This window comes from Myxine glutinosa, chromosome 8 (assembly GCF_964187855.1).
Source record: "Myxine glutinosa chromosome 8, kmMyxGlut1.1, whole genome shotgun sequence".
Classification (NCBI taxonomy): domain Eukaryota; kingdom Metazoa; phylum Chordata; class Myxini; order Myxiniformes; family Myxinidae; genus Myxine; species Myxine glutinosa.
The window spans coordinates 110,177,952-110,311,914 of NC_136268.1; the positions used below are offsets into that span (position 1 = coordinate 110,177,952).

Here is a 133,963-nt window from a genome sequence, read left to right on the forward strand (position 1 = left end):
AGCCAGCCACCTTAACCCATAAAACCCTAAAACCTTAAGCCAGCCACCTTAACCCATAAAACCCTAAAACCTTAAGCCAGCCACCTTAACCGATAAGACCTCACAATATTAAGCCAGCCACCTTAACCCATAAAACCCTAAAACCTTAAGCCAGCTACCTTAACGATAAGACCCCACAATATTAAGCCAGCCACCTTAACCCATAAAACCCTAAAACCTTAAGCCAGCCACCTTAACCAATAAGACCTCACAATATTAAGCCAGCCACCTTAACCCATAAAACCCTAAAACCTTAAGCCAGCCACCTTAACCGATAAGACCCCACAATATTAAGCCAGCCACCTTAACCCATAAAACCCTAAAACCTTAAGCCAGCCACCTTAACCGATAAGACCCGACAATATTAAGTCAGCCACTTTAACCGATAGATCCTACGATATTAAGCCATCCACCTTATCCAATAAGCCAACACCAGGCTTGTAGAACAGCATAACCAGGCAATATAAAACACGTGATAAGCATAAACCAGGCATGTCATGAATTGGGAAATGTTTCATGATTTAAGTATGTGCGTGCCCACACCACTTTATGTTTGTTGTGAACCTACATACACCTCACCAATAAAACCAAGCTTGACTTCAATCTCGAACTTGTCGTCTTCATTCATTTTAATAATTTCTTGTTTGGGTTGAAGTATTGTGACTCAGATTAACGTGTAGTGTCTCCTGCCACCGGCTACACCATTACAAGGGTCCTTTGTGACTGTTTTACCATGAAGCATGTTTTTACCGGTTTTTACCCTCCATTGCCACCAATCATCGTTCTACTTTTCTGGGTGCTTTTCCCACTGTTTGGCTTGGTTTCGGAAGGGGGAAGAAACTATTTATTTTATTTCTCGGCTGACCTTCATCAAGATAGAATGACATCACTTGGAACGGAAAGGACAGCGCAATGATGAGGAATAGTTACAAAGCCTTGCAGAGAGCTCAATTCTAGTTACCATCGATTTTGGAGTTATACCCAGCGAAGTATCATTTTCGTGGAACATCTCTTATGCGACCGGGTTGTGGATTTTACTTCATCAAATTATTTTTTCACCATACTTGTAATCACCTGAAGTTTCTAAATTATTTACGCATATTCCACATTTTCCATGAGTTGTTTGTCCCTGAAGCCTCGGATGCATCCCTGAAGGTCATTGAAGCCTACTGGGGGTTTATGTGTGTGAACGTGTGGGGGAAGATCCACCGATCCATGTCACTAACCTGTACCGCAAGGACAGGGCCTGCGAAAATTTGGGTAAATTAGGATGGCTCCGCAGGTAACGTTGGGCATTGTGGCATCCACCGGGGAACGTGGTCCTTATAACTGGGGTTGTACAAATGTTCTTCAATTTTATTAAGGTTTGTGGTTAAGGTAGTTTTTTTTGTATGTGCGATTACATTTTCTACCCGCCCCAGGAGTTCGGAGCGAGGAACTCAAGACTTGTAAATATTTGAATTGTTGTTAAGGGGTTAGGGAGAACAGGTAAGTTAGCTACGCCTCGCTTCCCTCCGCCCCTCCTAATTTATTCAAAGGCTAATTAGGTGTGAGTTGGTAAGTGTTAAGGCTGGAACGGTAACGCCTGCATTGAATCTTGCACGAGCTACGGGGTGCCGGGAGGGGGGGGGGGGGGGGGAGGGGTGGCTGTGTTACGTTTGTGGGGGTAAGACATGAGATACCTTAGTGAAGTCAGGAATGTAATGTTTAGCATGAACTCTATGCTGCGAAGAAGAGGAATCTCTGTATTAAGTAGGCTGACTGTGCGGGTAAGAGCGTCTGCATGTCACCATAAGGAGGGTGGTTTTGTGCTAGTTAAACAGGGCTTATGGTTAATAATCCCCAGTGTGTAACACCTCCTGTAATTTTACCTTTGTTTAAAAAAAAAAAAAAATTCACTTGGCCAGCCATCTAATCAGCACATGCCAAAACCTCACCTACAAGCCCGACAGAAACCCAGCACATTTGCCGATCGGCAAGGGAACCACGCTCCCGAACATTCTCGATGGGCGTCAAGAAAGGCCGCGAGGCCCAGCCCCGAAGGGAACGATTGGTCATGGCCATGGACTGATGTAAATGGACGCCAGGATTTGTCGCAAGTGTGACGTCAGCGAGAAGCGGGGAGGGTGCGTTTCCCCCTCTCTTGCTCTCTCTTGGTTCTGGGTTTGTGGCGAGTGGACGCTTTTGTCTCCAGCTCTCGGCTGCGGCTGGACTTTGTGCGCTTTCGAAGGGGAACTTTGTGGAGCCCTCGCCGCGTTAAAGAAGGGCGAAGGATTGTTCGAATGGCGGAGAAAGCACCTCGATCAACTGCCAAACAGATTCAAGCTGACCTTCAGACACAAGGTACGACAGCTTCAACTCGCACCAACCGTCGCCAACTCAATGAAAGGGCGTTCTATGGTAGGAGACCCAGGAGGACCCCACTGCTGAGAGAGAGACATAAGAAAGCCCGACGGGAGTTTTCCATAACACACCTGAACAAGCCAAAGTCCTTCTGGGAGAATGTCCTGTGGACAGATGAGAGCAAAGTAGAGCTTTTTGGTAAAGCACATCATCTCTGTGTTTACAGAAAACAAAATGAAGCCTTCAAAGAAAAGAACACCTTCCCTAAAGTCAAACATGGAGGAGGTTCAGTGATGTTTTGGGGTTGCTGTGCTGCCTCTGGCATTGGGTGCCTTGAATGTGTGCATGGCGTCATGAAATCAGGAGATTACCAAGGCATTTTGGAGCGCAATGTTCAACCCAGTGTCAGAAAGCTGGGTCTCTGTTGAAGGTCATGGGTCTTGCAGCAGGACAATGACCCCAAACACACTTCAAAAAGCACCCAGGAATGGTTCAATACAAAACGCTGGACTGTTCTGAAGTGTCCAGCAATGAGTCCAGATCTAAATCCAATTGAACACCTGTGGAGAGATCTGAAAACAGCAGTTGGGAGAGGGCCACCTTCAAATCTGGGAGAACTGGAGTTTGTACAAGAACAGTGGGTCAAACTGCCAGTAGAGAGGTGTAGGAAGCTCATTCATGGCTTTCGGAAGTGCTTGACTGCAATTATTTTGTCCAAAGGCTGTGCTACCAAATATTAAGTCCCTGAAAACACCCACGGTCAGACCACACGTCCAAATCCCACCAGCGCAGCTCCCCAGCTGTGTGGCATAACCCAATTTAGAAGGGGGGCAATTTACTACGAGGCCAACCCCAATATCCTCTCCTGGTCCGTATTTCGCAGCCCGGGGACCAACTCCCTCCAAGGCTGTGGCAAATTAAATTCCCATTTCAATTTCCATTTCAATTTAATTTTAAATTTAATTTTTAAGAATTTGGCCTTGTGTGCCCAACCGCAGCTGCAGGTTACAACCCTTTTTTCGGGCTTTCCTGCCCCTCCCTCCAGCTGTTCCAAATTTACTATGGGGATTACTTTTTCCTGGCTCCTCCATGTCCGAATCCAGCTCGGGGCCAAAACACCCCCTCCCCCTCCCCAGCTGGGTGTTTAATTTCGGAAGTTCCTCTGGCCAAATGTGGCTCATGGTGAGGGTCCCCTGGGTCACCTTAATCTCATGTTTAAGATGCTTAACGAACCGACTCACCTCGTCTCCCAGACTCTGTTGGACCCCAGCAACCACTCCTTTGACGGTATTGTTCAAAGTGCTCGGCCGCTCCCATCCCATTTCATTCACCTTTTCCCAAATCAATTGTGGCCCCCACAGGTCTTTACCTACAAACACCCGCTCTGGTTCCATTACACGGGCCTCCAATTCCTTCACCTCCTGCTCCAAACCACCGTCCTGGTGCTGCAAAAGTCCCAATTCCTCCCTCTGCTGCTGCATTCTGGCATCCACACAGGGACGATAGCCTTCCAGGTCCTCTTCCAACAAACATTTCCCCTCCTGTGCCCCCACTTTATCAATTTGTTCCCCCAAGTTCTTGTGTTATTCCCTCAATTTTGTCTTCCAATCCTTCATTCATCTCCCTCATTTCATTCCTTTGTTCACCCACTTGTTCATTCATTCCCTCAATTTTGTTTTCCAATCGTTCGTTCATTCCCTCAATTTTGTTTTCCTTTCCATTAATTTGTCACTTCAATACATTAATTTGTCACTTCAATACATTAATTTGTCCCTCCAATCCTTCACTATTGGCATTCATTTGTTCCATTTTTAGCCGCGTCGCAGACGCTGCTCAGAGAGTGCCCACTGCTGTTGTTCTTGTTCTTCTTCTTCTTCTTCTTCTTCTTCTTCTTCTTGTTCTTGCAGCGAAGACAAAACCTCAAAGCTCCACCCAATCTGGGAACCATAGCTACCACCCATTGTGGGAGAGGCTTCATATAAACAAATATCCACCATTTTATTAACTCGCATAGCTTTGAGGCCTGTTTTGTAGGCCCGTGGTGTCTTGCTCTCTCACACAGTTTTCTTTCAAATCAAATTCGATATATCATTTCATTTTTCACAGTCGCTAACATAGTTTTCGACTTGGTTGAAAAAAAACGTGAAAAAAATCCGATGAAAGTTGCCCTTTATAGAACGAAATGAATTCTCAAAGGCCTGTAACTTCAAGTCCATTGAGATTTTTTTTTTTAAATTGCGGCATGGTCAGTCATACACCGCCCGAAATAACAGACGGGAAAATGCCGAGATATATTGTTTTTTTTTTAAATCGCAGCATGGTCAGTCATACACCGCCTGAAATAACAGACGGGAAAATGCCGAGATATATATATTTTGTTTAAATCGCGGCATGGTCAGTCATACACCACCTGAAATAACAGACGGGAAAATGCCGAGATATATGAAAAATTCGTCCATTTGATGATAATCGTCACGATGAAATATTTAATTTATACGTCGTCACAATAATGTGGAGAGAGGAGATAGCTTCGTTCACGTGTCGCCACATATGGGAAATTGCCGAGATATATATTTTTTAAATCGCGGCATGGTCAGTCATACACCGCCTGAAATAACAGACGGGAAAATGCCGAGATATATTAAAAATTCGTCGCCACACACGGGAAATTGCCGAGATATATTTTCACTTTGCACAAAAATAACATCAAGTAATCGAATCAATAGGAATGTTCTGTGCCTATAACATCGACGTTATAGGCACAGCTGCATCTAGGCATTGTGTAACATCGACGTGGCTTTTGTTTTAATTAAAACTTTTTGCACTTGTTTCTCTCATGAGTTGTTTTAACATGGCCTGAGTGTTCATCGGATCTTCTCCCTGCGTCTCATACTCCGACATTACGGGGGAGGAAGTTCGAATGCTCGGGATGGGGAGGTTCCAATCCTACCCTCATAAAAATCTACCCCCAGCCCACTTCCCTGCGCATCGGAACCTTCTAGCTGCTCCTCCATTTCGTACACGTCCACCATTCCGTGACAAGGAGCTTCTGTGCGTGCACTGATTTACCTCAGGGGGGGGGGGGAAAAGAATTTAAATTTAGTGACGCGCTGCCTTGCGCTCTTTCCTGACACAAATCAACTAGAAATTTGGACACCCCGGTCACTACGATCACCTCCCACTTGATGAGAGAAAGACGACCGTTTAATATTTTGAGTCCAAATGCTGAGTGCAATTTCCACTCAGCAGGTGTTGCACTTGCACTACCTGACACCAATATATATTTTTTTCAGAGGGTTCAAATCCCACTCCCCAACAACAGTTGTCGTGTCCCCAGGGTTAAGACACCAAGAGGACGAATATCCGAAACGAGTTTTAACTCCAAGGCATACTCCAAACCTTGGCGGGATTATCTTTGGCGCGTGCGGGAAGGCATGTCTGTGGGAGATCTAATCGGGGACACACAGGATCTTCTCCCTGCGTCTCATACTCCGACATTACGGGGGGGGAGTTCGAATGCTTGGGATGGGGAGGTTCCAATCCTACCCTCATAAAAATCTACCCCCGGCCCACTTCCCTGCGCATCGGAACCTTCTAGCTGCTCCTCCATTTTGTACACGTCCACCATTATGTGACAAGGAGCTTCTGTGCGTGCACTGATTTACCTCAGGGGGGGGGGGGGGGGGGAAAGAATTTAAATTTAACGACGTGCTGCCTTGCGCTCTTTCCTGACACAAATCAACTAGAAATTTGGACACCCCGGTCACTACGATCACCTCCCACTTGATGAGAGAAAGGCGACCGTTTAAAATTTTGAGTCCAAATGCTGAGTGCAATTTCCACTCAGCAGGTGTTGCACTTGCACTACCTGACACCAATATATATTTTTTTCAGAGGGTTCAAATCCCACTCCTCAACAACAGTTGTCGTGTCCCCGGGGTTAAGACACCAAGAGGACGAATATCCGAAACGAGTTTTAACTCCAAGGCATACTCCAAACCTTGGCGGGATTATCTTTGGCGCGTGCGGGAAGGCGTGTCTGTGGGAGATCTAATCGGGGACACACAGGGTTATTCCGAACCCACTTAATAACAATGAAAGGTGAGGTAAATACTATTTCCTACTTTGAGACGTCTCCACTCAGACTCATCTACAAACATTAGATTAAATTAGATTAGAAACATTAGAAACAAACATTAGAAACAAACAAACATTAAATTAGAATAGAAAAAAAAAATGGATCTTCCGGCTGGCCCTTAGCTCTGGTCTCAAAGAGTAGCTTGACGTTCATCACCACCAAACCAATGCGCGTGTATCGCACAAACTGCGCTCTTTGATGTCCTAACATGAGGTACTTCTTGTGGCTGGTTCTCCTGTGAGGCCCTCTGCCACCTTGGAGAAGCACAACGCGGACCCAGTCCACCACCCACGCCAATTATCGAAGAGAAATATCTATTGGTTTGGCGCATGTGTTAGTTTGGCGAATGTGTTGGTTTGGCACATGTGTTGGTTTGGCACATGTGTTGGTTTGGCCCACATGTTAGTTTGGCGAATGTGTTAGTTTGGCGAATGTGTTGGTTTGGCGCATGTGTTAGTTTGTCGCATGTGTTAGTTTGCCGCATGTGTTCGTTTAGCGCTTTTGTTGGTTTGGCACATGTGTTAGTTTGGCGAATGTGTTGGTTTAGCACTTGTGTTAGTTTGGCAGATGTGTTGGTTTGGCCCACATGTTAGTTTGGCGAATGTGTTGGTTTGGCACATGTGTTAGTTTGGCGAATGTGTTGGTTTGGCGCATGTGTTAGTTTGTCGCATGTGTTAGTTTGCCACATGTGTTCGTTTGGCGCTTGTGTTGGTTTGGCACATGTGTTAGTTTGGCGAATGTGTTGGTTTGGCACATGTGTTGGTTTGGCGAATGTGTTGGTTTGGCGCTTGTGTTAGCTTGGCGGATGTGTTGGTTTGGCACATTTGTTAGTTTGGCGAGTGTGTTGGTTTAGCGAATGTGTTGGTTTGGCGCATGTGTTAGTTTGGCGCATGTGTTGGTTTGGCGCATGTGTTAGTTTGGCGAATGTGTTGGTTTGGCGCATGTGTTAGTTTGGCAAATGTGTTGGTTTGGCACATGTCTTGGTTTGCGAATGTGTTGGTTTGCCGCATGTGTTAGTTTGGCGAGTGTGTTGGTTTGGCACATGGGTTGGTTTCGCGAGTGTGTTGGTTTGGCACGTGGGTTGGTTTCGCGAATGTGTTGGTTTGGCGCATGTGTTAGTTTGGCGCGTGTGTTCGTTTGGCGAGTGTGTTGGTTTGGCACATGGGTTGGTTTCGCGAGTGTGTTGGTTTGGCAAGTGGGTTGGTTTCGCGAATGTGTTGGTTTGGCACGTGGGTTGGTTTCACGAATGTGTTGGTTTGGCGCATGTGTTAGTTTGGCAAATGTGTTGGTTTGGCGCATGTTAGTTTGGCGCATGTGTTAGATTGGTGAATGTGTTGGTTTTGTGCATGTGTTAGTTTGCCGCATGTGTTGGTTTGGTGCACGTCTTGGTTTGGCACATGTGTTAGTTTGGCGAATGTGTTGGTTTGGCGCATGGGTTGGTTTCGCGAGTGTGTTGTTTTGGCACGTGGGTTGGTTTCGCGAATGTGTTGGTTTGGCGCATGTGTTAGTTTGGCAAATGTGTTGGTTTGGCTCATGTTAGTTTGGTGCATGTGTTAGATTGGCGAATGTGTTGGTTTGGCGCATGTGTTAGTTTGGCGCATGTGTTGGTTTGGCGAATGTGTTGGTTTGGCGCATGTGTTGGTTTGGCGCATGTGTTGGTTTGGTGATTGTGTTGGTTTGGCACATGTGTTAGTTTGACGCATGTGTTGGTTTAGTGCATGTGTTGGTTTGGCGCATGTGTTAGTTTGGCGAATGTGTTGGTTTGGTGCTTGTGTTGGTTTGGCGCATTTGTTAGTTTGTCACATGTGTTAGTTTGGCGAATGTGTTGGTTTGGCACATGCGTTAGTTTGGCGAATGTGTTGGTTTGGCATATGTGTTAGTTTGGCAAATGTGTTGGTTTGGCGCATGTGTTCGTTTGGCGAGTGTGTTGGTTTGGCACATGGGTTGGTTTCCCGAGTGTGTTGGTTTGGCACGTGGATTGGTTTCGCGAATGTGTTGGTTTGGGGCATGTGTTAGTTTGGCAAATGTGTTGGTTTGGCGCATGTTAGTTTGGCGCATGTGTTAGATTGGCGAATGTGTTGGTTTGGCGCATGTGTTAGTTTTGGCGCATGTGTTGGTTTGGCGAATGTGTTGGTTTGGCGCATCTGTTGGTTTGGCGAATGTGTTGGTTTGGCGCATGTGTTGGTTTGGCGAATGTGTTGGTTTGGCGCATGTGTTATTTTGGCGAATGTGTTGGTTTTGGCACATGTGTTAGTTTGGCGAATGTGTTGATTTGGCGCATGTGTTAGTTTGGCGCATGTGTTAGTTTGGTGAATGTGTTGGTTTGGCGCATGTGTTAGTTTGGCGAATGTGTTAGTTTGGTGAATGTGTTAGTTTGGCGCATGTGTTAGTTTGGCGCATGTGTTAGTTTAGTGAATGTGTTGGTTTGGCGCATGTGTTAGTTTGGCGAATGTGTTAGTTTGGTGAATGTGTTAGTTTGGCGCATGTGTTAGTTTGGCGCATGTGTTAGTTTGTCGCATGTGTTAGTTTGGTGAATGTGTTGGTTTGCCACATGTGTTAGTTTGGCGAATGTGTTGGTTTGGCGCATGTGTTGGTTTAGTGCATGTGTTGGTTTGGCGCATGTGTTAGTTTGGCGAATGTGTTTTTTGGCACATGTGTTGGTTTGGCGAATGTGTTGGTTTGGCGAATGTGTTAGTTTGGTGAATGTGTTGGTTTGGGGCATGTGTTAATTTGGCGAATGTGTTGGTTTGGCGCATGTATTAGTTTGGCGAATGTGTTGGTTTGGCACATGTGTGGGTTTCGCGAATATGTTGGTTTGGCGCTTGTGTTAGTTTGGCTAATGTGTTGGTTTGGTGAATGTGTTGGTTTGGTGCATGTGTTACTTTGACGCATGTGTTAGTTTAGCGAATGTGTTTGTTTAGCGAATGTGTTGGTTTGGCGTCTGTGTTCACTTGGCGAATGTGTTGGTTTGGCGCATGTGTTAGTTTGGTGAATGTGTTTGTTTGACCCATGTCTTGGTTTGGCGAATGTGTTGGTTTGGCGAATGTGTTGGTTTGGCGCATTTGTTAGTTTTGTGCATGTGTTGGTTTGGCCAATGTGTTGGTTTGGCACATGTGTTAGTTTGGCAAATGTGTTGGTTTGGCACATGTCTTGGTTTGGCGAATGTGTTAGTTTGGCGCATGTGTTAGTTTGACGAATGTGTTGGTTTGGCGAATGTGTTGGTTTGGCGCATCTGTTGGTTTGGCGAATGTGTTGGTTTGGCACATGTGTTGGTTTGGCGAATGTGTTGGATTGGCGCATATGTTAGTTTGGCGCATGTGTTAGTTTGGCGCATGTGTTAGTTTGGCGCATGTGTTAGTTTGGCGAATGTGTTGGTTTGGCGCTTTTGTTGGTTTGGCACATGTGTTGGTTTGGTGCATGTGTTGGTTTGGTGCATGTGTTTGTTTGGTGAATGTGTTGGTTTGGCGCTTGTGTTGGTTTGGCGCATGTGTTAGTTTGGCGTATGTGTTAGTTTGGTGCATGTGTTAGTTTGGCGCATGTGTTAGTTTGTCGCATGTGTTAGTTTGATGAATGTGTTGGTTTGGCGAATGTGTTGGTTTGGCGCATCTGTTGGTTTGGCGAATGTGTTGGTTTGGCGCATGTGTTGGTTTGGCGAATGTGTTGGATTGGCGCATATGTTAGTTTGGCGCATGTGTTAGTTTGGCGCATGTGTTAGTTTGGCGCATGTGTTAGTTTGGCGAATGTGTTGGTTTGGCGCTTTTGTTGGTTTGGCACATGTGTTGGTTTGGTTGGTGCATGTGTTGGTTTGGCGCATGTGTTTGTTTGGTGAATGTGTTGGTTTGGCGCTTGTGTTCGTGTGTTAATTCGCTTGTGTTAATTCGCTAAACTAAGACATAGCCCATCCATACAAATTAGTAGCATCATAATACATCAGGTAAGAACTATCTTTCATCGAATCATAATCAGGATGATACTTATTGTTGGCTTTGGCATGTCTCTTAGAACATACTTGAGATATCACCCCCCCCCCCACCCCCCCCTTTTTAGCCTTTTCTATCATCAAAAGCATATCTACATCGGTGATTAACTCCAACGACAGTTTTGACATTTTTAACATGGCACTCCAAGCCAATCCCGGAGCGGTGTCGTCGTGGGCAGGATCTAACCCATATGATTGTTTATTACAACAGATTGTTCTGAAGGTTTCAAAGCCGTCAGACAGTCGTAGGACGTCGGTTTTAAGATACAAATCATGATACTTCCCAAGGTTCTTTATATTAAACATCTTCCAAATATGTTGTGCTTGAGTATATTCTTTATCAGTTATATGACATTTATTTAACTTGTTGTATAAATATTCTTTGGGGGGAAGTTGTGTTTCTTTAAACCTTTCAAATGAACCCATGTAATCTAATCATACGGGTATATCCCCTTTTGTGATAGGAGTTCAATTTCTTTTTGATTTGATACATACTCTGAAAGAATTGGAAAGTTTTTAATATTTGATGCCAAGGTAGATAATGAACTTGCCATAATTTTATATGAGTCAAGAAACCTGATGTGGGTTGTAATAGGTTTTCCATGCATTGTTTTTGAATGAATTGTATTTGTGAATGAAATGTATTTCTGATCTTTTTTAGGAATTACTGAAATGTATCCAGGCGTCTTTGAAAGTGCATTAATAAATAGATGCGTATCATAATGAGCGTTGTTGTGAAGAAAGACGGGAATGAAAGTGGGAGATTTATAATTAAGATTACAACTTTGATGAGCCAGGCCTCCATATTTTCCGGTGAGATGACAATGATCTCTAACCTTTACGCCCTCATCAATTTTCTTCCCACAAATATGACAGACGCTATTTGGCCGCTTAAATTCTGTTGCTTCTTCTTTTGTTAGAGGATTCATTGGCATATTTTTTGTTTGCATTATCTCTGATAGGCAAAGGCAGTCCTTTTATAATCGTTTTACAAACTCATCAGCTGCATCTTCCCTCCTATAAAGTTCTTGTTTGTTGTATTCATCACCAACGGATGATATAAAATAATATGACAAACTACAAGCAGTATGTTTTTGATATTTATTCGTGGAAGATTTGTTTGGATTTGAAGAAGCGTTATCTATCTTTTCAAGAATACATTCAAAGTTAGCAAATCCCACTAATGGTTGTTTTATAATTTTTTTGAAATCTTTGAAATCTTTGAATGATATGTTTGGACCCTTCTGCCGGCATATTAATTACGGTGGATTTATGTTTCACACAGTATTGTAAGTGTTTGTCTAATCTTTCTTGACTATTAAAGAAATTGAGACATCACTTACCGATGTATTTTTTACCATGAATGCTCACTTACTTGTGTAGAAACTAATTTTCCAAAATTTTCGATGTCGGTGTAATGTGAATTTTCTTTCAAATTATAATATAGAAGGTTAATATGAGTTTCATCATTTTTATAGTTATCAGAGATTTGCAAAACCTGAACTTTGTTTTTACCCGTTAGTCCATAAACATTAACAGATAGATTATTCATTTTCTCAAATTTAGGAATATCAGATAATGCCATTGGAAATTGTAGATCATTAGTACAAAGCGTATTTTCATATTTCTTATAATGTGATACCCTTTCAACGCTCCATTCAGGAGGATGTAAGTGTGCAAGAACAGACCATAGAAAACATTTATTATCTTGGTTTTGAATATTAATAACCGCCTTTTTACGTTTTATAACATCCAGTAAATCAATGTAAGAAGAGGCTTTAAGGGGGTCTGATTTTATAACGTGTATATCGATGAAAAGTATTTTAGTAAGAGTAAATCCACTACCTGAAAGCGAATGATCTACATGTTCTTCCTGTTCTTTAAGTTTATCATAAACGTCCGTTAATAAGAATCCCCGGAGTGATGCGATTGGGAAAGGTTTTGTTCTCATATAGCATTCTATAACACGATCCTCTTTTTCATTATCCGATTTTTCATTATCCGATTTTTCACTATTCGATTTTTCATTATCCGATTTTTTACTATTTGTTTTTATCAATAACATTTTTACACCCATGTAAAATTTAAGGGGATTAATCTCAGCCACCGTATTCTTTACATACCTTTCAACGACGGGTTTGACTGTTTCAACCGCCTCAGCTATTGATTTTGGTTCTGGGGGTGTCAAATTAAAATTTGAATTCTAATATGGTTATTAAATGCTCCATCAGAGTCCTTAATAGAGTTTCCAAGCAACTTCATGTGTTTTTGTGATTTAATATGTCTAGGAAAGCTATTTTTCTTGATAAACGTAGAACAAACGGTACAATATTTATGAGTGCGCTCAAACGGGGTTAATAAAAGATTGGTGGCATGTCTTTTAGACCGAAGATGCCTAGGAAAGCACCTTGTTAAAACGGTCTTTGAACAGACATCACAATATTTATGGTTGAGATCAATATTGGATTTATCAGTTGTGTAAGATTGTGTGTGTGTTTGTTGGATTGAAGGTATTTTTTGTAATTATGTTTATATTCATGTTTGCAAACATTGCAATATGTTAACTTCATTTTATAATAACATACTATTTCTTTATGCTAAAAGTCAAAAAATATTTCACAACGTGGAATGAATATCATTAAAATGTTGGTGTAAATGGCCACCCCAATGTGTCAAATAAGTTATGACAAATCTTATCATGAAATTGTTTCTGTTCAATTGTTTTTAAACCAGTAAAATCTTCAACATTACATTTATTATTATGTTTATGCAATAACTGAAATAATAAATATTGTATATTTAGAAAAAAAATTCTATCTAGTTCTTCAACCTTATCTTTACCATGTTTTTCATCGTATAGTTTTAATAATTTTTTAAAATCGGTAATTAACGCTTGTTCTAAATGAGAAATATCATGTAACCTTTTTTTGGTCAATGTTATGTATATTAGATTGACATTATCATAATGATTGGTATATTTTAATTCTTTTAGAAACATAGTAATATGAAGTTTTGTAATGTTGGAATATTTTACAATATCACATTCATCATCTATTAAAAGTCAATATGGTGACGCATGGGTATCGTTGCAGCAGGTATACAACGAGGACAGGAAGTTTAAAAGTGGAGTGTCCAGTGTGGCAGACGCTGCTTGCTCGGACCAGCCTCACACAGCCAACACACCAAAAATGGTTGCAGGAGTTGAGTGCATGCTAAGGGGAAACCGTCGCATTATGCTGGATGAAGTGGTCTCTGAATTGAACATTAGCCATGGTTCAGCACACCATATCATTCACAACGTGCTGGGGTTTCACAAAGTGTCTGCAAGGTGGGGTGCCGAGACAACCCACACCCAAATTGAAAGAACAGTGAGTGTACGAATGTGAAGAACTTCTGCGATGTTACGAAACAGAAGACGACGCTTTCTTCCAGCGCATAGTGTACTGGGGATGAAAGCTAGGTCCACTACTTTCAGCCAGAGACGAAGAGGGCAAGCAAAGAGTGTCGCCATTCATCTTCACCGAAGCCCAAAAAATTCTGCACACTGCTGTCCACTGGAAAAGTGATGCTGACGCTCTTCTGGGATAGCCGAGGCCCACTTATAAAGCATTACATGCCCAGAGAGACCACAGTCACCAGTGCATTATACTGCCACCTCCTTAAAAATCATCTGAAACCAGCAATCAGATCAAATCGTCATGGACTACTCACTACCAGTGTTTTGCTTCAGCATGACAATGCTCTGCCCCATACTGCCTGCGCTACAGCTGCAACATTCGAGGATCTGCATTTTGAGTGTCTTCCTCATCCACCCTCTTCGCCAGACCTCGCCCCTTCGAATTTCAACATATTTGGGCCACTTAAGTAGGTGCTTGGTGGAACCACTTTCCGATCCGACGAAGAGGTCCAAGAGGCGGTGCACGGATGGCCACACAAGCAGCCAAAAGATTATTTTTCTAGAGGAATCCAGGCCTTAGTAAAGCACTGAAAACAATGCATTGAACGCAATGGAGATTATGTTGAAAAATAACAGTTGTTACACATGTACATGCAATAAACAAATTGTGAAAAATATTTTAAGATTACTTATTAACTGCCCATCACATATATATATATATATATATATATTGTTGAGGATTTGAGAATCCTGTGTGTAATTTGTTGTAAAATATACCCTTGCGTGTGCTGTAAATATTTCTTGTCATACCTCCAATTGTAAAGATCAAAGGTCATCCTTAGTTACTCCATCACAAGCACGTAGGCCACCATATACCCTTCTAAATAGTTATTTCCTTATTATGTGTATTAGTTTAAGGCTGTGTTTCCCACTAGTTGACTCTGCATTGCACCGAATTGAAATAAGATAGATGCCCCTTTCATTGCCCAAAGCCTCCATTGCCAACCGCATTTACCAACTGCATTTGCCGCCATTGAGCACGCGGCCAGCTCGGAGAAGAAAGGCGTGTCTCCACCTTGTCATAGGAAGGAGGAGTGAGCCAACCCCGATTAACCAACCAAGCACGAGGGGTTTGGCTTGAGAGGGCGGAGAAAGAACGATCGGGCAGTTTCGCGAACGTTCCAGGGTGTGGCGATATATAACCCGTCGCCCGGAGCCTCCCACCGCAGTCCACCGAGAGTGGAGTTGAGCCCAGTGGAGGAGGAGCAGCGAAGTTGTTGTTGAGTTCAGTGGAGGAGGAGCAGCAGCCTTGAGTGAACAAACCGCAGCTTTGGGACCACCGCAAATGAGACCCCCGTAGTCCAGCCCCCCTGTGACACGCAGCTTCGACCCGCTGCTACGCGGGAACCGATTGCTGTGGGATCGGTGGCTGTCGAGGTCGAGCCCGACGTCCCGTGCGGGAGCAAGCTCCAACGGAACCTTCTTCCCCTTCCAGCCATTCATGCCATTCATCCCTATCATCATCCCCCCGTGTAAGTCTGACTGTCGTCCGTCTTTTATGTTGTCTGGGGTATAAGTTAAGTCTGTTTAGATAAGTTAGTATTGCACTGTGTCTTCTGGTCCTTCCATCCTTCTGTCTTTATTTTCGTATCTTTCCTTCTCCTTGGTTACTTTTGATTGTGTACATAATAGTTAGTAATAAATTCCTGTTCCTCCTTACCCTGCCTTCTTTCCTTTACATCCGTTTCGTTTTTGTGATTTCCCCATTGGATACCGGTGGCACGATTTGGCCAACGTTTAGAGTCGGGTCTAGTCTCTGCTAATGGTTCGTGCCGCGGCTGCTAATCCGCTCGGCAATTAACATCTTGTCCGCGGTCGCGAACGGGGTTGCTCACCTGCCTCTCCGGAGGGAGCTGGGCAACTTCAGGACTCACGTCGGTCAGTCACAAACAAGGGGATTAATCCCCCCCTTCTTAAGGGGAAAAGGGGCCGACGTCGAGATCCATAACATTTGGTGTCAGGAGCGAGATTCGGGCCCGAAGTGCGATTAGCGCACTCAAATTACGAGTGGTATAAATTTTTTATTTATAACATCCATATTTAAAATCGTGCCATGGATAATCAAGGCGATCGGATGCTGGTGGGTAAGTTAGAAGAGGGGTTAGAATCAACCCAGGACCCCAGGGAGGAGGTGAGAGTAATGATGGAGGAGGAGAGCAGTGAGGATGTGGTTGCAGAGGTTTCAGGCACACAAGATGGCGTCCTCACGCACGGGGTTGCAGCGGCACCAAATGTCGCCGCGCCCGTTTCCGTAGCAGCGCCACCAATGGACTGGGGCCTATTCATGCTGCAAATGCAGGCCTTCATGGAAGAGAACAGGGGGCTGGGAGGCCAAATGGGAGCAATGAGGGACGAAACGAGGGGTACCAGTGAGCAATTGGGAGCAATGAGGGATGAAGCGCGGGGTACCAGCGCCCAAATTGGGAAGTTAGACAGCAAATTGGAGGGTTTAGACAATAAATTTGGGGGATTAAAAAAACAAATCGGGGAATTGAGAAATGATATGGGATTCCAAATGGGGGGGCTCGAAGGTAAATTGGGGGGCCAACTAGAGGACATGGGTAATCAAATTTGGGAAATGGAGGGGTTAACGGGGTTGGAAAATAGAATGGCTGCCCAGGAGAATCAGATGGAAGGGGTGAAGAATGGGTTAGGGGGGTTAGAAAACACAATGGACGGCAAATTGAGGGAAATAGGGGAGCAATCCGCCCGGGAAATTAAACAAATGGGAGATCAAATAGAGGAGGTGAAAATCGGATTAGAAACCAAATTGGATGCCCAGAGAAATGATTTGGAACAGATGAGGGCAGCATCTACCAAAGAGATGGGAGAAATGGGGGAGGAGATCAGATGAGGGTTGAGCGAGCAGGTCCCAGGGGTGCACGACAAGGTAAAGCAGGTCGAGAAGCGCTGGTTGAGCGAAGCGGAGAAAAGCGCGAGTAAAATGACGGGTATAGAGATCGCGACCCGGGGTATGGGGCAGCCGGCGACCGCTGAGGTAGAGGGAATTTTATTTAAGCCAACGGTCGTCGAGGTGAACAAAGAAATCATGGGTATAGTTGAAATTGTAGAGACAACAGACTTAGAAGAGCAACAGTTGGAGGAAGGAATGGATAATGTACAAAGTCTGAATTCACACCTTGATGCCGTGCTTAATCCTTATAAAGATTTGCAGGTGTTGGTGCAGGGAGGAAGAAGAACCCCGAAGGTGAGTCGTGCTGAATGTTGTGCGGGGAGATTTTGCAGGAGGATGTTTGGCGCAGAAAGAATTTTCACGCGCTTGGGATCGAGGAAGCACCCGGGCATTGGTGGAGGGTCTGTGGTGCGCTGTGTGAGTGGGAATGGCGCGCTTGTGGAAAAAAAGTGTGCATCGGGGAATGAGCGTGTTACAAAGTGCGAGTGTGGCAGTAAAACAGAGTGTGAGCGGGAATGCACGACGGAGTGTACGTGCGAGGGTGAGAGTGACCCGGAGAGTGAGTTGGTGGAGGAGCGGGTGTGAGAATGCACACCTGGGATGAACGGCAAGAGTGTGCGAGAAAGCACACCTGAGTTGGTTGTGGCGTGGGTGTGGGGGAGCCCATTGAAGCGCGTGAGTGGGTGGATGCGAGAGTGCACGCCCATGGTGAGTGGTACGGAATACGTACCGAGGGAGAGGGCGCAAGACGGTGCGTGAGGTGTGTTAAGGAAGTGTGCGAACGGCGAGTGTGCGTGAGAGGAGTGGTGTGTAACAGGGAGTGCGGTGGTGGAATGGACGGAGTGTGTGAGATGCACTGGAGGCGCCGAGACACCAGGTTTTGTGAGTGTGAAAAGGGTCGCGTGTGCGAGTAAGGCATCGACGTTAAACGGGGCAGCGTTTAGGGCAACGGATAGCCGATGCGAACACTCGGCGCGCGGTGCGCTTTGTTGGATGCGAGGCCCGGCGTGGGTCGGTGTTGCGTCACTTCTCTTCGAAGCGTCGTGGCCGATTTGGGCCTGGCTCCGCCCCGCACGGTCGAGTCCGGGCCTTGTTGGGCAAGGCGACCGGTCCGGTTCAGGGGCAGCTAGGAGGAAGCGGGACGGTGCCCCCTGGCGGGGGCCGGGTTCCGACGGGGTGAGATTGAGCCATCGGGCCGGAGGCCGCAAGGATCCGCGCCGAGATGGTGCGTGGAATCTCGGCCCGACCAAACCGCCTCCCCTGAACCGAATGCCGGACGGAGTCAACCTGCAGGCGACCAACCCACCCGAATTCATTGCTCGTCTTTGCGAAGCCGAGTTTTAATGATGTAACGACGCACCGAGGCTCAGATATAGTGGACTGTGATGATGATAGTGTTTTGGATCCGAAATATGGAATAGTGAATAGGATTGGCAGAAGTGATTGGCAAAATTTGATGATTGGTAGAATGATTGGCAGTGATTGGCAAATTTTGATTTGCAGGAAATTGGATGGGCCAAATTGATAGTGGGAGATGCCCGATGTGGTGGGATGGCAACTCTGCCATCCCTCACAACATGGGGCACATGAGCTATAGTTTTATGGGGTTTGGCAGTGAAAACTAGCCCGGGAGGGTTAGGATGAAATGATAGGGATCTCGAGAAGATGACCATAGGTAACGGTAGAGGTAAGTAGCGACATTGGACAGGTTGTCGGGGACATAGATAGGTTAGAATGGATGATAATGACGTGGGATGTGCTTCGTTTAAAGGGGAGACAGGGAGCACGAGTTTTAGGAGGAAACCAGGTAGATCAGATGATGCCGTGTGTTTGAGAATCGAAAGTGTATGAAGCAGCGTATGAGGAATAATTGTGATTGTGGATTGTATTGAGCGTGGAAGTGTATGGAGCAGTGCATGAGGAACAATTGTGGTTGTGCATTGTATTGAATGATTGAAGAAGCCTGGGAGGAAGGAGGGTGCAGGAAGCACCAGGAGTGATGGCACAGGTGTGAAAATACAGGTGTATGGAGCATGGTTGTATGGAATAAATGGTCTGGAATATATGGAGTATGGAATGGATGGTGTGGAGTGAGTATGGTGGAAACTGTGGAGTGGAGTGGATGGTGCAAAGGTGTGAATGGGGGAAAAGTGGACCCCTATCACGAATACCCGGGGAGGGTAGTTTAAGAGTTAGGTAGAGGGAGTAGGTAAATTGTGGTTGGATATTGGCATCTGTGGTGCGTGGTGGAAGAATGGTGTTTGGATGGGTACGTTAGTGTCGTGGAAATGGCTGGGCGTGTGGCCTGTTAGTGTGTGTAGTTAAATGGGCACTCCGCCACTGTTAGGATGTCGGCCAGGTGAGGCCGCAGGTGGGCTCTGGGAGCCGTTAGAGTTGTGGATGGGGCCCGAGGATCCAGAGGACGGACCCGGGTAGCCCAGTGCCAGAGAGGGCACTGAGTGGGGAGAGTGCCAGAGGGCTTTCCCCAGGTAGATAGGTTAGGGAAAGGAGCAGGTAAGCTCGGAGGCAACTGCAGTGGTGGAGGTGTGCAGGTGGGTAGACCTGCTGGGAGAGCCACAGGACCCAGTCCTGAAATTGTGCAAAGGCACAGGGATTAGAATCGGGGGAGTGAGACCCCAAATTGAGGAAGCACCACAGTTTGGTCAATGGGAATTTGGTTCTTAAAACCACAGAGAGTAAGATTGCCAATGGATTGGCAGGGAAAGACCCTGGGTAGTGTAAAGTGTGTTAATGTCATTTAAGAGGATAGTTAGGATTGAAATCTCCTTGCACCATCTGCATCCACTCACCTGAGGTAACGACAGTGCTCCACACCATGCCATGGTTTGTTGTTGTTATTTTTTGTGCAAATGTTTGGAATGTGAGACGCATCATGACGTGGGTGTGACATTGTGTTGTTGTTCCATCTCTCCCTCCTTATGAGGATTGATGATGAATTGGTGATGGCAAATTTTGGATTAGTGGGATTGTGACGAATTTGGTATAGGGGAAATATGGGGAAGACGAGACAGTAGTGATGAATTAGTAAGGGTGTAGATTTTTGTACATACGGGGGTAAGGGGCAAGTGTAGAACAGGTGACGGGTGGGGTGACATACGATAGGGATGAGCTTTTCTCCGCTCGGTCTTCAGGCGCACCTCACCTTGCATTGCCTTTATTGATGTGTACTCTTGTGACCTTATCCCACGCTAAACTGCCCTCTCTGTCTTCCTTCCCTGACCCATGGATCGTTCTCTCTGGGCACCGAGGGGAGCGTGCGGGAGTCTGCCATTGTGTGCCCGAACCCCCGCAACCAGCTGCCTGCATCGATGCACCACTTATGGACCACATGTCTGTGGCTGAGCACCACTCATGGACCCCACGGGTTGGGGCATGGCCCCTCTGCTGGAACCGGCCACGATGGCCCAAGATCTTGCTTGCGGACCCGGTGAGGTGGCACCAAGCCCACAGGTGAACCACTCATAGTCGACCCCTGTGGGCCATAAATAAAAGTGGACACATTTTGTGCTTTTTATTATTACAAATAGGCCGCCAGCAAGAAGACGAAGAAAGACAACATCTGGAAGAACATTGGCCAGCAGAGGGAGCCGAAGAGCAAGACCACCAGCAGGGTTTTTTATTTTTTTTATGAACTGTGGTGACTGTGCATTATGGTGCTTTATGGTGCTCTTTACTGGTGCTGGTGCGTCGATGCAGGGCAGGCTGTCTCCCCCCCCCCCCTCCCCAAAAGAACAATCGCAGGTCCTGGGTTGCAGTTTTGTAAATAGTCAAAATAACGTCACTGTAAATAATGCTCCCCCACCGTTCATGTTTAGTTTGAGAATTAATTCCGCAATTCGTTTAGCTGTGGGTGTGAAACTGTTAGGCAGGGTGCAACGCAATTAGCGGGACATATTTATTTGTGTTTTAAAATTGTTGCACTCAGGGTCAGGTTAATTGTAGAGGGTTACTACACCTGCGTGTCACACTAAAGTTAAAGTTTTTCGGGGCGGGACGTCCCGTGAGGATGAAGGTGCAGTGTTGAGGATTTGAGATTCCTGTGTGTAATTTGTTGTAAAATATACCCTTGCGTGTGCTGTAAATATTTCTTGTAAATACCTCCAATTGTAAAGATCAAAGGTCGTCCTTAATTACTCCATCACAAGCACGTAGGCCACCATATACCCTTCTAAATAGTTATTTCCTTATTATGTGTATTAGTTTAAGGCTGTGTTTCCCACTAGTTGACTCTGCATTGCACCGAATTGAAATAAGATAGATTCTCCTTTCATTGCCCAAAGCCTCCATTGCCAACCGCATTTACCAACTGCATTTGCCGCCGTTGAGCACACGGCCAGCTCAGAGAAGAAAGGCGTGTCTCCACCTCGTCATAGGAAGGAGGAGTGAGCCAACCCCGATCAACCAACCAAGCATGAGGGGTTTGGCTTGAGAGGGCGGAGAAAGAACGATCGGGCAGTTTCGCGAACGTTCCAGGGTGTGGCGATATATAACCCGTCGCCCGGAGTCTCCCACCGCAGTCCACCGAGAGTGGAGTTGAGCCCAGTGGAGGAGGAGCAGCGAAGTTGTTGTTGAGTTCAGTGGAGGAGGAGCAGCAGCGTTGAGTGAACAAACCACAGCTTTGGGACCACCGCAAGTGAGACCCCCGTAGTCCAGCCCCCCTGTGACACGCAGCTTCGACCCGCTGCTACGTGGGAACCGATTGCTGTGGGATCGGTGGCCGTCGAGGTCGAGCCCGACGTCCCGTGCGGAGGCAAGCTCCAACGGAACCTTCTTCCCCTTCCAGCCATTCATGCCATTTATCCCTATCATCATCCCCCCGTGTAAGTCTGACTGTCGTCCGTCTTTTATGTTGTCTGGGGTATAAGTTAAGCCTGTTTAGATAAGTTAGTATTGCACTGTGTCTTCTGGTCCTTCCATCCTTCTCTCTTTATTTTCGTATCTTTCCTTCTCCTTGGTTACTTTTGATTGTGTACATAATAGTTAGTAATAAATCCTGTTCCTCCTTACTCTGCCTTCTTTCCTTTACATCCGTTTCGTTTTAGTGATTTCCCCATTGGATACCGGTGGCATGATTTGGCCAACGTTTAGAGTCGGGTCTAGTCTCTGCTAATGGTTCGTGCCGTGGCTGCTAATCCGCTCGGCAATTAACATCTTGTCCGCGGTCGCGAACAAGGTTGCTCACCTGCCTCTCCGGAGGGAGCTGGGCAACTTCAGGACTCACGTCGGTCAGTCACACACAAGGGGATTAATCCCCCCTTCTTAAGGGGAAAAGGGGCCAACGTCGAGATATATTGTTACGGACCGCGGGTAAGATGTTAATTTGCCGAGTGGATGGCGCCGCGGCCCGAACCGTTTTTACAATGACGAGACCCGATCCTGAAACGTTGGCCAAATCGTGCCACAGATATTCAATGAGGAAAAGACAAAGACGACACGGGTGTGAAGAAGAAGAAGAAGAAGAAGAAGAGGACAAAAAGGGTTTGCAATACGAATATAATTTATTACTCTGTACAGGACCAAATAAACCAAGGAAGAAGGAAAGATAATAAAATAATTTACAGAAGAAATCAAGGAGACACAGTGCAATGCTAGCTTACCTCCAGTCTTAATTAACCCAGGACAAGACACACAAAATGGACGACAATCAAACTCACACGAATGGGGAAATGGCAGGCAGGAATGGAAGGATTGGTAGGAGAGGGAGGTCCAACGGGAACCGGAGCTGGAGCTTGATCCTGCACGGGACGTCGGGCGGGACCTCGACGGCCACCGATGCCAGCGCAATCTGGCCCCCGCGTCGCAGTGGGTCGAAACTGCATGGTCTCAAAGCTGGTGGTGGTGGACTCCAAGCTGGTGGTGGTGGTGGTGGACTCTAAGCTTATCTGCCGTCCCTGGCGCAACTCCTTTCGCACTTCTGGACTTGGACTCCTCTGCCGTCTCTGGCGCACTTCTGGTTTCGCACCTGTGGACTTGGACTCCTCTGCCGTCTCTGGCGCACTTCTGGTTTTGCACTTCTGTACTTGACTCCTCTGCCGTCTCTGGCGCACTTCTGGTTTCGCACTTCTGGACTTGCCCTCCTCTGCCGTCTCTGGCGCACTTCTGGTTTCGCACTTCTGTACTTGGACTTCTGTACTCTGTACGCCAGAGACGTCTGGCGCACTTCTGGTTTCGCACTTCTGGACTTGGACTCCTCTGCCGTCTCTGGCGCACTTCTCGTTTCGCACCTCTGGACTTGGACTCCTCTGCCGTCTCTGGTGCACTTCTCGTTTCGCACTTGTGTCAAAGGCTTCCCCCGCGCTTCTTATAACCCCGCCGGTGATCAAGCCGCCGGCCGCTAGAACACGCCCATCGGTGAGCTCGCCTCGGCCCTGATTGGTCGGCACGGGCCCTCTGGCTCCACCCTTGATGACGATGGGCGGCACGCCCAGGATTCGGCAGCTCCACCCCCTTCTTCTCCAAGCCTACCTCATGGCTAATGGAGTCGCGGTGAATGCAGTTGGCAATTGAGGCTTTGGGAATGGGAATGAAAGGGGATCTATCTATTTGAATTCGGTGCAATGGAGTGTCAATTAATGGAAGACAAATCCTTTGCGTAATACACAGAATAAGGAAATAACTACCAACAAGGAGGAAATCTATGATTGGCTAATCGTGATTGTATATGACCTAACTACGGGACGCCCTTTGACCTTTATACACAACTGGAGGCAGGAGGGTCCACACTAAAGCAATAAAAAAAACACAATAAAAAAACACAATCCTCATATCCACAACACTGCACCCTCCTCCTCTTAGGCACGTCCCGGGCCTCTTACCTTTACTTTTAGTGTGGCACGTAGGTGTAGTTCCCTCTACATTTAACCTGACCCTGAGTGTGACAGTTTTAAAACATAAATAAATATGTCCCGCTGCTCCATTGCACCCTACCTAACAGACTCACGCCCACAGCTAACCAAATTGTCGAATTGTCTTCAAACTATACATTTATGATGGGGGAGTATTATTTAGTTGACGCTACTTTTATTTACAATACGCAACCCAGGACCTGTGATTGTTCTTTTGGGGGGGAAACAGTCTGCTCTGCATCGACGCACCAGGAAGCACCCAAAACGCACCAATACACCATCAAGCACCAATCGGTGCACAGTCATTGCAGTTCAATAATAAAAATAACCAAACAAACCCTGGTGCTGGTCTTCCTCTTCGGCTCCCTCTGCTGGCTATTGTTATTTTCCTAATGTTGTCATCTTCTTTGCTGGTGGCCTATTTGCAATAAAAGTGCACAAACGTGTCCATCTTTATTTATTTATGGCCCACAGGGCCGACTATTGTGTGGTTCACCTGTGGGGCATAGGTGCCCTGTGGCCAAGGTCCGCCAGCAAGATCTCGGGCCTTCATGGCCGGTTCCAGCAGAGGGGCCATGCCCCAATCCATGGGGTCCATAAGTGCTGCTCAGCCACAGACATGTGGTCCATAAGGTGGTGCATCGATGCAGACAGCTGTGGTTGCGAGAGTTTCGGGCGCCCAATGGCGGACTCATGCACGCTCCCCTCGGCGCCCAGTGGCGCACAGTCCTCATGTGGGAGACAAGGGGGGAAAAGACAGATGAGCGAGGGGTAAGGTCACAAGGGTACACATCAATAAAGGCAATGCAAGGCGAGGTGCGTATGGAGACGGAGCGGAGAAAAGTTCGTCCCTACCGTACGTCACCCCCCCCTGTCACCTACTCTACACTTGCCCTTACCCCATATTTACAAAATCTACACATTTACAAATTCGTCACTACTGTCACGTCTCCCCATATCTCTCCTATACCAAATTCGTCACCACAATCCCTCTAACCAAAATTTGCCATCACCCAATTCATCATCAATCCTCATAAGGAGGAAGAGATGGAACATCAGCACAATGTCACACCCACGTCATGATGCGTCTCACATTCCAGACATTTGCACATCAAAAATAATAAAAACCAACAACCCCGGCATGGTGTGGAGCTTTGTCACCTCAGGTGAGTGCATGTAGATGGTGCGAGGAGATTCTTAATCCTAACTACTTCCTAAATGACTTTAACACACTTTACACTACCTGGGGTCTTTCCCTGCCAATCCATTGGCCAACTTACACTATGGGTTCTAAAAACAAATTCCCATTGACCAAACTGTGGTGCTTATCAATTTGGGGTCTCACTCCCTCGATTCATCTCCCCGTGCCCTTGCACAATTTCCGGGCTGCGTCGTGTAGCTCTTCCAGCAGGTCTACCCACCTGCACACCTCCACCATTGTAGTTGCCACCCGAGCTTACCTAGCTCCTCACCCTAACCTATCTAACTGGGGAAGGCCCCTCCTGGCTCTGTCACCCCTCGGTGCCCTCTGGCACTGGGCTACCCGGGTCCGTCCTCCGGATCCTCGGGCCCCATCCACAACAACTCTACCGGCTCCCAGAGCCCACCTGCGGCCTCACCTGGCCAACATCCTCACAGTGGTGGAGTGCCCATCTGACTACACGCACTAACCGGCTACACGCCCAGCCATTTCCACAACACTAATGCACCCATTCAACCATCATTCTTCCACCACGCACCACAGATGGCAATATCCAACCACAATTTACCTGTACCCTCTACGTAACACTTACACTACCCTCCCCGGGTATTCGTGATGGGGGTCCATCCTCCTTTCCCCCATCCACACCTTCGCACCATCCACTCCATTCCACAGTTTCCACCATACTCACTCCACGACCATCCATTCCACACTCCATGTATTTCACACAACCATTCTCCATACACCTGCAGTTGCACACCTGTGCAATCACTTGGTGCCACCTGCACCCTCCTTCCTTCCTGGACCATTTGGTCAACACAGCACACATCACCATCATTCACTCATACACTGCTCCATACACCTGTTTAGTTGCACACCTGTGCAATCACCCCTTGAAACACACACACGGCATCATCTGTTCTACCTGGTGCCCTGCTAAAACTCACGCTTCCCCGTCGCCCCTTACATTATTGCGCTCCCTCGTCATTATCATCCAACTACCCTCTCTATGTCCCCACTACCGGTTCAATTGTCACAACCTAACCTTAGCGTTACCTATGGTCACTCTCTAGGTCCCTACACAAGATATCCTAACCCTCCCGGGCTAGTTTTCACTGCCAAAAACCCTATAACCAAGTGCTCCTTTGCCCCCGTGGTGTGAGATGGCAGGGTTGCCATCCCACCACATCGGGTATCTCTCACTACCAATTTTGCACACCAAATTCCAGCTAATTAAAAATTTGCCAATCACTACCAATCATCTGCCAATCATCACTCTGCCAATCCTTTGCCAATCATCAAATTTTGCTTTTTTAAAATTTCGGGTCCAAAACACTATCCTCATCACACGTCTACTCACTTGAGCCTCTCGGTGCGCCAATTCATCTCCAAAGCTCGGCTTCGTAAAGCCGAGCAATGAATGCGGGTTGCTTGGTGCCAGTGGCTGGATGCGTCCGGCACTCGGTGCAGGGAAGGAGGTTTACCCGGGCCGAGATCCCACGCACCATCCCGGCACAGAGCCGTCCAATGGCCCTGGCCCGATCTCGCCCTGCCGGAACGCCTCAACAAAAAGGGGTCGCCATGACGACCCTTCCTACCGGGCCGCCCGTTCCGCATAGCGGAGCACGGACGCGGCCGTTCAGGGCGAGGCCCGGCGTGGATCCCGCACGGCGGTTCTTTCGAAACCGCCGCGGTCACGATCCCCGCGGATCCCCGCGGCACGCAAAGCTGCCCGGCACGCACCGAGGGCCCGATTCGGCTATACGTCGCTCTAACCGCTAACCCGGTTAGCGTCGATGCTCCACTCGCATGCTCACACCCCGCAGCTCGTTCCTTGCTCATACATCCAGCCGTTCCCATGCTATTTGTCATTGCACCTTCTCTTACACACCCAGGTACACTCATGCCGCTTACAGACTTTGTCACACACCTGACCACCGAACACCTTTGCACACACTCGTCGTTCGCATACCTCACCAACACACCTCTTCGCGCCCCCTCCTCGGTCACCTCCTCTGTGACAACCACGGGTGTGCTCTCACTTGCACACCCAATCACGTGCTTCACTACCAACTCCAGTGTGCATTCCCATACGCGCTCTACCATTCCAGGTGTGCATCCTTCCATTCCAGGTGTGCATCCTTCCATTCCAGGTGTACATTCTTCCATTCCAGGTGTAGGGGAAGGTGGGGCAAAATGGCACACTTAAGCTTTCTTTGAAATTTTATCCAAAATGATGCAGTATATCTGAAATCAGACAGTGTCTTTACAATCATTATTCCATTATAAATACACAAATTACTTGGTATTAGAATCAAATCAACCATTCACTGGTGAGAACCAAAGACCAAAAATGTGCTAAGTGGGCCATTTTGTACACCACGTTGGGCAAAATGGCCCCCACATATGGGGCAATATGGTCACCCCGTGGGGTAATATGGTCACCCCGTGGGGTAATATGGTCACCCCATTGAAAAACATAATAATTACCCTCAGAGTCACCAATCAAAACACTTTGAACCTGAAATAATATTTATTGTGAAAAATTACAGACTACAAGGTGAGATTATGCACATAATTAGGCACAAAAGTCACAGATGAAATTCACATCTTCTTCATCCACACCTGCACAACCATCATGGGCCCAAAGACGACAGACTGTGCACTTTATCCATCCTTCTCCTATCACACTATAACTTTCCCGGCAGAATAAGCACATTGTTCCATCATCATCCTCAGACTCGCTAGATTCTTCTGGTGCCGTAAATATAGCCCGTTTACCCTTCACTATCTTCTTTTTTGGCTTTTCTGCAACTTTCTTTTGCTTCTGAGGTTTTTTTTCAGCTCTCTGCTTTGCCTTCTCTGCCTTCTGTGCTTCCTGTCTTTTCTTTTCTTCAGCTGCATCAGCAAGTCGTTTCTTGTATGGGCTTGATGTTAAATGCTCTGACATTGACCTTTTTGATTGACGTGTTGTAGGCCTACCCTTAGCAGGAGTAGCCTTAGGTGGGGGACTGATTTGAAAGGGTGAAATGAACTCCCTACTGGTGCTTGCAACAGCAGGTCTTGGAACAGCAGCATGTCTTTGAGTGTTACCAATGGGTCTCACAGCATTTTCGGCCCCCTGGCTGGCAAGTTTAAAGTATATCGGACCCGTGGTTGTCGAGAAACAGCGGTCACAGACATACAAACATACAAACATACAAACAAACAAACATACAAACATACACACAGAGATTAGTGGAATTATAGATAGATCACCCTGCCCCTTTGTGAGAGTAAGGTCCAATGTTTCTATCTTACTTCCACAGAAAATCAAAATTCAAACAGTGACCATTTTGATGACCCATAATCCCTTATTCCTCACCCTCATTACCCGACTTGGTGAGAACAGCACTAACTAAAGCAGACAACAATCATGAAGCACCCTGCCCAATAGATGAACTTATATTTCAGTGCATAAAATGACATGGTATAAGTAGATATGTATAAGTTACATGCATGCATGCAGCCAGCCAGCCAGCCAGCATGCAAGCATGCATACATACATACATACAGACATACATACATACATACATATAGGGTAGGCCTACATGTATACATAGGCCTACATATTTGTAACAAAAATAAGAAACATGTATGGGGTAAAATGGCCCACTAAAGGGTAAAATGGTACCCCACGGGCCATTTTACCCCAGGGAAATGGACCGTTTTGCCCCATGAACGACCTCCATGAAAACCTGACATCATTGGAAACCACATGTACTGGGCAGAATGTTTCAAAGGTCAATTTTAGTGACTGACTTATACTCTAAAAGCATGCAGTAACACTAGGAAATATGAGTCACTCTGTCACCACAAACACAATTTTCTCACATACCTACCGATAGATCCTAGTAGGTGTCAAAATGTTGGATGGTTCAGCTCGAGTTCAAGACTGGATAGGGATGGCCACCATGTTGTTACTTTCTGCTAATCCACAAAGGAATGTTTTAACATGAACAGCCACAAGATGGCAGCAGCTGCTGGTGTAATATACCAAGGGGTCCATATGACCCAAGGGGTCCATTTTGTACCACTTTCTCCTACATCCTCTCTCACCTGCCACAACCAACTCACGCTCCGTGTCACTGTTACTACTCTCACCTCCTCACTCGGTCACGCATTCACCCTCACTCTCGACCGCGCACTCTGTCCTTATGCACCCGTCCGTTACACACCTTTCTCGCGCATCCTCTTGCGCACTCTCTCCCGTTACATCCTCTGTAACACTCCCCACTACGCGCTTCCATGTGCCCCCTCGCACACGCGCTACGACCAACTCACTCTCGACAGCACACTCACACCTCGGCGCGCACTTTTTCCTCACACACCCCAGAGTCGGACATTCTCGCACACCTCCTCCTTCGCACACCGTACCTGTCGCACACTTCACCAATGGCCTCTCACAAACACCCGGGTCCAAACCAACCCCCAAGCCGACTGAATCTTCCCTCACACCATATACATTTCCGCGTATATCGCCACTCACCTTGGCACATCATCTCCGCACCTCCTTTGCCACCTGCAAACTCTTTATTTGGTTAGCGAGCACACCATCACGATTTGAGCACCGACCTTGTACATATTCCATCACCTCCTCCCTTATCTCCCTCTTAGTTTCCGTCCGTCTCTTCTTAATTTCACTCACCCCCTCTTCCACTTCCTCTAACTTATGCTTCACCTCTTTTATTTCCCGGTGCGTCTCCTCAATTTCGTCCTCTAAGGCCACCTTGACCGTTTCTATGTGCGTCCTCACCTCCCGGTCCTTCGTCTCCATTGCCTCCGTCACCTCGTCCAACCTCATTGTCAGTCCCTCACGTACCATCTGGCATTCCCTCTTCGTCGCTATTGTTACGTGGTCCCCTCGGTGAATACCTGGTCTCAGTGACCCCCGGACCGTGAGAGGAACTTCGCCAGAAAGCTGTATTATATATGCGCTTTCGCCACGCAATCCATATGAATTTCACCCAAGAGACAACTGATGTTCAAGGATATATTTCAATGGTAATGATACCGTACAATTTCAATGATACAACCGCGGAGATTTTCCCCGAGCAATCAACAATACACAACCATCAACAGTTCCCACTCCACAATCAATTCCCTATGATTAAGATGGCCATCTTATATATGTGTGTCCCGGTGAGTACTCACGACCCCCTTTTGGTCTCGGTCCCGCACAATGTCTCTGGGCCCCTCCTGACCAAGATGATGGTCGGCGTCGCCGCACTCGGGCGGTTGAACGAACCCCGGGTGGACGTGTTTCCACCGGGCAGGTATCGTACCAGGCACCCCGGCGACAGCCCCTCATGGCCACGCGGAGCGGGTACGGGAAAGCAAGCCAAAAGCCCCACGCCGCTTGCCAGGCGTGTTAGGCCCCAACGGGCGACCCGTACGCGTCTTTTTAGACGGTGTCGCGGACGGCGCCAAACGCTGGGTCGGTGCACGGCCACACGACAGTTTGACGTCCACCGGGCAGGTATCCGCCCCGGTAACTCCTCTCGCCAGACAGGCTCGGGAACGCCGCTTTTCCACACGGCTCAATCAATCCCACCTTTCGTCGGAGCCGGGCGAGGAAGAAGAATACTCGTCCTTTTTTCCTCGTGTCTTTTCCTCTTCCGTTTCCGGTCACTTCCGTTTCCGGCCACTTTTTCAGAAGGGCTCCTGACCCTCCAACCACAACAACTACACAACAACTACAACTACAACAACTTAATATACTACACACGGATAAGCAAAGACCTGAATGGTAATTCACATACATTCACATAAATATGTAACACTCCCCCCCTTCAAGAAAGAAAGTTTGAACCCAGCGAAAACTTTCTTTGCCGGCCAATTTGGAGAAACAAACCAGATAACTCAACCCCCCCACATTATCAGTTCCCCCCGGGCACAGTTATCACTTAAAAATAAAGCAACCAAAATTTCCCCACAACCCCTCCAGATTACTCCCTCTGGACTAAGCACCAGCAACGACATTGTCCTTGCCAAATCAAACTCCATCTCATGACCCTCTGACTTTGACCGTCAGTTTCTTGTGAATGAAGGTTAAGGGGTTGATCAAAGATCCAAAGTTAAGCAACTCGATAGCACTTTTTCCGGGAGGCCAAGCCGAGTATTCACTACATGGATGCCTTTAGGAACGTGAAGTTCACGGTTAGTCTGTGCAGGAAAGTTCTCTACAGGGGCGCCTTGAGGAACGGGAGTTCACGGTTAGTCCGTGCATGAAAGTTCACTACATGGACGCCTTTAGGAACGGCGTTCACGGTTAATCCGTGTAGGAATCTTGGCTCGGCGGCTCCGCCGCATTCAGTGCTTCAACTTCTCAGAACTTCACTAATAATAATTATGGTGGGACCGCTTGTCCCTGTAGTCCCATGAATAGCGGTCTCCTTCTCGGCCACTACTTTGACAATCCTTCCTTCGGGAGCTGCCGTAACTCAGGGAGCCTCCATAATAATATTGATTGCGGCCACCACCAAAACTACCGCCCAGTTGTCCTCTCCTGTAGACCTCTCGACGCCTACGAAATGCCTTCCCTACTGTTATCGTCCGACCCTCCAAATCCTTGCCATTCCAATTCTTCTCTGCCTCTCTGGCGTCTTTTGTGCTGGCAAACGTGACAAAGCCGAACCCTCTTGACTGTTGCGTTTCCCAGTCTCTTACCAACCGCACTTCCACCAGCGGCCCATATCTGTTGAAGACAGAGGTCAGAACTTCTTCCTCTGTTTTGAAGTTCAGTCCCCCTACAAATAACTTGGCACTTTTGTCGCCATCCCGAGCTGGTGTGGTGTTATTTTCCCTGCTGGGCTCTTTACCAACCCTCAGGTTACCATAAACTTGACCCCCGGCCAAATCATTCCCGATAACCACAGATACACCCTCTACAGGAAGCGTGGCTTGTAAACCGACGGTGACCGGTCCTGACACCAAATCGGACTCCAACTGGATGACATGAAGGGGAGCACTAACACCGCCTCCGATCCCCTGTAAACGAACACTATCCCCCGTTGCCGTCTCCTCGGACCATGGCAAAATGACTTCAAGCATTAAAGATTGATGGGCCCCTGTGTCCCTCAATATCCTAACCGGTCTCCGGTTAGTCGAGGCTCCATCCGGTGACACAAACCCCTCTGAAATAAATGGTTGGTAACCCTTTTGATGGCGATTTCTTACGCTAGCCATCGCATTCGGAGTTGTAATAGTCGGACTCCGCTCTGGGTTGTCCCTTTTCATGAGGTAACAACTGGACATCAAGTGTCCAGGTTTCTTGCAAAACGCGCAAGTAGGCCCGGAGGAAAAACTCGTGGTCTGCCTCGGGCCCCCTGAAAAATACGTTTGTCTTGGGCCCGCAGCCCTCTGACTTCGAACAGGTGGGGTATCCGCGTTGTCCCCATAATCCTCTCGAGGCCGCCGCCATGTATTGTCGTTCTCCGCACCTGCTGTTCCCCACCTCCCCTGCGGAGATCTAGGCGAGGAGTTAGGTTCGTGGACCCCTATTCGGTGGGTTAAGGCATAATCATCTGCCATGGTGGCTGCGTCCCACAACTTTGGTACTTTCTTTTCCTGCAGGTACACTTTGATGTCCTCGTGGACACACTGCTGGAATTCCTCCACCAGGATCAAGTCCCGCAATGTCTCGAAGTCTTTCCCGACTCCTTTTGACTCACACCACCGATCAAACATGTTTTCTTTCACTCTGGCAAACTCCACATGGGTCTCACTCTCCCTCTTCCTGGCATTCCTGAATTTTTGCCTGTAAGCTTCCGGAACCAACTCATACGCTTTGAGGATGTGCGTCTTCAGTACCTCATAATCTGCACATTGGTCCATTGGTAGCGCCGAATAAATTTCCTGAGCTTTCCCCACCAGCACACTTTGCACGAGCATGGTCCAGGCCTCCTCCGGCCAGTTTAATTGTCGAGCCACTTTCTCAAAGTGTGGAAAAAATTTCGCGACTTCTTTTTCACTGAACGGTGGAATCAGCCTCACATGTCTGCCCACATCCCAGGTTTTCTGGTAAGGTGTCGACCCCGTCAGCAAGGGTGGTGCCTCTCCCCGTTCTCTCATTAACTCCAGCTCCTTGAATTTAATTTCTTGCTGAAGCTCCATGTCACGTTCCTTTAATTCCCTTTCCGCTTTTCTCTCCTCTGCTTCGAGTTCCCTTGTTTTCATCCTTTCTTCTGCTTGTTTCTCTTCTCTCCTCTCTTCTGCTTTCCTTTCTTCTTCTGCTCTTTCCTTTTCTGCTTTCCTTTCTTCTTCTGCTCTTTCCTTTTCTGCTTTCCTTTCTTCTTCTGCTCTTTCCTTTTCTGCTTTCCTTTCTTCTTCTTTAATCCGTTCCTGGCTCCGTAATTGCAACTCCAGTTTCCGGAGCTCAACATCTTCTGGTTCTTCGGGTAGCCACTCCCAGGCTAAGTCGTCCCATGTTCCTAATCCCACCATAGATTGTATCACCGTGGCCTGCAACTCTGCCTTCCTCAAATTAGTTCGGACCTCCAAGTTAAAATGTTTGGCCAATTTCAAGAGGTCCGACTTTAGCAACGCTCGGAACTGTGCCTCACTCGGGGTTACCACAAAGTTCTGTGCCACAAACGCCATGGTGCCTATCGTTAACACCTGTTACCCTTCACCCAAGACTTTACCCCAATTTCTCAAAAAAAAAATTACCAATTAATAATTAATTAATAAATTTTAATTAATAAAAAATTATTATTTTATTATGTTATACAATTTAAAACCCGGACGTAGACCCAATTGCGAAACCGCAAATCGTAATTTGGACGAGCCCCCAATTCTGTTACGTGGTCCCCTCGGTGAATACCTGGTCTCGGTGACCCCCGGACCGTGAGAGGAACTTCGCCAGAAAGCTGTATTATATATGCACTTTCGCCACGCAATCCATATGAATTTCACCCAAGAGACAACTGATGTTCAAGGATATATTTCAATGGTAATGATACCATACAATTTCAATGATACAACCGCGGAGATTTTCCCCGAGCAATCAACAATACACAACCATCAACAGATCCCACTCCACAATCAATTCCCTATGATTAAGATGGCCATCTTATATATGTGTGTCCCGGTGAGTACTCACGACCCCCTTTTGGTCTCGGTCCCGCACAATGTCTCTGGGCCCCTCCTGACCAAGATGATGGTCGGCGTCGCTGCACTCGGGCGGTTGAACGAACCCCGGGTGGACGTGTTTCCACCGGGCAGGTATCGTACCAGGCACCCCGGCGACAGCCCCTCGTGGCCACGCGGAGCGGGTACGGGAAAGCAAGCCAAAAGCCCCACGCCGCTTGCCAGGCGTGTTAGGCCCCAACGGGCGACCCGTACGCGTCTTTTTAGACGGTGTCGCGGACGGCACCAAACGCTGGGTCGGTGCACGGCCACACGACAGTTTGACGTCCACCGGGCAGGTATCCGCCCCGGTAACTCCTCTCGCCAGACAGGCTCGGGAACTCCGCTTTTCCACACGGCTCAATCAATCCCACCTTTCGTCGGAGCCGGGCGAGGAAGAAGAATACTCGTCCTTTTTTCCTCGTGTCTTTTCCTCTTCCGTTTCCGGTCACCTCCGTTTCCGGCCACTTTTTCAGAAGGGCTCCTGACCCTCCAACCACAACAACTACACAACAACTACAACTACAACAACTTAATATACTACACACGGATAAGCAAAGACCTGAATGGTAATTCACATACATTCACATAAATATGTAACACTATCAAGTCATTTTTTAGTTCTTTTTGTGTCACCTTTAACCCTCCTAGTACCGCAGTGTTCTTTTGTACCTGCTCCACTAACTCCGTCTGTCCCACCGTCAGCTGTTCCACCTCCTGCGTCAGGTCCTCTATGCCCCCTTGTAACTTTGCCGTCCCATTTCTCACCTCTTTCTCCATACGCTTCTCACCTCGCTTTACCTCCTCGCGTACCCCCGAGACCTCCTCGCTTACACCTCGTCTGATCTCCTCTCCCATTTCTCCCATCTCTTTAGTAGATGCCACACTCATTTGTTCTAATTCATCCCTCTGAGCATCCAATTTACCTTCTAACCCGACTTTCACCTCCTCTATCTGGTTCCCCATCCATTTGATTTCCCGGGCGGATTGCTCCCCTATCTCCGGCAATTTGCCTTCCATCTTATCTTCTAGCCCCGTTAACCCATTCTTTACCTCTTTTACCCCGTTGTCTAAATCCTCAATTTTATTGTCTAAACCCTCAAATTTATTGTCTAAGCCCTCAAATTTATTTCCCATATTGTTTAACCCGTCTCTTAATTGCTCACTAGTACCCCTCGCTTCATCCCTCATTGCTCCCAATTGCTCACTAGTACCCCTCGCTTCATCCCTCATTGCTCCCAATTGCTCACTCGTACCCCTCGCTTCATCCCTCATTGCCCCAATTTGGTCTCCCAGCCCCCTGTTCTCTTCCATGACGGCCCGCATTTGTAGCATGAATAGGCCCCAATCCATCGGCGGCGCTGCTACGGTCGCGGGTGCGGCGAAATTTGGTGCCGCTGTAACCACGTGCGCGAGGGCGCCATTTTGTGCACATGACACCTCCTCAACCACCTCACCATTGCCCTCCTCCATTTCCTCCCTCTGGTCCTGGGTTACCCCTAACCCCTCTTCTAGTTCCCCCACCGGCATCCCGCCGCCTTGACTATCCATGGCACGATTTTCAATTTGGGATGTTATAACAAAATTTCGGCTGCTCCAAATTTTGACCCAAATTTTTTTTTTGTGTTATAAAAAATTTGGTTCGGGACCCGAATCTCACTCCCAGACACCAATTGTTATGGACCGCGGATAAGATGTTAATTTGCCGAGCGGATGGCGCCGGGGCCCGAACCGTTAACAATGACTAAGACCCGAGTCCTTAAACGTGGGCCAAATCGTGCCACAGATATTCAATTTGGAAAAGACAAAGGCGACACGGATGTGAAGAAGAGGAAGAAAGAAGTAGGGAATACGAATATAATTTATTACTATGTACAGGACCAAAGAAACCAAGGAAGAAGGAAAGATAATAAAATAATTTACAGAAGAAATCAAGGAGACAGTGCAATGCTAGCTTACCTACAGTCTTAATTAACCCAGGACAAGACACACAAAACGGACGACAATCAAACTCACACGAATGGGGAAATGGCAGGCAGGAATGGAAGGACTGGTATGAGAGGAAGGTCCAACGGGAACCGGAGCTGGAGCTTGATCCTGCACGGGACGTCGGGCGGGATCACGACGGCCACCGATGCCACCACAAACTGGCCCCCGCGTCGCAGCGGGTCGAAACTGCGTGGTCTCAAAGCTGGTGGTGGTGAACTCCAAGCTGCTGGTGGTGGTGGTGGACTCTAAGCTCATCTGCCATCCCTGGCGCAACTCCTTTCGCACTTCTGGACTTGGACTCCTCTGCCGTCTCTGGCGCACTTCTGGTTTCGCACTTCTGGACTTGAACTCCTCTGCCGTCTCTGGCGCACTTCTGGTTTCTCACTTCTGGACTTGGACTCCTCTGCCGTCTCTGGCGCACTTCTGGTTTCGCACTTCTGGCCTTGGACTCCTCTGCCGTCTCTGGCGCACTTCTGGTTTTGCACTTCTGGACTTGAACTCCTCTGCCGTCTCTGGTGCACTTCTGGTTTCGCACTTCTGGACTTGGACTCCTCTGCCGTCTCTGGCGCACTTCTGGTTTCACACTTCTGGACTTGGACTCCTCTGTCGTCTCTGGCGCACTTCTCATTTCGCACTTCTGGACTTGGACTCCTCTGCCGTCTCTGGCGCACTTCTCGTTTCACACTTGTGTCAAAGGCTTCCCCTGCACTTTTTATAACCCCGCCGGCGATCAAGCCGCCGGCCGCTAGAACACGCCCATCGGTGAGCTCGCCTCGGCCCTGATTGGTCGGCACGGGCCCTCTGGCTCCACCCAGGATGACGATGGGCAGCACGCCCAGGATTCGGCAGCTCCTCCCCCTTCTTCTCCAAGCCTACCTCCTGGCTAATGGAGTCGTGGTGAATGCAGTTGGCAATTGAGGCTTTGGGAATGGGAATGAAAGGGGATCTATCTATTTGAATTCGGTGCAATGGAGTGTCAATTAATGGAAGACAAATCCTTAGCCTAATACACAGAATAAGGAAATAACTACCAACAAGGAGGAAATCTATGATTGGCTAATCGTGATTGTATATGACCTAACTACGGGACGCCCTTTGACCTTTATACACAACTGGAGGAAGGGAGGGTCCACAATAAAGCAATTAAAAAAACACAATAAAAAAACACAATCCTCATATCCACAACAATATATATATATATATATATATATATATATATATATATATATATATATATATATATATATATATATATATTAGTAAGGGCATTTTATGAGATATTTCACAAATCTGTTAACTAAATTGTTACCAAAAAATTTCTTCACCAATATGTTTGTAAAGGTGTGTAATAACATGTGTTAAAATGTTGAAGTTCAACTTCCGTGGGAAACCCAGAAAAAAAGCTGTTGAATTCGGGTACCGAAAAATTATTTTCGAGAATTTTTTAAAATTTTAATCGGCCCTTAAGTAACTTATGAGGGGTCAAATAAGGGTTTTTCATGATTCTGAGTTGATTGTTAACATTTATATTTTCACTTTTACATTTACACACAAAGTAGCTTTTATTTCACATACATATATATAATACTCAAGAGTTATTTCTCATTCACAATGTCAGAAGTTTCAACAGTCATTGTCTATGTGTTCTTCAGACTCAACAACATCATGACTGCAGTTTCTGCATGTAATGCCATTACAGACTCCACAGGCCGAGATGCACGTGACCCCATTCTTCTTGCAGCTGCATCGCCGGTTGCTGCAATCTCCATGACAATTACAGCTCGTGAACTGCAATAGCTCCTCAGGAGCCGTGGGGTCCAGTGTTGGAACTGGCTCATACCCATGCACACCTATTGTCCATCCATAGTCACTGGGGTTCAGAGACATGCTCTGTAGAAGGATCCAGTCCCGGGTCTGCAGGTAGGCACGGAGTGAATGTTGTGCAGCTGCACCCTCTGTTGGAGGTAGAGTCTCTGGTTTGATCACTCCTGCCGCTGCCTTCCTTGACAACATGTTGAACCGAATTTCACCCAATGTAGTATCTCGTCCATGGTAAATGTACTTGAAAATCGCAGTACCAGCCTGAATCACTGTTTCCTTGGTGGCTTCTGTGTCAAGGAAGATGTCGATGTACTCAGCCGCGTCCCCTTCGCAAAACCTAAAAAAAAGCACCAGGTCTATGTCAAGTAAAGTATAATGTAAAACAGAAATAAAATAATTATTATTTTTAACATTTATACTATGATGACAATGATTATAATTATTATTATTATTAGTATTAGTATTATTTGCCGACGTAATAGTAGTATTATCATTATTACCTGGCAAATAGATTGGGTGTTGGGCTAGCGGCTAGGGTGCCGGCTTAGGATCCTAGGATCCTGGGTTCGAATCCCGGTCGATCGCTGAATTAACGCCAGGGGGGTTGACTCAGCCTGTCATCCTTCCGAGGTCGGCTAATTGAGTACCAGTTCACTGGTAATTCCCTGGTTGTCGTTAAAGGCGGCAAAAAGGGTTGGCGTCAGAAAGGGCATCCGGCCGTAAAACATTGCTTCAAAAAGGGAACCAAAAAACAACAACCATGGTTCCCGAAAAAGGCCAACCCCTGCTTTGCGAGGGAAGGGAAGGGAAGGGGCAAGGGGGGAGATTTGAGAGGGATGGGTGATGGGGAGGATTTGGAGGGGAAGGGTGAGATTGGATTTTGAAAAGTGTACGATTCATGGGAAACGAACATTTTTTGCAAAATGAGTTTGAGACCTTCGAGTCAAAAATACGTTTGAGGACACTGGAGGAGGGGTGGAGTTCTGGATAGTTTAGGGAATTTAGAAAGGAGGAACTGTAAGAGATGGTATTATATATATCCCTGCTTTGCGGGGAAAAATGGCCTCTAAAGGTGGTTATAAATAGAGTTGTTTTCCCATGACCAGCGATTGCAGAAACCGTATCACACCCCGTGAAGGCGTGACAGAAGAGCAGGTAGCTCTTCTGTGTTTCGGAGAGAGATTCTTTGATCTTTCGGACGTCATAAGAGCCGTTTGATGTGGTTAAGAAGAGTGGATGGTGGCTGTCTGAGCTATGGTGCACCAGCATTACCAGCACGTCTGCATCTTCTGCCCGCACCTGAAAATATAACAACATGTACAAAGCATAATGAACCGTTCAAGAACAGATTTAACTTTTCAACAGTGTGAATTCTCTTATTTTTAAATTACCCCATCTCCCCCCGGGCTCCATCCAATAGTTATACTAACTGAAGACACAAATGGTACTGACCTCAACAGAGCCATCTGAAGCAGCAGCCAATGCCTCTCTCACAATTGAAGTGTCAGCATCATTGTCACACTGCTCCACAGTGATGTGATGTTTTCGGAAGGTTGAAGAGAGAAGGTGGATGAGCTCACTCTTGTTATGAGTGTTGTCCAGAAACTTTGCTCTTGGGGTCCAGTTGGACATATCCGGTCGAATCTGGAGATTACAGCAGGAATTCTTGGTACGCCGGATGTGGTCGTGATCTTTTGGTGATCTGCTGTAGCCATCAAAGACCACAATGATCTTCTGGGAGCAGCGGCCCAGATACTGCACGTAGCTCAGGTAACTGTTGGCGATCTCCTGCCAGGTCTGACGTTGTTCCCACTTCACCATGTAGACAAGCCATCCGCCATCAATTACGAGGGTGCAGCAGGGTTGGTTAGTCAAGTCAAGTGGATCAGTTAACGCCTTCAGGCTTGTATTTGAAAAGTCTGCCTTGTTTGCCTTGTTCATCTTCTGATCTTTGTTGCTGAACAGGGACAATGGGAATGGAGTCAGCTCATACTGTAAGCTTGTCTCAACTGTCATATCCCGCTGGGCGAAAATGATCAGTCGGTTGAACAACTTTAGTGAGTCAAGGTGAATCTTTTTCTCGTTGACCATGGGAAATTTTCTTAGTGATGACAGGGCTTTTATCTTTGACTTGACATCCATGGTCGACGTCACTGACTGTCCATCCAGCTTGATCTGCATCTCCATCCCAACTTCAGCTGCTCTCTCAGCATTGACTGCGTCATCTCCAGTGCTTGTGAATCCTGTTGAGAAAGACACGAGCAACTCCTTGTCTCTATCGTTGTCGAATGGCTTGATCTCCTCAAACCATTTTAGGACAAGTTCAACTGCCTCTGCATCTCGCTTCATCTCTGTCTTGGCAAGGTCTCTGTGGACTGGAACATGTTTACTGACGTCCTCCTCCATCCGCCGGTTGACATCAGACAGGTGACTGAGGGTGAGCACCCAGCATTTGTGGCCAGAAAAACTGTTTCTCATTCTTCCTCTGCTCAGTCCACCTTGTGACTTGGCTGCCTTCATTAATGTCTGCTCAATGCAAATGTCACACCATGTGCCGGACCACTCATGACTTGAGTAATGGACAACGTGGTTCCCGTGGGCAGTGAGACGTTCTAAGGTGTCTTTGTAAGCAGGCAAAGTTTCTAGTTCCTTCATGAGTTGACAGTACAGCCGTGTGCCCTTGGCATACTGATGATGGCCTGCAGCGGCAAAGATGTGAAGCATCTTGGTAACAATGCAGGACAGATGCCCATTGTGGTCTGCAAGTCGCTTGGTTCTGATAAAGACCTTGATCACATCTACCATGTGGTGGTACTCCACTCAGAGTGCAGGTGTTCTTCCTCCTTTTGCGAGTCATTTAAAGGTTTCTTCAAACCTTTGCTCAAACACTGGCACTACTGGGTCTGAGTGTCTGGCTCCCATCTTCCCATCAGCCACCTTCTCCATGAAGGTCTTCATGTCACCACGCTCCTCCTCAGTGAAGGCAAGTTTCATGATGTGTTGATAGATGGCTGCATCGATGAGGAGGTGAACACGGATTGCCTTTTCAAAACATCCTCCATCCATGATGTGGTTGGCTGTCGTACTTCCAGGATAGATCAACTGGATCACATATAGTAGTCCAGAATCTTCCATGATGTTACCCATTGATCCAAGATAAGACTTCAGCAGGTGAAAACCACCCAACCTTGGAATGACGGGTCGATTTGCCTGCTTTATTATATTCACAGCCTTCAGCCAAATCGGAAGATCAAAGGTCACTATAGCGACCCCAGCGCGCCGTATGCACTCTTTCAGAGTGGTGAAGATGGTGTTGAGGTCATTAGGGTCTCCTTCAATAACTGGGAGGAACTCGATCTATGTGCTCTGCTTTGCATCATGAGCATGGATTCTCTTCATCCAGCCATTCCAGTTGGAGTGTGGGAACTCAGGATCGTTGGCTTTGATCACCCACCCCGCTGCCCAGAGTGTGTCACCTGGAGTGAGGAGTGGCTGATCATGAGCCAGGGAGGAGGAAAGCTCAGCGAGGGGGAGAAACATGATCGCGTTCGTTCCTATCTGTTTCCTGTTCGTAAATGGAATAATCTTTACTTCAGTTCCTCTCAGGATCTTAGCTTTGTCGAGTGCCTTCAACTTCACCCGGGGGAAAGGTGCTGTTGTCTGTGGATCTGGCAAAGGTGGTGCCGGAGAGGTGACTTCGATCCAACCCATTGAGTGAAAGGGAGTGTTTCCGTGAATAGAGACAATGTTTAAATCTATATTGTCTCCAACAAACTGAGTGACTGCATTGTTTGTTTCCCCAACCTCCATAAAGACCACCTGATCATTACTTGACAATTCACTTTCACTGGCTGGCACTTTGGCTGTCATCACTGATTGATCCTCAAGCGCAGCATCAACCGCAACCTCATCATTGATCTGTTCATCGGTTTCCTCCACAATGGTGTCAAGAGTGCCAGAAGTATCTGGAACATCATCTCCACTCCTACTATTAAGGAAGCAGTATTTGTAGTTTTGTGTCTCCGTGTAAGACTCAGTGTATCCCAGCCGGTGGAACTTGTTGAGCATCCATTTTGACCCAAATCTATGATCAAGTTGTATGGCAAGCCCCATTTGGTGTGGCAATACTCCAGACCGAGGTCGACAGGCCTTAATAAAATTCTGCCCCCAAACGGCAACTCTTTCGTCTGTCTTGACAATCGGTCTCAAGAACATCTGAAGGCTTGCAGGAACAAGTGTCAGCTGACTATCGATGTCAGTCATACTGTGTGTGGTGGGGTATGACTTTGGACCTAAATCAATCAAGGCAATATCATTGGATATGAACTTGAGTGCCGTCTTTATGATCTGAGTCTTCTCATCTCCATGGTCAAGATTAGCATGATGCTCTCGCAGAATATTGTCGGTGCCATCTTTGAGACAGAGTACATCTGCCCTTCTTTCCTGTGTTGTGAAATACAAGGTGTCTTCGTATTTCTCTAGAAGTTTTATCTTTAGCCAATGCTTTGAATAAGAAAGGCTCTTCTCTGGTGACTGATCAAACTCCTGCAGCTTTTCATGGACTTGGTCCATGTTCATTACCCCATGCTCTAATTCTGAGTCTAACCATTCGCAGAATTCAATAAAAACTGCCTCTCGCTCCTCATCAATACTCCTCTGTCCTCTCTTCCTTTTTCCTTCCTCATCAGTCTTGGACAAACTGTCACCTCTCGCAAACATAAGTTTGCATCGCAAATGGTACAGTGTTTCTTCTGCTACCAAGTCGTTGATCCCTTCCAGGCGTCCAGTGACTTCAGTGCCCCAGTCATCCCCGCGACTCCGTGCTGTCTTCAGCAAGCTTGCCTTCAGTGTATCTGCAGTCAAATTATCTGGCACTCTGTATTTCTTTCTAGCTTGTGCTGGATTATTTTTGTAGAGCTGGGCTGGTTGGTTGCAAAGAATGCATACATCCTTATACAGGAGGTCAACTGACTGTGATCTTCTAGAACTGCAGCCAGTTGATGAACTGAACTCACAAGTAGTGCGTCTTCTCTTCAACTTTGATGACTCTTTCTCTGCCTTTGATGCTTGAGCTGACTTCTTGGTGGTTGCAACAAAGTTGTTGTACAGATCATTTTTACACTTCTGGTGGTACCTCAGTTTTCCTTCCTTTTGAGCCTCCTTCATACTTTCCACAACAGTAACATTTTCGACAGTTTCTGCTTGTTTCAATAAAGTTGAGTATCCCTTTGGAGTTGCCTGTATGAGCCTTTCAGCTGGTGTATCCGAGCGTGCACAGATGAAACAATTGAGCACAGGTGGAGTAACGTCTTCATCCATATTGCTAGACTCCATGTCCTGCAAAGTAGAAAATGAGATATATTTAGAAATTATTTTTCCACAAAGGAGTGTCTGTGGTGAAATATAAATGTTAACAATCAACTCAGAATCATGAAAAACCCTTATTTGACCCCTCATAAGTTACTTAAGGGCCGATTAAAAAAAAAAAAAATTCTCGAAAATAATTTTTCGGTACCCGAATTCAACAGCTTTTTTTCTGGGTTTCCCACGGGAGTTGACCTTCAACATTTTAACACATGTTATTACACACCTTTACAAACATATTGGTGAAGAAATTTTTTGGTAACAATTTAGTTAACAGATTTTCATATGTTTCCCTTACTATATATATATATATATGTCTTTTATATACAGTGCATTCACAAAGTATTCAGACCCCTTCACTTTTTTCACATTTTGTTATGTTGCAGCCTTATGCTGAAATCGTTTAAATTCATTTTTTCCCTCATCAATCTACACTCAATACCCCATAATGACAAAGAGAAAACAGGATTTTAGAAAGTTTTGTAAATTTATTAAAAAGAAAAAACTGAAATATCACATTGACATAAGTATTCAGACCCTTAACTCAGTACTTAGTTGAGGCACCTTTGGCAGCGATTACAGTCTCGAGTCTTCTTGGGTATGACGTGACAAGCTTTGCACACCTGGATTTGGGGATTTTCTGCCATTCTTCTCTGCAGATCCTCTCAAGCTCTGTCAGGTTGGATGGGGACCGTTGGTGGACAGCCATTTTCAGGTCTCTCCAGAGATGTTCGATTGGGTTAAAGTCAGGGCTCTGGCTGGGCCACTCAAGGACCTTCACAGAGTTGTCCCTAAGCCACTCCTGCGTTGTCTTGGCTGTGTGCTTCGGGTCATTGTCCAGTTGGATGGTGAACCTTCGAACCAGTCTGAGGTCCTGAGCACTCTGTTTCAGGTTTTCATTAAGGATATCTCTGTACTTTGCTCAATTCATTGTTCCCTCAACCCTGACCAGTCCCCCAGTCCCTGCTGTTGAAAAACACTCCCACAGCATGATGCTGCCACCACCATGCTTCACCGTTGGGATGGTATTGGGCAGGTGATGAGTGTTGCCTGGTTTCCTCCAGACATGACGCTTAGAATTGAGGCCAAACAGTTCAATCTTGGTTTCATCAGACCACAGAATCTTGTTTGTCACAGTCTGAGGGTCCTTTAGGTGCTTTTTTGGAAACTCCAAGCGGGCTTTCATGTGTCTTTCACTGAGGAGAGGCTTCCGTCTGGCCACTCTGCCATAATGCCCAGATCGGTGGAGTGTTGCAGTGATGGTTGTCCTTCTGGAAGTTTCTCCCATCTGGAAGTTTCTCACAGGATCTCTGGAGCTCAGCCAGAGTGACCATCGGGTTCTTGGTCACCTCTCTTATCAAGGCCCTTCTCCCTCGATTGCTCAGTTTGGCCGGGCGGCCAGCTCTAGGAAGAGTCCTGGTTGTTCCAAACTTCTTCCATTTAAGAATTATGGAGGGCACTGTGCTCTTGGGAACCTTCAATGAAGCAGAATTTTTTTTGTAGGCTTCCCCAGATCTGTGCCTCGACACAATCCTGTCTCTGAGCTCTGCAGGCAGTTCCTTCGACCTCATGGCTTGGTTTTTGCTCTGATATGCATTGCCAGCTGTGAGACCTTATATAGACAGGTGTGTGCCTTTCCATATCATGTCCAATCAATTAAATTTACCACAGGTGGACTCCAATCAAGGTGTAGAAACATCTCAAAGATGATCAAGAGAAATGGAAGACACCTGATCTAAATTTCAAGTGTTATAGCAAAGGGTATGAATACTTATCTAAATGTGATATTTCAGTTTTTTCTTTTTAATAAATTTGCAAAACTTTCTAAAATCCTGTTTTCTCTTTGTCATTATGGGGTGTTGAGTGCAGATTGATGAGGGAAAACATGAATTTAAACGATTTCAGCATGAGGTTGCAACATAACAAAATGTGAAAAAAGTGAAGGGGCTGAATACTTTCTCAATGCACTGTACATAAACGAAAAAGATATATAGCATGATATCTCAAAAAGTCGTGTACGGATTCGGACGAAACATTGTGGATGAGTTGGTTAGACGACAAGGAACAAGCCGATGAGATTTTGGTTGAGGTCCGATCCTGATCTGACCTTTCTGTGAGATACCAAACGTAAACTGTCCATCCTGGTGGAGGTATGCGCTCTCTATACCGAGTGCCGTTCTCGTTCCACTCTGTCACTTCACTGTTCCATTGGCCTCTATCTTACAGCAGAAATTGAAGCAGGAAAAACCTGACCCCTCTTTTGTAAATTCATCCTGAGTGCTTTTAATTCGGAGAAATCTATCTTGAGATAAGGGTCATCATCTGATTCCTAAGTAACGTCTTTAATATAAACTAACTGGTCCACAATTTGCTGAGTTTCCGTTTGGATCGGGTGCATTTTAACCGGCAGCCCATGAAGTTGTCGATAAAAGGGCGCATGTTGTAAGAGCAATCAATGTTGACGTTGGAGATCTGGAATGTTTTGCTATCGAGGATTTCACGTGGCCTGGACTGGGCGGGGCTTTCACTGCCCACACACGTGGGAGGAGGGGCACATGGAATGAGAACAAATAAATAAAACGTTGAGACATTGGGAGGACGGGTCCACCCTGAACTAAGGCTGAGGTCGAGGCAATGGAGGGGTAGGTGAAATCTTTACTTTCATGTCGTTATTTGAAAAGGATTCCATGTGAAATCGATAATATTAATCGTAATATTAATAATTAAATCGTCCTAGGTGCCAATTTCTTTCTTGGAAGTCCTTGGTGTCCTTGTGTTTATACTTCTCCCACCTCCCCTCCCCTTCCCACGCCGCCGCCCCCCAAGACCTCTCCCTCCCACACATTCCCGATGTCCCTGCTCTTAAATGTTGTGTTTATGTGCTTCCCCTTCTCTCCCCATCTTGTCTACCGCATGATAAACCGCATGATAAACTGAACCGCATGATAAACCGCATGATAAAACATGATAAACCGTTTCTCAATGAACCGCATGATAAACTGTTATCACTGGAACAACATCTCTTTGGACTTGCCACATTTGATGACAAGAACGTCAGGCTGAACAGTTTGTTTTGTATCCCAATGATCGGCCGGATCTGGATTCGGACCTGAACCAAAATCTGATCGGCTTGTTTTTGTCACTTTACCAACTCGTCCACCAAGTTTAGTCATAACTCGTCCATAACCTTTTAAAATATCATGTTATATAACGCTTTTCACCTGATCTCTCAATGATGATGAATCACTTAAAAATTAAATAATTATCGTATCTGAATCCATATTCAGATCTTCACCAATACAATATCTAATCGATTTGTCCTTGTTAAACACCCAACCGGTCCACCAAGTTTCGTCCAAATCCTTCCATAAATTTTTGAGATATCGTGCTATGTATCGGTTTTAGCCCTATCACTCAATGGTGAAGAATCACTTAAAAATTCTACTAGCCGGATCCGAATCCATATTCAGATCTTCACCAAAATCTAAACATTTCGTCATTGTCACATACACTACTTCTCTGCCAAGTTTCTTCGGAATCCGTCCACAACCTTTTGAGATATCCTGTTCACAAACAGACAAACAAAGAAGAAGACGTCATGCAGAGCACGATACTTGCAAAATCCACGCCCAAAAAGGTTGCCATTGATCCATCAAATTGTCCATTTCTCTCATGATTAAAGTTGACAATCTTGATCAAAGCTCGGGTCTATTGGATGAAAAGTGACGATTTTTCAGATGAAAGGTGATGATTTTAGAAGTTTCACCTTGAGTTGACCTTTTGACCTTAAAAATAGTTGTTTTCCAAATTCATTGAAGCACTGTGCAATTGCTATATAATTTTCAAGTCAATCGGATGAAAGACAGTTTTTCAGATGAAAATTGATGATTTTGGAAGTTTGACCTTTGACCTTTTGACCTCAAAATAGTTGGTTTACCAATTTAGTGAGTCAATATACAAATGCTGTTCAATGTTCATGTCAACCAGATGAAAAATGGCGATTTTAGAAATATGACCTCCAGATGACCTTTGACCTTTGACCCCAAAATCAACACGCCTCTCAAATGTGACGACCTCTACAACTTGGTGAAGTTTCATGATAATCGGTTTCGAATTGTGACCTGTAGGCGAATGACAAACAGACAGACACATACAAACAGACATAATGAAACACGATACTTGGCAAAAGAGAAGAAAGTAGAATGGCAATCGGTAGAGCATCCTTTTGACTTCACAAATAATTGATGGTTGAAATCTGTGCCTGTTATGCAAATCGCCTTCAAATTTTAAGTTAATCGGATGGAAATTGACAATTTTATAAATCTGGCCTATGTTGACTTTTTGGCCTATGTTGACCTCAAAAATGTTGGTGGTTAGTTTCAGTCAGCTGATATGCAAATCCTATTCAGATTTCAAGTCAATCAGATGAAAATTGAGGATTTTAGAAATATGAAAAAGGTGGTTGACCTCTGGCCAAAGTTGACCTATTGGCCTATGCTGATCTTAAAAATAGTTGTTGGTTCAATGCAGTTAACTGATATGAAAATCCTATTCAAATTTCAAGTCATTCGGATGAAAATTGAGGATTTTGGAAATTAGAAAAAAGGGTAGAAATTTATCTTTATCAAAAACTCTTTTCCTCACTCTCCTTACTCTCCTTGCACTTCCCTCTCTCCACCCCACCTCCAGGAGTACCTCTGGCTACGGCGTCCTCTCTGCTCCCATCTTTTGTTCATATGTGTTTTGTACCATCCTCCAAACAGAGATGACTCCATTCACATCTCGCTGTCTGATAATATGGACCAACTTCTATCTACTCTGTGTCCGATGCACCCATTTTCTATTCATCAACGGTATGGACCTCAAACATCCAGGGCCTTCGGTCAAACTTGACTGATCTCTCCATACAGGTTGCTTCTGACAAGCCAGACTTGATCTGCTCAATATAAACTTTCCTCCTTCATTATGTCTCTGATTCCTTAATATCTCTCCCGGGTTACTCCCTCCTCCGGTGTGATAGACCTGAGCCTTGTCCTGGAGGTGGGGTTGCTATCTTTTTCAAAAACTCTCTTCCTTACTCTCCCTGCACTGCCCTCTCTCCACCTCACCCCCCAGGAGTACCTCTGGCTACGGTTTCCCCTTCGCTCCCACCTTTTGTTCATATGTGTGTTGTACCGTCCACCAAACAGTGATGACTCCATCTACATCTCGCTGTCTGATAACATGAACCAACTTCTATCCACTCATCCCAACTCCCTCTTCCTCATATGTGGTGACTTCAACTGTCATCATGCCAGTTGGCTGGGTGTGGGTACCTCTCTCACCAGCCATGGCAACTCAGCATAGGACTACTGCAACTCATTGGGACTGACACAATCTGTCAATTTCCCACCCTGGATCAATGGAGCATCTTCTCTTCCAGACTTGGTTATGACAAACTTCCCTGCAAATGTTTGCTGCTCTTCTTCTGCTCCAATTGGTTCAGTTGATAATTTGCTTGTTAAAGTGGATATCTCTCTGGCCAATCTCAGAGAGCCTCCTCAGCTCGACGAGTCTGGCATTTCACTCAGGACGACTGTCATGGTCTTCAAGCAGCGATTAATCATCTTGGCTGGTCTCCCATCTCTATCGCCTCTGACATCAACTCTTCCTGGGAATTCTTCCAAAGCAAACTGCTCTCTCTCATGCACAGATTTATCCCATCTCGTCTTCAGTTTTCATACCCTTCCTCCCGTCCATGGTACACTGAATCTTGTGGTGAGGCAATTGCCCTGAAACAACTTGCCTTTGCCTCTTGGAAGGCTAATCCAACGGAAGGCAATCTCAGTTCCTTCCACCAAGCTCAGAACAAGCGTGTGTCTTCCCTCAGGAGAGCCAGGAAACAATATCTCTCGACTCTCAAGACTGAACTGTCAAACCTGTCTCCTTCCTCCAAATCCTGGCAGCGTCTTGTCAAATCTGTTTCTGGTGTTTGTTCCCCCTCCATCCCCTCACTTACCTCAAATGGCTACACAGTTGACACCACACATGAAAAAGCTGAATGCCTCAACACTGTGTTTGCCTCAAAATCTTGTGTCCCAAACCCTTGTTTTTGAAATACAGACAAAGAGGTCTGTATTTCAAAAAAGTGGATCTGAGGTGAATTAACAGGGGTAGAAGAGATCAAGGTTTTGGATGGGGGAAGACAAGAGATGGTGGTGAACAGCTGTTCTAAAGACCTGGAGGTGGAGTGGGATTGAAGAGAGTGAGGGAGTTTGTTCCAGAGGTGGGAGTAAAGAGGAATGAAGGAGTGAAGGTGAGCAGAGAGTCTTGATTTTGGCAATTTCACCAGAAGAGGGTTACTGGCAGATCTTGTGCGACCTGCAGGAATATTTGGGGGAGAGAGCACAGATAGAGCTGGGGGAGCAAGGCCAGATAGTTCGTAGAAGACAGAAAGACCACCTACCTGGCTGCGGTGAGTGAGTGAAAGGCCCTCGGAGTTAGATTCATCGCGGGAGAATCCAATGATTCTGAAAGCTTTGGTTTCAACGGCGTGAAGACGAGCAAGGTGTGAGGCAGGAGCACCAGCCCAGAGGGGAGAACAGTATTCCATTGAACTGCGGCTTAAAGCCTTGTATGTGGTGAGGAGCTCAGGTGTGCCAAGGAAGGACTTCACACGATGAAGGATGCCTAGTCGGTGACTGGCTTTGGAGGCCAGCTTGGAAATGTGGTTTTCCCAGGAAAGATCATTGGAGATAGTGAGACCCAAAAGCTTGAGTGACAGAATTTCTTGGAGAGGATTGTTCAGAAAGTAGAATGGAGGGTTGTCCAGTCGGTCTTTTTGGAGAGACATGGTAAGAGTGTGAGATTTGTCAGGATTGAAAGACATGTTCCACTTGTTTGACCAGTCTGTGATTTTGTCCAGGTCTGCAGAGAGTGAGGAGGCTGCAGACTGCTGATCTGAGGGATGAGGAATGGAGCGGCAGAGAGTGGAGTCATCAGCAAAGAGAAAGAGGATTTTTAAGAGAGTCAGAGAGATCATTGATGAAGACCAGAAAAAGCACAGGGCCCAGAACACTGCCTTGGGGAACTCCAGCCTGAACAGGATTGGGAGATGAGAGAAACCCATTTAGGGTCACACGTTGACTACGACCAGAGAGGAAGTCCGCAAGCCATGCGTGGAGATTTCCATGGATACCATAGGAGGAGAGTTTCGTGAGCAGAGCTGGGTGCCAGACCATATCGAAGGCACGTGATATGTCAAAGGAGACAGCTCTGATTTCCTGTTTGGCATTGAGGACCTCCATCCATTGTTGAGACAGCAGAAGCAGCATGTCCAGAGTAGAGTGACCTGGTTTGAAACCAAATTGATGATCAGAGGTCAATCCATTGGAGAAGAGGAAAGATTTGATATCCGAAGCAATGATGGATTCCATGACTTTGCTGATAATTGGGAGAAGGCTGATTGGTCTGTCGTTGCAAGGATCTGTTTTTGCACATTTTTTGTGTAAAGCGGTAATGTTGGCTGATTTCCAAACTGATGGCAGATGACCTTGAGCAAAAGAGAGGGTGAAGAGAACAGAGAGAGGGAGTGAAAGAGTGGAAGAGCAGGATTTTAGGACCCGTGGGCTGATGCTGTCTGGTCCAGTTGCAGAATCAGAGTCGAGGATTGACAAAAACTTCTCCACCTTGTCAGGAGAGAAGGACACAGAGTCCAGGAGCAGCTGGGTACGACTGGGTACGCCTGGTACAGAGAGGGATGGGTTGGGGACACAAGAATTTGAGGCAAACACAGAGTTGAGGCCTTTTCACATGTGGAGTCAGCTGTGTAGCCGTTTGAGGTAAGGGAGGGCCTTGAAGGGGAACAAACACCAAAAACAGATTTGACCAGACGCCACTAGGATTTGAGATATTTTGAAGATAAAGAGGGAGACAGGTTTGAGAGTTCAGTCTTGAGAGTGGAGAGATATTGTTTCCTGGCTCTCCTGAGGGTGGACACACACTTGTTCCGGGCTTTGTGAAAGGAAATGAGATTGCCTTCCATTGGATTTGCCTTCCAGGAGGCGAAGGCAAGTTGATTTGGGCAACTGCCTCACTACAAGATTCCGTGTACCATGGATGGGAGGAGGGTCTGACATCTGAAGACGGGATGGGATAAATCTGTGCATGAGAGAGAGCAGTTTACTTTGGAAGAATTCCCAGGATGAGTTGATGTCAGAGGCAGTAGAGATGGGAGACCAGTCCAGATGATTTATGGCTGCTTGAAGACCGTGCGAGTTGGCCTGAGTGAAATGCCAGACTCATCAACGCTGAGGAGGCTCTCTGAGAATGACCAGAGAGATATCCACTTTAACAAGCAAATGATCAGCTGAACCAATTGGAGCAGAAGAAGAGCAGCAGGCATTTGCAGGGAAGTTAGTCATAACCAAGTTTAGAAGAGAAGATGCTCGATTGACTGAGGTCTGGGTCGGGAAATTAACAGATTGTGTTAGACCCAATGAGTCACAGAAGTCCTTTGCTGAGGTGCCATGGCTGGTGAGAAAGGTACCCACACCTAGCCAGCTGTCATGATTGCAGTTGAAATCACCACATATGAGGAAGAGAGAGTTGGGATGAGTAGATAGAAGTTGGTTCATGTTATCAGACAGCGAGATGTAGATGGAGTCATCACTGTTTGGTGGACGGTACAACACACATATGAACAAAAGGTGGGAGCGAAGGGGAAACCGTAGCCAGAGGTACTCCTGGGGGGTGAGGTGGAGAGAGGGCAGTGCAGGGAGAGTAAGGAAAAGTTTTTGAAAAAGATAGCAACCCCACCTCCAGGACAAGGCTCAGGTCTATCACACCGGAGGAGGGAGTAACCCGGGAGAGATATTAAGGAATCAGAGACATAATGAAGGAGGAAAGTTTATATTGAGCAGATCAAGTCTGGCTTGTCAGAAGCAACCTGTATGGAGAGATCAGTCAAGTTTGACCGAAGGCCCTGGATGTTTGAGGTCCATACCGTTGATGAATATAAAATGGGTGCATCGGACACAGAACAGGTGGGGGGGGGGGGGGGGGGGGCGGGAGGGGTAGGGTAAGATGTGGAAGAGGAGGAGGAGGAGGTAGGGAGAGCTGTTGAAAGTGTGTCAGAGATTTCAGAATAGCTAGGAGAAAGGGAAGGATGAGGCGGACAAAAGGTTTGATGGTGATTGGGTGAGGCACAGTGAGGTGTTGTTTGAGGGGGGGGGGGGGGGGAGCAGAGCGAGGAAGAAAGTTGGGGGAGATGGAGGTGAGTTGGAAGGGAGAAGAAGCGGGGAGGATGCTTTGAGGGGGAGGGGTGAGAGGGGAGAATTGGAGAAAAATGGAGGGTGGGGAGATTAGATTAGGAGGGGAGGGGGGAGGGGGGAGTTAGGAGGGGAGGGGCAAGGGGGGAGTTTAGGAGTGGAGGGGCGAGGGGGGAGTTTAGGAGGGAAGGGGCGAGGGGGGAGTTTGGAATGGGAAGAGCGAGGAGGGAGTTTAGGATGGGAGGGGTGAGGGGGGAGTTTAGGAGGGGAGGGGTGAGGGGAGAGTTTGGAATGGGAGGGGTGAGGGGGGAGTTTAGGAGGGGAGGGGCGAGGAGGGAGTTTATGAGGGGAGGGGTGAGGGGGGAGTTTAGAATGGGAGGGGTGAGGCGGGAGTTTAGGAGTGGAGGGGGTAGGGGGTGGTTTAGGAGGGAAGGGGCAAGCGGGAGATTTGAAAGGGTTCGGGGAGATTAGGAGAGGAGGGGTGAGTTTGGATTTTAGAAAGTGTTGTACAATTAATGGAAAACGAACATTTATTGCAAAATGAGTTTCTTTTTGATTTTCGAGTCCGAGATCCGTTTGAAAACTTTGGAGGAGGGGTGGAATGCAGGTGAGTTTAGGGAATGTGGGAAGGAGGAACTGTAAGAGATGGAATTTTTTTTTGAAATGAAGAGATTTGGTGAGCAAATCGAAAACAGCCTTTTAAAGAAGAAAAAGAAAAGTGTGTTATAATATACAACAGAATACAACACTTCAGGGGAAAGTTTAAACATTTTTAAACTAAACCATGAAAACTATCTGGGGAAATGGGGGTGAAACACGTGGTCGAAGAACGAATGAACGAACAAGAACAAAGAAGGAATTATTATTATTATTTTTTGAGTTAAGATTTTAAACAAGGAAGTATGGGGTGAAAAGACTGGGAAAAACTGAGAGATCGAAAGTAAATGGACCACAAACAACTGCTGAGAGAAAACAAAGCCTCAAGGCAGGAAACTTAAAATACGAGGCCTCAAAAACACAGCACGAAATAACCGACGATTTTATACAGGTATGCACGATTTACACCGAGATCTTCCTAGAGACACACAGTAGGTACACACACCGTAAAATAAAAGTACAGTTTTGACAAAAATATAAACGGGAACAATAACTTAACTTTGATAGCGTGGAGAGCACGGAGATCTTGGAAAAAACGCAGCCTCGCCGGAAAAACTGGAAGCGGAGGTCAAAAAACCGGAAGCGGCGGCTTCTCTCTCTCCCCCCATCTTGTCTCCCGCTCCCTTTTTTGTATGTTTTGTTTGTCCATTTGTTTTTATGTGATTAATGTTAGCTCTTACATGAGCCTCGATCTTGTATACAAAAAAAAGAAAAAAAGTTGATCTGTTGACCTAAAAAAATATAGGATTTTGTCGGACCACAAACTCTACCGTTTGTTGAAGTTTCTTGAAGATCAGTTTAAAATTGTGACCTGTGGGCAAGTATAAGTTAGCGGACACAACAAACACACACACAAACAAACACACACAAACCGGAGTGATCAACATACTTGTGAAAAAAAAAAAATTGCCAAGTAATAACAAACTCAGCCAAACGAACAAACAAACAAACAGACAGACAGACGTTTTTGGCCGTAACTCCCAATGGTGAAGAATCACTGAAAACATTCTAGTAGCCGGACCCGAATGCGGATCTTCACCAAAATTTCGTCCTTGTGACATACGCTACATTTCTGCCAAATGTCGTCTGAATCCATCCACAACTTTTTGAGATATGTTGTTCACAAACAAACTAACTAATAGACAAACAGACAAACAGACAGGGGTGAAAACATAACCTCCATCCACCTTCGGTGGCGGAGGTAATTAATCAATTCCTTGGTGTACAACGGCTAATAATTATCAGATACTATAGGGGCTACCTGGTGCTGCCTGGAGGGGAAATGGGTGGGGAGTGGGATATGCCTGGAGGGGAAGGGCTGGGTGAGCTTTTCGCTGCGGTGGTTTCGGGGTAAGTTGGACATTGAAAAGCAGTGTAGGTGTTGGCCTCATGGTGGTTACCTTTTTCCCCTACGGGCCAGTGGAAGGCCTGCCCACCCACCCAGACCCCACATCCCATTCTATACTTTTGTTGCCTGTGGGACCAATCATTAGTCGCCGTCAGAGATAATTATATTGGTTCCGCCCCTTTTGGCTTTATTAGCTACCTGTGCAAGCATATCGGGAGATTACTATTGCTTGGGTCCTCTGCTATAGTACTTCCTGGTTGCCGCAGCTAAGGTGCTGTGCTTGGTTGCATCGGCTCAAAAAGTGTATTTCCGAGTTTTGGTACTCTCCAGTGAATTCCTGGCTGTCCAGTGGGTGTGTGCATGCAACCGACAGACGAAGGTAGGCTTGCATCGAGTATGCGGCGCCATTTTGTTCTTTTGATAGGTTTTATTACTTGGCTGCTATTCGTCGTTTGGGATATTCTTCAGTTTAATAAAGTGTTGTATTGTGCTCTCCTACCAAACTTTCAAATAAATTCTATTAATTTGAAATCTCTGTTTGTTCAGTGAATTGAACGCTTACCTTTGGGGAATTGCTTTCAAATTACTTATTTAGGGTGTCCTACCCCATATGGGCGGAGTGGTGTAGTCTGTAGACACGCTACCAGGAGCCCTGGACTCCCCTGGGTGTCACACTTTATAAAGTGTCTTTTGGTGGCCTCAAAACGGACGCCAAGGGAAACGATCGACAGCTTAAAACCTTATTCAGGTTCTGATGTGTTGACACCGAAAAGTTGGGGCCTCTAGGTGCACATGAAATGGTGTTCTGCCGTGAAAGACTAACGTACAAACAAATAAACAAGCAACACTTTTAAATATTTTGAAGATAAAGGGCAGGTTATTTTTCATGTCATGAAATGTGTACACAGATTACAGTCGGAGGATACTTTGAGCTGTGTCCACAGATCCCCACACAAGCAGATGTTGAGATGGGATTTGCACCCAGCACACGTACCCTACACGATACCCCACAATCCATTCATTTATTGGTACTAGGGCATGCCCGTACTATATATATAAGCTAGGACGTGTCCGTACGTGGGTGCCCGTTCCTTGCCAAAAAAAAAAAAAAAAAAAATTTGTGTAGGGGTGTGTGTGTGTAAACATCCTAGGGCGTGCCCGTACGTGGGTGCAAAAAAACATGCGTGCAAACAACAACAACAAAAAAAAACTTTGAAACCACGTGGCAGTAACGACCACAGAACCCCCCCCCCTCTATTTACATGAATGGTTTGGTCCATTCGCAACGACCACAGAACCCCCCCCCCCTCTATTTACATGCAATGGTTTGGTCCAAAGCGAACGGTTTGGTCCATTCGATGTGATTCGATGATTCGATGTGAATGGTTTGGTCCATTCGCAACGACCACAGAACCCCCCCCCTCTATTTACATGAATGGTTTGGTCCATTCGCAAAGCCAAAGCGAACGACCACAGAACCCCCCCCCCCTCTATTTACATGAATGGTTTGGTCCATTCGCAAAGCCAAAGCGAACGACCAAAGAACCCCCCCCCCCCTCTATTTACATGAATGGTTTGGTCCATTCGCAACGCCAAAGCGAACGGCGAACGGCTAAATCGCCATAGCTCGGTAAGTACTTGTCCGATTAATTTAAAACCTTGAAAAGGCACATCCTCGGGTCCCCAGCAATATACCTGGCAAGTTTCAAGTATATCGGACCGGTAGTTGTCGAGAAACAGCGGTCACAGACAAACAGACAAACGTACAAACGTACAGACAGAGATTACTGGAATTATAGATAGATGGTGTCATGGTTAGAACACAGAATGTAAACGAATAAACCAAACATTTAGACACAGGGTGTTTGGAGCATCCGCTCTGAATATGGGAGGTCGGCTGTTCGTACCTCGGCCAAGTCATACCAAAGACTTCAAAACGTGCTGCTTCCTTGCTTGATGCTCGATATTCAAAAAGGATAGAGCACGGACAAACAACCATGAGTTGGTAACAATGGCACAGCCTTTTGATGGTCAGGCCTGCATCGAAGTTCCTTGCAAGGGAACTCGTGGTATTGTTAATCCCATTAAATTAGAGACAGAACACAAACGGATTGAGCAGTTTACTTGTTTGGCAAGTTTAATCCTGCAGAGAATCCTCGGTTACACACATTTCATATTGAAACCTTGTCTTCATATTTTGTTTCCTCTTTATATTCCATTCCCTTACACCCATTACGTGTTCAGTGCAACACATCAATCCACTCCTCCCTTCTTGCTTCATCGAGCCAAGTTGGTTGATATTGATGGCGTACCCATGAATGAATATTTTGCATCTAATTGGGAGAAGAAAAGCAACTTCCAAGCTCGACCGGATGATGTTCTTGTGCTCACCTATCCCAAATCAGGTGAGGTTCTAATTTCTCACACCCTAAACACCAAAACATTTTACTTTATAAGAATAAAGCTTGTATTTAATATATTTTATTCATGGTACAAGGATGTGATAGCATGGTTAATCGAGTGAATGAAATCCGAGGACTTCGAGTGATCAAAGGAAGTTCTTAAACATCATGTCAAAAAGTTTTGCTTCTTCTTGTCTTATCTCCGTTGAGTCAGCATCTGCAGGCGAGCTGTACTCTGGCAAATTTGTGAGGGATGACATCACAGTTCCCTATAGGTTAGAGCAGGAATTTGTAATTTGTTCACAGTACTGGCAATAGCTCAGCTATTCTTCGCAAACGACACCATGGCCTCATTAATGTCCACCAGCTAATGCCAGCAGATGGGTCGTCCAGTTAAACATCCACCAATGGGACAGAACAGTGATGCCTCGCCTTGTCTGCGAAGTACCTGGATGATTTATTGACTCAAATGTAAAAATAAAACTGATAGTAAACTCGAAGGAATCTGAAAATGCAAAGCCCGTCCGCGTCCGCTTTGTTTTCAGCCTTTTTTCTTTTTTTCTTTTTTGTATACAGGAGCGAGGCTCGTGAAAGAGCTAACATTTATCACACAAAGAAAAATCTAACGGACACACAAAACATATAATAAGGGTAGAGGTAGACAAGATGGGGAGAGAAGGGGAAACATACTTACACAACATTTGAGAGCAGGGACATCGGGAGATCTGTGGGAGGGCTTGGGGTGGGGGAGGCGTGGGAAGGGGGGAGGGGTGGGAGAAGTATAAAACACAAGGACTTCCAGGAAGGAAGTTGGTATTTCAAAAAAGTGAATCTGGGGTGAAATTAGCGGGGGTAGAAAAGATCAAGGTTTTGGATGGGGGAAGATAAGAGATGGTGGTGAACAGCTGTTTTAAATACCTGGAGAGAGGAGTGGGATTGAAGAGAGTGAGGGAGTTTGTTCCAGAGGCAGGAGAAAAGAGGAATGAAGGAGTGAAGTGCAGAGAGTCTTGATTTTGGCAGTTTAACCATAAGAGGGTTGCAGGCAGATCTTGTGCGACCTGAAGGAATATTTGGGGGCAGAGCCCAGAGAGAGCTGGGGGAGCAAGGCTGGAGAGGAGTCGGTAGAAGACGGAAAGACCACCAACCTGCCTGCGGTGAGTAAGTGAAAGGCCCTCGGAGATAGCTTCATCGCAGGAGATTCCAATGATTCTGAAAGCTTTGGTTTCAACAGCGTGAAGCCGAGCTAGGTGTGAGGCAGGAGCACCGGCCCAGAGGGGAGAGCAGTATTCCATTGAGCTGCTGATGAAAGCCTTGTATGTAGTGAGGAGCTCAGGTGTGCCAAGGAAGGACTTCGCACGATGGAGGATGCCCAGTCGGCGACTGGCTTTGGAGGCCAGACTTGAAATAGGGTAGAGGTAGACAAGGGGTACATGGGAAGGTTTTAGGGATTAAGAACATTCATAGGGTAGGGGGAGGACCACAGCCTTCTTCTTTTGTATGCTAAACATGATGAAAACAGATAAGAATATACAAAAATTGACGATTTTAGGCGATCTTAACTTTTTGACCTCAAAAGCAATATGCGTCAGTGACCTAATATGGAAACCCTGCTCAACTGTCGAGTTATTCGGATGAAAATTGATGATTTTATGCAACTTTAACCTTTGACCTTTTGGTCTCAAAAGCAATCGGCTTCTAGCTTTTGATTGGTGAACCAATTCAGTGACCCAATATGCAAATTCTTAAAGTTTCAGTCCGATCGTATGAAAATTGACAATTACATGTGATGCTGACGTACTTTTTGACCAAATTATTAATTTGACCTCATTATTCTCATAATAAAGCTTTGTTGAAAATTTGATGACAAAAAAAAAAGGTAAAAAAAAAAGTTACATCCAGGACAGGCACAGACAGACAGACACACAGTCTGTTACAGCCAGACAGACAGACACACAGAAGTGATTGCAAAACCCCATCTTCCGCTTCGCGAGGGATGGGCTAAATTTCTCGTATGTTAAAAAATAATAGAGTTATACAAATGGGGACATGTTCAACATGTGAAACTAATGAAAATCAATTCCTCTCTAAGCATAAAACTGGTGGTGATATACCAAAGTTTTTATCAGGAACTAAATCTACAACAACTGGGTTACTGGGGGAATTACACCACCTGGATATTAATTATGCGGACCTGGAACAAACTTGAATAAAAGATTAGATTAATGCGGAAGTTCTAAACCTTGGAGCAAATCTAAAAATAGGGTTGATCAAGTTTGTATATATAATTATATGAATGATCGTTTTAAGGCCATTTTCCCCGCTAGAGCGGGGGTTAGCCTTGCGGGGCCCATGACAATCATGGTTCCCTGTTTGAGGCAATGTTTTTATGGCCGGATGCCCTTCCTGACACCAACCCTTAGTCGCCTCTTATGATGCGCAGGGATACGGTGTACCTATTCTAAACCAGGGTACACACCGGGATCATTCACCCCAACAAGCTGGTACTCAATTTGCCGACCTCGGAAGGTTTGACAGGCTGAGTCAACCCCCCTGGTGTTAATTCAGCGATCGACTGGGATTCGAACCCAGGATCCTCGGATCTCAAGCCGGCACCCTAACCGCTAAGCCAACACCAGGCTCAAGTTTGTATGAAAGGTTTGTTCATCAAGTTTGTATGAAAGGTTTGTTGATCAAGTTTGTATGAAACACGATATTCATTATGATATCAAGTTGGATGAGAAACAAGAAGCTGATAGAGAAATGTTAGAAATTTGTCATTTTGGAAATTTGTCGGGATTGGGAGTGAGGTGTTGAGGACTTGTGGTTGGGAAGAGGCTTGCAGACTTTTGGTGATGTGGGGTTGAGGAATTGCAGAAGAAAGGGGGAGGGGGAAGGGGAGTTGAGGACTTGAAGAGAAAAGGTGGAGCTGGGATTGGGAGGGGGTGTTGAGGAATGAAAGAAGAAAGAGGGACTGGAGGACAGAGAGTTGGAGTGGTGGTTGGGGAGGCAGCGAAGGTATAGAGTCTGGAAAGGGGTTGAGGCTAGGAGGGAGTGAGGACTTGTGGCTGGGAAGACGCTTGCAGACATTTAGTGATGTGGGGTTGAGGACTTGCAGAAGAAAGGGGGAGGAGAGGACACAGAGTTAGGGTGGGGAGGAGGGGATAGAGAGCAAGGAGAGGGAGTTTGCCAACTTGTGGTGGGGAGGGGCCTTGAACACTTGGGGTTGAAACCTTGGTGCTGGGAGAGAGGAGGTGAGAGGGTGGAGGTTGAGATCTTGAAGAAGAAAGGTCTTAAAGTACTTAAAGCCACATTTTACATTTCTCGGAATTTCCATGGGTCCCTGCAATTATGCTGTCAAAGGACATTCCTAGCAAACTCCCTATATATTCCACACAATATTGGGAACGATGGTAATTCCCTTACAACAGGCCCGTTGGACTGGATTATCTGCTCGTACTATATATAGCTAGCAGAAGCCAGTGGTAAAATTACGACAATATAATAAAGGTGAAAAATGTGTACCACACATGGTTTAAAAAAAGTACAATACATGATTTTGTATCAGCAATTATATGTGGAGTAGAGTGGAAAACGTTGCTTACGGTATTCATTGTATATCAGTGACAATGTGTTCACCGGTACTACGTACTGTATAACGAGGAGTGCCTGCATAGATTTGAGAAGTGTATGTTTGTTTGTGGGTTTGCGTCTTTGTTTGACTTCTATGTCTTCCTACACCACTGGACGCAGTGAGTTGAAAACAGGGGGTTGTACTCGTGGTGCGCATGAGAAGGTTTTCGGTGATAAAAACATTTAATAGCCTCCGGGGTCATGGTGGTGGGAGCACGCAAATTCTCTATGTAAATCTGTATAAAATTGCATCCCTCTCGGTGTGAGGGGGATTACAAGTCATCAAAATACTCCAATGCTCTGCTTGAAAACTATAGACATCATAGAAGTTTGGGATTATCACACTAAATATCACACTTAGTTTTATTTCTACACTCCCTCCCCCCCCCCCCCCCCCCCCATCCCCACCCCCAACCAACGGAATGAGTTTAAAATGGCTGGTTCTACTCACGGGGTACATGGGAAGGTTTTAGGGATGAAGAACATTCATAGGGTATGGGGAGGACCCCAATTATCTTTGTAATTGTGTATCGTATAGCACCACCTGGTGGAGGTCTGCATTACAACTCATAAATCATAAAGGTTGGGGATCAACCTCTCCGCAAGGACGGGTTCTTGGCTCATAACCATTCATTTGCTTGCTCTCTGCTCTGCTTGAGTCTCATTTATGAATGGCAACCCTATCTCTTTAATTAATCCCCTGTTATCACTGGGCTGGCAGCTTTACTTGTGGCATAGTTTAAAATCTGTGTGCAGTGTTTGTCTTATTGGGGTGCCCTTGGGACACGTGCCCGTTCTCATCAAATAGAGTAGTTGTGCATCAGTTTGTTTATATTGTTGTGCCGTGTAGTTTTTATTGTAAACATTTTATTTTGCCCCCGTTGGACTTGGTCTGAAAGGGGGGGCTTATGGATTGGGTCGCGTCCATTCGTCCGCCAGTGTGTGTGTGTGCGCGTCTGTCCTTTACCATATCCTGGACATGTACGGTCCGATTTTGTTCCTAATTGGCACAAGCGCAGTGCGTGATGGCATACGCGTGTGATGCAATCTGATAAAAGATGGCCGACTAGTCGACTGGCAGCCATTTGAGTTGTAAAAAACTCGACATTGAACATGTCCTCAACCATTTCTTGGCCATACATGTACCGATCTTGTTCAAACTTAGCAGACAGATAATGAATGATGGCTGACATATGCATGCCATTTTATTTCCAGATCAGATAGAAGATCATTTTGTTACTTAAACGTGTGCCCAACAATTTATTGGACATGCATGGACGGGTTCTATTCAAACTTAGCACAAAGACAATACATGAGAGTATACCTATGTGGAATATTTTGTTTTGTAATCCAACCAAAGATGGTTGACTGGCGGCCTTTAACTCCGAACAGCAAAATTACTAAAACAATGGGGGCTATGACATTTTATGTCTTTTTCTCCTTGTCCCTATTAAACTGTTTAACTTTTTGAAGTGGTGGTGTCTGTTTCCTCCATCCACGATCAGGCTCATTAAAAGTAAACAGTTGGCGGCTTTTGGGCTAAGCAAATACTGGCTTCCATTTCTTGCATGAGGTTCTTATTTGGCCAATAAACGCTTGGTTATCCGAGGCCACGAAGCCTGGTGTTGGCTTAACGGTCAGGGTGGCTAGCTTCATATCTCAGGGTCCTGAGTTCAAGCCCTTGTCATTTCGTTTAACTAGCACCAGGTGCATTGACTGAGCCTGTCATCCTCCCGTGGTCGGCAAAATGAGAACCAGTTTATTGGGAAGAATGAACCATTTGAATATCCTGTGTTGGAGTGCCGACCTGTCCAGGATTGTGCCCAATAGCCACACCTTGCTTCGGCAGCCCTATAGGGGAAAGTGGTACAAAATGGACCCCTTGGCAGCAGCTGCTGGTGTAATATACCATCTTGTGGCTGTTCATGTTAAAACATTCCTTTGTGGATTAGCAGAAAGTAACAACATGGTGGCCATCCCTATCCAGTCTTGAACTCGAGCTGAACCATCCAACATTTTGACACCTACTAGGATCTATCGGTAGGTATGTGAGAAAATTGTGTTTGTGGTGACAGAGTGACTCATATTTCCTAGTGTTACTGCATGCTTTTAGAGTATAAGTCAGTCACTAAAATTGACCTTTGAAACATTCTGCCCAGTACATGTGGTTTCCAATGATGTCAGGTTTTCATGGAGGTCGTTCATGGGGCAAAACGGTCCATTTCCCTGGGGTAAAATGGCCCGTGGGGTACCATTTTACCCTTTAGTGGGCCATTTTACCCCATACATGTTTCTTATTTTTGTTACAAATATGTAGGCCTATGTATACATGTAGGCCTACCCTATATGTATGTATGTATGTATGTCTGTATGTATGCATGCTTGCATGCTGGCTGGCTGGCTGGCTGCATGCATGCATGTAACTTATACATATCTACTTATACCATGTCATTTTATGCACTGAAATATAAGTTCATCTATTGGGCAGGGTGCTTCATGATTGTTGTCTGCTTTAGTTAGTGCTGTTCTCACCAAGTCGGGTAATGAGGGTTAGGAATAAGGGATTATGGGTCATCAAAATGGTCACTGTTTGAATTTTGATTTTCTGTGGAAGTAAGATAGAAACATTGGACCTTACTCTCACAAAGGGGCAGGGTGATCTATCTATAATTCCACTAATCTCTGTGTGTATGTTTGTATGTTTGTTTGTTTGTATGTTTGTATGTTTGTATGTCTGTGACCGCTGTTTCTCGACAACCACGGGTCCGATATACTTTAAACTTGCCAGCCAGGGGGCCGAAAATGCTGTGAGACCCATTGGTAACACTCAAAGACATGCTGCTGTTCCAAGACCTGCTGTTGCAAGCACCAGTAGGGAGTTCATTTCACCCTTTCAAATCAGTCCCCCACCTAAGGCTACTCCTGCTAAGGGTAGGCCTACAACACGTCAATCAAAAAGGTCAATGTCAGAGCATTTAACATCAAGCCCATACAAGAAACGACTTGCTGATGCAGCTGAAGAAAAGAAAAGACAGGAAGCACAGAAGGCAGAGAAGGCAAAGCAGAGAGCTGAAAAAAAACCTCAGAAGCAAAAGAAAGTTGCAGAAAAGCCAAAAAAGAAGATAGTGAAGGGTAAACGGGCTATATTTACGGCACCAGAAGAATCTAGCGAGTCTGAGGATGATGATGGAACAATGTGCTTATTCTGCCGGGAAAGTTATAGTGTGATAGGAGAAGGATGGATAAAGTGCACAGTCTGTCGTCTTTGGGCCCATGATGGTTGTGCAGGTGTGGATGAAGAAGATGTGAATTTCATCTGTGACTTTTGTGCCTAATTATGTGCATAATCTCACCTTGTAGTCTGTAATTTTTCACAATAAATATTATTTCAGGTTCAAAGTGTTTTGATTGGTGACTCTGAGGGTAATTATTATGTTTTTCAATGGGGTGACCATATTACCCCACGGGGTGACCATATTGCCCCATATGTGGGGGCCATTTTGCCCAACGTGGTGTACAAAATGGCCCACTTAGCACATTTTTGGTCTTTGGTTCTCACCAGTGAATGGTTGATTTGATTCTAATACCAAGTAATTTGTGTATTTATAATGGAATAATGATTGTAAAGACACTGTCTGATTTCAGATATACTGCATCATTTTGGATAAAATTTCAAAGAAAGCTTAAGTGTGCCATTTTGCCCCACCTTCCCCTACATCTGAAGATGCAAAAAGGAGTGATCTTCTCCACACGAAGCCATGCCCCATGTGAATAGAGTTGATGAATGAAGGTGAATAGACACAGCATTTTAATATTTGTTTGTCCTTTATTTTATTTGAATAAAATAACTCTTCTTTCTCTCACTAATAAATCACGACGTGACACAACAACTCAAATTAACATTGTAGATGCAGTGTACCATAAGCAACACATTTTGTCAATATTGTTCTACGACACAGTTCACACTACATTTAAACGGATGTTTCTCTGTAGGCACAACGTGGATGCAGGAGATAGCCGACACGGTGTACTCCGATGGCGACATAGAGTTTGCAAAGCGAGCGTCAATTGATGTGCGTGTGCCATTTTTGGAGTTTGAAAGTGCAGATGTGTTACAACGACCATCTGGTAAGTTCCACGCTTTTGACTAATCTGTTCAAGCAATAACAAAAGTCAGAGTTGACAATTTACATTTACTCATTAAGTCAGTGGCATTGCAATAAGATGACAAAAACAAGCTTCCTAGAGCGTTCTACTTTGGTGCATTTGTATCCAGGTTTTTGTCCATTATCTCCCACATTCATCCCTGCTGGGCCTTGTCAGACTGCAACTTCATTGGTCACTTTCTGTGGGGATAACAATAATCTGCAGCAGTGGATAATAATAATACGAGTTCATTTCCACGGAACTTCAACGCATGAGGAAGCCTTGAGGGCCATAAAAGCCTGCACTATGATTGCCTCCTTCAAGTCTCAATTTCTTTACATTCTCTTTTGACAAGTTACCAAACGCACACATCACCTTGAAAGAAATAATACTTATAAAATGAATCTCGACAACTTGACAGATTGGGCTCCATTTATTCGCTCACAAAATGAAAACATTACTTCACAACTGTGGAATCAGACCGTGATGGTGATACCCCGGAAACTGAAATAAACCAGTGCTGGGGTAAAACGGATAAGGTTTGCACATTCATATATGACATCCTCCACCTTAAGTCAAAAATGAACAGGAGTCCATGGAGCAATACTTGCACTCAAATAACAGAAAGTGGACCTCGGGAAGACTGTTCCGGTCATTAAGCAGACACGGAAATTATTCTGCCCCCGTATGTGTTCACGTGAAAATAGAACATTGGTATAAAAAAAACACTTCAAGGAGTTCAACAGTTTGGTAGTTTTCTCTTGCGTGTAGAGCGTCGCAGTATAACTGAGGATATGGAGTCCGAAGAGTCCACGACAGGGTGCAGGAGCGTTCACAGAAGATTTTGAGGCATCAAAGTCGACTGGATCGTGACCCCGACAATTTCTGGCGGTGGCGAGTCGAACTGTTGTTCTGGCTGTGATAATGTTGCTTGCTTGATCGATGGACAGTGATAAGTGACAGTTGGTAAGGTATGTGGTCCTGATGTTGACGAATGTCATGTCCGTTGTGCAGGCGAATCACGTAGGACAGTGGATCTGGGTTCGCAATCACATATTACCCGTGTCAAAGTTGCAGGCAAAACACTGGGTATCTAATGTTGATACAGCTACTGCTGGGCAACGTGGGCATCAAATTTTGTTCAAGCTGGCTCTCTTAACCGTTTATAAAGTGTCAATCTCAGGTGTCATTTCATCAACAACTTGGACAGACCTGCTCCGGTTATTGAGTGTGAAACGGTATTTGAACAGGAGACGGGGTAGCTTTGTCTCTGTTTCCATCCAGAAATTTATACAATCCGGATTTGATGATTCCCACCGAATGTTCTGCCAAGTCATTTGAAGCCTGGTGATGTGGGCTGACAAACCTGTGTTTGATGCCGTTCCGACGCATGAATCAAGTGAACTTGTAACTGGAAAAACACGCACCTTTATCACTCACGATAATCGTGGGCAAACCATGAGTGGCGAAATAGTGTGAGTTTTTTGATGGTGCTTGCTGACGTCATACCATGTGTCATGTGGGCATCAATCTATTTAGTGTGCGTGCTCGTGATGAGCAGCATCATGCCGCCATTGATAGACCCCGCATAATCGAGATAAATACAGTTAGCTTGGCCATTCCCAAGGATGCAGTGACACTTTCACAATTCACAGTTGTAATCCGTGTGCTCTTGTAGGGGTAACACTGATGAACATGATGTACCTTTGATGTCAGCATCAAGATTTGGCCAGCCCACATAGTTTCTAGGGAGTGACTTCTAATTCACAACAGTCGTGGATTCCATCCATTACCCTGGAATGCAGATGTTCTGGGATCATGGCATGACAGCCCCAGAGTAGGTAACCGTTTTCCACACTGAGTTCATTTTAATGTGCCTTAAAAGCATAAAAGTTGGGTCACCCTCGGGTCGCAAATGCCAACCATGCTGCACAACCTGGACAGACCGAGGTCTCTTCGAGTGCGCATGTGGATCTTGCCGGCAATCTTGTTCTCTACTGTTGTTGTGCTTCCCTCTCCCTCCCACTCTCTTTATTGGATGTTCTATGTGTTAGCTCTTACACAAGCCTCGACTAAGTGTACAAAAAAGAAATTAAAAACTTTTTTTTTTCCCATACGCGATAATTGGGATGATGGCCTCTGAGCGTGCAATGCATTCGGCAAATGTAATAATCAAGCATTTCTTCACTCTAAGCTGTAATTATTACTTTTAGAATGGTCAAGATGGTGAAGGATTGAAGGCCCATTCACAAAACAAGTTCACTCTCCCACTTCTCGTGTCTTCCCCAATCTCGCGAGAGTTCCCTCGTTCATTGTCGCCGCTGCCTCTATTTTTAGTTTTCACCGATTCCCTCACAACTCAGTCTGAGCTATGACTCTCAGTGATTTATTGGCAATGTACTGTAAAATGGGGTGAATAGGGACAGCAAGGTGAATAGGGACACAAACTGAAAAAAGTTCGGAAACTTTTTTTCGCTGAAAATTGATAACCATACTGATTTGTTGATATTTGGGTTGAAAGTGATCTCTTGTTTTTTTTAAAAGCAACTTATAGTCCCTATTAACCCCATATATGGGTTAGATAGGAATAAATAGGATTTTTATGGCTGTCCCTATTCACCCCGTTTTATGGTTGAATAGGGACAGTCACTAATACAAAAAAATAATAATCAAGAAATAGGGACAGTTTGGAGAAACTTTTTATCCCATATTTTTTTTCATTGGCACCGTGGTTTATATTATGGGTGCATATTATGTGCATCCATCTGAGCTATCAATTTAGCAATAAGTTGGAAACTCAGGATTGTTTCTTGATTATTTTTTTTTTTGTATTAGTGACTGTCCCTATTCACCCTGTTTTACATTCCGTAATACATGAGAGTTCTGAAGTGGCTCTGAAGATCATGAGTGATCTGAAGATCAACGGCCTGGGAATCGGAAAGTCGCTATCCGATTTCCGGCATCATTTTTGTCATGAGCGCTTTTAAACCTTTTAACCACAATAACCCTTACTGAGAACCAATAATAATAATAATAATACCAACAATAATTAGGGCCGAATCCGTAACACTTCCCCCCCTCAAGAAAGAAAGTTTGAACACAGCAAAAACTTTGTAGGCAAATTCTTGAAACCAACACAAGTAATCAATGTTTCCCCAAAAATAAAGCAACAAAACTTCAACCAACTTACCGAGATTTCCAAAGTTAATTCACTCTGGACAAAGCATCAACAACGACATTGTCCCTGCCCTTTACATGTTCAATTTCCAAGTTACCCCTGCAAAGCCAAACTCCATTAAAATCAACCTCTGATTTTTACTTTTAATTTCTTTTGAATGAAGGTTAAGGGGTTGATCAAAAATCCAAAGTCAAGCAAATCGATAGCACTTTTTCTGGGAGGCCGAGCTGAGGATCAGGTTCCATGGTGGTTGGGTGGTGAGGCTTGGACATATCCACTACCTGGACGCCTTTAGGAACGTGGAGTTCACGGTTAGTCCGTGTAGGAAAGTTCACTACATGGACGCCTTTCGGAACGTGGCGTTCACGGTTAACCCGTGTAGGAATCTTGGCTCGGCTGCTCCGCAGCATTCAGTGCTTCAACTCTTTCTAACTTTCCTAACAATCACGGTTGGACCACTTGTCACTGTAGTCACATGAATGGCGGCCTCCTTCTCGGCCACTGCTCTGATAATGCTTCCTTCAGGAGCTGCCATAACTCTGGAAGCCTCCATAATAATATCGATTGCCTCTATCACCACTACTACTCCATGGTCCTCCTCTGTAGCCCCCTCGACCCCTAGGAAATGCCTTCCCTACTATGATGGTCCGACCATCCAACTCCTTGCTATTCAGATCCTTTTCTGCAACTCTGGCGTCCTTTGATTTTTCAAACGTGACAAAGCCAAACCCTCTTGACTTTTGTGTCTCCCTGTCTTTTATCAGCAGCTCTCTCTTTATTTCCTCTCTAGTCGTCGTCAACGTATGGCCCTGAATGGGTTTCTCTCATCTCCTCTTCCTGTTCAGGCTGGAGTTCCCCAAGGCAGTGTTCTGGGCCCCGTGCTTTTTCTGATCTTCATCAATGATCTCTCTGACTCTCTTGAAAATCCTCTCTATCTCTTTGCTGATGACTCCACTCTCTGCCGCTCCATTCCTCTTCCCTCAGATCGGCAGTCTGCAGCCTCCTCACTCTCTGAAGACTTGGACAAAATCACAGACTGGTCAAACAAGTGGAACATGTCTTTCAATCCTGACAAATCTCACACTCTTACTATGTCTCTCCGAAAAGATCGACTGGACAACCCTCCCATCTACTTTCTCAACAATCCTCTCCAAGAAGTTCTGTCGCTCAAGCTTTTGGGTCTCACTATCTGCCATGATATTTCTTGGGAAAACCACATTTCCAAGCTGGCCTCCAAAGCCAGTCGCCGACTGGGCATCCTCCGTCGTGCGAAGTCCTTCCTCGGCACACCTGAGCTCCTCACCACATACAAGGCTTTCATCCGCAGCTCAATGGAATACTGTTCTCCCCTATGGGCCGGTGCTCCTGCCTCACACCTAGCTCGGCTTCACGCTGTTGAAACCAAAGCTTTCAGAATTATTGGAATCTCCCGCGATGAAGCTATCTCTGAGGGCCTTTCACTCACTCACCGCAGGCAGGTAGGTGGTCTTTCTGTCTTCTACCGACTCCTCTCCGGCCTTGCACCTCCAGCTCTCTCTGTGCTCTGTCCCCCAAATATTCCTACAGGTCGCACAAGATCTGCCAGCAACCCTCTGATGGTTAAACTGCCGAAATCTCGGCTCTCTGCTCACCTTCACTCTTTCTTTCCTCTTTTATCCCGCCTCTGGAACAAACTCCCTCACTCCCTTCAATCCCACTCCTCCCTCCAGGTCTTTAAAACAGCTGTTCACCACCATCTCTTATCTTCCCCCATCCAAAACCTTGATCTTTTCTACCCCCGCTAATTCACCCCAGATCCACCTTGTTTGAAATTCCAACTTCTTTCCTGGAAGTCCTGGCAGTGTCCATATGTTTTATACCTCTCCCACCGCCCCCTTCCCTTGCCCCCCCGCCCCCCAAAGCCCTCGCCCTCTCTCAGATCTCTCGATCTCTCGATGTCTCCATGTCTCTCGGTCCCTGCTCTCAAATGTTGTGTTTGTGTCCTTCCCCCTCTCTCCCCATCTTGTCTACCGCTCCCGATGTTATATGTTTTATGTGTCGGTTTGTCTTTCTGTGTGATTAATGTTCGCTCTTTCACGAGCCTCGATCTTGTATACAAAAAAAAAGAAAAAAAAAAGCAGCACTTCCAAAAGCGGTCCATATTTGCTGAAGGCAGACTCCATAACCTCTTCCTTTGTTTCGAAGTTCAGTCCCCCTACAAAGAGCTTGCCAATATTGCCTCCATCCCTGACGTGCCTGTGCTGACACTTCGTTTCAGGGTATTTCCTCTTCTCTTCAGGGCGCTTCCTACTAGGCTTTTCAACAAACATCGGGTTACCAGAAACTTGGCCACCGGCCAAATCATTCCCGATAACAAAAGATACTCCTTCTACAGGAAGTGGCTTGTAAACCGACGGTGACCGGTCCTGACACCAAATCGGACTCCAAATGGATGACATGAAGTGGAGCACTAACACAGCCACCAATCCCCTGTAAACGAACACTATCCCCAGTTGCCGTCTCCTCGGACCATGGCAAGATGCCTTCAAGCATTTTTTTTTTTTTTTTTTTTTTTTTTTTTTTTTTTGTATACAAGATCGAGGCTCGTGAAAGAGCGAACATTTATCACACAGAAAGACAAACCGACACATAAAACATATAACATAGGGAGCGGTAGACAAGATGGGGAGAGAGGGGGAAGGACACAAACACAACATTTGAGAGCAGGGACCGAGAGACATGGAGACATCGAGAGATCTGAGAGAGGGCGAGGGCTTTGGGGGGGGGGGGGGCGTGGGAAGGGGGCAGTGGGAGAGGTATAAAACATATGGACACTGCCAGGACTTCCAGGAAAGAAGTTGGAATTTCAAACAAGGTGGATCTGGGGTGAATTAGCGGGGGTAGAAAAGATCAAGGTTTTGGATGGGGGAAGATAAGAGATGGTGGTGAACAGCTGTTTTAAAGACCTGGAGGGAGGAGTGGGATTGAAGGGAGTGAGGGAGTTTGTTCCAGAGGCGGGAGAAAAGAGGAATGAAAGAGTGAAGGTGAGCGGAGAGCCGAGATTTCGGCAGTTTAACCATCAAAGGGTTGCTGGCAGATCTTGTGCGACCTGTAGGAATATTTGGGGGACAGAGCACAGAGAGAGCTGGGGGTGTGTCGGGGAATTTGTAGCTGAGAGACTCAGGACTCCAATGACCGGACACAGGTTACAAAAGGTCTAGTTTATTAACTGTATTCACTTCATCCAATTACCAAAATGATACCGCATAATATAATGGATCAGGTTAACTCTTTTCGCTGGTCCTTCTCGTTCATCCGACACTCCCGTTCGGTCAGCGCTTCACGTAGCAAGTACTGTCGACTCCACGTTTGCTCTAGTTTATATGGACGAACTGGACTTAATCCTCTGTCCGCTGAAACGTTAATCCTTTCTCCGCTGATGCCCCGAGGTCATGCATTGCACCAAGTCCTGGCATCAACTCGCTCCCCTCCTGCTGTGATTTCCATTAACACAGTAGGAGGGTGCTCTAGCCTGGGGCCTTGACCAGGTGTTTCAAGAGATTATCATGTTCATGCACATTCTGCTTCGTTACCAGATTTAATCAATGAGTTACCAGGGCCAATCAATACGTTACACTGAGTTACACTTCCACAATTCCCTCATCTTTTTGTTTTTGTTTATATTAACCATTAATCTAAACATCAATATAAGTAAACAATCAATCACTACTAGTAAACATCATTACAAGTATAAGTAAATAATCAATCACTTTGGTAATTAAATTCCCTTAGGCATACACCGTCATCCTGCAAGAATCACAAAACATTTCGTTGGTCATTGACTCCTTCCATATTGTTCAATCTATTGCATTTGCATCACAAATATATTTTCAAAACAACACTTCACCATCACCAAGATACAACAATTTCACTTCATTTTCAAGTTTTGTAAAGCATCTGCACCATCTGGCAAAAAACGTTTGCCTCCACACAAATGTTGACTTTGTTTGAAAGGAAGGGCTGATCACTTGTGTTTGAATCCAGGTATGAAACATTTTCTCCTAATGTCTTCATAGCTCCTGCACTACTTCGTGTAGGATTTCGCTGTTGTGGTAACACTGCGGAGTCATAGACTGACCCTTCTCTCCATGTAGCATTCTTGCCACTTTTTTTGCTGTGAACCATAATGATTCCTTGAACAAGGCCTTCACCCAGTTGTAGTCGACTTGCCTCCTCCCTCATTGTGAGTGGGCAGCAAGTATTGGTGTGACGTTGATTGGCCAGCAAGATGTGGAACAGGGATGCCGGATGCATCCACACTGATGTTGGGACCATGGTGTTCAGGTCATTCATGGTCCTTACCAGGAGCAACCAGCAGAATCGTGCACAGCTGTTGTGACAAGGGCACAGCCGTTTTTTGCAGCTCCATGCTGGTTCCCCGGACGTTGGTGAAGTAATAACATATGTCCCCGCATTTCACAGAGGTTGCAGGTAAAATGTCGTTGTCCTGCAACTTCTGATGTGGTGAATGTTTGAAGTCTTCGAACAAGAGTAAGTGATCGCCTTTCTTTCATATGTTGCAGTGTGATCCAGGCAAATGGTCACATAAATTTCCTTGGTGAAGGTAAGCATTCATCTCCAAGTTACACGGGAGAATGTCTTCATCATTCTTTGAGAAAGAGGGTGTATGCCACGATTAACTTCATTTTTTTTTTTTTAGCCACAAATTTTCTTTCTCGAACTTCTTCCCAATTCCGTTAGCAATCCCTCCAAAATGTGATCTCGTCTTATCCTTATGCTCAGTCACATCTGAATCTGCTTTCCGCACACACTGAATCAGATAGGGTACATCTTACCATGAAATCAGCATAATCATGTATATCTTCCGACAGTTTCACATTCAACAATTTGTTGTTTTTCCTTAACACAAAAGTTATATTCATCTATATGCGTCACACAAATAATATTCAATCTGGTATGTATTTCACTACTAAACTAAGAATAGCATTCACCATTGCTTTCAGGTTAATATAGTTCAAAATTAACTCATGCAGGTATTTTAGCACTACTCTAAGAAAATAAATTGTATATGATTACAATCACAAACGGGAATATCTAATTCCCAACAACAATTTTCCCAAACCAACAAATTAAGCATAATGTATTATTACCATAATTCCTCTCCACTTTTTCTTTTCCCTCTTTTTTTTTTCTTTTTTTTTTTTTCCTAACAGTGTGTCACTCGTGGTGATATGAGTTCACTGATATTGTAATTGACACAACTCATAACATTGTCGTTATGCCATTATCTTAATTCTACTGTTTATGTCGCCATAAAAGTCTTCCTTTTCTGGATCCACATTTCTTTCCTCATTTGTCACTTCATGTGTTATCATCGTGTTGTTGGTTACCTTATTCAAACACACCGTCACTAAGGCTTTCAAGCAAGCCACCACTAAAACAATTGCCAATATAACTACTAAACCAACAAACAAGTCTGCTACTCCTTGTATATATTCATACCTATGACATAGTTATATGTCGATGACATTTAACATTATATACCAAACTAACAAGCTTCCTAAAAGGTAAATAAAGAAAATCCCTTAATATGTAACATAATCAGATTATTTGTCTTACAAATGATCCCCCTATCTCCCGGGGTTGAACTCAATCCCCTGATCATGAGTGTAGTTGTGATACATTTTTCACTCATGTTGTATTAATATCAGCAGGTAATTGTATGTCATGTAGGCAAATAAATGTCACTATCCCAAGTAGGAATATCACATGTTGAAAATGTAATGTTTATCAATGCAAGGGGTGTTAAAATGTAATTCAAATGACTGTAAATCACTACTATCATTTATCTACCACTGAATGTTCTGCTGGGCTGCTAGGTGCAGCCTCATTTTCTGTGGGATCGTCCACCTTAGCCCCATGTGCTTGTTTGCAATGAGGGGCATGAATCCAACTTTCTATTTTGGGTCCATCTTTTTTCCTATTCTTATCAATCTCCTATAGTCTAGTAGGAAGACTAGGTCCCCCTGCACCCCCCGGAGATATACTTCTAATCAGTGTTTCTAGATTGGACAAAATGTGTAGAAAATGACTAGCTATGGCCCCAAGCTGAAAAAATGTCCCACATACCATTTTTATGCAAATTACTGCTGCCATTATCAAAAAAACGATTTTTGACATATCTCAGCCAATATTGCAGATAATTGAAAAATGAAGGTGTCTAGACCCATGTTTTGAAGGGCATAGATCATGATAGAACTATTCATAACATGATTACATGTGTCTATGGTATACTAGTATGCTAATTAGTGCTTTATTTACAAAATAATCACAGTTTTACGAAATAATAGACTCATATTAAGGTCCGTCTACACAGACGTTAACACAAAGTTTTATTTTTCTAAATATTACAACTGTCAAAATAGTCCTAGCACTCAATGTGACCACTCTTCTCTTGCTTGTTTTAGATAAACATCATTAGCATTAGTGATTCTACACTGAGTCAGTCATCATCATTTTCATCGAAATCGTCAGAGTCAAACTCTTCTTCTCCTTCCTCTTCCTCCTCCTCTTCGTGCTCTCCTGTGTTCAGAAGATCCACCAGTGAGGTTGGTAGGATGGGACCACTGGACCACATTGGTTTCAACAGTCCTTCATCAGTCCTTATCCATCCTTGCTCCTCATAAGGTTTTGGCTTTTCGATGATAGGTTGATCGGCTCTTTTGTACAATGCTACGCGGTGGTTCACACGCTGGATGTGCGGCTTCAGGGCAGACTGGCATGGAGGAAGGCGAGCCAGATCAACCTTGGACTTGGATGTGAGGGTCTTGTCCTCTCCCACCATTTTTCGTAGCAGCTTGGCACGGACAATGTCCACTGATGACTCGCGACTCTGGCCGTACATCACACAGGTGAATTTTTCTAACTGCCTCTCCACCTCAGGGTTGGCATCCCAGTTGTCACCCAGTTCACCGAATGCCCTGTGAAACCTGGGATTCTTCTCCAGCTTTTTCAAGGGCCCGACTTTTCCCTTCCCTTTGAAGGCACTGGTGCAGTCTTCTCCGCTGAACACATAGTACCCCAGGAGAGTGGCACAGTAGTCCTCTCCCAGGGATTCTGCCAGCTCAGAGACGTTGACAAGTTGGCGATGCTTCCCTGACCCTGTATCCAGGTACACCGTCAGCTTGATGTTGTGGGCATGGTGGAGCAGGATCAGGAGGATGTCTGTGTCCGGTGTTCTGACTACAGCGTTCTTGTATCCGATGGTAGCAGCATGATGGAGGTACAGAACCACCCTGGTATCAGTCTCTTCCTGGTTGCTGTAGATCGTGGGGAGTTCACGTACCTCGACCTGAAACACAAAAAGGCACCGCATTTCAATCACCAGTCACTGCCAGTTTCAGATCTAGACAAACATCACAGGTAATCACCTTTTTTTCAGGAAAAATTACAAATTGAATCGCCATTCACGAAGGGCTTTCAATTTTACCTTGCCATTCGTTGAGGCAAGTTGGTGGGCCTTCCCCTCCACGATCAGCACAGCCATCTCTGTTCTCTCCAGCCTGGTAGCTGCCTCTTGTCCACTCCACACTTTCAGAAGAAGCTGGCACATCTGCTTTTTGTTGTCGTCATTTGCAAGGAACATTTTGAAGTCATATGGCTTCCTGGTTGCTGGTCCAGCCAGAATGATCTTCTCTGAGCTGCCCCGCCTCAGCCTTTCCTGCGCTTTGATTGACTCAGGATGGTAACTGTCAGTGGAGAACAGAAAGTGCTGCTTGGCCACCATCTGATCAAGCACCTGCAAGCATATCTCACCACATGTTGGGGGAAGGTTGGCAAGGGTATGCAGCAGCGCCATTCCATCCTGGATGAACAGGGCATCCTTGGGGTATTGCAGATCTTGTGGTGTGGTGTCCTCTAAAAGGTAGTGCAGAATGGAGGCTTTGTTGGTTTTGCAGAAGAACCCATCTGGTGTCCCAAGGCTAGGAGGCACTGGCATCAGGCAGTACTTCATGAGTTCTCCCAGGTCTAATGGCTCATCTTGACTCTGAGACTTGACAAGGAGCAGGAATGCAAGGTTGCTTTGCTCCTGATACTGGATGACCTGGAATGATAAATGGTGATTGGTTGATATGTACTACAGGAAGGACTACAGGTGAAAATTATTCATGTGCTATAAATTGGCATATTTACAATCTTTACATTGTTCATTGATGTGCACTGTCTTTAATAAACAAATTTGGAGTTCAATCTTGTATCTCAATATAGCATGTACAGGACGCCATTTAAAAATACAACATAAAATACAAAAGCACTTGGGTATTGGATTACATCCTTACCTTGCCCTGTGAGGATGTTAGTGTGATCTTCTTGTTACTAGCCTCCATGGTCTTGAGTTTCTTTGTTGAATGCCTTTTCATGGGCGGCTGACATGCAAGCCTGCTCCTTTGGTGCTTCGGCTCTGTGAATCGCACGCTCATAGTTGTAGAATGCTGTGCGGAAAGCTTTAAAACATGACGGATGGTGTTTGGCCTCACATGCAAAGAGGTCTTTGTTTTTCACCTTTCGATGGAGTCGATAGAGACCCATTTTCTCAGCCCGTGTTTCGATTTGCTCCCATGCATTTTCTTTGTTTTTAAAGGATGGGAAGGTTGTAGGCCTCTCAGTATTGCGATGAGCATCTTTGGTCTCAACTTTCTCACAAAATATACACTCTGGCGGGAAGATGGGTTCAGCAGAACCTCCTGGTTTACGAGGAGAGTGATGCCATGATGAGGTTGATGGCCCTGGTTCTGTATCATCTCCCAGACGATGAAAGTGGCGGACAAAGTGCTTATAACACTTGCTGTGATATCCTACTCTTTCTAGGTCATCAGGAAGAGTTGCCGGGATCTGATCACATACTGATTGCATACGACATGGGGAGTCATGCGGTTGGTTGAGACGTCTATCCCGGATCTTTTGAAGCAGTTGCAGTTTTTCTGAAGCAGATCCTTTAATTTTACGGAGGGGCGTGAAATCCCCATGATCAGACATGGATGGTACATGAAGGATGCATGTAGGAGGAGAGCTTTGGGCTGCAGGTTCTACACTCCGTTTTCTTTTGGGCATGCTTGCTGTCGATGTCTACCATCACTGTTAAATGACAAATAAGAAATCACGAATGATGTTAAAAGTGCCTGTGAAAGGAGGCTCTGAGTTTTCAGTGAGGTAACAGAGGTTCTGAGTCATGTTCTACACTAGGGTACTTTTTAGCTGACTAAACCATGTTTAGTGGCATCAAAAGTGCTAATAGCTAAAACATCTAAATTCTTCCACACTAACGTTAGCTATCTAGGCCAATGAAACATTGTGCTAAGTTACTGTAGCTAGCTCAGCTGTCGTGCCTCTTTCTGGTTCAATTCATATACAGAAGTCAACAGATATGTCTCATGTTTGGCATTAACAAAAGTTTAAGTTACACCGACATTAGGAACATACTGTACATAGATGAGGCTAGCTTTAACGTTAGCTAACATGGTGCTAGCTGGCTCAGCTGTTATTCTGCCTGTTTATGATTTCATGCAGAAACTGAAGTCAAGAGTGTGAGTAACATTATAGTTAGCATCTTACCTGGCTAGATTGGAGGATGAATACCAAGAACAACACACAGATGGAATGGAAGACTGAACTTTCAACTGAGGTATTCAATAACATCAACGTTACCAATTGATACGAGCGCGCGACATTACCAATTGATACGAGCGCGCGAGCGCGCATGTTACATGGATGGAAATGTAAAATGGCAGCTATAGCAGCACTAATTTGGATCTCTAGTCTGTCATTTCTGCACTGTGATTGGATAACATAAAAAAATATGTTTGGGAGTTAACAGCAGGAGTTGGTAGATTTTACGTGGGCTGGGTGAGAAACCTTTAAATAAGCAAGTGAAAATCTCTCGCAATACAAAGTCAATGGTGGGAAGAAAAGTTGAGTGGTACCAATGTTACTGCCAATGTCCCGCCCCTATGCAAGACTCAGGAGCATCTTGTTGACATTTAACCTTGAAAATACCTGGGTTTAGACCCCTTATGTACCATGTTAAGTTATCTGCAGTATTAACGTATCCTTATCATTTGTAAAACTGATTATTTTGTAATTACAGCATTAATATGCATACTAGTATACCATAGACACATGTAATCATGTTATGAATAGTTCTATCATGATCTATGCCCTTCAAAACATGGGTCTAGACACCTTCATTTTTCAATTATCTGCAATATTGGCTGAGATATGTCAAAAATCGTTTTTTTGATAATGGCAGCAGTAATTTGCATAAAAATGGTATGTGGGACATTTTTTCAGCTTGGGGCCATAGCTAGTCATTTTCTACACATTTTGTCCAATCTAGAAACACTGATTAGAAGTATATCTCCGGGGGGTGCAGGGGGACCTAGTCTTCCTACTAGACTACTATGGTTTATCATTTCGTTCCAAGATACCGCAACCAAAGGTTTTAACCAAAGCTCTACCAAACTATTTCCAATTTGAACAAAATGCCAGTGAAACAATGATTCGAAGAATTAACTTCAAGGGGTCAATAAATTTATTCTATAGCCAGATCTAATTTTCCCATCCAATAGTTTGCCTTGCCACATGTCATATTATAACACCTTAATAAACCTTCGAAAAAATGTTTCCCATCTCAACAAATTTCCTTTTTTACAAATAGCCATGTGTAACTTACGTATTTAACTACAATTTCCTCTCAATTTGTTTGGCCTAACTGGCCGTAAAAGTGGCTGCCAGCATGCAGTACCGTTTTTTATCTACCAAGGAAGTGTTCCACACAAGACCTCTACCAAAATGTTGTTTGTAAAAAACAAATCTGGGATTTCTGATTACATGGATGCACACTCTCAGGACATTTTCAGGCTGCTGTTAACAATCCACTACGATGACTTAATTCCTTTACCCACAATCAAATAATTAGTACAAATTGAGGATATTATCCCTATCACATTCTTTTATAGATTCATTATGTTGGATCTAATTTTTCCCAATAATTTTCCACTGCTGTAAGGCGGAACAATAGCTCTCATAAGTCTTAGTAATATCGTACTTAATTTGCCCAGCAGAGAATAATTTATTTACTATCCTTTCTCATCTGTTAACCAGTGACTTTGTTTAAACTCCAGAACTGAAAACCCACAATAGTTCAAACCAGCAAAATTTTCTTTACTATTTTCCCATATCATCTATGCCTAAAACACATCCATACATACAGCACAATTTATATGCTGATAAAATTCAAGTTTATATATATAAAATCCATGAGCAGAGTATTCTGGGAAGTCAGTGTAAGACCTCTCCCAAATTTGGATGATTTTGTACTTCCTCATTTCCTTTTATGAAGCTCATATCCATAAATAGATGTTATTCTCATATACATTCTATCAAAAATGGAATCCCAAAATTACTCACAATTTTACTATTAATTAATGGCTGCTCATAACCCAGCACATCAAATTTTTTATATTCCATTTCCCTTGACAAAAGAGATAATGTTCATAATCAAATTATATTTCTATTTTATTTTACGGATTCTCTGGATATTCAATCCCATCCACATATCCCAATCCCATCCACATATAACTATCCATTTCCAGACAGGCACACTGTCGGTGTCAACAATCTTGTAAGATTGATACACAAAAACACACACACACATGCATTATGCATATTTGTTTGCGTTGGAACCATTATTTACAGATCAGATGGGTGTCAATTTTATTTCAATTTCATAAAATTTGTCAATCAAATTCAAAATGCTTTTAGACAAATAAACCAAAAGTCCATTCTTAGAAAACCCTCATGATGTCACATTGAAATTACCCTTTCAGCCTTCACAATAATCTATCCAAATTTTGACTACACACCCATTTGCATGTCAGTCGACCATTGACCTATCAATCGTGCGGAACAATAGTCCGAAATTCCCACCTGATCATCATGTGACTCTTGTCACTTGGTTTGCCAAAAAAATTGCAACGCAATTGTTCCAAACTTTGTAAATTTAAAATTGCTGTGCCCAAAATAGAAGATCCAATTTTGGCATTTGATCAATTAATTATTAATTTGTTAACAAGCAAAAAAGAAAAAATGAATCATTCTTGCTCTGAAAACTTTTCAGACACAAGAATCATCGACAGTTATTCATGTTTGTCCAGTAATCGAATCTGTTGAGGCCAATCATCATTTGGGATTTGCAGCAATGAAGGCCTAATCATTGTCTGAGGTACCGGTAAGCACTGGTACCCTTGATCTTGGTTTGCCCCATGACCTTGTCTTCCTGTTGACATACGGACATCTTCTTCTCCAATGTCCCATCTTTCCACACTCGAAACACCGGTTTCTGTCGTTGTCTGATCTGTGCACCTGTGCACTTGTATTGCTGGGCTGCATCTCTACATCCCTGAGTTGCCACTGCAATCTCTCGTTATCTCCTGAAACACGAAAAAATTCTCTGTACCGTCCTTTTTGGGGAGACAACTGGAAATCAGATGGGACAACTGTCACTTTCATTCCTAATTTCGAGGGCAGTTGTGCATTTGTCTCCTCCACTGTATCCTGTATCCTTTTTATTTTAAGTTCTAGTTCCGTTATCCGTTCTTGCTGTTCCCGTTGTTTGGATTCACCATCCCAAAGATGGAATGCAAGCCAGTCTACCGTTAGATTCTGTCTCTTCCTGGCTTTCAATCTTTGTTCCAATCTTTCCAATCGACTTCGCTCAAATGTACCATCTCTTGGAAACTCCTCATCATGTCCCTTTGTCCACAAATACCAATTCTCGACCTGCCTTATAGCTTCTGCACCATAACGGTCGTACATATGATGTGTACAAGTACCTTTTTGTGGAATCTCTTGTTGTCCTTGTGTATTCTTGCAGGCTCCATTTCCCATTCTGCCTTTTATCAAAGTAGCGTTGGATGTGTTGTAGTTTGTTCCTCTAAAGCTTCACTCGTACCTCCAGGAAGGGTCTCTCCACCTGTTCACACGGTGATTTCCAGAGAATCTCCCTCAGCCGTGGCTTTTGCACAATCCAATCTCACAGATCAGTATTTGCAGATGAGCCGGAGGGTCAGTATGAAATGGGTGAATCCTCAGGTGTCCGCTCTGTTGACGGGGAAATCACACGCCGGAGAGGAGTCGGTAGAAGACAGAAAGACCACCTACCTGCCTGCGGTGAGTGAGTGAAAGGCCCTCAGAGATAGCTTCATCGCGGGAGATTCCAATAATTCTGAAAGCTTTGGTTTCAACAGCGTGAAGCCGAGCTAGGTGTGAGGCAGGAGCACCGGCCCATAGGGGAGAACAGTATTCCATTGAGCTGCGGATGAAAGCCTTGTATGTGGTGAGGAGCTCAGGTGTGCCGAGGAAGGACTTCGCACGACGGAGGATGCCCAGTCGGCGACTGGCTTTGGAGGCCAGCTTGGAAATGTGGTTTTCCCAAGAAAGATCATGGCAGATAGTGAGACCCAAAATCTTGAGCGACAGAACTTCTTGGAGAGGATTGTTGAGAAAGTAGATGGGAGGGTTGTCCAGTCGATCTTTTCGGAGAGACATAGTAAGAGTGTGAGATTTGTCAGGATTGAAAGGCATGTTCCACTTGTTTGACCAGTCTGTGATTTTGTCCAGGTCTTCAGAGAGTGAGGAGGCAGCAGACTGCCGATCTGAGGGAAGAGGAATGGAGCGGCAGAGAGTGGAGTCATCAGCAAAGAGATAGAGAGGATTTTCGAGAGAGTCAGAGAGATCATTGATGAAGACCAGAAAAAGCACGGGGCCCAGAACACTGCCTTGGGGAACTCCAGCCTGAACAGGAAGAGGAGATGAGAGAAACCCATTCAGGGCCACACGTTGACGACGACTAGAGAGGAAGTCCGCCAGCCATGCGTGGAGATTTCCATGGATACCAAAGGAGGAGAGTTTGGTGAGCAGAGCGGGGTGCCAGACCGTGTCGAAGGCACGTGATATGTCGAGGGAGACAGCTCTAATTTCCTGTTTGGCATTGAGGACCTCCATCCATTGTTGAGACAGCAGAAGCAGCATGTCCAGAGTAGAGTGACCTGGTCTGAAACCAAATTGATGATCAGAGATCAAGCCATTGGAGAAGAGGAAAGATTTCATATCAGAAGCAATGATGGATTCCATGACTTTGCTGATAATTGGGAGAAGGCTGATTGGTCTGTAGTTGCTAGGATCTGTTTTTGCACCTTTTTTGTGCAAAGCGGTGATGTTGGCTGATTTCCAAGCAGATGGCAGTTGACCTTGAGCAAAAGAGAGGGTGAAGAGAACAGAGAGAGGGTGAGATAGAGCAGCAGAGCAGGATTTTAGGACCCGTGGGCTGATGCCGTCGGGTCCAGTTGCAGAATCAGAGTCGAGGGTTGACAGAAACTTTTCCACCTTGTCAGGAGGAAAGGACACGGAGTCCAGGAGCAGCAGGGTATGACTGGGTATGGTGGGTACAGAGAGGGATGGGTTTGGGACACAAGATTTAGAGGCAAACACAGAGTTGAGACATTCAGCTTTTTCACGTGCGGAGTCAGCTGTGTAGCCGTTTGAGGTAAGGGAGGGGATGGAGGGGGAACAAACACCAGAAACGGATTTGACCAGACGCCACCAGGATTTGGAAGAGGGAGACAGATAAGAGAGTTCGGTCTTGAGAACGGAGAGATATTGTTTCCTGGCTCTCCTGAGGGTGGACACACACTTGTTTCGGGCTTTGTGAAAGGAAATGAGATTTCCTTCCGTTGGATTTGCTTTCCAGGAGACGAAGGCAAGTTGTTTCTGGGCAACAGCCTCACCACAAGATTCCGTGTACCATGGACGGGAGGAAGGGTATGACAACTGAAGACGAGATGGGATAAATCTGTGCATGAGAGAGAGCAATTTACTTTGGAAGAATTCCCAGGATGAGTTGATGTCAGAGGTGGTAGAGATGGGAGACCAGTCCAGATGATTGATGGCTGCTTGAAGACCGTGCCAGTTGGCCTGAGTGAAATGCCAGACTCGTCGACGCTGAGCAGGCTCCCTGAGGAGGGTCAGAGAGATGTCCACTTTAACAAGGACATGATCAGATGATCCGATCGGAGCAGAAGAAGAGCAGCAGACATTTTCAGGGAAGTTAGTCATAACCAAGTCCAGAAGAGAAGATGTTCCGTTGACTGAGATCCGGGTCGGGAAATTGACAGATTGTGTCAGTCCCAGTGAGTCGCAGAAGTCCTTTGCTGAGGAGCCATGGCTGGTGAGAGAGGTACCCACACCCAGCCAACTGGCATGATGACAGTTGAAATCACCACATATGAGGAAGAGAGAGTTGGGATGAGTAGATAGAAGTTGGTCCATATCATCAGACAGCGAGATGTAGATGGAGTCATCACTGTTTGGTGGACGGTACAACACACATATGAACAAGAGGTGGGAGCGAAGGGGAAGCCGTAGCCAGAGGTATTCCTGGGGGTGAGGTGGAGAGAGTGCAGTGCAGGGCGAGTGAGGAAGAGAGTTTTTGATAAAGATAGCAACCCCGCCTCCAGGACGAGGCTCAGGTCTATCATACCGGAGGAGGGAGTAGCCCGGGAGAGATACTATGGAATCAGAGACATCATAAAGGAGGAAAGTTTCTGTTAAGCAGATCACGTCTGGTTTGACAGAAGCAACCTGTATGGAGAGATCAGTTAAGTTTGAACGAAGGCCCCGGATGTTTGAGGTCCATACCGTTAATGAAGAGGAAGGGGGAGCATCAGATACAGAACAGGGGGGAGGAGGGGTAGGGTAAGATGTGGAAGAGGTGGAAGAGGTAGGGAGAGCTGTTGAAGGTGTGTCAGAGATTTCAGAATAGCTCGGAGAAAGGGAAGGATGGGGCGGACAAAAGGTTTGATGGTGATTGGGTGAGCCACAATGAGGTGTTATTTGAGGAGGGGGAAGAGCGAGGCAGAAGGTTGGGGGAGATGGAGGTGAGAGTTTGAAGGGGGAAGAAGCGGGGAGGATGCTTTGAGGAGGGGGAGTGAGAGGGGGGAAATTGAGAAGCAATGAGGGTGGGGAGATTTGAAGGGGAGGGGTGAGGGGGGAGTTTGGGAGGGAAGGGACAAGGGGAGGGATTTGAAAGGGATGGGATATGGGGGAGATTTGGAGGGGAGGGGTGAGGCAGGAGTCTAGGAGGGGAGGGGCGAGGGGGCGTCTTGGCGGGGAGGGGTGAGGGGGTAGTTTAGGAGGGAGGGGGCAAGGGGGGAGATTTGAAAGGGATGGGTGATGGGGAAGATTTGGAGGGGAGGGGTGATGGGGAAGATTTGGAGGGGAGGGGTTATGGGGAAGATTTGGAGGGGAGGGGTGAGATTGGATTTTTGAAAGTGTACGATTTATGGGAAACGAACATTTATTGCAAAATGAGTTTCTTGTGACCTTCGAGTTAAAAATACGTTTAAGGACGCTGGATGGAGGATGGAGTGCAGGAGAGTTTAGGGAATGTAGAAAAAAGGCACTATAGGAGATGGATATTTTTTTTGGGATGAATTGATTTGGTGAGCAAGTCGAAAGCAGCCTTTTAAAGAAGAAGAAGAAAAAGGTGTTATAAAATATGACGGAATACATAACTTGAGGGGAAAGTGTAAACATTGAAGGTTAATGAGTGAAAACTATCTGGGGAAATGGGGGAGAAACACGTGGTCGAAGAACGAACGAACGAATAAGAATGAATAAACGAATGAGAACAGAGAAGGAAATGTATTTTTTTTTTTTTTTTTTTTTTTTTTTTTGAGTTGAGATTTACACAAGGAAGTAGGCTATGGGTGAAAAGCCTGGGAATACAGAGAACGAAAGTTATTGGATCACAAACGACGGACCACTGAGAGAAAAACAAAGCCTCAAGGTTGTACAGTGCACACTGTACAAGGCCTTGCTCGTGACACGGCAAACAGACGATCAATTTATGAAAGATAAACACCGAGAAACAACCAAAGTTGCACACAATAACTTCACACACCGAAAGATAAATACAGTTTCGACAAAATACAATTGTGAACAGACTTAACTTCGAAAAACGTGGAGACCGTGTGGAGCTTCGACAATCCCTGCCGCCGTCTCCAAGATCCAAGAAAAAAAACTTGGCATCAATTAAAGATTGATGTGCTCCTGTGTCCCTCAATATCCTAACCAGTCTCCGGTTAGTCGAGGCTCCATCCAGTGACACAAACCCCTCTGAAATAAATGGTTGGTAACCCTTTTGAGGGTGATTTCTCACAATGGCCATTGCATTTGGAGTCTTACTAGTCGAGCTCCGCTCCCGATTTTCCTTTCCCAGAGCATAACAGTTGGACATCGTGTCCAAGTTTATGGCAAAAAGTGCAAGTAGGCCCGGAGGAGAACCTCGTGGTCTGCCAAGGCATGGGGGCGGAGGTCTGCCTCGAACCCCCTGGACAATAGGTCTGTCTTGGAACCGCAGTCTTCTGATTTCTAGAAGTCGTGGTGTCAGAGTGGTCCTCATTTTCATCTCGAGGCTGCCCCCATGGATTTTCATTCTCTGCCCCTGATGTACCATAGCTCCCCTGGCTCGGTCTGGGTGAGATGTTCGGTTTGTGGGACCCCATCCTGTGTGTTAAGGCATAGTCATCTGCCATGGTTGCTGCCTCAAACAGCTTTGGTACTTTCCTTTCCTCCAGATGAACTTTAATGTCCTCGTGGACACACTGTTGGAATTCCTCCACCAGGATCAATTGTCGCCACAGTTCGAAGTCTTTCCCAACTCCTTTTGAATCACACCACCTATCAAACATGGTTTATTTCACTCTGGCAAACTCCACATGGGTCTCACTCTCCCTCCTCCTGGCATTCCGGAATTTTTGCCGGTAAGCTTCCGGGACCAATTCATCGGCTTTGAGAATGTGTTTCTACAATACCTCATAATCTGCACATTGGTCCATCGGTAAAGCCGAATAAATATCTTGAGCTTTACCCACCAGAACACTTTGCACTAGTATGGACCAGTACTCCTCAGGCCAGTTTAACAGTCGAGCCACTTTCTCAAAGTGTGGAAAAAAAACTTGGCTACCTCCTTCTCATTGAAGGGTGGAACCAGCCTCACATGTCTGCCAACATCCCAGGTGTTCTGGCTAGGTGTAGAACCAGTCAGCAGGGATGGTACCTGTCGTGAAAATCAAGCTCAGACACGACTTGACCTCTGGGTAGGTTTAATATCATTTAGATCTGTAGTACATCCTGTAAGAATACATGCATGCAACAGGCATTAAAATCAGAGTATTTAATGAGCAATGGTCGATTCAATATAGCAATGGTCCAACAGAGAGGACAGTCAGCGCAGCATTTAGGGGCGTACATACCATTCAAACTACAGGACTATGTCACAGTGAGTTCCGCTGGAGTGTCCGCGCGCCCCGGTTGTCCCGGGTCTTATAGACGCCCCTTCTGTAGCGAGCACACCCTGGGTTCACCTTGGTATAATTTCACTACATTCTCCCCGCCGTTAGAACCATACTGCTGCTCGGCAGGTTGCAAGCAAGCATCAGCAATAAACGAATGGGTCACGTCAATCCACGTCAGTCGGTCCACCCGTAGCGGTCGGGGCGGCGAACTTCCCTGCCAGTTCGTGTTCGGAATCTACCGGGCACGGCGTCCCCAAGCCCGGAGTCCCCCGCGTCGGAATAGCCGCCGGAGGTGGGAGTCGGAGGGGCGCCCCTGCGCCTTCGGGCACGGGAGTGGGGGACGACGGGAGTAACGGTGGTAGTTCCATAGGGGAAGCTTCGCTAGAGTCCATAGACTCGTAGACGGGTTCGTCGATATCCCTGTCGTCGTCCCCACATGGGGCGAGATGGCGTACGGAGACAGTAGACTCGCGGCCATCCGCCGTTAACACGCGAGCATGCTCGGGATTAGCCTGGAGGACCTGCACCTTGTCAACAAGGGGGTCGTACTTGCTAGTGCGAAACGCTCGTTTGAGATAGGCGGGCCCCGGTTCAGCGAGCCAGCTGGGTAAAGATTGGATACTGCCGGAGCTTCTAGGGTGGTGGAACAGTCGTTCGTGAGGAGTCTGGTTGGTGGCAGTACATAGGAGAGCCCGGATCGAGTTTAGAGCGGCAGGTAGCGACCACGCCCATTTATCGAGGCCTCGGCCGAGGGTCCGAAGGCTTAGCATGACGGCCCTCCATATAATCCCATTAAAGCGTTCGATCTGCCCATTCGCTTGTAGCCGGTACGGGGTGGTGTAGCTCGAAGCGACATTATGCTGGAGCAAGTAGCCCCTCACCTCCTGGGACAGGAACACCGCACCCCGATCGGTATGCACGTAGGCCGGATACCCGAACATAGAAAACAAATTCTGCAGGCACCGAATAACCGTGGCAGCCGACATATCCCCGCACGTGTAAGCAAAGGGGTATCGGGAATACTCATCGACGATAGTGAGCAGATAGCGAGAGTTGCTCGACATTGGCAGCGGCCCTTTGAAGTCCATCGCCAAGCGCTCCCACGGTCTAGTAGCCCTAACGAGTGTCCCCATAGGAGGGTTATAAAAACGCGGTTTGAGTTCCGCACAGATCGCGCAATCACGGCAGATGCGGCGGATGTCCTCAATCGAGTACGGCAGATTGCCCTCGCGCACAAAATGCGCGAAGCGCGTTACCCCGGGATGACACATAGTGCCGTGCAAAGTGCGCAGCCCCTCCAAAGTTACAACCCCCACGCAAGTGGCCGGCCTCGATAAGGCTTCAGCGACCAGGTTATCCTTCCCCAGGCGGTATTTGATGGTGTAGCAGAAGTCGGCGAGTTCGATACGCCAACGGGTGATTTTCTCATTCTTAATGCGCTGAGCATGTAAGGTGTCGTACATAAACGCAACACTCTGTTGGTCCGTGACGATTTGGAAACTCCGCCCAAGCAGATACGGCCGCCATCACCGAATTGATTCGACGATCGCGTACGATTCCTTTTCGACAGACGAATGCCTCCGCTCGGCGGAGGTGAGAGTCCGCGAGAAGAAAGCCACAGGGCGGCCTCCTTGGGAGAGAGTCGCCGCTATCGCATGATCCGAGGCATCACTCTCCAAAACGAAAGAGGCACTCTCGTCAATCGTAGCGATAGCGGCGCCAGCGATGTCGACTTTAAGGCCCTCGAAGGCCGCCAGGGCGGCCGGGCCCATGGGGAAAGTGTCGCAGGCCACGAGGGGGCGGAGCTTCACGGAGAAATTTTGCACCCACTTTGAGTAGTGGGCGAACAGCCCTAGAGCGCGTTTCAGCGAAGCCCGATCGCTAGGCGGAGCCATATCGAGCAAAGGGCGCAGACGCTCCTTATCCGGAGAGACGGAGCCATGGGTCACGGTGTACCCCAAAAGTTCTACCGTGCGTAGAGAGTATCGACACTGAGCCGCATTCATGGTTAGGCGGTATTTCCGCGCGACCTCGAGGAAGCATTTCAGATTAGCGTCGTGATGCTCCTGGTCATACCCACAAACCGTAAGATTGTCCAGATAGACAAAGACATCGGTCAAATTCGCCTTCGCAACGAGGTCATCCATATCCCTCTGAAAACAAGCGACTCCGTTAGTTACCCCAAAGGGAAGTCTCGTGAACTGGTACAACCGCTGACCCGATTCAAAGGCTGTAAAGACGCGATCAGCCCTAGAGATGGGGACTTGATGATACGCACTACGCAGATCGAGAGTGCTATAAACGGATTACAGGGCCACCTGGCGTACCAGGGCGTCCATCCCCGGTAAGGGGTAGGCATCCAGCTGTGTAAAACGATTAATCGTCTGCGAATAGTCGATTACCATGCGCCGGCGGTGGGCCTCACTCCGCACCACTAAGACTTGGGCCCGCCACGGTGACCTACTGTGTTCTATAATACTGTCCTTTAAGAGCAGGGCCGTTTCTTCCGCAATGAATTGCGCGTCCGCGCAAGAGTAGTGCCGTGATTTGACGGCTACAGGGGTACAATCAGTGGTCAGGTTGGGGAACAGTGAGAGTGGCTCCATGTCCATTTGAGCGAGGGCGCACACAGCGAGCGTGTCCGGCCCACCGAAGTCTATTTCCAAATGTCCATGCCGCTTAAGGAAATCAAGTCCTAACAGAACGTCAGCGCATAAAGCAGGTAATACCATGAGATACACGTCCGGGAACGTGCGTCCCTTTATCACAAGTTTCAATCGACACGCCCCTTTTGTGCTAACCGAAGTCCCTGAGAGGCCATGAAGATCCGGCGGGTTGTCCCGAGAACCGGCCACCCATGTTGATGCACGAGTCGCTGATCGATAAAACTATCCGTGGACCCCGTGTCAATCAAAGCTTGCGCAAAAACGCCCGCGACCGTGAGCGGAATGATGGCCTGCGCAAGGCCGGCAGACCCAGCAGGTATTGTACCAGCCGGGCGAGAAGATCGCGCCTCGCGGGTGGATCCCACGCCGGCTGCAATCCTTCGGGCAGCGTCGGCAGGTTGGGCCTCAGCAGGAGCATTGAAGTCAGTTGGCTCATCAGCAGTTTTATTTGCCAGAGTGGGTGTGTGTAGGTAGTAAGAGCAGCCGCCAGATGGCGCTCGAGTCACGTGAGAAAGATCTCTGCCGTCTGCAGATTCATATGCCAAAGTGGGTGCATGTAATTCGTAAGAGCCGCCGCCAGATGGCGCTCGCGTCACGTGAGAAAGATCTCTGCCGTCTGCAGATTCATATGCCAAAGTGGGTGCATGTAATTCGTAAAAGCCGCCGTCGGATGGGGCTCGAGTCACGTGCTGCGTTTGCCGCACATCGAGAGGAGTTTCCAAAGCAGGAGCATGTCGCTTGTTTGAAGTAGGCGTTCGAACGCCAGTCAAGGTCGGTCGCGCTGTGGCCGGTCGTGTTCGCGCCATTTGTTTCGGCGGCCCGGTGTATCTCACCAAGGTCGGGCGTGTAGCCAGAGGCCCGCGAGAAGGAGAGCGGCTCTTCAAAGCCGAGTGAGGCACCCCGTCCGGCGCTCGATCCGTTGGCTCCGCGATGAGCCCATTCAAGGTCGCGCGGGGACGCGTGCCCCGAGTGGCCTTCCTGCAGACCTTTGCAAAATGGCCCTTGGTGGAGCACAGGTGGCATGTAGCCTCCCGGGCCGGGCATTCAGAGCGAGGGTGCTGCCGATTCCCGCAAAAATAACATTTTGCATACCGGTCAGGCCGTGGCCGGGCAGCGGCGGCAGCAGTGAGGCCGGAAGCGGAGTCCGCTTCAGGAGCTCCCAGAGACTCGGCCGTAGTGGTCGGGTCCTCCTCCGTATCCTCGGCAGTAGCCCTCTCCGGTCGCGCGAGTTGCGAGGTCCCCGCCACGACTCGTGGGTGATCATATGCGGTGGATTGTTCTCGGGCATCTGTGTATACGCGTGCCAGCCGTAGTGCCTCTGTAAATGTCAGATCCGCGACCTCCAGGAGTCGGAGCCGCAAGACTCCAGAATTAATTCCGGAGATGAATGAATCTCGGAGCAAGTCGTCCTGCACTTGCTCGTGGGTCCGGACGTCCTGCACGCAGTCTGCCAACAGGTAGCGCAACTCCTGCGCGAAGCGATCGATCGATTCAGATGGTTGTTGTCGCCGCTGAGAGAGTTGATGCCGGTCGTGCACAGCGCTCCGTGTCTTTACGTAGAGGCGCTTCAGCTCGGCTAGAGCCGTAGCGTACGTCCCAAATCGAGAAATGTTCCGGAAAACGGTGTGATAGACCTTCGACTGTAACACGGACAGCTTCATCGCTGCGGTGGGCTCTGTTTCGTGAGCAGCAAAGTAATTCTCCAGCGTTTTGAGCCAGTGAGTGAACTCCGATGCTGATCCCTCAGCTTGAGGGTCGGCTCCGAGAATCGGTACCACGATCATCTTGTGGTCAGCCATTCCGGCGATCTAAATGATATTAAATGTCGTGAAAATCAAGCTCAGACACGACTTGACCTCTGGGTAGGTTTAATATCATTTAGATCTGTAGTACATCCTGTAAGAATACATGCATGCAACAGGCATTAAAATCAGAGTATTTCATGAGCAATGGTCGATTCAATATAGCAATGGTCCAACAGAGAGGACAGTCAGCGCAGCATTTAGGGGCGTACATACCATTCAAATTACAGGACTATGTCACAGTGAGTTCCGCTGGAGTGTCCGCGCGCCCCGGTTGTCCCAGGTCTTATAGACGCCCCTTCTGTAGCGAGCACACCCTGGGTTCACCTTGGTATAATTTCACTACAGTACCTCTCCCTGTTCTCTCCTTAACTCCAGCTCCTTGACTTTAATTTCCTGCTGACACGCCAATTCACGGTCTTTTAACTCCCTGTCGGCTTTTCTCTCCTCTGCTTCGAGTTCCCTTGCAGCTCTCCTTTCCTCTGCTTGTTTCTCTTCTCTTCTCTCTTCTGCTTTCCTTTCCTCTGCTTTTAATCTTTCTTGGAGTTCTCGTTCCACTCTCCTTTCCTCTGCTTGTTTCTCTTCTCTTTTCTCTTCTGCTTTCCTTTCCTCTGCTTTTAATCTTTCCTGGAGTTCTCATTCCTGTTCTGCTCTTTCCTTTTCTGCTTTCCTTTCCTCTGCTTTTAACCTTTCCTGGAGTTCTCGTTCCTGTTCTGCTCTTTCCTTTTCTGCTTTCCTTTCCTCTGCTTTTAACCTTTCCTGGAGTTCTCGTTCCTGTTCTGCTCTTCTTTCCTCACTCTGCAATTGCAACTCCAGTTTCCGGAGCTCCACCTCTTCTGGTTCCTCGGGTAACCAATCCCAGGCTACCTCTTCCCATGTTCCTAATCCCACCATAGATTGTATCACCACTGTCTGCATCTCTGCCTTCCTCATATTAGTTTGGACCTCCAAGCTAAAATGTTTGGTCAATTTCCCGAGGTCCGATTTTACTAACGCTCTGAACTGTGCTTCACTCCGGGTCACTGCAAACTTCTCTGCGTCAAACTCCATGGTGACTATTGTTAACACCTGTTAACCTTCACACAAGAAATGTAAAAAAAAAAAAAAAAATTTTTTTGTTTGTTTTTTGGAAAACTTTGGGAATGTTGGAACAAGTTCCAAATTTGGGAATTCTGGGAATGTTAGGGAATTCTTTCCCGGACTAAATTTAGGAAATTTTATATCCCGGACGCAGACCCAATTTCGAGCCCACGAATATCAATTGGACGAGCCCCCAATTTCTGTTCGGGGTCCTCCCCTATCCCCTGGTCTCAGTAAACCTCCGAACCCCGAGAGGGTCCCCGGCAGAAAGATATGTTATCCTTGGTTGAAATTAATCAATAATGAAACCACACCAAGGGTGATGAACAAACAATAATATATTATAAATCACACAAAAAGAGCCATACAACAATGGGGGCAATCAACCCGACAATCAAATCTTAAGATGGTAACCTTATCTATTCCTTTAACCCAAACTCACAGCACTCCCCCAATGTCTCTGTACCACTCCAAGGCGAAGTCGACTCGCTCCAGCGATCGTTGGATCAATGTCCGATCACAATCAATTGAGGTGTGGACGATCGAAGCAACCCACAGGTCACGTGGTCCAACACCCCGCACAATAGCGGCGGAATGGGAAACCTTCCAAAGACGCGCTCCGACGTACACGTTTGCGGTTCAATCAGCGAGTCTCCTTATAATCCTCAAAAGCCACTTTCTTGCACAGCCGTCCCCGGCAATCCACCGGGGAATAATGCCCGGCCGACGCGACCAAAACCTGTTCACTGCAGGTTGCGCACGTGGCGAAGATGGCGGACGGCTTTCACTCGAACCGGGGCTTTGAGGCAAGGATACTCCGGAACCTCACTGAGGATACCCGACTACACAGGCTCCACAGCACTCCGGCGATATCTCCTATCGCACGAACTTCCTTTCAAGGATGCAAAGTTCACTCGCACTGTACGCTCAACCGCTCGTTCCGGCTTCCACAAAAACGTCTTTTCACGATCTCCTCACGCCCCTTGTTCTTCGCTCCACCTCTTCCGGTGCCCTATCCGATTTCCGGCATCATTTTTGTCATGAGCGCTTTTAAACCTTTTAACCACAATAACCCTTACTGAGAACCGATAATCTATCTATAATTCCAGTAATCTCTGTCTGTACGTTTGTACGTTTGTACGTCTGTACGTCTGTTTGTCTGTGACCGCTGTTTCTCGACAACCACGGGTCCGATATACTTTTAACTTGCCAGGTATATTGCTGGGGACCCGAGGATGTGCCTTTTCAAGGTTTCATATTAATCGGACAATTACTTACCGAGCTATGTCCAAAAAACGATTCAACCAATCAGAGAGCAGCGAACTATCGCGTGTGCCGAACGTGGCGGACACACTCTGCCTCGGATGGCACATTTGAGAGCGTATTCATTTATTTCACGTTTGCAAACTATGTTGGCGTTAAACTATGTTTTAAAACTAATAAAAACGAATTTGCGATTCATTCGCTTTCCTGCGCGTTTGTGCACGCGATGGCGATTTCTTTACCAAACTCCGGAAGCCGTTCGCTTTGGACCAAACCATTTCATGTAAATAGAGGGGGGGGGATTGTCACTGTACTCACAAGCCGTTCGCTTTGGACCAAACCATTTCATGTAAATAGAGGGGGGGGATATAATTTTAGATATAGATATAGTACGGGCAATGCCCTAGTAATAATAATACCAACAATAATTATGGCTGAATCCATAACAATGGGAGGTGTGCCAGGAGGAAACCTTTGCTGTCCAGAATATACATCAGGGCAAGACGAAAGTTTGCCAAAGAACACCTAAGCAAAGACCAGCACTTCTGGAACAATGTGCTCTGGACAAATGAGTCAAATGTAGAGCTATTTGGCCACAGTACCGGAAGACATGTTTAGCGAAAATCAAAGACAGCATTTGACCACAAGAACTTGATACCAACTGTAAAGCATGGTGGTGGAAATATTAGCATGGTGGTGGAATCCACTATGAATTCTTCATTGTACCAGAGGGTGCTTGAGGATAATGTGAGGCCATCTGTCGGAAAGTTGAAGCTCAACCGAAGGTGGACATTGCAACATGGCAATGACCCTAAACATACCAGTAAATCCAGCAAGGAATGGCTGAAAAGAATGAAATGGAGGGTTCTGGAATGGCCAAGTCAAAGCCCGGATCTAAATCCCATCGAGATGTTGTGGGCGGATTTGAAAGGAGCTGTGCATGCAAGAAACCCCTCAAACATCGCACAGCTGAAAGAATTCTGCACGGAGGAGTGGGCAAAAATTTCTCCCAGTCGATGTCAGAGACTGGAAGACAGTTACAAGAAACGCCTGCTTGAGGTTGTTTCTGCCAAAGGGGGCAATACCACCTATTAGAGCCAAGGGTGTACTTACTTTTTCCACAGAAGGAAATGGCATCTCTGTTAATTTTTTTGTTGAATAAATTATTGCAAAGTCAATTTTTCATTGTTTTTTGTTCAATTAGATCACCTTTATCTATAGATACTGTTTAAATGAAGATCAAATATTGATATGTCCACATATGTTAAAAAGATTTTAAAAAATATTTCATGGGGTGTACTAACTTTTTCCACATGTGAAATTTGCATTTATGTTTATCTAAATTATACAATGGATGACAAAATGTAAACGTTTCATGATATTTGTTTTATTATATCACCTTTATCTATCAATATTGTTGAAATGAATATCAAATAGCTGTATGTTGAAATATGTTGAAAAAGTCAAAACTTTACATGGGGTGTACTTACTTTTTCACGTGACTGTATATATATATATATATATATATATATATATATATATATATATATATATATATATATATATATATTGTTACTGTTTTTAGAACCTTCACTCGTAAATTTTCGTAAATGTTTCCCTTATAAGTGACCCCCTGTAAATACCCCCATCAATTGGCTTTGTTAAAGATCGCACCCTAGTTAGTCCATGTACAACACGAAGCGAACCATAGGACCTCTCAGTAGTTATTTCATTATTGTGTGTTTCAGTTAAGGATCTGTTCCCAATAGTTGAATCTGCATTGCATTAATCAAATAAGATAGGCCCCATTCCGTCCATTTTGCTCTCCCTCTCCAAATTGTGGTACCTCGCCTGGACCTTCTCCCTCTTCCAGTAATTCCTGCCTGCTATTCCCCTTTCTTGTAAGTCTGTGTGTTTGTCCTGGGGTATAATATAAGACTGTTTAAGGCTGCCCTGTGTCCTGCTTCTTCTTCTTCATTCTGTATATTACTTTCGTTTCCTCTTCCTTTGGTTTTGGTGTGCATAATTAATAAATGTCTGTTATTTCTTACCCCTTTTGGTTTCATTCTCCCCCGATCGCTTTAGTCCCTTCTTCCAATTGAGTACCTGTGGCGCAATTTGGCCAACTGCTTTAAATCGGGTTAGTCAATTGCTAACGGCTCGAACCGCGGATTGCTAAACAGCTCGGCAAATACCATCTAGTCCGTGGTTCGAGCGGTACTTGTCTCCCTGCTTTGTGGAGGGATTGGTAAAGGTATTCGGGAGAACACCTGGACCAATAACCCTGACCAATCTCACCCCACAGAGGAGCGTTATAAGTACCAGGACTCGAGACGGCCAGCTTAACAGGCCAAGGGGATTGACCCCCCCTTGCTAAGGGGAGTGCCGTCTCTGAGATCCGCAACAATTGGTGTCGAGGAGTTGGGATTTGGACCCAAACCAAATTTTTAACATCTTAAAAATTTGGTCAAAATTACGAGCGGCCAGAATTTTGTTTAACATTCAAATTGAGTTGTACCATGGATGGTCAAGGCGGTCGGATGCCGGTGGGGGAGATAGGAGAGGGGTTAGAGTCGACCCAGGACCCCAGGGAGGAGATGGGGGAGATGCAGGATGAAAGCAAAGAGGGTGCGGTAGTGAGGGTTGCAGGTGCACAAGACGGTGGCACCTCGCACGTGGTCGCGGCAGTCGATCCCGCGTTGTCAACGGCCTGGGATCCATTTTTTGCAAATTTGCTGACATTTTTGACCCAGTGGGATGAAGAAAACAGAATGTATGCCCAGGGGCTCATATCCACCAGGGAAATTAACAACATGGGTGGTTCAAATGACTAATGAACTAATAGCAATGACGGCAGAGTCAAAGAGGGAGGAATCCAGGTGTGATATGGAAAAGATGGGGACGAATTTGGCAATAGGGGAGAACCTTGGGAGCAGGCTGGGCGAAGGGGTTGCGGGGGTGCTCGACGAGGTAGCGTGACTCGAGGAGCGCGGAGAAGCAAGTTGGAGCAAGGCGCAGGTAACTGGACCGGGGTAGAGATCGCGACACGGGGTGTGAAAAACCCGACGGCCGCCGAATTGGACAAGGCAAATTCATGTGAGCCAGTGGTCGTCGAGCTGAAGAAAGAAAAAGAAATAGTGGTGGAAATTGTGTCTGGAGAGACGGCAAGCATAGAGGCATTAGCGAAGGGAGCGATGGATAATGCACAAAGTCTGGATTCGCATTGTGATGCTCTGCTTATTAACCAGATGAAAAGTTTGCAGTTGGTGGGGGAACGAAGAAGAAGAAGCGCCCAGGTGAGTCGGCCTGTTGTATTGTGCGGGGAGATTTTGCAGGAGGACGCGAGAGGGTTTTTCGCGCGCTTGTGATCGAGACGGCACCCGGGCGTTGGTGGAGGGTCCCTTGTGAGAGGTGTGTGTGGAAATGGCGCGCTTGAGGAAAAAGTGTGAGTCGGAGAGTGAGTGTGTGACAGAGTATGGGAGTGATACCGGGTGCGAGAGCGAATGCACGTCGGAGGGTATGTGCGAAACCGAGTGTACGGAGTGCGACACGGAGAGTGAGCTGGTTGTGGCGCGTGTGCGGGAGGGCACATCGGAGCGCGTGATGGGGAGTGTTAGAGGATGTAACCGGAGAGTGGGCGCAAGAGTTGGCGCGAGAGTGTGCGGTGATGATTGGGTGTGCAGAAGAGTGCACACCCATGGTGAGTGTTACGGAGGACTTAACGGGGGAAGAAAGGTGTGGAACGGAGTGTGTGAACGACGAGTGTGCGCAAGAAGGTGCGCGAGTAAGGTGTGGAACAGAGGGGTGTGTGAGGAAAAAGTGTGCGCCGAGGAGTGAGTGTGCGGTCGAGAGTGAGAGTGAATGCACGACAGAGTGTGGTGGTGAGAGTGACACGGAGTGCGAGTTGGTTGTGGCGAGTGAGAAAGAATGCACACCTGGAATGGTTGAGCGTGTGCAGGAATGCACACCTGAGTTGGTGGTGAAGCGCATGATTGGGTGTGCAAAAGAGTGCACACCCATGGTTGTCACAGAGGATGTGACCGAGGAGTGGGCGCGAGGAGGTGTGTTGATGAAGTGTGCAAACGAAGAGTGTGCGAGGAGTTGTGCGGTGGTCAGGTGTGTAACGAAGTCTGTGAGTGAAATAAGTGTGCCTGGGTGGTGTGCACGGAGGGAGAGTGCGGTGGCAAAATGTGCGGAGTGTATGGAGACATCTGGATGTGTGAATAAGGAACAGAACGCGTGGTGTGAGCATGTTCGGGGAGCATCGACATTAAACGGGATAGCGTGCAGACCGACATATAGCCGACGCAAGCTCCCGGTCCGTGCACACCCATGGTGAGTGTTACGGAGGACTTAACGGGGGAAGAAAGGTGTGGAACGGAGTGTGTGAACGACGAGTGTGCGCAAGAAGGTGCGCGAGTAAGGTGTGGAACGGAGGGGTGTGTGAGGAAAAAGTGTGCGCCATCTGGGCGCGGTGCCGCGTCGCTCCTGTTCGGAGCGTCGTGCACGATCCGCGCCAGGCCCCACCCTGCACGGTCGCGTCCGCGCTTTGCCGGGAAAGGCGATCGGCCCGGTTCGAGGGAAGGTAGGAGGGGTCGGAGCGGCGCCCCCTGGTGGTGGCGGCGTTCCGGCCGGGCAGGAGACCGAAAGGCCCCGCGCCCAGATGGTGCTTTAAACCTTGGCCCAACCAAACTTCCTCCCCTGAACCGAATGCCGGACGGACCCAACCGCAGGAGACCAAACCACCCGCATTCAAAGCCGAGCTTTAATGATGTAACGATGTACCGAGAGGCTCAAGTTTAATGGACTGTGATGGCGATAGTGATTGTGTAATTGTTTGAAATTGATAGGGAATTGGCTTGGAATTACTAGTGATTCGAAATTGGGGATAGTGAATATGATTGGCAAATTTGATGGGTAAAAATGATTGGCAGTAATGATTGGCAAATTTGATTGGCAAAAAATTGGATGGGCAAAATTGATAATGGGAGATGCCCGATGTAGAGGGATGGTAAATCCATCATCCCTCCCATCACCAGGGCACGTGAGCATTAGTTATGGGGTTTTGGCTGTGTAAACTAGCCTGGGAGGGTTAGCATAAAATGATAGAATTTAGAAAGATGACCATAGGTAACTGTAGGGTTAAGTAGCGACATGTACCTGTAGAGGGGACGAAGCAGATTCGTGGATTATCATGACGTGGGAGCGCTTAGTATAAGGGAAGACTGGGGAGCACGAGTTTCAGAAGGGAGTGGTCAGCTTAGATGATGCAGTGTGTGTGCAGGAAGTTCTTTGTGACGAGCATGATGATTGTGCATTGAGCAGAGTGTGGTGAAAGGTGTGATTGTGCATTGTATTGAGCGAATGAGCCTGGAGGAGAGACGGGTGCAAGTGCCACCAGGTTTACAGGTGACACCAGGTGTGTGGGCACAGGTGTATGGAGTACGGAATGGATGGTATGGAGTATGGAATGGATGGTGTGGAGTGAGTAGTGTGGAATATGTGGAGTGGAGTGGATGGTGCAAAGGTGTGAGTGGGGGAAGGATGGACCCCCATCACGAATACCCGGGGAGGGAAGTGTAAGTGTTAGGTAGAGGGTATAGGTAAATTGTGGTTGGATATTGGCATCTGTGGTGCGTGGTGGAAGAATGGTATTTTGGATGGGTGCATTAGTGTTGTGGAAATGGCTGGGCGTGTAGCCTGTTAGTGTGTGTAGTTGGTTTGGGCACTCCACCACTGTGAGGATGTCGGCCAGGTGAGGCCGCAGGTGGGCTCTGGGAGCCAGTAGTTGTGGATGGGGCCCGAGGATCCGGAGGACGGACCCGGGTAGCCCAGTGCCAGAGGGCACCGAGTGGGGTGACAGAGCCAGGAGGGGCCTTCCCCAGTTAGTTAGGTTAGGGTGAGGAGCTAGGTAAGCTCGGGTGGCAACTACAGTGGTGGAGGTGTGCAGGTGGGTAGACCTGCTGGGAGAGCTACACGTCTCAGCCCAGAAATTGTGCAAGGGCACCGGGAGATGAATCGGGGGAGTGAGACCCCAAAATGGAGAAGCACCACAGTTTGGTCAATGGGAATCGGTTTTTAGAACCCATAGTGTAAGTTGGCCAATGGATTGGCAGGGAAAGACCCCGGGTAGTGTAAAAGTGTGTTAAAGTCATTTAGAGGATAGCTAGGATTGAAGTCTCCTCGCACCATCTACATGCACTCACCTGAGATGACGTACCTCCACACCATGCCATGTGTTTAATTATTTTTGATGCAGATGTTTGGAATGTGAGACGCATCATGACGTGGGTGTGACATTGTGCTTGATGTTCCATCTCTTCCTCCTTATGAGGATTGATGATGAATTGGTGATGGCAAATTTTGGCTAGAGGGATTGTGGTGACGAATTTGGTATAAGGAAAATATGGGAAGATGTGACGATAGCGACGGATTGGTAAATGTGTAGATTTTTGTAAATATGGGGTAAGGGCAAGGGTAGTGTAGGTGACAGGGGGGGTGACGTACGGTAGGGACGAGCTTTCTCACTTCGCTCTCCGTACGCATTTCGCCTTGCATTGCCTTTGTTGATGTGTACCCTTGTGACCTTACCCCTTGCTCATCTGTCTTCCCCCCTTTTGTCTCCCACATGACCTGTGCGCCATTGGGCGCCGAGGGGAGCGTGCGTGAGTCCGCCATTGTGCGCCCGGAACTCCCAGAACCAGCTGTCTGCATCGATGCACCACATTATGGACCACATGTCTGTGGCCGAGCACCACTTATGGACCCCATGGGTTGGGGCGTGGCCCCTCTGCTGGAACCGGCCATGAAGGCCTGAAATCTTGCTGGCGGACCTTGGCCACAGGGCCCCGATGCCCCACAGGTGAACCACACTAGTCGGCCCTGTGGGCCATAAATAAAATAAATAAAAATGGACACGTTGGGTGCATTTTATTGCAATAGGCTGCCCGCAAAGGAAAAAGACAACAACTGGAAGAAATAATAATAGCCAGCAGAGGGAGCCGAAGAGCAAGAGATCACCTGCAGGGTTAGGGGTTGTTGTTTTTATTTTAATGAACAATGATGACTGTGCACCGATTGGTGCTTGAGGGTGTGTTGGTGCGTTTTTGGGTGCTTTCATGGTGCATTGATGCAGAGCAGACTGTCTCCCCCCCAGAAAGAACAATCACAGGTCCTGGGTTAGTCTTGTAAATAAAAGTAGTGTCACTGTAAATAATGCTCCCCACCGTCAGTGTGTAGTTTGAAGACCATTCCACAATTCGGTTAACTGTGGGCGTGAGTCTGTTAGGCAGGGTGCAATCGAGCAGCGGGACACATTTATTTATGTTTTAAAACTGTCGCACTCAGGGTCAGGTTAAAAGTAGAGGGAACTACACCTACGTGTCACACTAAGTTAAAGTTATAGGCCCGGGACATGCCTAAGAGGAGGAGGGTGCAGTGTTGCGGATATGAGGATTGCATTTTTTTGATTGTGTGTATTGTATTGTGGTAAATTGTTGTGTAACAATGTTTGAATATGGCCCCTCCTGCCTCCAGAGTTGTGTAAAGGTAAAAAGGGCGTCCCGGTAGTTAATTCCATGAAACACCACATTGCAGGACACTACAAGACCCTTGTTCAGTAGCTTATATCTTATTATGTGTTTTAGAGTAAGGCCTCGTCTTCCAGTAGCATGACACTCCATTGCACCAAGTAAAAGAGATAGATTCCCTTCATTCCCATTCCCAAAACCTCCATTTCCCCCTTTCGTCATTGCCAAGCCTCGATTGCCAATTACATGCCCTCCAAAGCCGCCATTGACCACGAGGCAGGGTTGGGGAAGAAAGGCGGGTCCCCACCTCGTCAGAGAGGGGAGGAGTGAGTCAGCCCCACTCAACCAACCACGAACAAGGGGTTGGACTTGGAGAGAAAGATCAAGGACGTTCGCGAAGGTTGAGGGGCGGGGCCTATATAACCCGCTGCGGGACGTTCCCCAAGAGATCGCAGATGAGCTGAGAAAGGAGAGGAGCTTTTACACGAGAGTCGCAAACAGGGTCCAAGAGAGAGCTGGGTTGTGAGGTCCAAGAGAGTTGAGAGTTGCACCGTTGTTGCGTGCGAGATACGAAAAGCCTTTGACAAAGAGCCGCTTCAACCAGCCCCGTTTCAACCAGCCGAGTGACCCTGCCGGCGTGCGCTGTAAAGCCGAATACAAGGAGCTGCCGGCGTGCGCTGTAAAGCCGAATACAAGGAGCTGCCGGCTCCCCGCTTTGCGCCCGGAGTGGACCTGCTCGCTGTGCCCTGTGATCCCACCTGCGCATCCCTCCAAACGATTCCTACCCTTCCATCCATTTGCGTACGTGAGTTTGTTTTGTTCGTGGTGTCCTGGGTAGGTAATTAAGTCCGTATAAGCTAGTAATTTTCACTGTGTCACCTGCGTTTTCATGTCACCTGTAAATAATCGTGACTGCTCTTTTTGCTTATGTGTGTGTAAATAATAAACCCCGTTACTCTTCTGTACGTCTTCTTCTTCTTCCTCTTTGCATTCGTCGTCTTAGTCTTTTCCACATTGAATATCTGTGGCGCGATACGACCAACGTTTGGGTGAATCGGGTTTAGTCGGGAAAAAACTGTTCGGCCGCGGTGCCTTCTCTCAGCAAACAACATCCTTAACCGCGAACCGTAACAATATATATATATATATATATATATATATATATATATCTATCTATAATTCCAGCAATCTCTGTGTGTCTGTCTGTGTGTCTGTGTGTTTGTCTGTGACCGCTGTTTCTCGACAACCACGGGTCCGATATACTTGAAACTTGCCAGGTATATTGCTGGGGACCCGAGGATGTGCCTTTTCAAGGTTTCATATTAATCGGACAATTACTTACCGAGCTATGTCCAAAAAACGCTTCAACCAATCAGAGAGCAGCGAGCTATCACGTGTGCCGAACGTGGCGATCAGACTCTGCCTCGGACGGCACATTTGACAGCGTATTCATTTATTTCACGTTGGAAAACTATGTTGCCGTTAAACTATGTTTTAAAACGAATTCAAACTGCGATTAAATTAAAACGATTCATCCTAACTGCGATTTGCGAACTTCCGGACAGTGACGACTTATCTTCCGGCAGCCAATCACAGAACGCTCTGTTGCGTAGGCGTGGCCGATGTGAGACGAGCGGAGCTGAGCGCGTTACGAGCTGACCGCCATTACGGTACGTAATTCGATTTCTTATGCGCATTATTTCTCCCAATTCATTCATCTCCCAATTTCTCCCAATTCAATTCGTATCACTAATAAAAACGAATTTGCGATTCATTCGCTTTCCTGCGCGTTTGTGCACGCGATGGCGATTGCTTTACCAAACTCCGGAAGCCGTTCGCTGTGGACCAAACCATCAGCCAATCACAGAACGCTCTGTTGCGTAGGCGTGGCCGATGTGAGACGAGCGGAGCTGAGCGCGTTACGAGCTGACCGCCATTACGGTACGTAATTCGATTTCTTATGCGCATTATTTCTCCCAATTCATTCATCTCCCAATTTCTCCCAATTCAATTCGTATCACTAATAAAAACGAATTTGCGATTCATTCGCTTTCCTGCGCGTTTGTGCACGCGATGGCGATTGCTTTACCAAACTCCGGAAGCCGTTCGCTTTGGACCAAACCATTGCATGAGGGGGGGGTTCTGTGGTCGTTGCGAATGGACCAAACCATTCATGTAAATAGAGGGGGGGGATTGTCACTGTACTCGCAAGCCGTTCGCCGTTCGCTTTGGCGTTGCGAATGAACCAAACCATTTCATGTAAATAGAGGGGGGGGGATATAATTTTAGATAGATATATAGTACGGGCATATATATAGTACGGGCATGCCCTAGTATATATAAATATTAATAAATGTTGAAATGTGCAAAAGTCACATTGTATGGTTTAATCTCACAGGCACCGACCTGTCTCAGGAATTGATTAATATTCAATTTGCTCGATTGAACGAATCTGCATCAAGACAATGTATGGATGTTTTATCTTTCCTTCAAGCTTGAATTACCTAGTAATTCACAAACTCTGTTTTAAGTTCTATTGTTCACACTAGGGCATGCCCGTACTATATCTATATCTAAAATTATATCCCCCCCTCTATTTACATGAAATGGTTTGGTCCATGAAATGTTTTGGTCCATTCGCAACACCAAAGCGAACGGCGAACGCTTTACATGAAATGGTTTGGTCCATGAAATGTTTTGGTCCATTCGCAACGCCAAAGCGAACGGCGAACGGCTTGCGAGTACAGTGACAATCCCCCCGGGGTTTTAATTAGTTTTAAAACATCGTTTAACGCCAACATAGCGCCAACATAGTTTGCCGACGGGAAATAAATGAATACGCTCTCAAATGTGCCATCCGAGGCAGAGTGTGTTCGCCACGTTCGGCACACGCGATAGCTCGCTGCTCTCTGATTGGTTGAATCGTTTTTTGGACATAGCTCGGTAAGTAATTGTCCGATTAATATGAAACCTTGAAAAGGCACATCCTCGGGTCCCCAGCAATATACCTGGCAAGTTTCAAGTATATCGGACCCGTGGTTGTCGAGAAACAGCGGTCACAGACAAACAAACAAACGTACAAACAAACAAACATACAAACAAACAAACACACAGAGATTACTGGAATTATAGATAGATTAACATTTAAGACAATGTACGAAATACTTATCTTTCCCAAACTTGATTTACTCAGTGGGATGTGTGGGCAATCTCTCATCTCGCCCAGGAGAACCATTGTTTGACTCTTCCTGGGTCAGTTTAGTCATATGTAAAGTGATAAGTATGCTGATTATGCTACCCAAGCAACCCTCCCACATCTTCGAGTCCATCAGTAAATATAAGGCTGATCACCACAATTGGAGATTTAGAATGGATCATAATGTGCACATGACATTGTGTTTTGTTTCTCTCGTGTACACGAAATAAATTATGCTTTGAATGGCTTTCAAGTTGAAGTGAGCTGAGTCTCTTTCTTCAACAATTTCTTTCACAAAGAGCAGGTGAGTTATCTTTGCTGGGACCCTGTACAAATTAGAAATTCTTGGCCTTACTGCGTGCCGCAAGTGGTTTCATATCGGATAATCCGCGACACCAGATTATAGTGCTTGCTTAAAATGCTTAGTATGGTGTGCCTGTCGCACCTCCAACACCATATAAATTCCATGGGCCCAGGTGTTCACGTGTCACATGCGTGTGGCTTTATTCTGCTCTGAAGGGCAAACTGACAACACTAATTTTATGTTCCACCATCATTGTCACCTTACTTGCCTCCATTTCGATTTACAGCAGTTGCATCAAAGCAAGAAACACGAGATTGTTTATTGGTTACCAGCAGTGGAAGGAGCAATTGTCTCTCAAATAATTAATCAACATATCGTACTCTTGACTTTTATAGACGAAAGACCACATCACCTTTGAACCACTCTCCAACAAAAATATACAGTACAAGGTTCAAATCCATCAGCAAGCCTTTGATTGTTCTGTTTCTCTCTATGAATTTCCAGGATTGGATAGGATTGCCGAGTTGAAACCCCCACGACTGATCAAATCACATTTGCCGTACAAGCTGCTGCCAAAATCATTCTTTGACAATGATTGTAAGGTAAGGGTTAAAATTCTGATCTTGATAAGAACATTTAATTAGACTCACATTTTTGTCTAACTCAGCAACTTTAAGCCTTAGTCAGCAACCCTAACAACACCATCCACAGCACAACCCTAATCAAAGATCAAGATCCAATCAATGGGAAGTTAAGGGCAAATAGGAGGGAATGGAGGGGAAAAGTATTGGAGTGAAGAGGTGCATCACAAACAGAATATCAACATATGGAGGTGTTCTTCATTCATTGTGAAAGGGGATGGGGGAAGGAGGGTGGTTAGGTATCATATCCACTCATCCCACCTACCTGGATGTTTGCCTTACTTGCATATATCAAACAAGATGGTGAACATTACATTTCACTCTTATGGAGACATTTCTGACTTTCAAAATTGGACATGTATCATGTATGTGCTCATCACTATAAAACTCCATCACCTGCAATTCACCACGTTTAAACTATAAATCAATCATGACGCTAAATAAGGGTTTTGGCCCTTAAGATAGTCGCAGTGAGGAGGTTTTTGATTGTATGTTGAGCCCTCTTTTTGGACTTTACAGTTTGTGTCTGGCCCGGTTTCAGGTTCTTACAGTGTGAATACATATCTGTCGTTTTCTTTTCCAGATCATATATGTTGCTCGAAATGCAAAGGACGTTCTCGTCTCGTATTTCAACTTTGAGCGAATGGTGCAGCTTGAGCCGGATCCTGGTACCTGGGAAGAGTTCTTCACAAACTACCTAGCTGGACGTGGTACGTTCAAACTTACACTGCTCGTACACTCATTTTGTCTTTGTTAAAATTATCTTTATTAAATCTGCAGAGGTTGCTCTTACTGCTCTTTCTGTAGTTATCTGCAGCTGTCACAAACAGTAAATCACACATACATTGCACATGTAGACAAATACAAGAGTCAACACTTGACTTAACTTCAGTCAAACTACATAATCAATACTCGGGAGTTCATAGAACATGAACATACTCGGGGGTTTACCCCCACATTATGTTTGTGATTTGTATTCTATATAATTCAATTAAAATGAGGGTTTAAGGAGGCTTAAAGGCGTATAAATAAATTAATTGCAGGTTTTGTAGCTGTTTTCCCAGTGGCTTTTACATCACTCTATTCAAAACGTTGCATTCGATCTACATCCCTGTTGTTTGTGTCCTTTATGACATCCTTAAAAACAGTGAGTTTCCTGGTTGGAATGATTTTAAATTTTGTTTGATTGTATGGCAGGCAGAGTAAAATATTATCTCAGACCTATATGCACATGTGCGATTGGGACGAATTCAAAGTGAAACTACGCTAAAGTAACAGATTTGTCTTTCGATTCATGTTCCGATTCGGAACATTCGATTTAAATAACTTCTTCCTCGATTTATGGACTGACAACCATAAACTGATAAGACAGACGGACAAACAGAAGGACAGACGTTAACTAATTACTTCACTCTGCTTTTCACTTCGCATGCGTGGGATAACTGGAGATTTCATAGAACACGTTACCCCACCCATCTTTCAGAAAATCAATTTGGAGAAAAATAAGTGTACCATGAATCAAATAAAACAATAAATTGACTTCCTATGCGCGTAATTCACATGATCACTAATTAGCTTCCAGCTCAAGGCTCATCCTGCATGGTTTATCGACGGTGAGACTGACTTTCGTTCTTTATGAGAACACCAATCATGTTTTAATATTAATAAGTTGAAGTGATCCAGATCTAGTTACAATAACTTTTAAAGTGATTATTCACCATTGAGAGATGGACCAAAAATGATATGTCGCATGATATTTCAAAAAGGTGTGGATGGTTTATGACAACATTTGGTGGACGAGTTGGGTAGGTAACAAGAACAAGCTGACTAGATTTTGGTTAAGGTCCAGATGCAAACTGGCCTACCAATGGCATACATAGCGTAAATTGTTCAGCCTGGCGGAGGTATGCGCTCTACCGACTGCCGTTCTCGTTCCCTCAGCTACCCAAGGTGGACAGAAGTTGTGTTTTCACCCCTGTCTGTTTGTCTGTCTGTCGATGAGTAGGATATCTCAAAAAGTTGTTGGCGGACTTGTAAGAACCTTGGTGGACAGGCTGGGTGTGTGACAAATAAAATTTGATTAGATTTTGGTGAAAATCTGGATCCGGATTCAGATACCAAAATTTTCAAATCATTCTTTACTATTGAGAGATAGGACGAAGAATTATATATTGCATGATATCTCAAAAAGTTGTTTATGGATTCGGACAAAACTTGGCGTGCAGGTTGGATGAGCGACAGGGAAGAATCGATTCAGTTTTAGTGAAGATCTGAATCCGGATCTGGATAAACGACAATATTTGAATTTTTAAACGATTCTTCACCATTGAAAGATCGTGCTGCCAAAATCGATATATCGCACAATATCTAAAACAGTTATAGACTGATCCAGATGAAACTTGGTGGATGAGTTGGGCAGGTGATAAGAACAAGCCAATTCAATTTTGGAGGTGCGGATCCAGATAAGGCCTATCAGTGGGTTATCAAACGTAAACTGTTCAGCCTGGTGGAGGTATGTACTTCTCCGATTGCCTGCCGTTATAGTTTGAAATGTAATCACACATTAAACAGAAATCAATTTTTCAAATGACTTCCAACAATCATTTCGTGATCTTTCCTTTTTCCTGAATCCTAAACAGTATTTTTAATGAAACATTTTACCACGTCCATGGTAAGTTTCACTCTTATGGAGACCGCATTGTTTTGCAGTTAATTACGGCTCCTGGTGGGACCACGTGAGGGGATGGTGGGACAACAAGGAAAAGCATCGAGTTCTTTACATTTTCTTTGAAGACATGAAAGAGGTTTGTGTGAAATGAAGTCTGGAAAAGCTTGCAACATATTATTCCAGACTACCAGTAGTAATAATAAAAACAAATCAACTAAAATTATTCCTAACAATATTTTTGCAATTTATCTGTTTTCACACCAGAACCCTCGTAGAGAAGTGAACAAGGTGGCAAAGTTCTTGGACAAGGATCTTTCTGAGGACGCACTGGATCGTATCGTGCACCACACAAGCTTTTCAAAAATGAAAGACAATCCGATGACCAACTTCAAGACATTGCCCTCTTTCGTCATGGACCAATCAGTTTCATCCTTCATGAGAAAAGGTTTTTATTCTTTCCTTCTGGAAGAGTGAGGCTCATGGAAGAGCAAAGGTGAATTGACAGGGGAATAGCGGGACAACAATACGGGACTTTCAAAATTACGTAATCTTCCCCAGAATGATCTGTTGGTGCACATGTGCAGAAACTCCAGGAAATAACCATTTCTCGGGCCTCATAAAATATATGGTATGAGAGAGATAAGGATGGTTACCTAAAATGGCTCACTTTTCTAAAAGAAAATGAAAATATTTGGGAAATTACCTGAAAGACAGGGCAGTGCCTCTGTGCAACGAAAGATTTGTATATTAACTTTGTCAGCTTGTCGAATGCACTGCTGCTCATACAGTAATGCACTTTCCCGACCACATGGGTAGGTGAAATGCCCCCATTGAATAGGTGCATGCTCCACAAACCCCTGATGGACCGCTACCAATGAATGGGGTTGGGGGAGTGTTAAGGGGGGGGGGGGGGGGGATTATACCTGTTAGAGCTGTTATAAAGAAATGATTTTTGGCTACAGAGCCACAGGGCAGTTTATTATATTGCTAAAAGGAGAACCGTGTGTGTGTGTGTGTGTGTGTATGTGTGTGTGTGTGTGTGTGTGTGTGTGTGTGTGTGTGTGTGTGTGTGTGTGTGTGTGCGTGCGCGCGCACACGTGTGTTTTGTGTGATTGTGTGTGTGTGGCACTGATGATTATTTGAGAATGAATGCCTCAATTCTGATTATTTCCAAATTTTTGTGTTCCCACCCCTCACTCCCTGTATCCATCCTCATCATCATCTTGTAGCCATGGTTGAGAAAGATTTCACAACCCCTTACCAGACGTCCATTTCGACTATTGCCATCGGAAGATCTCTGGCCTGAATACCTGTGTTTCTGACAATAATGTCAGGGTAGGATAGCTTTCTACCACACTTCAATGTTAATGGTTTGGGCTTCAAAAGGATGAGGGATGAAATCACCTGTTCCTTGGCCCTAAATTGGTGACCTGTGAATTGGACCCTTCATTTGCTAGTTGAGTCATAGATCAGTGGGAGGTTACCATAAATATAATTAAGCATGGCATGAATCCTCCAAGATATGATTTTAACGTGCCTAAGGAGGTTAGTGTATGTTCCATCAAGACGGTTTTGCGTTTTTGCACGCCAAAAGTTCCATTTTTCAGAGCCAGATAAAAGTATACTTTCGACGGTAGCCCTGAAGAGGTTTCCTTTGACATCTCGGACAGGTTTGAATGCCAAATTGTCTAATTTGCTGCAGGATGTCTCGGCCATCCCTTTCCTGATCTGGAAGTATTTTGGTGAGTCCATTATGTATGTACCCAAGTATTTAAAGTCACTTTCAGGTTTGATGTTCACACCAGACTTAAATTGGATGGTTTGTGACTCCGATGGTGTGTTTCCTGAGTTAAATTCAATTTTATTTTCATTGAGGTGAAGGCCTACCTGACTGGCAGCTGTTTGTAAGAAGATCTTGGGCACCTTTCAGACTATCAGAAACAAGTGAAAGCAAAGTCTTGACCAGTAAAAAACTTAGCGGGTGCCTTTGTCTCGTCTTCAGGTTAATCATTATCCCTTTATCCTTGCAAGAATCAGGTGGAAGGTGTCAGATATAATCTAGAATTATTATGAATAGATAGGGTGTGAGGGTGTCATCCTGAAGAGTGAAAATCCAGGGAAGAAAGTTCAGGAGAGGATTTGTCGACCCCGCGTGGCCTGTTCCCATTGGTGCGCATCCCACAGGGTGGGTCCCGGGATGGAGCTGTGGAAAAACCCTGCGTAGTTCAGGCAGCGACTACCACCTCCCCTCGCACACCCCTCCTCTTGCCCCCACCAACACGTGAATGGTTCCTCCGTACTGTGTGTATGTGAGGAGCTTTGTCCGATTTATATTTTAATTTTTTTACGGATATCGCCCCAGGCAAGGCATACGCCACACTAGGTAAGGGGCTAAGAGAAGGTTAGAAAAATATAAGGATAAAGCAAAAAAAAAACAAAAAAAAAAACATCCAAGACGCTGGAAGTAGCAGAGGTCGGGTAAAATGCGATTAAACCTCAAAGATGTAGGAAGTATGAATTGACATTCCTCTTAAAGCAGAGTAAATCGTAGGATAATGGGAAGCATGTTGCAGGTAGTGAATTCCACAGCGAGACAACACGAGGGATGAAACTATCTGTATAGCCTTTCATTCTACATCTTGGGTCTGCTCTTGTGTATGGGTGAGCGGAGGTGGCAAACCGAGTCTTACGTCCAAACACTCTTATGGGAGGACCCTAGTTAGAAAGTCCAACAGAACATTTGCCATGAAAATATCTACAGAACAAACCAAGAGTGGCAATCAACCTATGGTGAGAGAGCGGTTGAAGAGTTGAACACATCTCCACACCAACCAAGTTGACTATGCGTTTCTGGAACCTATCAATATGGAGCCTATCAAGGATGCAGAACAATACTCGTAATGTGACGAATGTGCAAGTGCAGGGAAGGGAGAATGGGGAAAGGTAATTTTACAGATCCAGGGTGTAGTATTCTGTGACTCTGAGTATTGAAACTGCCCAATGAGCTTTGAGCTGGGTTTCAACGAATAGGAGTGGGCGTTCTGGGAGAGTGGAATATTGATGGCATGGCTACAACCGGAGCATGTTGTTGATTGAAGTGATTGCAGTTGAGCACACTTAACTGTGTTCGTACGTGTTGTGAGCGCTAGCGTAACTCTCTCACACCACTACATTTGGCAACGAGGATTTCCTGCCTTGAATCAAGAAGAAGAATCTATGCGACGAGCGGCAGATCACCTGGGCTGACGGAATGGCGATTTCACTACCTCACTTCGACAAGTTTCCCGTCTATAACGACGAAGCTACTGCTGGCACAAGGTGGAAGAAGTGGCATGCCAGGTTTGAAAATCTGATGGCTGGACTGAATATTACGAACAATACTCGTAAGAAAGCTCTGTTTCTGCACTATGCAGGTGAAGAAGTGTATGATATATACGACTCTCTACTAGCAGCCAAACGAGATGATGCAGCAGCATATGACACCATTGTCGAGGCTCTCACCAACCACTTCACGCCCAAAAAGAACACCGATTTTGAAACGTTCAAATTCAGACAGCTGACGCAGAATGCTGGTGAAACAATAGACAGTTTTTACACTCGTCTACGACTCCAAGCGTCCCACTGTGACTTCACCGACCAGGTAAGGGAGGTGAAGAGCCAAATTCTACAATGATGCAGCTCTCAGTGATTACGATGACGTGCTCTCCGAGATGCAGATACGACGCTGCGGTCCCTGCTAGACGAGGTGCGTGCCCTCGAAATTGATGATGCCCTAGCCAATCAAATGGAGGGAGAGTCCTCTATATATATAAGTGCCATACGTCAACACTAATCTCATCCAGCTCTGACGGGTTCGAAGAGAGGAGGACGCCAGTCCACCTTCTCTGCATCCAGTCTATATCACCGTGGACATAGCCAGCCCTCTCCATGGTGGAGACGTCCGACGACGCATGTGGGTGTCTGTCCACCTTTACCAAAATATAACAGACAACACTAGACAGACAAAGGATTATTTATTTCGTTTTTGAATGCAAGATATTCCATGTTAGTCAATGGAAGACTCAAAATTTCACAGTGAGTCATTGTCTTGTAATATAAGCTGACACCACCATGACATTGTTGCTTCAGGTTAGAGGTCTTCAGATGTGTCATAGCACTCGCTCCTCGGTTTGTGGTGAAAGACAAACCCATCCAGCTCTGGCATTCCTTGCGGATCATCACTGGATAGCCAAGTTTCTGTGAGACAAATTAAATTTCTATCCAGGAAACGTTCGTCAGACTTTAAGTCTTGAATGTGTGACTTGAGACCCTGAACATTGTGAAGACTTAACTTACAACCACTTAGCGGTACAATTTCGGGGTCATTCATCTCTGGTGAGCGGACAAATGGTAACATGTTGTCCATTGCTGCTGCAACCTTTTCATCACAGTAAATGCTTGACTCTTTGAAGTCCTGGATTACAAGTCCTTCTAGTGTTGTCACTCGACTTACAGCTACATAGGCCTGGCCAGCAGAAAACATTTTCTTAAGCAAGACAACAGCTTCTTTTAATGTTAACCCTTGCATTTTATGTATCGTGCAGGCATAGCTGAGTTTTAATGGAAATTGACATCTTATACCACCGTTTGTTACTCTGTCTTCCTGAGGACGGATAGGAGTGATGTTATTTGGTAACGATGGTGGTATGGATTTTTCTTTTCGCAACTTGTCCCCTACTCTTGCATTGTCAAATACAACATAAACTACTGAAGGGAACGTAACACCAGTAGTTTGTGATAAATGAAATACAGTCCCAAAGACATCATTTACCAACCCATCTGATACATTCATGTTTTCTGTCAACATGACACGTGCATCTACAGCTAGTGTGAGTCTTCCTGGGAGATTACTGTTCAACACTTGGATGTACCGAGTTGTTCTTTTTACCAGTTTACCAGATTTGGTATCTCTGCAAAAGTCTTTTGCGTCAATAGAAAGAGGATTAGAGCAGGATCAATGAAGTTTTTCCCTATTATATGTCTCTACTTGTTTATTTGTGGCAAATATGTGGATTGCATCATTCTCTTCACCAGTTTCACGTTGACATAGTGCATGTATGTCCCCAGCTGACAACTTTTCAGATCTCTTTTGTGTTCTCAAACGATTCAGAATCTCTGCAAAGGCTCCATCTTTTTGCCTCATTATCTCTGTCAATTCAGCAATAAGGAAATTATGAGCCCAGAGGTTTCCAACAACGTTTTCTACATGTAGAGGTTTACTTTTCATGGGTGAAAGCTGATAGAAATCACCAACAGCAATGACTGAAACATTTCCAAAAGGAGAAAAATCCCGACATTGTTTTATCTGTCTTATAGTGGGGCAACTTAGCATAACAATTGTGCATTTTGTGAGGAAAGCACCAAATGTGGCACACTAGTAGACTATCATATTATGAAAAGATCTGGATATTGGGCCATCTCAGATTCAGAGATTTGATTTTTGCAAGATTTCGATTCGATTGGGATCGAAGAGAACACCTTCTTCGTCTTCTGTACAGTGAAGTTGCCAGCCCTGAATTCTCTGGCTACATCTGGGTGCTTCATTGGGAGTGCAACCATGTCCCTCAGGTGAACAGGGACCCACCTGGCATAGTGTGTGTGGTCTAAGGCATGGAACCATTGGACCAGTTCCGTCAGGGCATCAAGGTACATCGTGAATGAAGCCTGCCGCAGAGAACGCACGTAGACCAGTACCAACATCTCTAGTTCCAGCACAGTTGCCCAGTACTGAAAGTTGGGAATGTCTTCTCCTCTCTGGTGACACCAGTCTTCGAACTCAGGCAGGTCTTCTGCATCATCAGCATGTCATACAGTGGCGTTCATACGCACGGTGTTGCAGGATGTGCAGTGCCGCTGCAGTGATTTGATGAGCTCTTCTTGTGCGGGTGACGTGGGCAGCTCGCAGGAAGGAGTCGGCCGTCCCTGGCGTTGCAATCTCAGCTTGCAAATCTGCAAAATCTGCAACTCTTGCAAAAATCAAATCTCTGAATCTGAGATGGCCCAATATTCAGATCTTTTCATAATATGATAGTCTACTAGTGTGCCAAATTTGGTGCTTTCCTCACAAAATGCACAATTGTTATGCTATATTTAGGTTAGCTGCCGGACTATTAGTCTTCCATGAATATATGCCAAGAGCTTGTGATCCACCATAGAAATCTCATCGATTATCAAAATCTGTAAACTGCTTAACTTGGCTCGAAGGGTGTTCAGTCTTTCTTCACCAAGAGGCTGGTATGGTAATTTGGCATCTACACTGATACAGAATGCATGGTGTATTGTGGCTGCATTGATGTTAAATGCTGCAACACCAGTAGGAGCAGTCAGTAATACAGACACATCACAGGGTTTGGCAATGTCCGAGCAAGAATTATGGTTGCCTCGTAATAAACCGTTTTGATCACGTGAGTTTTTCCTGTACCAGCACCACCAGTGACAAATACATGAAATGCGTCAGGGATGTTTCCATGACTGTTTCCATGACTGTGGAAACCATGAAAAGGGGTGTTTCCATGACTTTTATTCAGACACCACTGTCGTACCTTATAGAATACTTCTCGCTGCTTCTCATTCAACGACCTCAATAGGGATTGAGCTTTATCAAAGGAGATCACACATTGGCGAATTTCAATGGTATGGTTTCTCTTTTCACGGTGAAGTAAGTCAGGGATATCACCGTCATCTTCTAGATCTGTGTTATTGTCTTTCAGCACATTTAAACAGCCCAACCTCTCAACTTCAGTTTCTGGACATATTTGAGCCCATGCATCTTCAAGTGGACCAGCCTTTTCAAGCAACTCTTGTGCTTTGTCAATTGTGTCAGCTGCCTTTTCAAACGGTGCTTTGTTCCTCTCAACTATGTCTCTGACATATTGTACAGGGTTGTTTCCACATTTCACAGCTCCACCTTCATATAAATTTTGGTAAGTTTCAAAGTCATCAGGTTTCAGTTGACCATTACATCGGTGAGGTAGAAAAAGTTGCAGAATACTCTGATAGTACGGTACTTCTTAGGTTCTTTCATGGGTGAAAATCGTGCATGTCTGACCCCCTGCTGGATCACTTTTAGTTCTTTTCTGCATGTAACCCAATCCATTTTGTAGCTTACACACTGTACTTTGAGGTTTGCCACTTTTACACTTTGTCAACTCAGATTTGTACAGAACTTGGAACTCTGAACAGAAAGTGGCAAGGCAAACATTATCAAACTCTGTTGTACTTGGCCTGTTCTTGTATCTATCAACGAAGCTCGTCATCCAGATATCATCAGCATCCAAGTCGTTACCTTTGCTTTTGTTCTGCAGAACATGAAGTGGTCGACTCATTTTCACAACATTATCGCCAGTAAGAACAAACTGCACTTTTCTGGACGATTCTTTCAATCTTAGGTTGCAAACTCTGTAGACAGCTTCTTGTGCACCAACTTCTCAATTGTGAAGATAGACACCTCATAACTTTTTATAGCTTGTCGTGCATCTTCATTTCCATTCAGTGCTTCTTTTCGGGAATGATCAAGCAATAACCCCATTTCTCTTTCTGCCTTTGATATGTTGGAGATACTGTAAAATATGCAGAAATATGCATCTAGGACATACTGAATATCCATATTTGCGTCCAGCAGCGAATGAGATCACTTATTGTACTGGTATATCCAAACATCTTTTAAAACAACACGAGCTTTAATTGTCAGTTTCGCGCATGCAAGTTCAAATGACTCTTGCGTTACATCAACCTTTCTGAATGGCTCATCTACAGTACGAACATTTTGTCACCATCTACAAAGGCATTCCATATTCTCTCCAAAAGATGTTTGGCATGCTCCTTTTTCATTGCCTGTTGTTGTACTTCAGCAACACTCTGTGAATGACCCATAGACCTCTGTGAATGACCTCCCACCCTCAGGAGAGCCAGGAAACAATATCTCTCCGTTCTCAAGACTGAACTCTCTTATCTGTCTCCTTCTTCCAAATCCTGGTGGCGTCTGGTCAAATCTGTTTCTGGTGTTTGTTCCCCCTCCATCCCCTCCCTCACCTCAAACGGCTACACGGCTGATGCCGCACGTGAAAAAGCTGAATGCCTCAACTCTGTGATTGCCTCTAAATCTTGTGTCCCAAACCCATCCCTCTCTGTACCCAACGTACCCAGTCATACCCAGCTGTTCCTGGACTCTGTGTCCTTTCCTCCTGACAAGGTGGAAAAGTTTCTGTCAACCCACGACTCTGATTCTGCAACTGGACCTGACGGCATCAGCCCACGGGTCCTAAAATCCTGTTCTTCCACTCTTTCACTCCCTCTCTCTGTTCAATTCACCCTCTCTTTTGCTCAAGGTCATCGGCCATCTGCTTGGAAATCAGCCAACATCACCGCTTTGCACAAAAAATGTGCAAAAACAGATCCTAGCAACTACAGACCAATCAGCCTGCTCCCAATTATCAGCAAAGTCATGGAATCCATCATTGCTTCAGATATGAAATCTTTCCTCTTCTCCAATGGCTTGATCTCTGATCATCAATTTGGTTTCAGACCTGGTCGCTCTACTCTGGACATGCTGCTTCTGCTTTCTCAACAATGGATGGAGGTCCTCAATGCCAAACAGGAAATTAGAGCTGTCTCCCTTGACATATCACGTGCCTTCGATACAGTCTGGCACCCCGCTCTGCTCACCAAACTCTCCTCCATTGGTATCCATGGTAATCTCCACGCATGGCTGGCAGACTTCCTCTCTAGTCATAGTCAACGTGTGGCCCTGAATGGGTTTCTCTCATCTCCTCTTCCTGTTCAGGCTGGAGTTCCCCAAGGCAGTGTTCTGGGCCCTGTGCTTTTTCTGGTCTTCATCAATGATCTCTCTGACTCTCTTGAAAATCCTCTCTATCGCTTTGCTGATGACTCTACTCTCTGTCGCTCCATTCCTCATCCCTCAGATCGGCAGTCTGCAGCCTCCTCACTCTCTGCAGACCTGGACAAAATCACAGACTGGGCAAACAAGTGGAACATGTCTTTCAATCCTGACAAATCTCACACTCTTACGATGTCTCTCCGAAAAGACCGACTGGACAACCCTCCCATCCACTTTCTGAATAATCCTCTCCAAAAAGTTCTGTCACTCAAGCTTTTGGGTCTCACTATCTGCCATGATCTTTCCTGGGAAAACCACATTTCAAATCTGGCCTCCAAAGCCAGTCACCGACTGGGCATCCTACGTCGTGCGAAGTCCTTCCTTGGCACACCTGAGCTCCTCACCACATACAAGGCTTTCATCCGCAGCCTCGATTCAGTATACAAAGCTCAATGGAATAGTGCTGTCCCCTCTGGGCTGGTGCTCCTGCCTCACACCTAGCTCGTCTTCACGCTGTTGAAACCAAAGCGTTCAGAATCATTGGAATGTCCCGCAATGAAGCTAACTCCAAGGGCCTTTCACTCACTCACCGCAGGTAGGTGGGTGGTCTTTCCGTCTTCTACCGACTCCTCTCTGGCCTTGCCCCCCCCCCCCCAGCTCTCTCTGGGCTCTGTCCCCCAACTATTCCTACAGGTCGCACAAGATCTGCCTGCAAACCTCTTATGGTTAAACTGCCAAAATCAAGACTCTCTGCTCGCTCTTTCACGAGCCTCGATTCAGTATACAAAAAAAAAACAGAAAAAAAACCTTCACTCCTTCATTCCTCTTTTCTCCCACCTCTGGAACAAACTCCCTCACTCTCTTCAATCCCACTCCACCCTCCAGGTCTTTAAAACAGCTGTTCACCACCATCTCTTATCTTCCCCCATCCAAAACCTTGATCTTTTCTACCCCCGCTAATTTCACCCCAAATCCACTTTTTTGAAATACCAACTTCTGTCCTGGAAGTCCTTGGTGTCCTTGTGTTTTATACTTCTCCCCCCCCCCCACCCCCCCCCCCCACCACCCTTCCCACTCCTCCTCCCCCCAAGCTCTCTCCCTCCCACGTCTCCCTGCTCTCAAATGTTATGTTTGTGTGCTTCCCCTTCTCTCCCCATCTCGTCTTCCGCTCCCTCTTTTTATATATTTTGTTTGTCTGGTTGATTTGTTTGTGAAATAAATGTTAGCTCTTTCACGAGCCTCGATTCAGTATACAAAAAACAAAAACAAAAAAAATGTGCGCTTTGGTAACATTTTTAGTTTGCAACCCTGGATGTCATGGCTGCGACCGGAGTATGTTGTTGATTCAAGTGATTGCTGTTTTCAACGAGAGGGTGTGCCGGGTTTTCATTGAGCGCACTCAGCTGTGTTCGTATGTGTTGTGAGTGCCAGCGTAACTCTCTCACACCACTACGGATGTATCGAGTGGTGAGGAAGATGTATCGAGTGGTGAGGGAGATGTATCGAGTGGTGAGGGAGATGTATCGAGTGGTGAGGGAGATGTATCGAGTGGTGAGGGAGATGTATCGAGTGGTGAGGGAGATGTATCGAGTGGTGAGGGAGATGTATCGATTGGTGAGGGAGATGTATCGATTGGTGAGGGAGATGTATCGATTGGTGAGGGAGATGTATCGAGTGGTGAGGGAGATGTATCGAGTGGTGAGGGAGTTGTATCGAGTGGTGAGGGAGATGTATCCATTGGTGAGGGAGATGTATCGATTGGTGAGGGAGATGTATCGATTGGTGAGGGAGATGTATCGATTGGTGAGGGAGATGTATCGAGTTGTGAGGGAGATGTATCGAGTGGTGAGGGAGATTTATCGAGTGGTGATGGTGATGGATCGAGTGGTGATGGATCGAATGGTGATGGATCGAGTGGTGAGGGAGATGTATCGAGTGGTGAGGGAGATGTATCGAGTGGTGAGGGAGATGTATCGAGTGGTGAGGGAGATGGATCGAGTGGTGATGGTGATGGATCGAGTGGTGATGGATCGAATGGCGATGGATCGAGTGGTGAGGGAGATGTATCGAGTTGTGAGGGAGATGGATGGAGTGGTGAGGGAGATGGATGGAGTGGTGAGGGAGATGGATGGAGTGGTGAGGGAGATGGATGGAGTGGTGAGGGAGATGGATGGAGTGGTGAGGGAGATGGATGGAGTGGTGAGGGAGATGGATGGAGTGGTGAGGGAGATGGATGGAGTGGTGAGGGAGATGGATGGAGTGGTGAGGGAGATGGATGGAGTGGCGAGGGAGATGGATCGAGTGGCGAGGGAGATGGATCGAGTGGCGAGGGAGATGGATCGAGTGGCGAGGGAGATGGATCGAGTGGCGAGGGAGATGGATCGAGTGGCGAGGGAGATGGATCGAGTGGCGAGGGAGATGGATCGAGTGGCGAGGGAGATGGATCGAGTGGTGATGGATCGAGTGGTGAGGGAGATGGATCGAGTGGTGATGGATCGAGTGGCGAGGGAGATGGATCGAGTGGCGAGGGAGATGGATCGAGTGGCGAGGGAGATGGATCGAGTGGCGAGGGAGATGGATCGAGTGGTGATGGATCGAGTGGTGAGGGAGATGGATCGAGTGGTGAGGGAGATGGATCGAGTGGTGAGGGAGATGGATCGAGTGGTGAGGGAGATGGATGGAGTTGTGAGGGAGATGGATGGAGTGGTGATGGAGATGGATCGAGTGGTGAGGGAGATGGATCGAGTGGTGATGGAGATGGATCGAGTGGCGAGGGAGATGGATCGAGTGGCGAGGGAGATGGATCGAGTGGCGAGGGAGATGGGTCGAGTGGCGAGGGAGATGGATCGAGTGGCGAGGGAGATGGATCGAGTGGCGAGGGAGATGGGTCGATTGGCGAGGGAGATGTGTCGAGTGGCGAGGGAGATGGGTCGAGTGGTGAGGGAGATGGATCGAGTGGTGAGGGAGATGGATCGAGTTGTGAGGGTTATTGCTCGAGTGGTGAGGGAGATGGATCGAGTGGTGAGGGAGATGGATCGAGTGGTGAGGGAGATGGATCGAGTGGTGATGGATCGAGTGGTGAGGGAGATGGATCGAGTGGTGAGGGAGCTGGATCGAGTGGTGAGGGAGATGGATCGAGTGGTGAGGGAGATGGATGGAGTGGTGAGGGAGATGGATGGAATGGTGATGGAGATGGATCGAGTGGTGAGGGAGATGGATCGTGTGGTGAGGGAGATGGATGGAATGGTGATGGAGATGGATCGAGTGGTGAGGGAGATGGGTCGAGTGGCGAGGGAGATGTATCGAGTGGCGAGGGAGATGGGTCGAGTGGCGAGGGAGATGGGTCGAGTGGCGAGGGAGATGGGTCGAGTGGCGAGGGAGATGGATCGAGTGGCGAGGGAGATGGATCGATTGGCGAGGGAGATGTGTCGAGTGGCGAGGGAGATGGGTCGAGTGGTGAGGGAGATGGATCGAGTGGTGAGGGAGATGGGTCGAGTGGTGAGGGAGATGGATCGAGTGGTGAGGGAGATGGATCGAGTTGTGAGGGAGATGGACACAGACGGATCGAAGGACAAACGACCGACTGAGGGGTTTGAGGAAAGAGTGATGGGGGGTAAAGGAGGGTCGAGCGAGTGAGCAGGTATAAATGTGGATTGATGCAGTGATTGGTGAAACATGTGGTTGATTTAAACCGTTTGAAGTTGTTGACACCATCACAAAAGTGAAACAACAATCCTCCACCAGTCACCATTGTAATCCCAGATGTTCCACATTGGTTTGATGTGAGGGACGCTTCCTTTGGTTTGGTGGGTACATTGGTGACTGCAGGAAAGTTTTATTTTTACAAAATGAAGTTCGCAATATGGATCATCTTCCTCGCATCTTCCCTAGAAAATCTGTTGATTTGGTTCCCTGAACTAGGAACATTATTTAGTTCCCCGTTAGGAACCAGGTGGATGGACCAAATGTGCAATGCAATTAGCTTTTCACCCTCTCCCTTTTCAATGTGTTCCAGGTGAAGTTGGAGACTGGAAGAATCATCTGACTGTGGCTCAAAACGAGATATTCGATGAAGTTTACAAGAAGCTCATGGTGGGAAGTTCTCTAACGTTTAAACACGAGCTCTGATAAAACGGTTTCTCAACCGACAGGGTTTGAATCTTCATGTGATCTGCTTTATACACAATCATATTTGGTGGGATTTATTTCAAGAGAAATCGTTGAAATGATGTTTTTCTGCATTATGCAAATGATTTTATTGATATTTTAAACACATAAATACATTTTAACAAGGAAATTATGCATAAACAAGTGTTACGTGGTCCTCCCGGTGACTACCTGGTCTCGGTGACCCCCGGACCGTGAGAGGAACTCCGCCAGAAAGATCTATTATTTATGCGCTTTCGCAACGCAATCAATATGAATTCCAATCAATAAGAAACCCCACACCAAGGCTCCGGAATAATCAATGATATATTCCCCGAGCAATCAACAACCATCCACAATCAGCAATCAATAGTACAAAGATGTAAACTCATCTATAATAACTCTAAGATGGCCATCTTATACATTCCTCACGTGAGCCCCACTCCCGACTCCCTCCATGGTCAATGTCTCTCTCAATGTCTCCGTACTCCTGTAGTTCGATCTCCGCACGTGGGCGGTTGAACGGACCCTTCCTGACGTGCTTTCACCGGGCACATCCCGTACCGGGAACAATGGCTGCAGCACGCACCTCCTGGCCAAGCAAAGCGGGTACAGCAAAGCAGGCAAAGCAACACGCGGCTTGCCCAGCGCGCGCGGCCCAAGGTGCGACCCGTACGCGGCCTTGTAGACGGTGAGGCGAACTGTGCCGGCTGCTTGGTTCCGTGCACGAACCCACGGTGACTTAACGTGTCAAAGGGTAGTTACATGTCCCGGTAACTCCTCTCGCCAGACGGGCTTTTAAACGCCGATTCTGTTACGTTGCTCAATCGATACCGCTCGCGTCCGAGCTCGGCGAGGAAGAAGAAGAATCGTCGCTTCTCCCGGACCTCGTGTCTTTTCTTCTTCCGTTTCCGTTCTCCTTTTTCCCAGAAGGGCTCCTGACCCTTTAATCACAACAACCTTTAATCGACTACACATTGATAAGCAAAGACCTGAATAGTAATTCACATACATTCACATAAATATGTAACATTCCCCCCCTTCAAGAAAGAAAGTTTGAACCCAGCGAAAACTTTCTTTGCCGGCCAACTTGGATAAACAAACCGGATAACTCGCCCCCCCCCCCAACTCATCAGTTCCCCCCGGGCACAGTCATCACTTAAAAATAAAGCAACAAAATTTCACACAATCCCCTAGATTAATTCCCTCTGGACCAAGCGTCAACCACTTCTAGTTTCTCTTGAATGACGGTTAAGAGGTGGTGACCAAAGCCCCCAAATTTAAACCTCTCTATAGCACTTTTTCGGGAGGCCCAGCGGAGTATTCCCTACATGGACGCCTTAAGGAATGTGGAGTTCACGGTTAGTCCGGGGAGGAAAGTTCATTACATGGGCGCCTTTAAGAACGTGGAGTTCACGGTTAGTCCGTGCAGGAAAGTTCACGACCTGGACGCCTTTAAGAACGTGGTGTTCACGGTTAGTCCGTGTAGGAGCCCCGGCTCGGCGGCTCCCCCATATATAGTGCTTCCACTTCTCCAGACTCCTAACAGTTACGGTGGGACCCCTTGTCCCAGCCGTTACCTGACTGGCGGTCTCCTTCTCGGCCAGTGCTCTGACATTCATTCTTTCGGGAGGTGCCGTAACTCTGGGAGCCTCCATAGTAATATCGGCTGCTGCCAACCCCAAAACTGCTGCCAAGTTGTCCTCTTCTGTAGACCTCTCGACGCCTACGAAATGCCTTCCCTACTGTTATGGTCCGACCCTCCAAATCCTTACCATTCCAATTCTTCTCTGCCTCCCTGGCGTCTCTTGTGCTTGCAAACGTGACAAAGCCGAACCCTCTTGACCGTTGCATTTCCCTGTCTTTTACCACCCGCACTTCCACCAGCGGCCCATATCTGTTGAAGACAGAGGTCAGAACTTCTTCCTCTGTGTTGAAGTTCAGTCCCCCTACAAATAACTTGGAACTTTTGTCGCCATCCCGAGCTGGTGGGGTGTTATTTTCCCTGCTGTGCTCTTTACCAACCCTCGGGTTACCATAAATTTGCCCCCCGGCCAAATCATTCCCAATAATCACAGATACTCCCTCTACAGGAAGCGTGGCTTGTAAACCGACGGTGACCGGTCCTGACACCAAATCGGATTCCAAATGGATGACATGAAGTGGGGCACTAACACAGCCACCGATCCCTTGTAACCGAACACTATCACCAGTTGCGGTACTCTTTGACAATGGCAAAATGCCTTCAAGCATTAAGGATTGATGGGCTCCTGTGTCCCTCAAAACCCTAACCGGTCTTGGGTTAGTCAAGTCTCCCTTGAGTGAGACCAACCCCTCATAAATAAATGGTTGGTAACTCTTCTGTGGGCGATTTCTTACGCTTGCCATCGCATTCGGAGTGGTAATAGTGGTAATAGGTAATAGCTCTGGGTCTTCCTTTTTCATGAGGTAACAACTGGACATCAAGTGTCCAGGTTTCTTGCAAAAAGCGTAAGTAGGCCCGGAGGAAAAACTCGTTGTCTGCCTCGGGCCCCCCGAAAAATAAGTTTGTCTTGGGCCCGCAGCCCTCTGATTTCGAACAGGTGGGGTATCCGCGTTGTCCCCATAATCCTCTCGAGGACGCCGCCATGTATTGTCGTTCTCCGCACCTGCTGTTCCCCACCTCCCCTGCGGAGATCTAGGCGAGGAGTTAGGTTCGTGGACCCCTATCCGGTGTGTTAAGGCATAATCATCTGCCATGGTGGCTGCGTCCCACAACTTCGGTACTTTCTTTTCCTGCAGGTACACTTTGATGTCCTCGTGGACACACTGTTGAAATTCCTCCACCAGGATCAAGTCACGCAATGTTTCAAAGTCTTTCCCGACTCCTTTTGACTCACACCACCGATCAAACATGTTTTCTTTCACTCTAGCAAACTCCACATTTGTCTCACTCTCCCTCTTCCTGGCATTCCTGAATTTTTGCCGGTAAGCTTCCGGAACCAACTCATAGGCTTTGAGGATGTGCTTCTTCAATACCTCATAATCTGCACATTGGTCCATTGGTAGCGCCGAATAAATCTCTTGAGCTTTTCCCACCAGCACACTTTGCACTAGTATGGTCCAGGCCTCCTCCGGCCAGTTTAACTGTCGAGCCACTTTCTCAAAGTGTGGAAAAAATGTAGCGACTTCCTTTTCACTGAAGGGTGGAACCAGCCTCACATGTCTGCCCACATCCCAGGTGTTCTGGCTAGGTGTCGACCCTGTCAGCAAGGGTGGTACCTCTCCCCGTTCTCTCATTAACTCCAGCTCCTTGAATTTAATTTCTTGCTGAAGCTCCATGTCACGTTCCTTTAATTCCCTTTCTGCTTTTCTCTCCTCTGCTTCGAGGTCCCTTGCAGCTCTCCTCTCCTCTGCTTTTCTCCCTTCTAACCTTTCCTGGAGTTCTCGTTCCACTCTCCTTTCCTCTGCTTGTTTCTCTTCTCTCCTCTCTTCTGCTTTCTTTTCTTCTTCTGCTAACCTTTCCTGGAGTTCTCGTTCCACTCTCCTTTCCTCTGCTTGTTTCTCTTCTCTCCTCTCTTCTGCTTTCCTTTCCTCTTCTGCTCTTTCCTTTTCTGCTTTCCTTTCTTCTGTTTTCATCCTTTCTAACCTTTCCTGGAGTTCTCGTTCCCCTCTCCTTTCCTCTGCTTGTTTCTCTTCTCTCCTCTCTTCTGCTTTCCTTTCCTCTTCTGCTCTTTCCTTTTCTGCTTTCCTTTCTTCTTCTTTGATCCGTTCCTGGCTCCATAATTGCAACTCCAGTTTCCGGATCTCAACGTCTTCTGGTTCTTCGGGTAGCCACTGCCAGGCTAACTCGTCCCATGTTCCTAATCCCACCATAGACTGTATCACCGTGGTCTGCAACTCTGCCTTCCTCAAATTAGTTCGGACCTCCAAGTTAAAATGTTTGGCCAATTTCAAGAGGTCCGCTTTTAGTAACGCTCGGAACTGTGCCTCACTAGGTGTTACCGCAAAGTTCTGTGCAACAAACGCCATGGTGACTATCGTTAACACCTGTTAACCTTCACCCAAGACTTTACCACAATTTCTCAAAAATTTACCAATTAATAATTAATTAATAAATTTTAATTAATAAAAACTATTATTTTATTATGTTATACAATTTTAAATCCCGGACGTAGACCCAATTGCGAATCCGCAAATCGTAATTTGGACGAGCCCCCAATTCTGTTACGTGGTCCTCCCGGTGACTACCTGGTCTCGGTGACCCCCGGATCGTGAGAGGAACTCCGCCAGAAAGATCTATTATTTATGCGCTTTCGTAACGCAATCAATATGAATTCCAATCAATAAGAAACCCCACACCAAGGATCCGGAATAATCAATGATATATTCCCCGAGCAATCAACAACCATCCACAATCAGCAATCAATAGTACAAAGATGTAAACTCATCGATAATAACTCTAAGATGGCCATCTTATACATTCCTCACGTGAGCCCCACTCCCGACTCCCTCCATGGTCAATGTCTCTCTCAATGTCTCCGTACTCCTGTAGTTCGATCTCCGCACGTGGGCGGTTGAACGGACCCTTCCTGACGTGCTTTCACCGGGCACGTCCCGTACTGGGAACAACGGCTGCAGCGCGCACCTCCTGGCCAAGCAAAGCGGGTACAGCAAAGCAGGCAAAGCAACACGCGGCTTGCCCAGCGCGCGCGGCCCAAGGTGCGACCCGTACGCGGCCTTGTAGACGGTGAGGCGAACTGTGCCGGCTGCTTGGTTCCGTGCACGAACCCACGGTGACTTGACGTGTCAAAGGGTAGTTACACGTCCCGGTAACTCCTCTCGCCAGACGGGCTTTTAAACGCCGATTCTGTTACGTTGCTCAATCGATACCGCTCGCGTCCGAGCTCGGCGAGGAAGAAGAAGAATCGTCGCTTCTCCCGGACCTCGTGTCTTTTCTTCTTCCGTTTCCAGTCTCCTTTTTCCCAGAAGGGCTCCTGACCCTTTAATCACAACAACCTTTAATCGACTACACATTGATAAGCAAAGACCTGAATAGTAATTCACATACATTCACATAAATATGTAACACAAGAGCACACTGAGTCATAACAACAACAACAACAACATAAAGATCAATTTACCAGCAGCATAGTGCTGATCCGTGGACGACTGCATTGCTCCTGGCTCGCCACAACTATGATGTTTAATTTTGATTGTTTTGAAATGGATATTCAACCAGTGATGGAGTCGGATTGCAGGAGCTAAACAAATCGTCTCCCACAATGGATCAATAGCCATATTCCAAAAGTGCATACAAATGTAAAAAAGTGATCGGCAACAGATGGAACCTTCATAAGCAAAACATCAAAGTGTGAATGAAAACTACCATACATTAATTGTATAATTAACAAGGATCTAAATTTACATTATGAACTTGTAAAAGTCACTATAAAGTACAACATATTTTTAAAAAAAGAAAAGAATATGGAGCCTGTGAATATGGAGTTCGGGAAAGTTACGTCATTACTGGGAGCACAGCTACGCCACTGATGCAGTGCCCCCTGATAGTAGTAAGCATGGTACCCATTTTGCCAACCTCGGAAGGATGACACACTGAGTCAACCCACCTGGTGTTATTTAACGGCACAACAGGGGCTCAAACTCAAGACTCTAAGGTATTAAGCCAGCCACCTTAACTGAGTAGACCCTAAAATCTTAAGCCAGCCACGTTAACCAATAAGCCCCTCAGAACTTAAGCGAGCCAACTTAACCGCTAAGACACTAAGATGTTAAGCCAGCCACCTTAACCCATAAAACCCTAAAACCATAAGCCAGCCACCTTAACCGATACGACCCTACAATATTAAGCCAGCCACCTTAACCCATAAAACCCTAAAACCTTAAGCCAGCCACCTTAACAGATAAGACCTCACAATATTAAGCCAGCCACCTTAACCCATAAAACCCTAAAACCTTAAGCCAGCCACCTTAACCGATAAGACCCCACAATATTAAGCCAGCCACCTTAACCCATAAAACCCTAAAACCTTAAGCCAGCCACCTTAACCGATAAGACCCGACAATATTAAGTCAGCCACTTTAACCGATAAGATCCTACGATATTAAGCCATCCACCTTATCCAATAAGCCAACACCAGGCTTGTAGAACAGCATAACCAGGCAATATAAAACACGTGATAAGCATAAACCAGGCATGTCATGAATTGGGAAATGTTTCATGATTTAAGTATGTGCGTGCCCACACCACTTTATGTTTGTTGTGAACCTACATGCACCTCACCAATAAAACCAAGTTTGACTTCAATCTCGAACTTGTCGTCTTCATTCATTTTAATAATTTATTGTTTGGGTTGAAGTATTGTGACTCAGATTAACGTGTAGTGTCTCCTGCCACCGGCTACACCATTACAAGGGTCCTTTGTGACTGTTTTACCATGAAGCATGTTTTTACCGGTTTTTACCCTCCATTGCCACCAATCATCGTTCTACTTTTCTGGGTGCTTTTCCCACTGTTTGGCTTGGTTTCGGAAAGGGGAAGAAACGATTTATTTTATTTCTCGGCTGATCTTCATCAAGATAGAATGACATCACTTGGAACGGAAAGGACAGCGCAATGATGAGGAATAGTTACAAAGCCTTGCAGAGAGCTCAATTCTAGTTACCATCGATTTTGGAGTTATACCCAGCGAAGTATCATTTTCGTGGAACATCTCTTATGCGACCGGGTTGTGGATTTTACTTCATCAAATTATTTTTTCACCATACTTGTAATCACCTGAAGTTTATAAATTATTTACAGATATTCCACATTTTCCATGAGTAGTTTGTCCCTGAAGCCTCGGATGCATCCCTGAAGGTCATTGAAGCCTACTGGGGGTTTATGTGTGTGAACCTGTGGGGGAAGATCCACCGATCCATGTCACTAACCTGTACCGCAAGGACAGGGCCTGCGAAAATTTGGGTAAATTAGGATGGCTCCGCAGGTAACGTTGGGCATTGTGGCATCCACCGGGGAACGTGGTCCTTATAACTGGGGTTGTACAAATGTTCTTCAATTTTATTAAGGTTTGTGGTTAAGGTAGTTTTTTTAAATGTGTGATTACATTTTCTACCCGCCCCAGGAGTTCGGAGCGAGGAACTCAAGACTTGTAAATATTTGAATTGTTGTTAAGGGGTTAGGGAGAACAGGTAAGTTAGCTACGCCTCGCTTCCCTCCGCCCCTCCTAATTTATTCAAAGGCTAATTAGGTGTGAGTTGGTAAGTGTTAAGGCTGGAACGGTAACGCCTGCATTGAATCTTGCATGAGCTACGGGGTGCCGGGGGGGGGGGGGGGGGGGGTGGCTGTGTTACGTTTGTGGGGGTAAGACATGAGATACCTTAGTGAAGTCAGGAATGTAATGTTTAGCATGAACTGTATGCTGCGAAGAAGAGGAATCTCTGTATTAAGTAGGCTGACTGTGCGGGTAAGAGCATCTGCATGTCACCATAAGGAGGGTGGTTTTGTGCTAGTTAAACAGGGCTTATGGTTAATAATCCCCAGTGTGTAACACCTCCTGTAATTTTACTTTTGTTTTTTTTTTAAATAAAATTCACTTGGCCAGCCATATAATCAGCCCATGCCAAAACCTCACCTACAATCCCGACAGAAACCCAGCACATTTGCCGATCGGCAAGGGAACCACGCTCCCGAACATTCTCGATGGGTGTCAAGAAAGGCTGCGAGGCCCAGCCCCGAAGGGAACGATTGGTCATGGCCATGGACTGATGTAAATGGACGTCAGGATTTGTCGCAAGTGTGACGTCAGCGAGAAGCGGGGAGGGTGCGTTCCCCCTCTCTTGCTCTCTCTTGGTTCTGGGTTTGTGGCGAGTGGACACTTTTGTCTCCAGCTCTCGGCTGTGGCTGGACTTTGTGCGCTTTCGAAGGGGAACTTTGTGGAGCCCTCGCCGCGTTAAAGAAGGGCGAAGGATTGTTCGAATGGCGGAGAAAGCACCTCGATCAACTGCCAAACAGATTCAAGCTGTCCTTCAGACACAAGGTACGACAGCTTCAACTCGCACCAACCGTCGCCAACTCAATGAAAGGGCGTTCTATGGTAGGAGACCCAGGAGGACCCCACTGCTGAGAGAGAGACATAAGAAAGCCCGACTGGAGTTTTCCATAACACACCTGAACAAGCCAAAGTCCTTCTGGGAGAATGTCCTGTGGACAGATGAGAGCAAAGTAGAGCTTTTTGGTAAAGCACATCATCTCTGTGTTTACAGATAACAAAATGAAGCCTTCAAAGAAAAGAACACCTTCCCTAAAGTCAAACATGGAGGAGGTTCAGTGATGTTTTGGGGTTGCTGTGCTGCCTCTGGCATTGGGTGCCTTGAATGTGTGCATGGCGTCATGAAATCAGGAGATTACCAAGGCATTTTGGAGCGCAATGTTCAACCCAGTGTCAGAAAGCTGGGTCTCCGTTGAAGGTCATGGGTCTTGCAGCAGGACAATGACCCCAAACACACTTCAAAAAGCACCCAGGAATGGTTCAATACAAAACGCTGGACTGTTCTGAAGTGTCCAGCAATGAGTCCAGATTTAAATCCAATTGAACACCTGTGGAGAGATCTGAAAACAGCAGTTGGGAGAGGGCCACCTTCAAATCTGGGAGAACTGGAGTTTGTACAAGAACAGTGGGCCAAACTGCCAGTAGAGAGGTGTAGGAAGCTCATTCATGGCTTTCAGAAGCGCTTGACTGCAATTATTTTGTCCAAAGGCTGTGCTACCAAATATTAAGTCCCTGAAAACACCCACGGTCAGACCACACGTCCAAATCCCACCAGCGCAGCTCCCCAGCTGTGTGGCATAACCCAATTTAGAAGGGGGGGGGCAATTTACTACGAGGCCAACCCCAATATCCTCTCCTGGTCCATATTTCGCAGCCCGGGGACCAACTCCCTCCAAGGCTGTGGCAAATTAAATTCCCATTTCAATTTCCATTTCAATTTAATTTTAAATTTCATTTTGAAGAATTTGGCCTTGTGTGCCCAACCGCAGCTGCAGGTTACAACCCTTTTTTCGGGCTTTCCTGCCCCTCCCTCCAGCTGTTCCAAATTTACTATGGGGATTACTTTTTCTAAGGCTCTTTTTCCTTTTTCCTGGCTCCTCCATGTCCGAATCCAGCTCGGGGCCAAAACACCCCCTCCCCCTCCCCAGCTGAGTGTTTAATTTCGGAAGTTCCTCTGGCCAAATGTGGCTCATGGTGAGGGTCCCCTGGGTCACCTTAATCTCATGTTTAAGATGCTTAACGAACCGACTCACCTCGTCTCCCAGACTCTGTTGGACCCCAGCAACCACTCCTTTGACGGTATTGTTCAAAGTGCTCGGCCGCTCCCATCCCATTTTATTCACTTTTTCCCCAATCAATTGTGGCCCCCACAGGTCTTTACCTACAAACACCCGCTCTGGTTCCATTACACGGGCCTCCAATTCCTTCACCTCCTGCTCCAAACCACCATCCTGGTGCTGCAAAAGTCCCAATTCCTCCCTCTGCTGCTGCATTCTGGCATCCACACAGGGACGATAGCCTTCCAGGTCCTCTTCCAACAAACATTTCCCCTCCTGTGCCCCCACTTTATCAGTTTGTTCCCCCCAGTTCTTGTGTTATTCCCTCAATTTTGTCTTCCAATCCTTCATTCATCTCCCTCATTTCATTCCTTTGTGCACCCACTTGTTCATTCATTCCCTCAATTTTGTTTTCCAATCGTTCGCTCATTCCCTCAATTTTGTTTTCCTTTCCATTAATTTGTCACTTCAATACATTAATTTGTCACTTCAATACATTAATTTGTCCCTCCAATCCTTCACTATTGGCATTCATTTGTTCCATTTTTAGCCGCGTCGCAGACGCTGCTCATAGAGTGCCCTCTGCTCTTGTTCTTGTTCTTCTTCTTCTTCTTCTTCTTCTTGTTCTTATTGTTCTTGCAGAGAAGACAAAACCTCAAAGCTCCACCCATTCTGGGAACCATAGCTCCACCCATTGTGGGAGAGGCTTCATATAAACAAATATCCACCATTTTATTAACTCGCATAGCTTTGAGGCCTGTTTTGTAGGCCCGTGGTGTCTTGCTCTCTCACACAGTTTTCTTTCAAATCAAATTCGATATATCATTTCATTTTTCACAGTCGCTAACATAGTTTTAGACTCGGTTGAAAAAAAACGTGAAGAAAATCCGATGAAAGTTGCCCTTTATAGAACGAAATGAATTCTCAAAGGCCTGTAACTTCAAGTCCATTGAGATATATATATTTTAAATCGCGGCATGGTCAGTCATACACCGCCCGAAATAACAGACGGGAAAATGCCGAGATATATTGTTTTTTTTAAAAATCGCGGCATGGTCAGTCATACACCGCCTGAAATAACAGACGGGAAAATGCCGAGATATATATATTTTGTTTAAATCGCGGCATGGTCAGTCATACACCGCCTGAAATAACAGACGGGAAAATGCCGAGATATATTAAAAATTCGTCCATTTGATGATAATCGTCACGATGAAATATTTAATTTCTACGATGTCACAATAATGTGGAGAGAGGAGCATAGCTTCGTTCACGTGTCGCCACACACGGGAAATTTCCGAGATATATATATTTTAAATCGCGGCATGGTCAGTCATACACCGCCTGAAATAACAGACGGGAAAATGCCGAGATATATTAAAAATTCGTCGCCACACACGGGAAATTGCTGAGATATATTTTCACTTTGCACAAAAATAACATCAAGTAATCGAATCAATAGGAATGTCCTGTGCCTATAACATCGACGTTATAGGCACAGCTGCATCTTGGCATTGTGTAACATGGACGCGGCTTTTGTTTTAATTAAAACTTTTTGCACTTGTTTCTCTCATGAGTTGTTTTAACATGGCCTGAGTGTTCATCGGATCTTCTCCCTGCGTCTCATACTCCGACATTACGGGGGAGGGAGTTCGAATGCTCGGGATGGGGAGGTTCCAATCCTACCCTCATAAAAATCTACCCCCGGCCCACTTCCCTGCGCATCGGAACCTTCTAGCTGCTCCTCCATTTTGTACACGTCCACCATTACGTGACAAGGAGCTTCTGTGCGTGCACTGATTTACCTCAGGGGGGAAAAAAAAGAATTTAAATTTAGCGACGCGCTGCCTTGCGCTCTTTCCTGACACAAAACAACTAGAAATTTGGACACCCCGGTCACTACGATCACCTCCCACTTGATGAGAGAAAGACGACCGTTTAAAATTTTGAGTCCAAATGCTGAGTGCAATTTCCACTCAGCAGGTGTTGCACTTGCACTACCTGACACCAATATATATTTTTTTCAGAGGGTTCAAATCCCACTCCCCAACAACAGTTGTCGTGTCCCCGGGGTTAAGACACCAAGAGGACGAATATCCGAAACGAGTTTTAACTCCAAGGCATACTCCAAACCTTGGCGGGATTATCTTTGGCGCGTGCGCGAAGGCGTGTCTGTGGGAGATCTAATCGGGGACACACAGGGTTATTCCGAACCCACTTAATAACAATGAAAGGTGAGGTAAATACTATTTCCTACTTTGAGACGTCTCCACTCAGACTCATCTACAAACATTAGATTAAATTAGATTAGAAACATTAGAAACAAACATTAGAAACAAACAAACATTAAATTAGAATAGAAAAAAAACAATGGATCTTCCGGCTGGCCCTTAGCTCTGGTCTCAAAGAGTGGCTTGACGTTCATCACCTCCAAACCACTGCGCGGGTATCGCACAAACTGGTGTGGAGTCGCGCTCTTTGATGTCCTAACATGAGGTACTTCTTGTGGCTGGTTCTCCTGTGAGGCCCTCTGCCGCCCTGGAGAAGCACAACGCGGACCTAGTCCACCACCCACGCCAATTCTCTAAGAGAAATATCTATTGGTTTGGCGCATGTGTAAGTTTGGCGAATGTGTTGGTTTGGCACATGTGTTGGTTTGGCACATGTGTTGGTTTGGCGAATGTGTTGGTTTGGCACTTGTGTTACTTTGGCAGATGTGTTGGTTTGGCCCACATGTTAGTTTGGCAAATGTGTTAGTTTGGCGAATGTGTTAGTTTGGCGCATGTGTTAGTTTGTCGCATGTGTTAGTTTGCCGCATGTGTTCGTTTAGCGCTTTTGTTGGTTTGGCACATGTGTTAGTTTGGCGAATGTGTTGGTTTGGCACTTGTGTTAGTTTGGCAGATATGTTGGTTTGGCCCACATGTTAGTTTGGCGAATGTGTTGGTTTAGCGAATGTGTTGGTTTGGCACATGTGTTAGTTTGGCGCATGTGTTGGTTTGGCGCATGTGTTAGTTTGGCGAATGTGTTGGTTTGGCGCATGTGTTAGTTTGGCAAATGTGTTGGTTTGGCACATGTCTTGGTTTGCGAATGTGTTGGTTTGCCGCATGTGTTAGTTTGGCGAGTGTGTTGGTTTGGCACATAGGTTGGTTTCGCGAGTGTGTTGGTTTGGCACGTGGGTTGGTTTCGCGAATGTGTTGGTTTGGCGCATGTGTTAGTTTGGCGCATGTGTTCGTTTGGCGAGTGTTTTGGTTTGGCACATGGGTTGGTTTCGCGAGTGTGTTGGTTTGGCAAGTGGGTTGGTTTCGCGAATGTGTTGGTTTGGCGCATGTGTTAGTTTGGCAAATGTGTTGGTTTGGCGCATGTTAGTTTGGCGCATGTGTTAGATTGGCGAGTGTGTTGATTTTGCACATGTGTTAGTTTGCCGCATGTGTTGGTTTGGTGCATGTCTTGGTTTGGCACATGTGTTAATTTGGCGAATGTGTTGGTTTGGTGCATGGGTTGGTTTCGCGAGTGTGTTGTTTTGGCACGTGGGTTGGTTTCGCGAATGTGTTGGTTTGGCGCATGTGTTAGTTTGGCGCATGTGTTGGTTTGGCGCATGTGTTGCTTTGGCGAATGTGTTGGTTTGGCGCATGTGTTATTTTGGCGAATGTGTTGGTTTTGGCACATGTGTTAGTTTGGCGAATGTGTTGATTTGGCGCATGTGTTAGTTTGGCGCATGTGTTAGTTTGGTGAATGTGTTGGTTTGGCGCATGTGTTATTTTGGCGAATGTGTTGGTTTTGGCACATGTGTTAGTTTGGCGAATGTGTTGATTTGGCGCATGTGTTAGTTTGGCGCATGTGTTAGTTTGGTGAATGTGTTGGTTTGGCGCATGTGTTAGTTTGGCGAATGTGTTGGTTTGGCGAATGTGTTGGTTTGGCGCATGTGTTAGTTTGGCGCATGTGTTAGTTTGGCGCATGTGTTAGTTTGGCGCATGTGTTAGTTAGGCGAATGTGTTGGTTTGGCACATGTGTTGGTTTAGTGCATGTGTTGGTTTGGCGAATGTGTTAGTTTGGTGAATGTGTTGGTTTGGGGCATGTGTTAATTTGGTGAATGTGTTCGTTTGGCGCATGTATTTGTTTGGCGAATGTGTTGGTTTGGCACATGTGTGGGTTTCGCGAATATGT

At 46.1% G+C, this 133,963-nt stretch overlaps 4 protein-coding genes across 7 annotated transcripts in view; 2 read left to right on the forward strand and 2 right to left on the reverse strand.

Annotated features, from left to right (window-relative positions):
* LOC137432841 (sulfotransferase 1C1) overlaps positions 1-642 on the forward strand; it is a 102,237-nt gene extending 101,595 nt beyond the window's left edge. The window contains exon 6 of the mRNA XM_078783673.1: positions 1-642. This exon is cut by the window's left edge and continues 1,144 nt beyond it. The gene's annotated coding sequence lies outside the window, so the exon portion shown is untranslated.
* Positions 643-27,515: 26,873 nt separating this feature from the next.
* On the reverse strand, positions 27,516-40,102 carry LOC144893395 (uncharacterized). Its single transcript, XM_078783987.1, has 3 exons — positions 39,368-40,102; positions 38,980-39,214; positions 27,516-27,835 (listed from the first exon to the last, which is right to left on the reverse strand). The coding sequence occupies exons 1-3, from the start codon at positions 40,100-40,102 to the stop codon at positions 27,516-27,518; spliced, it is 1,290 nt and encodes a 429-aa protein (XP_078640113.1).
* Positions 40,103-45,881: 5,779 nt separating this feature from the next.
* On the forward strand, positions 45,882-120,674 carry LOC144893320 (sulfotransferase 1B1-like). Of its 4 annotated transcripts, none has more exons than XM_078783674.1 (8): positions 45,882-45,921; positions 56,777-56,937; positions 64,558-64,692; positions 104,646-104,743; positions 105,366-105,492; positions 107,492-107,586; positions 107,715-107,895; positions 120,341-120,674. In XM_078783674.1, exons 1-8 carry the CDS (start codon positions 45,914-45,916, stop codon positions 120,451-120,453), a joined length of 918 nt encoding a protein of 305 aa, XP_078639800.1. In that variant the 5' UTR covers positions 45,882-45,913; the 3' UTR covers positions 120,454-120,674. The 4 variants fall into 4 exon arrangements, with proteins under 4 accessions (XP_078639800.1, XP_078639801.1, XP_078639802.1 ...); XM_078783676.1 differs by lacking the exons at positions 45,882-45,921; positions 56,777-56,937 and adding exons at positions 59,355-59,589; positions 64,289-64,354 and having other exon boundaries at positions 120,341-120,670; XM_078783675.1 differs by lacking the exon at positions 64,558-64,692 and having other exon boundaries at positions 120,341-120,670.
* Positions 73,981-76,308, reverse strand: LOC144893197 (uncharacterized). The gene is made up of 3 exons (XM_078782840.1): positions 76,228-76,308; positions 75,378-75,992; positions 73,981-75,239 (listed from the first exon to the last, which is right to left on the reverse strand). The coding sequence occupies exons 1-3, from the start codon at positions 76,306-76,308 to the stop codon at positions 74,391-74,393; spliced, it is 1,545 nt and encodes a 514-aa protein (XP_078638966.1). The 3' UTR covers positions 73,981-74,390.
* Positions 120,675-133,963: the final 13,289 nt, after the last annotated feature.

Excerpts from the sequence above, each read along its gene's own strand:
- LOC144893395 (XM_078783987.1), bottom strand. The coding sequence starts at position 40,102 with ATGGAGATGCAGATCAAGCTGGATGGACAGTCAGTGACGTCGACCATG. Across the intron at positions 39,215-39,367 it reads CTTCAGATGGCTCTGTTGAG|GTGCGGGCAGAAGATGCAGA; the intron begins GTCAGTACCATT and ends TTATATTTTCAG. Across the intron at positions 27,836-38,979 it reads ATTTATAACCACCTTTAGAG|CTGAAGAAAAGAAAAGACAG; the intron begins GCCATTTTTCCC and ends TTGCTGATGCAG.
- LOC144893320 (XM_078783674.1), top strand. Across the intron at positions 104,744-105,365 it reads TCTTTGACAATGATTGTAAG|ATCATATATGTTGCTCGAAA; the intron begins GTAAGGGTTAAA and ends TTTCTTTTCCAG. Across the intron at positions 107,896-120,340 it reads TTCATCCTTCATGAGAAAAG|GTGAAGTTGGAGACTGGAAG; the intron begins GTTTTTATTCTT and ends AATGTGTTCCAG.
- LOC144893197 (XM_078782840.1), bottom strand. The coding sequence starts at position 76,308 with ATGAAAAGGCATTCAACAAAGAAACTCAAGACCATGGAGGCTAGTAAC. Across the intron at positions 75,993-76,227 it reads TAACATCCTCACAGGGCAAG|GTCATCCAGTATCAGGAGCA; the intron begins GTAAGGATGTAA and ends TTATCATTCCAG. Across the intron at positions 75,240-75,377 it reads TTGCCTCAACGAATGGCAAG|GTCGAGGTACGTGAACTCCC; the intron begins GTAAAATTGAAA and ends TTTGTGTTTCAG.